A 138,491-nucleotide genomic window follows, 5' to 3' on the forward strand; every position below is an offset into this window, starting at 1 on the left:
CCGACAACTGTGGGGCGAAATGTGTGACAAACTGTGGGGCAACTGTGGCGCCCCACAACATGGGGATAAGCTGTTGAATCGCGCATCAGCTGCTGACATTTAATTACATGCGCCGCTGCAGAATGTCTATGTGTGTGTGTGTGTGTGTGTGTTGCCATTGAGGGATGAAGAAGAGGGAGAGACGAGCTGTGCTGCAATTTGTTGCGTTCGCACGTAACTCAAATGCCAAACACCTGCAGTTAACACGTTCGCTGAGTTTACAGCGAGCAAACGAATGCAAAATCGTAGTCTAGATGCAAGCAAAGGTATCCAGACAGGCGCCTCGCTAAAACTGCACTTAAGTCAAACTTGCCAGACAAGTGGCGGATTGCAAGGGAGAGTTTTCTCGTCTGGGGTAGAACAAAAGTGTGTGTGTGAGGAAGCTCTGTAAACAGAAATAGCAACAACTACTAAAATACCAACGTGGCAATTGGGCCGCTGACGTGGCCATTTAACGAGCGCCCTTCGGGTGTAAAATTTCATTAGGATCTAAACGGTTTTCATGTCCAGCTCCTGCTGTCTGCTGTCTACAGCTGCTTCTATACGAGGCAGCTTTCTTATGCTAATTCTTGGCACTGGACACTTAGTTGATTGGTTTTTGTCAGCGTCGCCGTCGTCGTTGACTGATTGGATTTTGGTCATTTCACGCATTTGACTCGTCATTGGCGTAGTGTTGTTCTACTTGAAGTGTGAGCAAAGTGTGCATTAAGACAAAATTGAGCTTCTAAAAAGATATCAATTAGCACTAGAAGCATAAAAACTCCTAGTCTTATTTTTATCTTATATCGTCAATACACTAATTGTAAGCATTTACATTAATTAAGCAATAAACCAACACAAGCAATCTAATAGAATTTCAAATTTTCAAGAAGGCGCCAAAGCAGAAGCAGTGCTTCAAACATGTAGTGTTGTAAAACACCATTATACATGCCACGCTCTCTCACTCTCTTGTTTAATTCTGCGGTACAAATGGTAAACACAAGAGAACTCTACGCAACGAAATGAAAACGGAACGCGCTAGTACAAATTGAATTGTATATTTATTTCGTGCCGCTTGCGAAACGACGTTTCGTGAATTTTGCGTTCAATTTTATCGCTTAAACAGACGGATAAAAGTGCAAAAAGTTAATTAATTAATAACAAACAAAATAATAAACTCTGTGGCGTATCGAGTGCAGTGTTTTGAATAAAACAGCAATAGAAAATTTGCCAGCGCAGCACCACAATCGCTCTGCACCTCGCCCCCATTTGTGAGCGCATAGGCAACAACGAAAGAAGAAAAAACGTTTCGTCACGCTGAACTTTCAGCTTGCTGTTGATTTGTTGCTGTTTCTCTGGTGGAATTTTTATTGAACTCATCATTCATCAACATCTAGTTAGCTGCCCGCTCACAGCTGTGTAAAAAGCAACAAAAAACAAAAGGAAAACCGTGTCCTCAAGTGCCGCAGTGCGTGCCAGAAGAAGAAGCAGCAGCCTATTGGTTTTTAATCGATTTTGCCGACTGTGCCGCTGTTGTAGCAGCATAGGAAAAACAGGTTGGTTTTCTTATGTTTTTTTTTTTTTTGCTTGCTTACATATTTAAATCTGAGTAACTGGTTCTTGTTCTCTCGCATTTTGATTGCTTTTTAGCATGTATTTTATTTGAGTTACTTTTTAAACTTTTCATTCGTTGCGGAAATATAACATCGAGCATCGAATACCGGCTTGTTGTCATATGCAGAGAGAGAGAGAGAGCGCAAGAGAGAGTACACACACACATGTGAAAATTTGTGAGCGGCTTGCGTTCTCTCTAACTCGATATTGTGACGGTGACTCAGTGAATGCGCTTGTAGTTGTGTGAGGTTATGCGTGTCAGTTGGAATTGGAACGCGCGTGCAAAGCGGCCTACAGTGGTGTCCAAAAGCATTGAGAACAGTTTACAGCCCCGCCTGCAATTGATTGAATTGCAGGCCTTTTCTTAATTGATACGAACTTCAAATGGACGTCGTTGTTACGACTGTGACTGCGGCGCTGCCCCACAACTAGTTTCAATTAGTTGCATTTCACCAGGAACGGCAGCAGCGACTGCATCTTGTTGTGGGTGCTGCTGCAGCAGCAGCAGCTGTCCCGGCTCCCGACCAGCTGTTTTGCTACCCTTCTCTCTTCCCTCTTCCGCACAACGGTATTTTGTATTTGTATTTGCATTTTGCAATTGCCGCTGAGCGTAAGAACGTCACGTCCATTATGCAATAAAAAATTTAGCGTGTTATCGTTTTTTATTGCTCGTGTGGATTTTGTTATTGTTGTCGATGTTGTTATTGTTGTTGTTGTTTATTGCAGTAACAGTTGTTTTGCATTATGCCTTAACTCGTCACTAAGGTTAATTTTCTCACACTAATTTTTGAAGGTTAATTGTAAACAATTTAAGTGGTTGCTAGAACTTGCAAGTTCAACTAAAATGCGACGCATATTTTTGTTGATACAACCCAACAATTGTTGCAAATATTTCACAACTGGCCACGCGCCCAAATTGCCAATACAATTGACTTCCCGCCCCCCCTTTGCAACCCCCGATGTGATTTTCAAATGACTGCTAATTTAATTGATCAACACTAGGCAGCAGCGTTTCCCGTTTCCCTTTTCTCCAGATGGCGATTTCATACCCAGTAAACATCCGCCTCTTCCTCCGCCCCCTACCATTTCAATCTCGCATTTGCACCTCGCACATTTTATTGGCTGCCAATTTGCGTTTACAATTAGCCGCATCCGTGCCTGCAATTATGCTTCAGATATTGCCAAAGATGCCCCATCAACAGTTATTATTGCTGCCATCGAGTTGATTTGTTGTTGTTGTTGTTGTTATTATTGTTATTGCTCATGTGACTCTTATCACGTGCATTTAGTTGTGGCCCGCTCTCGCTGAGTTTATTGATTCAATGCACTTAAATTTCACTTTATTCATTTGACTTTTTGGGCATAGGACTTCTGTCATTTTTTCTACAGTATGTTTCGAACAAAATGAATAAATTGATTCATTTAAATCATTGCAAAAAGCTGTGATTTTATGGCAATTGTTTAGAAATCCCGTGAGTCTTTAGCATGAAACTGATAAGCGCAAAACAAAAAAACCCAGTCTAAGTGTAAACAATAAATAATAAACAAAAATGCAAATAGATTTTTAAATTACTCGGCAAAATTGCATTTACTTACACTCTGATGTTATGAATATAGTCTTAAGGGTTGCAAGTTTGAGTGAATGTAGATTTGCAACAGCTTGTTGCAATTAGGCTGTGGCATTCAAAAAAGAATCCCAGTCAGAGTAGTTCTCAGTATATCATTCATTTTGCATATTTATTTATTTTGATGTAGTGCGAGTGTCGGTCATAAATTTATGCGCAATTTGTTTGTCTTGCATGTCATTTTGGCATCCACAAAGATTTAATATTTAATACGTTATGATGTCTCTGCCTCTGAATCTCTCTCTTCTCTGCGTTTGTTTCGTTATTGTGTTTTTGTAGTCGCAAAAATTCATATTTTAATGGGTTTTACAGCACGTGCCATTTGTTGTACGAATGTTTATTTGTTGATTGCTTTTGCCTCTGCCTCTGCCTCTGTGTTATTATTTTTGAGAATTTCGAGCATAAAAGTATAATAATTTATGACACATGATTAAGCCTGCAGCTGTCAAATGATTGTCGCTCTTCTTTCCTCTTTTCCAAATCTCTTAAAAAGTTGAAGTAAATTATTAAATAAAAGGAAACTGTTATTTTTTTGTCAAGAGCCAAGTTTCTTGATTATATTTATCTTCACTTTTGCAATGCATATGTTTACGAACGAAGTCTTCTCTTCCGTCAGCACATTGATAGGCAATCAGTCATGCAGTCCGTCAATCACTGAGGCTAAAATAAGTTGAAGATATCAAATCAATAAATTATAAACAAATGACATATTTATCAATTGTTTCCCAACATATTTGCTGGACTTTCCACATAAATAAATCAATATGCATTTAATGCTTTGTACACACATCCTTGCATTAATAGAGACATTAGTGTGGAAAGGGATGACTAAGGGTCAAAGTTGTGGCTTGCTCCGTTATTGGTCAACAATTAAAATGCCATTACCATTTATCAGGTCATGGATATTTGTTCAATGTCCGAATGAACTTATAACTTCCTGACATTATCTGATTTCCAAGTAAAAGCACTGCGAGTGTCACACTCTTATTTATATTGGTATTGAAACGTCAATAAATGTTTTTAGCACATCGATTGCTTGTGCACGAAAAAGGAAAACACATTCGGAAATAATAATATATATAATCTTAAAAATAAAATCACAGACTTTCAGTAATAATTATTGTTATTTTGTGCCATAAATTTGTCCTCGAGCGTTTGATAAATTTGCTTAAAATTTATAATATTAATGCCAGCGAATAAACAGTCGATGGGGAGGCTAATTTGAGGTAACAGGTGCCCCCGAGACGGTTTGCTTATTTTGCCACATTTGGGATAATGTTGGCCCATGATTTATGTGCTATGTCGACACGATTCAACTGCATTCACTGGGCCGCCTATAAGTCGAGAGTCTGTACGATCTATTATAATTTCGACCCGCCATAAATAACATGTAAAATCTTAAAAGAACATCAGATTAATACAAAACGTTTTTTGTGTTTTTTTCTTTGCAGATACTGACGGACTAGAGGGTAAGTGGAAAGTGTGATCATTTGATATTTGAATTCAGTCTTTTCGGGGATTAGTCACTTTACTAAATAATCGCGTAGACAGAAATGCATTAATTAAACAAATTTGCAAATTTACAAATTGCTAATCTTAATTGTGATTCCAAATCGCGATTAAATGCGAAATCATGTTGCTCATTAAAAGAGAGAGAGAAAGAGAGAGAAGTAAGTGGACAGAGAGTGGGTCACGTTCAGTACGGCGCTAATCACCTAATTGGCAGCATGTAAGCACGCGGAAATAGTGTGTGAGACGGTGGGGCATGCGAATAGGTTTAGTGCCCACTGTACGAGTACACTAAATTTGTTTGTACATACGACAAATGTTAATTAAATTTTCGCTAGTTCAGCGCAATGGCGTTCCCAGTTTTAATTCGTTTGCATGCTTAGCCGAGCAGAAAAACAACAACAAATTGACATGATCGGACCATGGTAATGATCATCATGATCATCATCATTTGTGGCGCCCCCATTACAGATATGTATATACATTATGTAGTATACATATGTATTTTCGACTTTGAACTTGTCGCTGTTGCTGTTGCTCTGCCTCTTGTGACTGTTGTTGATGAGATTGTCATTGCTGTCATCCCCTTGTAAGCTGCTATCTCTTTACAGTCTGCACAGACTTCAGCAGAATGTCTCGTCGGCGATTATGTAAAAATGCGAAAAAAAAATATAAAAGAATATCGTCATTTACATGGCATAAACGTGATTGCCCTCATACTATATTCATCGACATTTTTTTAATGGATGCTGCAAGTTTCCTGGACAGATTTTTTTTTGTCGTTTTGTGTTTTTTGTTGTGTTACCCAGTTGCCCACTCATTCGAACGAGACCGCTGACAATCGAGCGGACGAATGATGCTCCACGTTTTAAATTTAGCAACAACAATACAACAAGGCAGTTGGCTTTATATGGAACGACATTTCAATTGCGACTGCTATTTTTAGTCATTGTCATCAAGCGCGCAAACATTTTACTTGTTGCTTTGCTTTTTTCCTTTACTTTTTTTTGTATTTTTGTTATTCATTTTTTAATGATTATTTGCATATTAAGCAAAATGTCGTGCGCTTCTGGAATCGCAACAAAAAACAAACAACAACATAAACTACGTGACTGGGACTAAAAAATTTCTATAAATATTCTTGGGATTTGCGCCAAGGTCAATTGGTTAAGCTCTGAAGCAAACACAAAAAAAAAAGAGTAAACATCATTGTATAACAGCGAATTAGCATTACACCAGAGAGATTTGATTTTTAATTGCAATCACTTGTTCAAAGTGTGCTATAAACCCAAAAACACTTTTGTCGAGAGAGATCCCCGAACTCGTGCTTTGTTTTTGCACGCGTTTGGTTTTATAAATAATTTGCATTCATCTGCGTTTTCGAAAGTTTTTACGCGCTCAACACTTAACTCGTATACATTATGGTGATATTTGTGCCTCCCTAACAGCTTTATAATTATAGTATAGACGAACTTCCTATAGCGCAAAAAGTTCATTCAACTGAAGTGACCTCGCCCATCACTCAGTGAAACACAGGTGGAGAACTCACAGACACAGACACCTGTATACACATCGAAAATAACAACAAATTACTGAACAGTAATGCACAATTTTTGCACGCCTTTTTTTTGCAATGATCGAGAGCAATAGACGAACGTCCTTGCCTTGAGAATATGGCTATGAGAATTTTGATGAATTTTTTTTTTTTGGGACTAAATACGAAACAAGTTGAATCGATGAGCTCTATACACATGTTCCGAGTTGATCTTACGCATATTTCGCATATTTTTTCAATGAACTCGGGATATATAAAGTTTCCGACTTGTTTAAAAATACAAATCGAAGCGACAGCCAGAAATTATTGCTATGACGTCTATGACGGAAATATGTACAAGATACATTTCAACGAGAAGTACAAACACACATCTATCTGTCTATATACTTGTAGTTTTGCACTAGTTGTTCTTGTCGTGTTTGCTAGTTTGTTCGAGTACTATGAATACTATGACGCCGCTGCTGTTCATTCACATTCGTCTCGATGCGATCATTCATGGGTAAATAGGTAAATTGTTGTGTTTTGTTTGTGGTCGATGGCATTTTACAATCTGTTAATATCTTAGTAATGATCTGCAATAATTTTCAACTTTGGCCCTCCCACACACAGACACGTGCTATATAACTTGAGGCGTTAATTGTCGATCTTTCAGTCTTGTTATTGTTGTTGCTTGTGACGCCAATTTCGATCACTTGACTCGCGTTACGGGTACGCATAAACAAAATGGGCCCTTGGAAACAGATTGAGAATCAAATTCAATGCGCAACAATTTCGCACATTTCTTCAATAACAACCAAATATATACTAAACTTATAGTATACTAATATACCATATAGCTCACGAAAAGAAAGCCAGCTTAACTATAAACAAAAAATTTATAAATAAATATCGCCAAATGGGCTGCGTGCAAATTGTTAAGAATAATAATAACTAGGCAAAAAAAAGTACCTCAACATAGTGGTACTAAGTGTTATGCAAATAAATGTGGAACACGTAAATTCGCCAGGGATGGCAAACAGAACCACTCTGAAAATACTCTACAAAATAAGTCTCAGCGATAACATTTTGTTTCTTAATTTAATTGACTCAGTTATTTTCCATTTCTGAATAATGTTCACTGAAATGGTCGTAAAAACAGCAGCTGAATACACGTTTTACTGAAGCTCATTAATTCACCAAGTTTATTAGTTAAAAACATCTGTTAACCTATATTTGCACATGTTTTAATTTTAAGATTGAAGTATGAAAACTTTAGCAGTTAATATACGAGTTGAAAATACTCTGTAAACTGAATGCGGAAATAACTTTTAACAAAGAACCGCTCGAATTTAAAGCTGATACTCCTTAGAAGCACCGCTAAAATAAAAAAATGTCAATAAGTAATTAGTCGAAAATTTTCAATCACAAAAAGTCATGCATAAGCATTATGTTCGACAGCAGCCTTAACTATAAGCTTCAGTAAATCCATTAATAGTCTCGGTCGAGTCACACACACTAACACCACTCACACTCACACTCATACTCATACAGTATGTAGATAGATGCACACTTAGTCGTGGCTACCCACAAGAATAATGAATACACTCGCAACTAACGCCAAGCACAATGGAGGCGGCAAAATTTCGCACTTTTTTGTGGGTTCGTCCCGTTCCCGGTTGACGCTGCTGTCGTTGCTGCTTTTGCCGAAGCCGTTGTTTTTTTGTTGCTGCCGTCGTGCTCTGCCATTTGTAGCGCTCATTTATTTATTTTTTTTTTGTTGTTTATTGCTTAACGAAATGTTCATTTTAAATGTTTGATTACAACGATTTGTGAAGTTCAGTCGAATTTGTGATTTTCGCGCTGGAGGAGCGACCCGCAAGCAATGCGATTTTGAATTGCACGCGAATTGATTGCGGCGCCTATCATCAGATTGTCGCGAAATCAGATCGTTTTTCGTTTCAAGTGTCACTCGTAGTCAGTAGTGATTCTATAGACTTCAACAATAGTAGTACTTTACAAAACGAAAAAGCCGCATCAAAAGTGAAACAATTGAAAATCCGTTCAAAATGCAGTTTCTCAACTTGATTTGCCTAAAGCAAAGTGGGTTGGCATTTTACAAATTCATAGTTTTCCCATAAATTTTCTTTAATATTTCTACTTGTGTGTGTGTTTTTTGGAGTCTGAAAATTTTGCATTGTGACTAACCAATAAAATATAATTTTATTCTATCGCTAACAATATTTGAATGCGCGGGCGAGCATTTATCATTCATAAAGCCAGCACAAACAAAAGATTGCTAAATGCAAATGGTGAAATTTATGACCAGCACTGAGATAACCACGTGAAATTTAAATCAACTTCCTTGAAAATTTGCTAAACTTACGTATTTGACTCATTCCAATGCAAAAAAAAAAACAAACCTTTTTAAAGCTACAACCTCATTTTGAATTAATGAGTAAAAATAAATTATTTCGCAAATATAGAATAGTGAATGAAATTTATAAAGGCATTAAGTTAAATCCTTGTTAGTTAACTATTTAAAATATATTTACAATTTATTTATAACAATCGTCCTAATAATTGACTAAAAGTAATTCACTTTTTGTGCAAAATTTGTCTTAAAAATGTTCAAACTTATCTGAAGTTTTTTGGATCCACAATGTAAACTGTTAAAAACAAAAAGGGCTCCAAAAAGGGTTTAAACATTTTATTTTTAAACTACATAATTTTGTACTAGAAAATATATCACTTTTGAAAGATCGACATAAAGTTGAGATACTGATAGTCATGCTCTTATCAGGAAGTTGGCGATTTATAGTTGCTACCTCATTATTGACGTTTAATAGCCCTTTATTCAAATGTGTAAGGCACTAAAAGAGGCTTTTACTACCTCGTAAACTTGTTTGTATGTAGACAGTCGGCGAGTGTCATTGATATCTTATCTGTTATGTTAATTTCACATGTTACAAATGCTCATTATTTAATGCTGAAAATAGAAAAAGTAAGAAAAAAAGTATATTTAAATAACTTGATTTAGTTAGTGAATCACCGTAATACTCTTTATTATGCCTGGTTAAATAAAACATGGCTTTATCGAAAACTATTTAGAACTAACTCATTGCAATTTATGTCTGCAAATCAAAACGGTTCAGTGATGATCAACTTTTATAGGTGTTGTCACTTCAACGATCTGGCAACTCCGATATTTACCATACAGATAAACTTTCTGTTTGCCAGTCAGATAACACGAATGTATGAAAAAGCGAAATCAGTTTTGTTGAGTCTGATATGAAAATGGGAACGTTTTCTGTTGAAATAAACGACAATAAATTAAATTAAGTACATTCACGTAATTCGCATAAAGAGTTCAAGCACATCACCACATCACGTTGTCGTGGGCATTAATGTGTCAATACTGAAATTAATAAGATCGTATAAAAATCGCCAGATCTATAAATAAAGTTGCTCATAAATACATATTTGCGAATGCAAAGTGCAATAAACGGAAAATGTGTTGAAGCCGCCTGTCTGCCTCTCGTGCTCGCCGCACTTGTATTAAATATGCAAATACAAGTACAAATATGCATAAGAATGTTTACTTGTGTGTGCTTGCATAGATCGCGTATACGCACTGTGTCTGTCGGCTATGCCGATCGCAATCACCTTTTGCCTGTATTGCATTGGAAATGATATGCAGAAAAAAGAAAATGTGCGAAGCGAAGCAAACTCTATAAATAAGACTGCGAAATCTTCGTGCAAATTTTTATTTTTATATGTATAGTAAGTCGAGGAATGGCGCATAAAAATGCACAACATTTTTCACGCCTCGCAAATTTAGACTCTAAATCCATACAGACGGGTGAGCGATGAAGATACTATATACATACATACTATACCATATAGTTGGCAAGATGCGTCTGTGCCATATGCTCAAGACATGGTAACTGAATCATTAGCCAGCTCGCAATGCGATTCACGAATTTTCCATGACGGACGGCTTCTCGTTTTTTTTTATTGTATCACTTTTGTGCTCTTCTTACGTACAAACATAGATACAAAACTTATCTAGTTCATTTATCTGTCTGTGTGTGCTGAGTTGAGTTGGGTTGGGCTGGTGCGATTATGGGATGGTGAAGGGAAATGTATTCATGCATTTTAGTCAATGCTCCACATTTTGGGGATTTTTTTCTGTGTTGCTAATTGTTTTTGTTTGCTGTTGTAGTTGCTTCTCAAAGCTGATAAAACTGTAGTATAGAATAAATAAAGCAGACGAGCGCAATCAAGGTAAAACAGTACACTACATAAATATAGAACAAATATTGGGTAGAGAAAATTACAATTTACTGGTGAACAGGGAACTATGAGAATGCATATTAAATTAGTATAAATTTTAAAGGAAAAAATAGGTAAATGAAATATAAACTTTAATAATAGAAATTAGAAGAATGAATTGTGCAGGAAAATCTGGAAATCTGGAATTAGACTCCTATCCTTATTTATTAAAATTATTACGATTTGTTACAATTATTAATTATGTAATACTAAATTTAGAAATTTAAATTTGAAAAAAAGACTCCTTTTTTATTTTCGAAACTTCACTCAAACTATTTTAAAGAGATCATAAATTTCTAAAATGTACAAATTTGTCATTTAATTTTGATCCCGAGATAAAATGATGCAGCCAGTTAGTTAACTAAAGAAGCAGAACAAATTCAGAAAATTCTTATAGTTTAATACGTATATAAAATACAAAATTAAAATTAAAGAAGAAAGTGATCTTGCGGTTTTCATATGGAAAAATTTGTGTTTAGCTATGGAATATAAAATATATTTATACCTTATAATATAAAGAAAATAAATAGCTAAGTAATTAATAAACATGAAATAAAAATAAATACATTTTTATTTGTTTCACAATTTGAATAGTGATCTTGCGGTTTACGTTCCACTGTGCTATAATAGTATCGTTAGACTCTCTCTCGCTCTCTCTGACTGCGGTTCTCTCGCTCGCAGTGCAGCATTGTACCCCACTTCAGTTGGCTGTTGTTGCTGTTGCTGTTGCTGTTGATATTTGCTCAATACATTTATTTTTGTAGTTCTTCTAATGTACTTTTTTTACCCAGTGCCGCAAAGTCACAGTCCCCACTTCTTGCTCCCCTGCCGCACACACTTGTTACGCGTCGTCGTCGTGGTCGTTGTTGCTGTTGTTGTTTGCGGTTGCTGGTTGCTGACGTTAACGTTGACGTTGACGTTACTCGCGCTTGTCGACTTTGGGGGCTATTCCGATTTGTGCTGCGCCACGGTCCGCTCAGTTGTTGTGCGGCGTTGAATGAACACAAACGCGTTCGAGAAATCGCGTGGAGCGTAGAAAACGAGCGAGAACTCGGCACAAGCGAGAAACGAGAAGGCGGAAATCCAAAATCCATTGACGACGATTATTGAACGGAATACGAGAGAGAGAGAAATATAAATGACAATAAAAAATTAAAAAAGGCGCGCGTGCGTTTTACCAGCCCAGTGATCGTCGAGGGGGCATCTCTCTTGAAAAGTAATTACCAGAGCGAATTTCTTAATAGTTTTGCGTAAATTGTTTTGATTTCGATTGCTTGAAATCAATAAGAAAGAAAAACATATCGAAATGCAGGCCTTAATCGAAACTAATTGAACTCTTGTGATCATCAACGGCATTTTGTGCTGTTGCTGTTTCGTTTCTCAGTCGTGTGACACACTGTACGATTTGAGTGTGTGTGCTTATCATTTTCACATGATCGTCTGAACGTACCAATAAATAATATTTTGGCTTCAAAAAATATTGATACATTGTCTCCGCACCGCCCACCCCCCTTCTGAGGGGCAAAGAGGAAGCGGAGGCGCCTATCGAACAACTGTTTTTGCCGCTTGGCAACGATTTCTGCTTTCTTCTGTCTGCTGCCTTTGCTATTTTCAAAACGAAATCTTTTTCGTTTTTTTTTCTATGCTGTATTTTTAAGAATTTGCTTAAATTAGCATACACATAACATACAGTTCTATAGCTACTGCTGTTGGCCATAACCTTCCCGGTTTTTTCCCGGTGCGGCGCGGTCAAGTGTTTTTCATTTTGTTAGGAAACATTTCCTGTGCTTTACCTTCCTCTGCTCCGCTCTGCTCTGTGTCTGTGTGTTTTGTTGTGTAAACATTTTGTTTTCATGCTATTTGCTTTTCTTATTATTTTGGCTCACGCGTTTTGAGTTTGCGAAATTCATATGTGTGTTGTGTGTTGAGCAAGTGTTAGATTCTGTATTCGGTTACCAATTTGTGGGAATTGGAAAACACACACTCAAAGTTCTTGACATAATCGCCAGATAGTCGCGGCCACATGACGGCGCGCCCTAGATAATAATTACGATTATTTCCTTTATTATTGTTATTTGTTCTATTTTCGTTAGATATGCAGTTATCTCGGTATCTCGTGCGCAGATACGACGTCGTATCTGTATCTATTTAGTTGCCACTGTTTGCACTTGACTTGGCATTAACCACAATTAATGAGTCCGTCGCCGCTTTCAAAGCTAGAACCGCGCCCAGTGCTATCAAATTGCCCCCCCAAAAAAACAAAAAAATACTGTGGCAACTTTGATTAGGTCGCAACAAACACAAGTCGCGAGCGAGCAATTGTATCAAATTGATATCAAACAGTAAAAACTGAATTGAAAAAAAAAACTTAATTGCACTTTCTACGTCTTGTTGTTATTATTGCTGTTGCTGCTGCTGTTGTTGTTGTTGTCGATGTTGTTGCTGCTGCTGCGGCATCTAAAAATAACTGAATGCGGTCATTGGACCCTCGCCCACCTCTTCTCTCCCATCTCTCTCTCACACACACACAGCACACAACTGATTGCGAGCGTTGAGCAATTTTTATGCTACACATCAAGCCTGCTCACTATTGCATGCCACCACTGTGTACAATGTATGTCCAAAATTATGTGCACACTTGCCTTGGAATGCAGTTAATTCATTCAAAAAAAAACACGTCGCACATCGTTTTTGCTTATCACGGAATGTGTGTGGAAAAATTTCGCCTTTATTTCGATTTATCAGTCATTTAGCAGTTCAGAGCTGAGCTGCCGTAAACATTTTGTTGCTGCTGTGAATCCCAGTGTAAAGTAATTCCCTTTAATTGGGAATGTATTTTGTTGCATGTCGCCTATCAACTATGCTTTTCGTCTCTCGCTTCAAACAAAAAGGCTCTACTTTATCTGTGTACTCTCTTTTGCTCTCTTGCAGAAGTTGCATACTTCAACAACAACAACAACAACAGCAGCAGCAATAGCAATAATAACAACAATAACAATAGTGAGTGCAAAGCAGAGCCAGAATTAAGTGAAACAACAGCGGAGAGTCGAGCCTGCTGCTTTGCAAAGCGACAACAGCACAAGGAGCAACTCGAGCGGCGCAAGGAGCCCAAGGAGCATAGCTACAACGTGCAACAGCGCAGCAGTGCCAGCAGTGAAGAGTGCCACACGCATTCCATCTACAGGCAACACAACGAGGAGTTCATCGTCCAATCACAGGCCAACGAACAGCCAAAGCCACAACAACAGAAGCAGCAGCAGCAACAAGAGCGTGTGATTGCCAGGCAGCCAAGGCGACAGACAACACAACGTTCACAGAGCCAGCCGGCAATCTTGCAACAGCCGCAGCGCAACAGACAACAACGACCAGGCACACCGCCGCCACACGCCGCAGCTGTTGTTAGAAGCATGAGTTCGATACCAGCAACGCTGTCTAGCAACAATGTTGCAGCTGCCGGCGCCGCCAGCGCACCAGAGAAGCAGCCGTGGCCCAACTCTAAGGATGATTACGAGCTGCGTGATGTGATTGGTGTGGGTGCCACAGCTGTGGTGCATGGCGCCTACTGCATACCCAAGAACGAGAAGTGCGCCATTAAGCGCATCAATCTGGAGAAATGGAACACATCGATGGACGAACTGCTCAAGGAGATCCAAGCGATGTCCTCATGCAATCACGAGAATGTCGTCACATATCACACCTCGTTTGTGGTGCGCGAAGAACTCTGGCTAGTGTTGCGCCTGCTCGAGGGTGGCTCACTGCTGGACATCATCAAGCACAAGATGCGCACCGCCAACTGCAAGCAGGGCGTCTTCGATGAGGCCACCATTGCCACGGTGCTGAAAGAAGTGCTCAAGGGACTCGAGTATTTCCACTCGAATGGACAAATCCATCGTGACATCAAGGCGGGCAACATACTCATCGGTGACGATGGCACCATACAGATTGCGGACTTTGGTGTCAGCGCCTGGCTGGCCACAGGCCGAGATTTGTCGCGCCAGAAGGTGCGTCACACATTTGTGGGCACGCCTTGTTGGATGGCACCCGAGGTGATGGAACAGGATCATGGCTATGACTTCAAGGCCGACATCTGGTCGTTTGGCATAACGGCCATTGAAATGGCCACCGGCACAGCGCCCTATCACAAGTATCCGCCAATGAAGGTGTTGATGCTGACGCTGCAGAATGAGCCGCCCACTTTAGACACTGGAGCTGAGGACAAGGATCAGTACAAGGCCTATGGCAAGACATTCCGCAAAATGATCGTCGAGTGCCTGCAAAAGGAGCCCTCGAAGCGTCCCACAGCCAGCGAGCTGCTCAAGCATGCGTTCTTCAAGAAGGCCAAGGATCGCAAGTACCTCACCCAAACGCTACTGCAATCCGGCCCCAGCATGGAGACACGTGTCCACAAGGCAGCCAAACGGCAGCCGGGCGCCTCGGGTCGCCTGCATCGCACGGTGACCGGTGAGTGGGTGTGGTCCAGCGAGGAGGAGGATAATGTGACTGGCAGCGAACGACGCAAGCAGCCGTCGTCGGATTCAGAGTCTGAGGATCGTCCCATCAATCGGCTGGAGCGCGCCGATTCATCGGATAGCGATCGCGAGGAGACAACACCAGAGATTACCCGCAGTTTGTCCTCGGCTACGATGACACCGGGTGGCGCCGCCAATCCCGCCGCTGTCCCAGCAGCCAGCGGTGCTCAGGAACTGACAGCTGGCGTGGCACAAATGGCGCTGCCCAGCGAAGCGGCGGAAGCACCGCCCGTCAATCTCGTGTTGCGTATGCGTAATCTGCGACGCGAATTGCACGATATACGTTTTGAGTTTGCCGTAGGCAAAGATACGGCTGAGGGCATTGCCACAGAGCTGGTAGATGCTGGCTTGGTGGATGCATTAGACACACAACCGATGGCCATTCACTTGGATCAATTGATTGCGCAATGCGATACGATGAAGACAATAACGTTCCAGCTGAGCTCGGGAGTGCAGCCGGGCGAGACGCCAGATGAGCGTTCCCTTGTGGGTTATGCACAAATCTCCATCACGGACTAGGACGCGGAGTTGGCCTAGTGCCTCAAACACATCCTTCCGCCTGCAACAATGCCCCTTCCCCATACGTAACGTTGTCGCAGCCGTCGCCGCCGCCGCCGCTTTTAGCATATAGAACTATAGAGAACTAGAGATGTAAATGCTAGTTATAGATCTGCAAGCCGTTCGTTAACTCTTAGTAATTATAGTACATACATTTATGTACATGGAAGTACATAATTTTATTTGTATTGTAACTATCTCTACACTATCTATCTCTCTCTGCGCATTGTAATTACTTCATATCCTACCTCCCTGCCGTAGTTAGCCGCAGTTTTCCTCTGCTCTAAAAAGTAGCGTAAAAAACTAATCGATTTAATCGTAAATGCAAATCGAAATTGTGTACTTATTACTACTATTCGTTTTTGTTTTCGTTTTCGTTTCTCGTCGTCTTTAAGTAGTGCGCTCGCTCTATCTGTACATACATATATATACTATATATATATATATTTTCACCAACTCTGAATCGGGTGCGTCGAGGAGCGTCTTTAATTTATTTTTCTAGCGATCTAAACGTGTTACTTTTAATGAACTAGCTTCTAAGTCACAAGTTTTATTTTATATTTTTTTCGTTTTTCTTTAATGCAAAGAATATTACACTTTAGACTTTTAGCTATAAACTTTAAGCGGATTTTGTCGAATTGCGAAATGAAACACATAACGTTCAGCAGCTAAACAAAAAATAAATATCTATCAATTATTGTTAGTAATATTTGCCTGTTGCCGCCTCAAGTGAATAAAAAAAGAAATTGTATTTATTATTTTCATGAAGTACAGAAAACAATACAAACAAACAACAAAAAAGTACATTTAAATAATGAAAATTAAAGAACATACTTATAGTATCGAAAAGAAAGAAGATAAAAAACTATATAAAAATAACAAAAATGGAAATGAAAAGAACAAAATTAATTTTGTGTTTTTATTGAATGGATTTTCGATTTTTGTTTGGTTTCCTCATTTAGATCGTAATTTAACTCATCATCACAACCATCTAGCTAGCATTCCATGAGTTTCAGTCTTATCCCAATATCTACTACTATAAAACATAAATATGACTACGCTAATTGCGGGACTTAACACTCAGCTCAAGTTAGACAAATACCTTCGTTCTAAAAGTACAGTAAGCACGAACAACAACCACAAACCAACTATATACTATATATGTGGACAGTCTTTAATCTTTAATCCCAAGATGCCAGTATATGCCTGTAATTTTAGACTAGTGACGAAACTTTTAAAAAATAACCGAAAAGTAAAAACATAGCTCTAAAGAACACATACATTTTAAATGCAAAGGCCTCGTTTACGACAACTACAACCTACTATTACTCTTAGCAACTAACTAAATTAAATAAATATTAAACTAAGCCATAGGCTGTATGCAGAGGTCAGTGTCAACTATACTAGATAAGATTGAGTTCAAATTATATACATACTTATTGTACTTACTACATATGTCAGAAATTGTATACGATTCGAATTGAATTTCAAATAAAATGGCATTTGGCTCCACAAACCCAACCAAAAACAAAATATATATAAAATACTAATTGTGATCTAGTCATGTCAATAAATTTCTTACGGTCGTAAAATTGAATCATCTTTTCAGTGAGCTATGGCGGATTACTTTGATGAACTGGGACACACGCCCACCGGGCCCGAGGGTGCCAATGATTTCGATCGCCACTATCGTCGCCTTCAGGTGCTGGCCATTATGAATGGTATTGATATGGAGATCGAAGCTCCTGAAGCCTCCAAACGTGCCATTGAGGCGCTGCCTATGCATGTGATCACTGCAGAGGAGCTTAATCCCGACTTGGAGTGCGCTGTGTGCAAGGAACCAGCTGAGGAGGGCAGCAAATTTAAGGTGTTACCCTGCAAACACGAGTTCCATGAACAATGTATTCTGTTGTGGTTGAAAAAGGTATTTCGAATCTGTGGAATATTATTTTTGACTTTTTATTATTATTATTATTTTTTTTTTTGCTTAGGCAAATTCGTGTCCCATTTGTCGTTATATCTTTGTAAGTACATTTGAAATGTGTGTTTTATTTCAAGTACATGTTGAGCTCTCTCTACAGGAAACCGATGATGAGGTTTATGAGGAGTTACGACGTTTCCGTCAGGATGAACCCAATCGTCGTGATCGCCATGATGCTCTAATGGATTCCATGTTCGGTTAAGATTAAGCATTAAAGATTTGTTTTTATGGTTTTGGCTTTTATTGGTTTATGGTTTACAATTATAAATAAAAAAACGGTTGCTGCAGTTTTGTACGTATTTATTTATTTGGAATTGGTAAGTAAATTTGTTTACAGTTTTAAATATTAAAGCAATGGGCGTTATTTAGCGTGACCAGTTTTCGGTATACGATATAAAAATAAACTGAATGCAGTATTTAAGACATCACAAAAGGTCACACTACCGGTGAAAATCACAGCAAGCAGCGGTTTTATAATTTGCAATTCCATTTGTTTTTTTTTAACAGAAAATATATTATTAAGAACATACCATTCGCTATGCTGCCATTAAAAGTCACGGTGGTAATTTTAATTATAAATAAGTTAGTAGCCAATTAAGTTCCGGGAACTAGTTCTGCAGAGCTGATCCGCTGATCACAAACGCATATCACAACACTGAATGTTAGCGTTTTAGCGCACTGCCAGTTTGCCGGTCCATTTTATTTTTCAGCTTCGCGTAACGCGTGTACATTTTCCGTTAATAAAAATAAACGAACAAAAAAGTCCTTATTAAATAATAATAATGATTTCGGACGACAGCGGTGTAAAATTTTTCGATCGCAAGTTTGTGGCAGCGAATTTGCGAAGTCAGATGCGGTGCCCAAAATGCTCTAACGAATATTCTCACAATTACAAGAGGGGAATGGGAACAGGTAAAATTCCAATACTCCAAAAGTATTTCAATTGTCAAAATAAAACTAAGCAACTAAAATGATAATTGTGATTAATAAACACAGTGCGTAATTTTTACGCTTAAAAATGTGCGTAATTTTTGCAGAACCCAAGCATACACACAATGAAAAATGAAATACACAAGCTCATTCATGAGACATGCCGTTATTTTCAGTATGCGCTTGTGTGCGACTATTTTGAGTTTCGTTTTGTGCTGCGTTTCTAAACAGACTTACGGTTTTTCGTTTCATTTCAACAGAGAATCATCGTCCCTTCCTGCTGCCCTGTGGCCACAATATGTGTGAATTCTGCATTTCAAAGCAACGTCAGAAAATCGACTTCAAATGCGCCGTCTGCTTTAACTTGGCCCCGCCAACAATCACAGCCAAAAATCCGAAGTCAGCTGGTAATATACGCGACTATTATGAGCTCAACTATCATTTGTTGGGCGTAGCAAATAGCTTGGGCTATTTTAACCGTTACTCCGTGGACTCCGTTAACAAGTCGCTGCAACTCACCGCAATGCAGGAAATCGTCGTCGAAACGAAATGTAGCGAATGCTGCTTAATGGCAGCCAAGGGCGAATGCAAGCAATGCAATGCTTTCTACTGCAAGCGTTGCTTTGAAAACGTGCACAATCACAGTCGGGTGCTGAAGACGCACTTTTTTTGAGCACCTCAACGTAAAGCAAGATGGCGCCGACAAAGGGATTCGAGTGGGCAAGAACTTCTTTCGTATACCGATGCCGCTGCAGTGCAGCGAACACAAGTTGCCGGAGAATGTTTTCTGCCGCAAATGTTCGCGCACCTGTTGCAAGTTGTGCACATCCAAATGGCATAATAAACACAAGACTTGCTTTTTGGATGAGTTGGTGAGTATGGATTACAAGTATACTAGATATTGGTTACATGCAACGTTGATGAAGCTAGGCAAAAAAATAATTAACTAAAAAGAATTTAAATTAGTTTAAAGTTTAATGTTGAAATACAAGTTATACAGAAGAAGAATATAAGAAATACAGTTATGTATAAGCAGTAAGTGTATTTCATTCGAATTTGAAATTTGTAAATTATGCAATAGTGTATTTGAATATTGAATTTCAAAGCTCAGCAGCGTATACAAAATATACATATGCACAGCATTTGTCAATTTGTTGCACACGTCTAGAATATGTATGCTAATGTCCTTTAAATTTGTAGAACCAACGCTATTTGCCCGAGATACCAGCTTCGATCAACTCAATAGATGCAGCTATTATGAAAATCAATAATGCACAAATGGTGAGTAAAGCAAACAATCAAAAATTTTTACTTAATACTTGGCATTTATATTATCATACATACATATACATACAAACATATATCTAGTTGATTCCTATAGGTATTGTTTTCAATTTACAGTTAACTATTTACAGTAATCGCTCGCTATGAATAATAATTTAAGACGTACAACCGACCGACGACACGTACAAGTACAAGAATTCTCATTACAAATATGGCAAGCATTCTCTACCAAAATTATCATCCCTTCCAAGGCTCTTTCTTTCTTTCTCACTCTTTGCTTTCTCTGCTGCTCGACTCTTGATCCGATTGCTGTTCGCTGCTCTCCGACATGCCACTGATGGGCATTAGGTGTCCTGTGTTACCATCCGGTTTTATCTCAATCACTTCTAGTTTCTCGACACTTACTTTTGTTGTCTCTAAACGCTTTTGTCCCGCAACTGCATTCGTATCTCTTAAGCTTTGTAGTTTGTCCTCTTCCTCGCTGCTTTCTAAATCTGCTGGCGGTTCGCCTTCAAGCTCTGAATCAGCAGTCAGCTCTGGTTCCTCCTCACGTTCTGGATAAGGCGTGGATGACACAACAATGGGTTTTCGTCCCAATGTTTGTGACTCCAGCGACGTTGTTGTCGGTGCCATAATTGTGGTGGGCGCTTGGCCATATGTATCGTAGGTGCCGCGTTCGGAGATGTCATCGATTTCATCATCGATCAGCAGATTACGCTCGGAGCTCTGCTCATAGACCTGAGCGTTAATGCCGCTGCCATGTTTCGGTGATGCCTTGTGATTCTTGGGCAATGACGGTGTAGATGCCTCCTCTCTGGCTTCAGGTTTTTCCGCTTGCTGTTTAATTTTCCGTTGCTTTTCCAATCGCATTTTCTCCTCCATCTCCTGGAACTTCATGGCCAGGTATCTGTAATGCACAGAGTAAAGGAAATTAAATAGATTTATTAATTTCATTTTGAATTGCAATTTACTTGTCCACTATGGGTCCATTGTAGTCCTCAGGGAACTTTGGATTGAAGGGCAGTATGTATTTATAGAGACGTTCGTTAAGCACATAAAGCTGCGAAGTTGTGGAGCACTTGACATTGAACCACCAATCACAAGTCAGCGCAATCTATGGAAGTAAAATTGGGATAAGTTTAGGTTTAAAAAGGTTTCTTTAAGTTCAACACATACTTGACTAAAAATGGTGCCATTGGGGCAAAGAAAAGAAGCCTTCCCGCCATTCAGATCGCAATAGTGCCACACTTGGCAATTGGTTTCCGGATCACCAAAGAAACCCTTGTAGCGTTGTTGTGTGCACTCAAAGTCTGTCTTGGGAATCTCCGAATAGTTGGGATAATCGATGCCAGCACGTCCTGTGGTAGGTCCTGGGTGCTTGTCTATATAGAAAGTTATAAAACGTTTTATTGTATAGTGGGTTTCGTTAAATTCGTTATTTACTTGGCTTATTGAGATGCTGCAGATCCGCTTCAGCTTTGCCTGCCACCGTCGTGGGCGGATGCTCCTCCTCAGTGTGCTCCGTGTTGTAGTCAAAGTCATGATCGTTGCTGCTACTGCTGGGTTTCGTCTCGTGATGTTGCGGCGGATTCGCGACAATTGTTTGTGTCTGCTTCAGGTTCTGCAAGATGCGTATTAGCGTCTTTATCGAGTTGTCAATGTTATCCGGAGTTAGCGTGTGTGGCAAGTGATTGCTCGCCTGCAGCTTGTGCAGAATTTCGGCCAGCGATGAGGTGCGTATGTCGGGCAATTGATCCGCATCTTCTTGGGCGTAGACCTTGCTGGGCAAAGGCGCGCTTGTTGGCCGCTCCTGGGCGTATTTGTAGACAGGCTTCAGTTTAATTGGCGGCGGACGACTGGGCAATTCACTAGGCACCGATGCTGCCGGTGGCTTACTGGACACGTAAACGTACTTGGGTGTAATTTTGACAGTCTCACTGGGCGTGGGAGGCGTAATGTAGACGGGACGTCGAGTGGCCTTGTAATTGTGGACCGGAGTCACGGGTTGCAGCCGCAGCGTGGGCTGATGTTTGTAGACGACGGGAGCCCGAGTGGGCGTCAAATCATGAATACGTGGTGCCTGTGGATGGTCGGCATAGGGAGCGGGAGTTGTCACCAGAATGAAGGCATGTTGTGGTGCACGGGATGGCGACGACTCCTGATGATGTTGCTGCTGTTGATGTTGCTGTTGTTCCTCATCCAACGATTGGCGTGGCCCATCAATGAGGTAATCAATGAATTGCGCTGGAGCGGGTGACCTAAGTAAAGCACATTACAAGGCATTAAACATGGTCATGTAAATTGACGAGCTAGCAAACCAGGCGAACAATCGGTCTTTTAAGGGGTAACTTACCCGAGCAGCGGCTCCTTGGCATAATCTGGCTGCTCGTGAGTATTGTGATGGTTAAGGTGGCCCATGAGGGCACGTAATGGAATATGCAGCACCTGTTGAGGAGGCGTTTGCAGCTGCTGTTGCTGTTGTTGTTGTTGTTGTTGTTGTTGGCCAAAGAGACCATTGTAATTGTGTAACTGACTGTGGTGTTGTTGTGTTGACGATTGTGGTGGTTGCTGTGGTGGTGGCTGTGGTGAAGAGACAAGCGGATGATTGTGATGCTGTTGTTGCTGATGTTTGCCAGCATTCGTATTGCTTTGCACTGTCTGGAGATGAGCGTCCTCTTGATGATGATATCTCTCAGCCTGCTGCTGTTGCTGTTTTTGCTGCTGCCGCTGCAACTTCATGCGCTGCTGTAAGTAGAGCACGTATTTCTCCTGCGGCGTCAGCGACTGCTGCTGTTGATCCGGTGACATGTGGAAGTAACTCTCGTATTTGTTGACGTGTCCATAACCAGGCGACTGTTGCGACTTTTGATGCACTATCAATGCGGTTTTCGACGAGCTCGTCGATGAGGATGAACCACTCGCTGGCTCACTGTATACTTTATAGCCAACACTGTGGAGGGGCATATGCAGAAGCAGATGAATGAGTTCTTGTATTGTGTTTGGGGAAGTAGAAGATGTGGCAAGAGGGATTGTAAATGAAAAGGAGAAAAAAAAACAACTGCATTGCCTTCGACCTGGCAACCAAATGTATTGACCATTGCCCGCGGTTGTATATGACATGATTTTGCAATTTGAACATTACGAGATGAACACGAAGTGGGAAAGCGTTCTCTCTCTCATCAGACTTTCGTCCAGCCCATTGCCCATTGGCGGCGCCTCATAGGGTACATCAAACTGCTTCTTACGTCACCAACAACAACAACAGCAATGTTGTCGTCACAGATGGAGACGGAGACAGACAGACACAAGTAGAAGTAGAAGCAACGGCAGCAGAGGTTGAGCCATGCATTAAATGCAATTGATTTCTGCGCCCAAGGGCATTGCATGCAACGTGTGCAACGTCGTCGTCTGCCGTGTTTGCTGCCACTGCAGCAAACTGCAACTCTCTGCTGCATGTTCGGTCTGAATACCTTAAAGTTTCCATTTGATAAAGTGTCGTAATTATGTCACAACAAATCCAAGTATACAATAAACTTAAGCAAGGGCATTGAAGCACAATATACTTTAGTTAATGTATTCCATAGATCATTAAGCTAATTAATAGCTAAACATTGGGTTCTCATGCTCATTTAATTAACAGCCGATGGCGTGAATTTTTGTTTAAATATCAGACAAGTTTTTGATTATATGTATTTTGATGTCAGTTTGTTTTTCAACTAACATAATAGAGCATCGCAAATACGTCATCAATTCGTCAGAAACATGTCGAAATTGGTTCAACATATTTTTAATTTGAGTTCTACATGAAAATGCCAAGGCATCAACAACAACGGCAGTGACAAAGACAAAGTCAATTGTGGGTGATGACAGCTGAATTTTTGTTTTCGTGAGAATCTCTCGAGTTTTTGAAAGTTAGTATGCGAAAGCGAGTGATATGTATCTTAGAGATACATTCATCATTTGCAAATGGCATAAATCTTACCTTGGTGTTGGATGCACCAAAACCTCCTCCTGTCCCCTCTCCTCCTGCTGCTGCTGCTGCTCTGCAGACGAAGCTGCTCCATCTCCTGGTGCATAATCCGTAACAATTTGTGTTTGATGTGCATTTTTTATGGTAGACAATTTCTGTTGGCGTCGAAGACGACGCTGGCTTCTTGTTGTAATTGATAGTATTGCCATTATGGAGCTCATTGTTATTGTTGTTGTTGTGGCTTGGCTTGCTCACTGGCGTATAAATAATGGGCATAAAGTGTCCCGGCAGCGTGTTCTGTGCTGTAAACGGTGTTAAATTGACTTTTGATTGTTTGCCCCGCTGTCGATGGTACTGCACTTGTGGCGCCGCCGGCGGTGGCAGTAACTCAAACTGCTCCTGTTGCTGTTGTTGCTGCTGCTGTTGTTGTTCGTGTTGGGACAGCGGTGGAAAGTGCTGCACAGTTTTGTGCTGTGTGTGTGTGTGTGTGTGTGTGTGTGTGGATATTATGAATTTCACGATTACTTAACTTTATTTATGCGCAATCTATTCTGTAGTTGTACTTGCCTTGTGTGCTGTCGTTGGGTTCAATGGCTTGTAGGCAATAAATGTGGCGCCCGCATCAGCCGGCAACGCACCATCCTTGCCATGACCAGGTGCCAGTCCCTGATGCTGCTGCAGCGCATGGTAAATGTCGGCTGCGCCCTGCTGATAATGTGCCGACGATCCCTGATGATGTGCATGCGAATGCTGATGCTGATGCGGATGATGTGGTGGTGGCTGTGGTTGAGGTTGTGGCATGTAGGCAACCGGCACTGGGATGCGACTGGGTGCAGCTAGTGGTGGACGGAGCTGTGCTCCGCCTGCAGATGGGGCATGCTTCACAGCGTATTGCTGATTGATGGGCAACTCCGGGGCGGGCAGATAGAAGGCCATGTAGGGAATAAGACGGCGATTACGCTCCGATGCGCTGAGTTCGGCGTCGGCGATAACGCTGCTGTGATTCGCTCCATACACAACGTGTGGCAGGAGAAAGGCAACTGCTATAAAATAAAAGAGTTGCCTTCAATTTAGAAATATATTTATCGAATCTTTACAATTTTTGCAAACATTAAGCCAAATATTATTTTAGTTTCGAAATCAAAGTTCAAGTTTCATTGGCACTTGATTGACACTTCACTTTACAATTACTTTTCGTTCTTTTTATCCATGAGCAGCCAACTGCAGTTAAGTATCTCATGCATATCCCAGCGTGTCGCCGGATTCGGCTCCAGCAGCACGGCCACAGCAGCCTTTGCCTGTGGCGTGATGACATCGTGCAACTTGCGCCGAAAGGCAAAGCGCATACAACGCTGATCTTCGAGGAGTTTACTCAGATTGCTGTCATCAAACGGCATCTTGCCGTTCAGCATAATGAAGAGTATGACACCCAATGACCAGGCATCCGCCATCTGGGCATCGTAGGGCACACCGCTGACAACTTCTGGCGCGGCATAAGCAGCTGAGCCGCAGTAAGTTTGGGAGGCCAATCTCATGCCCTCGCCATTGCTGCAGAAGCAGGCGAAGCCAAAGTCGGCCAACTTGACATTGCTGTGCTCGGACAGCAAAATATTCTCGCACTTCATATCGCGATGGGCAATGTCGTGGTTATGCAAATACTTCAAAGCGACGGCCATTTGTGTGAACCAGACCTTCGATTGTTTCTCCTTGATGAAGCCCGTCTTCTTGATGTGCGACAAGAGATCGCCTTTCTCTGCGTAACGCATAAAGATGAAGATCTTCAGACCACGTTGCAGTATGCTGTGGATCTGTATAATATTGGGATGATCGAGTTTGGTGAGGATCTCCAACTCGCGTGGGAAGAACTTGTTCACAAAGTCAGTTGGCGCCTTCGCCTTGTCAATCACTTTGCAAGCCAAGTCTGCTCTATTACCCGCCTCGTTGCAATATTGGGCTGTTATTACGGTGGCATACGATCCTTCGCCGATCTTGTGACCAAGTTTATAGCCCTGCAAAGACAAGGCTTCGATGTCTGAGCTTCGCGATTGGAGCTGGCAATTGTTTGTTGTGCTGCCCATGATTTACTATTGTTACCAACTACAGAGTTTTATTAGCTGGGAAAGTTTAGGTCATTTGTCGCTTAATTTACCTTTTAATTGGTCGATTTTAATAAACTTTAATTTACTATTGCTGTTTTCTTAAAATTTCTAATGCATACCAAAACTGTTGTAAAATTATATTGAGCTTTGAATATTGTATGACAAACTAAGCCTGGTTGTTGTATTGTGTTGAACTTGAACATTGTAAATTGTATTTGTCAAATATTTGTATAATGATTATGCAGCATCATGCAGCTAGATAGAATATTTTACTTATTTTTATGAGGTATGCAAGCTTAAAATTACGACTTATGATCAGAGATAGTCTCGTTCGTGCTGTGCTATTTTTGTGTTTTATCTTGGCTGAAAAGATGAAACTTTTTCTTTTGGAGCATCTCAGTAGACTCCGCGTAGTCAAGCAAAATTTCATATAATTCAAAATCGTGTTTCATTTATTTTATTATTTGTCTCTGCTCTTTAACAACGTTCGTAGTTTTTTTTTCTTTGTCAAAATTTCTGGATTGGAATAGGAAATTTCGTTAGTCTTCTATCGTGTAGTACCATCAAATTCAAGTTTAGTGAGGTCGACCAACGCAGCGACGGTAACTATGCAGCTAACCGATTTGATCAAAGTACATATGATTAACATGGTCTATATAGTTGGTTCAATACTATAATAATTGGCAACACACACGCGCACATCGATATAGCACATTATCCGGAAAATCATGTCAAATTATGCTGGCAATCGGCAACTGACCACGCGCAGCTCTGACATCGATGCACTCGCTCAACGGGGCTACAACATTGGCCACAAGATCGGCGAAGGTTCCTATGCCACAGTGATAACCGCTGGCTATGCGGACGAGAGCGGGCATGGCGTTAATTTAGCCTGCAAAATCATCGATAAGGCCAAAGCACCCACCGATTTTGTGCACAAGTTCTTTCCACGCGAGTTGGAAATTCTAACGAAACTCGATCATCCGAATATCATACAGATTCACAGCATCTTGCAACGCGGTCCCAAGATCTTCATCTTTATGCGTTACGCCGAGAAGGGCGATCTGTTGACGCACATCAAGAAAACGGGCCCCATAGATGAGAAACAATCGAAGGTGTGGTTCTTTCAAATGGCCAAAGCCTTAAAATATCTGCATACTCATGACATTGCCCATCGAGATCTGAAGTGTGAGAATATTCTGCTCTCCAAGCGTCTCAATGTCAAGCTGGCCGACTTTGGTTTCTCGCGCTATTGTCGCGACGACAGTGGCAATCAGGTGAAGTCGGAGACATATTGTGGCTCAGCTGCCTATGCGGCTCCCGAAGTGGTTTGTGGTGTGCCTTACGATCCGAAGCTGGCCGATGCCTGGTCACTGGGTGTCATACTGTTCATTATGATGAACGCTAAAATGCCGTTTGATGATAGCAATCTGACTAAACTGCTGGAGGATCAGCGTGGCAAGAAGTTCTCGTTTCGTCGCAAGCTGCAGGATGTGATCTCTTCACATGCCAAGGCAACGGTGGCTGTGCTCTTGGAACCTGATGCTGCAGCGCGTTGGGATTTGCGTGAGATTCTTAATTGCAGTTGGTTGCTTTCCATTGAGGAGCCGCGTCCTTCGGCCTCCACTTGAGGGGGGAAATGTGCTCGATTGTCTTTATGGTGTAACTTGAAATTGTATTATCAGACATATATATATATATATGGCTCTATTTCATATCCTACTATGTGTATAAATGATATATATATCTGTAATTTAATATTAATAATCTACAATATATATGCAATATTTTAAGTAGTCCTAAGTTGCGCATAGATATTGTCAAACAACGAGTTCCTCACTTTGTTGCACAACCTGTGCCCGAGTTGAACAATTAAAAGACTTGTGGCCTAACCACAGACGCCGTCATAACCGTTAAGGAAAACCTATTATAAAATAGCATTAGGCAAATTTTCAAATTTTTCTTCACATTGTTTATTGGCCTTTTGTGTGTGCGGTTGGCAGCAAAGCTTAGTGAGCCGGAACGCGGCTAGAGATGGCAAAAAAAAACAGTTTGAGATTTTCTATACATTTTCACGGCTTAACAGAGCGTAAACGGGGAATTCCCATTAATTGTAAATCATTGATGTTTTTTTTACTGATTTGTTGAACAACTTAATATTTGAAAGTAGAAGTTTAAGTGGTCATTCATTGCCATCTCTAGATTTGCTTGGCGTTCGTATCCTGGGCGGCATGTGTTGCAAACTTGCAAACTCTTGCAATTGGCAGCCATGACAACGCCAGGCAGCCAGGCCGACAACAACAACAGCAATGTCGACAGCGACAATCTCCAGACGTCAGTGAAACAATAAGTGTCCGAAAGTACGAGGAGAATACAAGCCAAATCGGTGCTCTGGGGTAGATAATTTGCATTGGAGCGCGGGCAGCTTAAGTGGCCGCTCCGGCCACCACACAGTCTTTAACTGGATTTGCCTGGCAAAGTCCATGCCAACAGACAGGCGGAGAGACAATGTGACATGTGTGTTGTTGAGTGTACTCCCACTGGATTTGCCAGTAGCCAACTAAATTTTGGCCATGTGCAGCCTTAATTTTTCTATCAAAATCTCTGTGTGTGTTGTAGTGTGCCGTAGTCATAGTTTGGTTCGTTCGTACGTTCGATGCTTAGTTTTGTTGTTTTCTTTATGGCCAAAGTGTTTTTATTTTACGACTCTTTTTGTCCAAAGTGTTGCAGCAGCAGCAGCAGCTGCATCTGTGACTCGGCCTCAGATCGCTATAGATTAGTTTGCAGCACAGCGTGTACACCTGTGCGTATGCGTAATGCAATTTTGAATTAATTAATATGTGCATGCATGTGTGGACGACTCTCTGTCTCTTTCTCTGTGAGTGAGTTGCCTGTGGCACTTAAATGTTGTGGTCCATTGTGGCTCATCCATCTCTAAGAGTTGCACAGCAGCCTGGCTGCTTTTGAATTAATTTCCAGGCTACGTGTCAGATTCATATGGATGCTGCATCCCCATATATGTATGTATGTAGACGCTTTGCTTTTTGCTGCGGATGTTGTTGTGGATATTATTGCAACGGCTTATTAAGTTTACCCCACCATCAGTCTCTCAACTTTTTTTTTGAAGTTGCTTGTGGAAAGTTGTCGAGTGACTTCCGTTCACTTTGCTGCTGCAGCATCTCCAATCCTTTGTCCATCGGTCGGTTATTGCACAATTTTTGTGATCGATACAAATTGAATTGGCAAACGCCTAATAACGCTAGGATTCAATTTCAATTTGTGCCGATGAAGAATTACAAAATTTGACATGGGAAGCAATAACAATTGAAAGTTTTAGCTTCAAACTTTCAATCTTTAATTTCTTGCATGATGTATTTAAATATGCATTTGGTTAATAAAGATCTCATTTAGTTGTTGGCTAGTTTAGCAGTTGCCAAAATAAACTTATTCACATGCCTAGCGCCCACACAATACAATTTCAATTACACACACTCCTGAGAGTGGGAGCGTTGTTTGTGGGTGTGTCTGTTAGCAGTGTGTGTATGTGTGTGTGTGTGTGTGGGAAATGCAATTAGGCGCGCAAAACAAATAATTGACCCCTTCAAAAAATGAAGACTGGCAGCGGAGATGGAAAGTTTCGAGAATGATTCAGGCTCATGTTGTCTAAACAGTTGTGCATTGTTTTTCGCTGCGTACTGTTGATATTTTAAGCTGCCGCTTTGGAGAGTTGGTTTATGGCTAAAACACATTAAGCGAACCGCATAAAAACATTTTAGCCACAAAACAGCGCAAAAACCCAAAACTCCTGCTTGTTGTAGCTGTTCATTGAAGCGCAGCAAAAATGCGATAGCAGTTACCCATCGCAAGCTTAGATACAAATACACAAAACTGCAGATACACATACAAATGTGTGTATAGAGAGATAGAGATACACACACGTTATTTGCCAAACACTTTTGCGCACATTTTGCATAACATTTGCCAATGAATTGTGAATCACTTCTTATTTGGTGCAAATTTGATGCGATTTTTGGAGCCCGGTTTGCTGCTGCTGCTGCTGCAACCAGGTTAGTCGGGTTTAGACTGCAGTTGCAGGTGCACAAAATCCAGGCCCAAAACCATTCATCCTCATGCCGCGATATTCATTGCATCGCGTGTGTGTGCATCACTTCGTCTCATCTCATCCAGGGTTAATAGGCACCTCTGGCCGTTGGCATAACATTTCACGCTTTTTCGACATTTCTGGCGCATAATTTGATTAGATTTCGATACGTCGCACAAATTGTTTGCCTCGATTTGTAGCAGCACTCGCGCTTAGCCATTGTGAAGAATATATAGAAGAGAGGAGGGAGGTGGCTATATAGTATTGTGGCATGGACAATTTGGGTTGTAGCTGTCGCCTGCAATTGGCATTTAGACTGCATTTTGTGTGTGTGTGTGTTTTCTAAATTTGATTTGATTTTGGCCAATGTTTTGTGGCGTTTTTCACGTGCCATTCGCGGCGCTTCACAAATGCAATTAAATGCAAATTTATTGCGTAAATATTTACTTAAGCGTAAATGAATTTTAATTTTGTCAATGCCGCTGCGATTTGTGTTATTGTGAAAAATGGTTTCCCCGACCACCAACGACGCATCGCCGAATGCCTGCGGTTAACTTTTTTGCCACCCACCAGCACCCCAAACTTGAGTTATCCCAACGATTTGCCACCAAATTATAACAACCAGACGCCACAGAGAATTGTCGGCCTTCCTATTTTATTTTGGCACTTTTTTCCGGTCCATAAGTCGAGCAGAGAGTGTCTTCAATTACAGCGCTCCACTGGAGAAGTCGAAATGAAAAAAAATTGTAGCCTGTCGTGTTTGTCCGTTGCACATGCGCTGTGGAACGTGCAACGTGCTGCTGCCACGGGACTCGATTTGCTTGTCGTAAATTATAGTGGCTGTAAAATGCAATAAGCCCGCGCCAAAATATTGGCTAACTGCTCGTAAAGTGCGAAGAATTGTGATTACAGCCAACGTAGATTGGTTTAAAGCGACGTGGGGTCAACGTGAATTATAAATTATTTCAATGCACTCGAATGAGCCTGTAGCCAAATATTACAAATCTAAGGAAACTAAATGCATTACATTTTACAATGCATAACATAAATGAGAGTGAAAGTTGGAGTAAAAAAGTTAGCTAAAGTTCCCTTTTATTATGCAAAATGCAGTTTAATCCTCACCCATAGCTAACAAAAGCAAAGCAAAATGACCATGAAGCAGTTTAATTATTAACAAGTTTTTCTAGCGATCACAAAGTTTCTTTGATTGGATTGTAAAAGGAAAAAAAAACGCGATACTTTAGCTTAATTTATGAGTTATACGCGGTGTCGATTTCTTTGTAATTTAATCGAAGCTATGCAACAGTGTTCCGATCAAAGATCCGCGACTGCTATTGCAATGTCAATTTATTCCCATGCTTCACAGTTCAATTGTGTTCTTGATTTTGATCTATGGCAGAACAACGTTGCACAAAACAATTTCAGTTGTATAAGAATGAGCTAGACAGGTGTATGTTTGGTTGTTTGACAAACATCCGTCTGATATACAATTGTCGGAGCGTTGCTTTAACAAATTTATTTAAGTAATGAAAAATATATAAAAATGTGAATTGTTGTCGTTGTGTAGATTTCCACGTTTTCCTTTCCAAAAGTGAATGGGGGGTTTTGTTTTTCGTTATTTCGTTTTTTTCTATTTTCAATTGTGTATCGTTTAGTTTGGTTTGCAAATGTCGCAATTTGGTCCGTGTGCTGTCCGTCTTTAGGCCTGGCTAATGTTGTGCCACCAATTGCAAGCACAGCACCAGCAGCTAAGTAAACCGCCCATTTAAGAAACTGGCAATCAAACTGCGTTCATCAAAGTCACAATCCCCGGGCATGTTGTCAACTCAACTCTAGCTCTAGAATGCCAGCAAAAGTGAACGAGCTCAATTTGTTGACTGCCCCTTGAATCGTGTTCGCTCCTTTCATGTTTCATGTTTGTTGCTCATAAATATGAATGTAGTCTGCAAAACAGATTGCACATGAATGCTTAGACTAAGACATGAGATTGACGTTATATTTGCGCTTTTAATATTTTATCTAGCAGTATCTGATAGTCGCTATCTTTGGCTTATCACTGTCCGCTAATTGGATGCAAATGAAATGCGTTTGCAGTACATTGACTTGTGCCCCTTGTTACACTTTCTGCTCGTGGCGGCGGCGGCAGTTGAATTTACATTTTTTCTGTTGGGCAGCTGCATTTCATTATGTGCGAGATTGCATTTCACGGCCAACTGGGCAGAGATCTGTAAATATTTACATACCATAAATGCTTCCTCTATTGTGTTAACAAAATGATTTCCTCAACTTAACAATTAGTTGGCATGACCATTTTTGCGGCTTGTGACTCATGCCACTTCAGTTGCATGGTGGCTTGCAACAATCAAATTTGTCTCCCATTTACATTCTTTTTTGGGGGTAGCTGCTGTTTGCTGACCTGAACGCTTGACCTGCCATATCGAAATGCCGCCTACGGGACGTATGAGTAATGGGACAGGATTGTGCACGATTTGTGTCGTGTGGCCTGTGTTCACCCGTTGACAGTTGCTGTTGCTGTTGCTCTGTAAATGCGATTAATTTATGGACTTGGCGACCGCTAATCCAACTGACCATCTCAGCCGTCAGCGAATAACAGCAACAACGACGAGCCAACGGCGATTATTGTAATATGATAATAACAATTGGTAATTCCGATCTATATGTATTGGCGCTTAAATTCTGTCATTTCCCCCTTTTCCCCTTTACTGCAAGCCATAATTGCATTACGAAATTTTCCACACAATAAACTCATAGAGTCTCGCACATAGTCGTCGAATCCAATGAATGCCATTGAAAAATGATTACGCAAATTAAATGTAATTTATTTATTTCCTCTGCTCTGCTCTGCGCGCAATGCAAAGTAAAAGCAACAGTCGTCGACAGTCGACGGCAAATCCAAATGTGATTTTTATCATTCGAAGCGCAGCCAAGCCAAACAAATTTAAATATAATTCACTTACAACTCGAAGCCGCAAAACAAAAGGCCCAAAATGGAAATGAAAGAAACATTGCATAAATTAGACGGCGACGACGACTGAAAAACTTTATTTAATGGCGACTCCGATCGATTTGCAGCGCTACAAAAAAAATGTAAAAAAAAAAATCGATCGATCGATCGATTCCGTGGAGATCGTCTAGATTTCGTGTGTGCAAATGGCTTCATCAAGGTCGCCCAGCTGCCAGTTGCCTGGTTGCCAGCAGCCCCCCGCTGTGGCTGCTAAATGTGGTTCACTGTTTCTGACCAAAGTCGCCATCGATCGATTGGTGCACTCTGAGAAGTTAGTCTAAAGTAATCAGTTTGTCTTTCTGTCTGTCGCCTTATGATTTGTTAGTTAGTCGCTGTTTATAGGAACGTAAATTAATTGAAGGCGGAAATTGTTGGGGTCATGCGCTAGCCTCTGAGGTTAATACTAATAGTGCCCATTGTCTATGAGTCTGGTACATGAAATCACGACGAGGTCGCCGTTTGCTTGCTTGTCGGTTTTTGATCACTAAATGGCAATTAATCCGAGTTTTTTCTTTTAGTTGTCGACAAAAGTTCAGAATTAATTGCTGGGTGTCTACCTTTAGAATTAACAGTCACTTTTTTGGGTTCCTTTCCAGCTAATATGTAAGAGCGCAAATGTTTGTTAATTAGTTCGTCATAGTCACGTTTCTTTAGGGGCTGGGCGCTGACCTAATGAAATCCATAACTAATAACAACGCGACGGACACCGTCTTAATGTCTTAATCTTCAGCACGAAATTTGTTAATCAAAACGTGCCCGAGACGCCGTCAAACCGAAAGCAAAAGTCCGTCCAATATTTGTTGTTGGTTTTAACTGAAAAAAAGAGAAAGATTACAAAACGGGGCAGGTCTCTAACCTTTATTTATTTTTCCCTAATTAACCTTATTTATTATGACTTCTGTTTGGTTTCCCACTTTCATAATGATTGAATAAGATTAATCTGCGAGGGACGGAAATGAAGTGAAATAAATATGTTTTGATATATTTATAGCAGTTGCAGCGAAACGAATTCCCAAAAAAAAAAAACCGATGAAATATTAATAACTAAATTTGTCTTTCAACACAGAGTTGGTTTCAGTTGGTAGAAGTGATATTAACGTATGCAAAATACACAAATATCGAGTGAAGCACGTTATATTTGTAAGTAGCGTTTATTCCAATTTGTGTGTAATTGCTCAAGATGCATAATAATCATAACGACATTGAACGCCCTTTCCCAATTAAATGGAATAAGTGAAGGCTGCCACAGGAAACAATTAAAGCAATGTTTACAGAAAACATCAGTGTATCTCATAGATGCATTTAATTATGAATTATAAACGCTCGTTTCTTAACAGATACTTAAGTGCGTGTGGCAAATTACAAGTTGTGGGGAACTTTACTTAAACTCCACTCTTTAATTGCGAGCGCCCCTCCGGTCAAGGTTTGTCCAAATTTTGACCCTGTGCACTTTTCAATTGAAAATGACGAGAATTTTTCGTTTGTCGAAACAATTGGCAAAATGGAAAGATTAATTATTGGCCAACGATAAATGTTGATAGTAATTTTCAAGAATACGAACGAATGCTACAAGTTTTTTTTAGTATTTGGCTAAAATGCCGACAGAAAACTCCAAAAAATATTTGCAGCATTTTAATTAATTACAGCAACATTTAAGCGGTGTCTTAAACCACTTTTTGGCATTTGTTAACTTGGCATGTGTCTAGCAGCAGCAGTCGCCTACGCCAAGCAATTTATAGTCGCGCCAACTTTTGTTTTGTGGACTAGAAGTCACCGCTCTTGTCTCTTGTCTCTGGTTAATTGTTTGCTCGAGATCATTGGCTTTAGATTGTGGTCTGGGCTCATGCCAACAAAAAACCACCGAAAAAATAAAGAAACACGAGACAGTCGCTGAGCTTTAACGAGCTAATTAATTGCCTAACTGCAGACCTTAAGCTTTAGGTGTCGAGAATCTTGTTTGCATGTTGGCAGCTTGTCTGATTGTGTGCGCTGATTTGGCTACCAAATTCGATCGAGAATCGATTTCTCGTTTAGAGTAAAAGTTACACAATCTACAAAGAGCAAGCATATCGATATATAATTAGTCTTGTATTATTATCATAATTAAGCTGACCTTCGACTGCAGTGATAAATATGTTTACTTATGTTATCTTAATAGTGGTTAATTTATGCAAATTGTTAACAACTGCCCGATAACCCAATAGTTGAGCTCACTAATAGACTGGTACCGTTACAAGCGGCCCTAGGCATAGACATGGCGCAAGTTATGGGGCCAAAAAACCTTTTTGAAAACAAATAAATGTGACGGCATATATTTGTCTGTGGAAAAGCTGCCGTGGAATAATTGGCGAAGAGTTCGAACTCTTAAATCAACCTTGACAACAATAAGTCTAAATTGCTTTACGAAATCACCCAAAAGTTTTATTTATGTTTACCCGACCAATTTGCGATTGCAAAAGCAAACAAGTCTAGTTACCAAATCAACTTGAATGCAGAATATTGAGTTGCATCTGTGAATGCCAATTAAAAGAAATAACTCTTAAATTGTTTTTACTTATTGAATGAAGCCATCAAAATGCAACCGCAGTAATCGCTGTTCACATTGAATCGCATCACTGATGACGTGATTATTGCAATAAGTGAACAATTTCAATCATGCCTTTTGTGCAATCAAAATGATGGCTTGTCCACTTGGCAACCGTTCAATAACCTGTGTCGCATCGCAGCTCTCTGTCAGCTTTCTCAATGAGTTCAGATCTACAAATTGGCTGCCAACTTTCCCTAAGCTGTATGCTATATGTAGAGTCTTATGTCATACTTTTTAGCTGAGTCAATTATAATTAGATCTTTAATTATAGCACTTCTAAGTCAAGTCAGCTGAGATGGTGACAACGCAAGACAATGACCAATTATGACATGACGTCGGCAAACTCGTCTTCAGTTACGCACGAGCCATCCTCGCATTGCGTTGCAATATATGAAAGCTGCACCACTCTAGGCTCAACAAAAAGCAACAAAAACAAAAACTCAGTAAAAGAAACAAAACCACAATGGAATGTCTTGCCAAACGCGGCATTTTGTTTGGGTTAGCATTACACATTGTCTGCCCACTTAACTAACCGACTCTCTGCACTTTTCAATAATGATCCGCAAGTTAACACACACAACAACATAAAGCAGAAGAAATCAAAAATTTTGTGTTGAATAAGAGTGATTGACTCGAAGATATCCTGTGCTTTATAGTATCATATTTATTTTGTGATCCAAATGTTGTGTATAGAAAAATCAAAAATACCGGCTACTAATTTGTATATTATAACTTTGTGCCTGCAGGAAATAAATGTAACAGGAGATGACAAATAATATATATTCTTAATCAGCGTCAGCAGCCGAGATAATATAACAATGTCTGTCTGATATATTTTTTTACTCTACATGGTATATTTCAAATATAGTACTATGATATATCGATATACCAATTATAGCCTTTGGTACGTTTGAGTATATTGTAGAGTATGGTTTAATTGAAAATGGGTAGCGAGTATATTCCTCAGTCAAACACACTCGACTGTAGCTTTCTTACTTTTATAGTAATTGTAAGTTTTATTTGGCCGTTCTCTATATTAAATTCGCCTTAAATACCGCTTTTTAAGCTAGTTCACAGGGTATATAAATAAAGTGAATAAAGTGTACTAGCATGTGTTGACACTTTTTGACTTTATTTGGCCAACGGCGTCATGTGTTTGTTGTTGCCAAAAAAATGCGTGTAATGACTGAGAAATATTCACACACCTCAGCGGGTCCCAGACATCAGACATCATCTGCTCATGCAATTGTTGTTAGCCCAGTTTTCGATTGTTGTAGTAACGCCAAGAGTTGGCTTGGAATCTATTTTGGCTTGTTCAGCGGCGCATGAAATATATATGAGATACACTCATTCGTACTCATACTTGCAGATACATAACATATGTTAGCTACTCTTTTCCAGTAGCGGGTCTAATTATTATGCATTCGACATGTGTGCGCTGCGTTTATATTCTTTATGAGCATGACGCCTAATTGAATACATCTTGATTTTTGTTGTTTCGACTTTTGCATAAATATTCGCACATTAAACGGTAGACGAGTGACTACCAACCAAGTTTTAGGGTGATAAAAATGCTCGCTTCATTTAGTATTGTCGTAGATAATTCGGTTAGACGAGCGAAGACTCTTTGGCATTGGTTGCATATTGGGCTTTCACTATTATAAGTCGCGAAAACCAGTTCAATAAACGGGTTTAATTTACATTTTGCCGTTTACACATTCTTTGAACGAGAATGTTGGCCAAAGACCAAGTTCCATTTGGTTTTATTTCCTCGTGTTACGTTTGGGTCAAATAGTGAGTAGAGTATTTACGCTGCGGTTCGTTGAGTTCAGCTTTCGTTTTCATTTTGATTGAAGAAAAGCCTGTCTCATGTAGTAGTAGTACTTGGGGGCTTTCCCTGGCTCTTTTGTTTTTACATTTTTATTTTTATGTAATTGCTTTTGGTGTTTTCTTTGATTGCGGTTATGACACATTTTTGTTAATGTTTGCTGGCTAATTATGCACAGTGACAAATGACTTTATGGAGAGACAACTTTGTGTTCTTAGCATATTAATTTGGCAACACTCTGATAATTAATCTGTTGTCATAAAACACAAGTTAAAGGAGATTTTAAAATTGTTTAGATTGTCTTTCTAAACATGAAATGCACTTAAAAATCATTTATTGACACCGGTTTATGCCAAATTTACCACCTTCTTAATTTTATATATAATAAATTATTGCGAGATTTCTACATTATTGGAAAGTAGATTAACTCGCTGTAGATCTGATCGAATTACTATAAAAGAGCAATGGGATCTTGCGATTACTTTTGGTAATTGAATTATTCATCTCTGACATTCTGAAGCTAAAAACAAGCAGTTGTTTTTTATGGCCAATGTTGTTGACATAATTTTAGATTAAATTTTATCTGACTTAATAACTGCAGTTAAACCAAATTGGTTAATATATTGGTCACCGGTTTTTTTAGATCCACATTCCACATTCGATTATCATTATTGAGGGCAATTTGACGAAATCACATCGAAGACATGCTGAGCTCGAGACGTTCTAAGCCACGTTAATAGCTTTGAATTTGCATATGACCTGCAAAAATGTCTTCCGCGTGGTCAAAATAAAGCACTTGATCGATTTTTCGGGCCACAACGGGCCACAAAATTGTATGGTGCCAAGTTATTAACTGTTTTGGTTTTTAAATTGTGTAAAATGGCCGCAGGCAACAAAACAATCAAAGCGAGCACAAGAAATGCTGCAAATGAAATGCCAATTCAAATGAAAGCAACTTGCCAAAATAATGTTGCAATAGTTGTTGTAGTTGTGTAGCGTTGTAATTGTGAAATTGCCTGCAGGACAGCAGAAAGTGGCCAACAAGCAACCGACCAAGCAAACAGGCAACAAACCACCAAGTCTCAACCGGTTGCCTGTTTAAATGTACATTACATTGGCCATTGGGTGCGAAAAGTGTTTCTGCCGTCAACATGCAAACGCATTATCGATGCATAATCTTTTCATTTGCATTTAAATTTGCCAGGAAGTAACATAAGCGCCGTCGCTTTGGAAAAGCCAAAGCAGCATTGAACTTGAATTGCCACAAACTAATTGCGCGCTTGCTGTGTAAATGTTGCGTAACTAGCTTTTAGTCCATTTTGATGGAGTGCCACTAATTGGGTTAAAAGTAAATACGTCATATCCGCCTCGAAAGCTGGACTTGTGGCGCTGTCTGGACGATCAACTTATGTTACAGCAGATCTTAAACGAGTGTTGGAGAAGACGAGAGAAGAGGAAACTCATTTGCATGCATGCCACAGACAACAAAGTGCCATCGAAAGTGTAACGTACGTGGTCAGTTAACGACTGTAAGTGGCGCTCTTTCTCTTTGCATCAGTTGTAAATGGCATTATATCAATTATCCAATTGCTAATAAAATTCACGTAGCAAAGCTGCTGCTGCTGACCCGCAGCCACCGATGCGATGCGATGCGTCCGTCCCCAGATCAGTGAAATTCGAATTGAGAAACTCGCGTTGAAATCATTTCAAAGTCATTGACACAACAGGCAACAAAGTCGACGTCGCCGTCGACGTCGGTTCCGTTAACTGCCGCCAATGCCTCACGGCCAACGGATAAATTTTTCTTCTGTGCTTTTTTTTTCGGCAAACATTTTACTTTTTCTTTTCACTGCACTCTGGACAAGTGAAAAATCTTGTTTTAACTGGCGCCCACTCTCGAAATGGTTACAGCATTTTCCATTTGCTTTGCCACCTTTCCTTGCCCCCTGCCAGACAAACAGCTGTGCGGTAGGCGTTGTTGCAACTTGGAACACATTGGAGGTCGCTTGTGATGACCATAATTTATGTTGAGCCCCGCCGAATGACTTGCTTGAACGTATCACAGAAAGATTTGCTCATTTTTCCTACGCCAACCAAACAAAAAAAAAAAAGTTGACAACAATAACGAAAATAATACCAGTTGGTAAAATGGCGCAAAATGTTTGCAAATTTGCGCTGTTCGAGGTAATTAGCAAAAGTGAACTTTATTTATTTTTCTTTTTCTGTTGGGCGCAATAATTCATTTAGCTTCGCTTTTGGGAAGTTGTTAGTATAAGAGTTTGGAAAGTGCTTCCAAGTGCGAGTCATTCACCCAAAAAAAAGCTGCATTTCTAGTTAAGCGATTTACGCATCCGTTTAAAATAAGTTCAAGTAATCCATCTAAAGATATCTGTATACGCAAAGCTGACAGGCGAAACATTTTTGAGTGCACTTGGGAAAAGTGAACGTTGATGTTTAGTTGCAGCATCTCATTGATATTTACTTGATGAGGCTGCACATTAATCAGACGGGAATTGTAAGGCAATTAAGTGGCTTGTAAAGTGAATAAATCATACCTTATGGATTACACAAGAGTTACAACATGTTTGTGATATTTACATGGATTCTGTTCTCACAGAATTAGCTACTGCATGCAGTCAAAACTGTAGCAGTAACAACTCAATGCAAGGTGGAAGGTGGAAGGCAGCTTCCCGAACTCCCACGAAGTACATTCCACTCTGCTGATGAGCTGCATAAATTAGCGCAACATTTTCAGCTGCAACTGCAAATGCCGAGCACACCAAATGCAGCACGTTTCCAATGCCCCTTGTGAGTGAGAGAGAGACGAAACACTTGCAGGCCAGGTCAACATCCTGTAGCATTACAAGTGAGTGTCATTGAATATGATGTTAATTTTGGAGACCATTCCATTAGCGGCATAACTCTGCCAGCCAGAAAATGTTGCAGCTGCAGCTTAGCCACAACGGCAACTACAGACAGCCAACAATCAAATGGCCAATGGGCAAAGTGTGGGTGCAGAACATTGAGAACATTGGCGCTTATCCGTGGTTATTTTCGCATCGGTGAATGAAACAAACGCCGCTATTCGCACGTTTTTGGGATTTTTGTCATTTCGCAAGAACGAAAGGTATTTAAACATAATTTTCATATTGACCGACCACCAATGTTGATGTTGCTGTTGCTGTTGCATCCAATGCTGCTGCTGCTGCGTTGCCAGCGGCAATTGATGGTCATTGTTGACATTTCGTAATACATTGTCAGCCGCCTCTCCTTCATTTCATTCATCATGTGGTAGAAGAGCGCAGTGCATTGGCCGCGGGGGGAGATTGCATAATTTTCTAGCCAATACTCAATACTCGAGCGACATTTTGCGACCTTGCTCCCGTTGAAGCACCCAGAGCACAGAAAAACGAGTTTATCTCGCGTATGGAATAAACGGGTAATTTGGTAGTTTTTGTGTACTTACCAAACGCCAATGGCAACAGCCACCAGCAGTTGCTGTGGCTCCGACTCCGCTGCGGATTGTGCATTATTTTTGTTGTCAAGTAGATTTTGATGTGTTCTTTCCTCTTTGTTAAATATTCGATGACTGCTGTCTGTTGTGTATAAATCAACCTGTATTTTTTTTTACGATATTCACAGCTTATAGAATCATATTAAATCTTTGATTTACGTGCAAACATCAACAAAAAGATTGCATTAATTTATGAGCGAACAAAACCAAACAAAAATTGTAAATTTATTCAATTTATTTGCATAGAAAGCACATCGAAAATCTCACTTCTCTCTTCGAAGTTCTAATTCTGGGCGTTTTTTACATGTTAACAAATTAACCAATCTCTCAAGAGCATCAAATAGTCGAAGAAATATACATAAAAGAGAATGCCGATTTGTGTATTGTTTTTTTGTGTTTTGTTTTGTGTTTCGTGTGGGCTTTGATTGTATCTTTGGAGCGATAAATGTAACCGTTGTTATTTACTGTCTTGTGAGTGCAATCGAATGTGAGCATTAGTTGAAAGTGCTGGTGAAAAGTCAGCCGAAAAGGAAAGTCTCTTAGAAGTTTTAGGTGAAATCTACTTTAGAAGAAATGACCCAGAAACTAAAACATAAAATTATATATTTGCTAAATGGTCTGAACCTAAAGTTATGAGTTATGGCAATAGTAAATCAGCAAATTAAGCCTCTATTAACACGCATATTTCCATACAAGAATACCGAAAACAAAAGTGATGTCTCTCTTTTATATTTTGCAATATTTTTCGATTCGCATTTTTATGGCCGTTTGACACCTCAAAAATTATCAACCATTTATACTAATCTACCGCTCTCTCTCCCCTAGCCGAGCAAATTTTTCGGACGCTCAAAGCAAATTAGTGCATAAATCTGTCAACTTTTGTGAGGGCCCGCTTCATAGACAATTCAAAAGGGTCGTTTGAATATAGATGGGTGTTGATTAGGGTTCGTTGTGTCAACAATAACATTTGTTGGCGCGTATTTTCACTTTTTTTTGTTGCATTTTGTTGTGGCAACATACAATAAACTAATTTTATTAAGAATTTTTGCTTTGTAGTAAACGTTAACTTTCACATTTTCATTCGCAATATTTATTTAAATGTTTCACTCGCGATTTATTATTTTTACAAGAATTTTTCGATTTTTGTGCCACAACAAAGTTAATGCTTTCGATCACAAAATAGACAAACCGATTTTACAGATATTGACAGCGGCGGTGTCCACGGCGCATGCGCAACGTTCCAATTGAAACTGAGGCGACTCCGCAGCCAGTTTGTTTATTTAAACCGCTGCAACTTACACAAAGCAGTGCACGCACTGCTTGCTCGCCGACAGCGCGAGAGAGCCAATGCCAATGCGCTCTCTTTTTTCGCTCTCTCTCTCTCTCTGAACTGTCTGGGCAGACAACGCGTGCTGCGATCGCCCGACTACGCTGACTGATGATGATAGCCCCTTCTCTGTCTGTCTCTTTTGTCTGCGCCATTGACTGGGCTGCCTTTGCATTGCCCTAGGTCAGGTCTCTGTTTTTTTTTTTGTTTATACTACCGTTTCGCTGCTGTAGTTGTAGTTGTTGTTGTTATTATTTGTGTCTTGTTGCTTGTAATGAAGCCATTAACGAACAATTACTGAGCCGGAGCTCTTCATTGATTGATTTTCAAATAGATAGACGATGTTAACATGATTGTTTTGTGAAGGGCTAAAATGTAGAGCATCAAGCTGCCTCAAGTAAAAGCCTGAGCTGCACGCGTTTTGATAATAGCATTTAAATTGATTGTACATATTTCTTTTAATTCCATCGCAAAACCAGTCAGGACACAAGCTACCGAGCAACTTTTAAACTGATAATTTTAGTGGCGATTGTAATAGCGTGTTTTTTCGCTAATATGTGATTATAATGGATCGCTTTAATTGATATATAATTTATTTGTTAAATTTTCATGGTTTTTACAAATGTATAATCCATTGATTTTCTCCCAATGTGAAGTTTGGGGTTAATTAAATTATTTGTATTATTCGCCACCTTTCACTGCCACATAATTAAAGCTAGTCGCTTTCCATGAAAATCAGACATAAAATATAATCAGCTTCACTCACGAAATTTTTGACGAAAAAAAAAAAGAAAAAAGTTTGTAACATCTGCGTTGTTTGCGTAGGCTATTAATCTTAAGTGAATTCATGGAAAGAAATACGATTTTTTTATTTTAATAATGTGTTTTGTAACTTATTAAATTTATTAAAAGTTAATCTGTGGGCTTCAATCGAAGATACCTTCTTTTATTTACTTATCAATTTATTGATTCATAGAGTTTATTTTCTTTACGATCAACCATTTTAATTTATTTCTCAACGAGTTTCGGTCATGTTGCACGCAACTTGGCAATGCTTGCACTTTCTATATAAGTTTGGTTTACTGATAAGTCGAGAGATTTATTTACGGTCACGTATACGACGCGTATTCAATGACCTGGTATTATATTTATATTGTTCGCATGCTTTTCTCACTCTTGTTGATGCTGTATAATGGATGTCGTTAATTTCCCAACATTTACATAGTTTTAATTTCTCAATTTTCAAGTTCAATTTCGGAGTAGGCCTTCAGGTATTTGCAGATTAATTGCATGAATAAAATGTAGTGAAAATAATGGACTTTTTCTTCCCATACGAAACTGGAATGTAAAACCAACTTAAAAATGCGGCAATGAAAGTTGAAGTGTTGCGTGTTGCTCGTTGTTTAAACATCCTAAGGTCGTAAATTTGTTTTTTATGTGCTTCATTTTCCATTTGTATTGCCTTTGAAGTGGAAAATCCTTGGTAAAGTGCTCAATCGTTTGTTAATTGGACTAGAGCCGCAGGTTGGAGTCAACTGCCACCTGCAGTTAACATGAAAACGAGGTGTATTCTATTTTGTAAGCTTTTCTTTTTCGCATTGTGAGATGGAAATAAAAGGTAAATCAACATTTAGAATGCGTAAAGTGGTTTATCGGAACGCAGAGGTTTTAGTTCGTTGTTTAGTTTGCAGCATTCAGAATATAAAAAACCGATTACTAAATTCAATTTAGTCACAAAGCACAGACGACACCTTTGTGGGATTTTCAATTATAATGCCCAACCAAAGAAATATGACATGCTCTCTTTCTACTGATTTCTTTTTGCATTTCCGTTTCCTATATATTTTTTTTTCTTTGCCCACTCCTTTTAGTCCTGCCCGCAAAGAGGCAAACGCAAAAGCGCCATTGGCGTCAAAATAACCCATAAAAAGGGAGCATAGGAAAAACATTTTTCGCCTGACAGCAAGAACCACGGACCTAGGAAAGCGCTTAAATGGTTTTGAATTGCGGACAAGCAACATGCCAACTATGGAATTGGCCGCTAGAAATGTGATAAAAGAAAAAAAGGACGACGTCGTCAACATTGTAGCTGTGGTTGCCTGTTGGCGAAATGTTTTGCGGGTGCTGCGGTTGTTGCCTGCAAAAATAGTACAAGGCAAATCCAGCTCACAAGTTGCAAAATCACGCGCCTCGAATAGCAAAACGCAATTGAATGAAAACTGCTGTGTGCATCAACTCTGACTCCAGTAGCGAGCGAGCACAACGCCCACGCTCCAATCTCTGCTGTCTGACATTGGCCAGTTGATAGGACAGAGGTTGGCAATAAATTTTGCTAAGAGGAACATTTGATTTTCATCTTAGAAATTGGATAATTATTTGCAAAATCACTTTTCAACAATTACTTAATACTTAAATGCATTAAGTTTTCATTGTAGTTATTATATTATTACCAAATCTTCAGTACTTCAAATAACTACACAACACTATAAATTTTAGAATTCAAAATTGTATCTAGTTCGTATTGTACAGTATCTTGTAGTCGGTCTTCCTAAAGTTCTTAGGTCTTACTAGTTGGTCTATGGCAATTGCCGCATTTGTTTGCCTGCCGCGCAAAAACACTGCAACTAACAAAGTCGCCCCAGCTCAACGCCATTGGAAATGTATTTTTTGCAGTCAACAGGCAACAAAGGAGGTGTGGTTGGTGATGCGGTGGCGGTGATGCGGGGTGGTGTGAGCAGTTAGTCAGTGTGCTGCAAAATCAATTGGCATTTGGAAATTGCACGCCTTTGAGTTTGGTTGCGTTTCGTTTGACTATTTTGTTTTTTCTTGTATAATTGAAATATTGGCCCCAGCAAGTAGGGGAAGACGCAGTAAGGCCAAAATCACGCACATGAATTTAATGGTCGAGCTATTTAAGTTCTGGTTTCTGGGACTTTAGCATTAAGGTAAATAGAGCCATGCAATTAATGCAACAATCGTCGTCGTCGTCAATGTAGATGTAGTGTGTGGGCGTCCTCTCTCTATCTCTCTGTCTCTCGATTGCACATTGCTCAGGTGTGTCTCTAGCCATGACCAAAATCGGCAGTGGCAACAGCAACGCCTAACTGTTCCTTCATTAGGCACGTCGACTGTGCCAACCAGGCTGCTGCCAAGTCCATTAAAAATGGCATACACACAGCAACAGCATCCAGAGGCCTAACCTAGTCCTAATATCTCACATCATTGGAATATGTCCATTGTCTTTTGTGTGGTGCAGGCTGGCGGCGGCGGCGACGGTGACGGCAGCTCTCGTTTTGTTTGCTGCATAAATAATTTGAGAGTAAATTAATTTATTCGTTGACATGTGTCCTGCGTTTATTTCAAATTGCATTGTCATTATGCAAATGCACTTTGCACCATCACCATCAACCTTTTTGTGGACTGAAGTGGTGGAGGCCTGTCAACCAGATGCAACTGTGCTGTCTGTGCTATGGGCAGCAGCACATCAACATTTTTCCCGTTCATATGATCTATTTGTTTATCCAAACGAGTTATTTACACTTAATTTGGCAATGCGTGTAATGGTTAGCAGAACAGAGAATCCAGCGACAGAGATACAGAAGAGAGATGGAGAGAGAGTTTTCGGGATTTAATTTGCTTTTATTGCCTGCACACACTATCAATATTTTGATAGACACAGACACATGTGTACACACACACTTGATTGTTTAACTGTGATGAATGTGAATACATCGCTCAATGGGTTTTCTAACATGCGATTAAAGCAGCTTTTAACTGAGGGATAAAGATAATATTTTGAAAAATCTAGTGAAATCAATGCTGATCAATTACTTTAAGCTTTGTGTGTGTAAATTTAGATTGCGATTGCTTTCCAGCTGAGGGAGTACTCGAAACAGGTCTAAGTCAATTATTCAATTGTAATCAAGCAATTAGCTGATCGTTTTACATTCTTTGCAGCAACATTATGTTTGCAACAATAATGCAAATAATGATGCAACACTTATTTGTATTATTATGGAGATGCCTGTGGTGGGTGCTTTATGCCTGCCTCCAGCTGACCAAGTAACCGACATTTTACGCCAGCTAAAGTTACATTTTGTGTGTGTAGAGTAGTAGAGTATGTAGTATCTTAGCGCCTGTTGCCTGCCCACGTAACAATCCGCAGCAGGCAAACATGCAGAAAGCCGCTACAAGCAACAGGCAACGAACGTGCAACAACTCACACACCGCGAATATTCAAGAGTTGCCACATATTTGCCAAGGGAAAATGCATAAGTGAAAATGTGCACGCTTTTCTTTCGTTGGCAGCACTGCAGCGCTAACCTGTTGTTGTTTTTATGAATGAAGATGTAATTTTACACTTTAATTGCGTGACTTGCGGCTGTTCTCATATTTCCAGCTCGAATTCTTCGGTTATGCTCTCTTCGGCGGCGAAATGTTGCAATCAAAGAAATTGCAATCAACTAATTGAAGTGCATTGATAGGCAAATTAGCTGTCTCAGCAGTTACACAATCGTTACACATTTCGGGCATTGGCATCAAGAGAATCTCCCTCTCATTAGAGTTGGCTAGGTGGCGCACCTTGAGGGAATCCTTTCACTGTTTGTTTGCATTCACTTTTGTTGTGACCACAGCAACAAGTGAAACAAGTGGCATTCACTTGGCGTTTAACAGCAACGAGCAAGCAAGCAAACAAAACCATTGATCACACACAAACAGATCATTGATTGTCTCGCGCACTGTTTGGAAGTAGTCACCTGCTGCTTTTCAGACGATTCCCATTTAGACGTGTTGTTTCCAGTGCAATTTGCGGCCGCCAGCAGAAGTCATTAACAGTTAAACCACACCTGAGTCTGACACTGATTTGGTTTAAGTTTTTGCTCCGACAACAAGTGCAACAGCAGCCAGCAAGAAGTTGCAGCTCGTGATTTGTAAAGTGCAATTGCAATTGATTTGTTGATTTCGTTTTTTTTTTTTTTGTATTGTTTTTGTCGGTGTATGTTTGGCCTGCAAGTTTTTACAAATCATTAACCTGAAATATTACACATACGCCGTGTTTGTCAGTCGTAAAGAATATGTACCACTTTTGGTCGCTTGTTTAATGTCAGTTGTTCGTCATAAGCACGACAACCACTTCAGCTCCCAATTGAAAAATGCATTTAGAGATGGAAGATTGAACGATTTGTAAGCTTACCAACTTCGACTGATTAAATCAACCTCAATTATGCACCAAGACTTTCGCTATTTTCCATTAAATTCATCGCATTTTTAATTGACAATTTCGACAGGATAATTTCTCACGAACTCATCGCTAAGACACAGCTTTTGCTTTAGTGAATTGACACAGCTGTTGCTGCCGCTCTGTCATAGATTGAACAAATACTGCGGGCTAAAGAGTTGAGCTCTTTTTTCTTGACTGATGCCATGTTGATACTGTGTAGAGTAGAGGATAACTGGCACTGTGGCATGTGGTGACTTGTTTTTGGCCAATGTAACTGCATTACACATTTCTGTGTCTTGGCCCGCAGCTTGTGTCCCGCTTTGGCGGATGAATGACGCGAAGGCCACACTATATCAAAAAATTACAGATTGCGCAGGCCGTTTTTGATTTGCGTGGCACTGGCAAGTGAAAGTGGTTTTGTCGTGGGCATAATTTTCGAGTATTACAAAATACGATGCATCTATTCTTTGAGCAAATTATGAATGTCAACAGCCGTAGGCTTACAAAACGAAAGAGAAATTATAAACAGAGCTTGTGGTTAGGTTACATCATAATCTGTATTGGATTTTTGGATGCAGTTAAAAGATCTTTCACACTTTCAAATGGGATGCAACCAAGCAACCACTGCTGCAACGTCGTAAACTAGCCGCAACCAATGAAAAGCTACAAAGCTAGCAAAACACATTCATTGTTCAATTTTCCAATTGTCATCGATAAAACAGCAGACACACATCGACATAACACACAATGCTTTATCGGCAAGTCAATCGGAGTCCGCTCTAAACAAGTTGCATGTGCTGTGCTGTGCTGCATTCAATCGCAATGAAAATATTTCAGCCATGGTCCAACCGGGTGCCTTTCTCATTATCTTCTCCTCTGCATCGTTGGCTCAAACCGGCAGCCAAAACTAATGCAATCAACCGGCAGCCATCCGTTCGCCAAATGCTTTTCATATCTTCACTTGCCAATCGTTCAGCCGGCTTGTTTGTATGCTTAATTAAATTTACCATAATACGCTGCTGCTGTAGGCTTAAAATGTTTGCTAATGCACGCTTACTTAAAGAAAAAAAAAAATCAAAAATAATTGCGACGGGCTCAACCGGGATTTGAACCCGGGACCTCTCGCACCCAAAGCGAGAATCATACCCCTAGACCATTGAGCCGCTTGGCGAGCAGACTTTTATTTCCAAACTCTAGCTACGCGCTTTGCTTTTGCGTTTTGGCCATGTTGTGCCTATTTTAAGCAACCGCATGCTGCAGCTAAAAGTATGCAGCACTTTTTGTCATGCGTTGCCTATTATTGCACGCTCCTAAAACTATGCAGCATTAAGCACAACTGGCGTTTGATAAGAGCAGCAAAAATGAGCAAAGTTTTAGGCAATTAATAACTTTAGTCTTTAGTCTTTACTTAAGAGTAAAAGTCCATTTTCTTTGTTTTCCTTAGCAATAGTTTTTATTTTAATTATTTGATCTATGCGTATATACAGATTTTACATTTTACAGCAACTTACAAATAGCTTTATGAAAATAGTTCACGAAAATGCATGCACAAGAAAAATTAGCACAAAATAAAAATACTACAATGGATTTTCAGCAATAATCATATCGATGTTTTGCAATATGATTGAAATTCTAAATGTTATCTGCCAAGTTTGTTAACTTAAATCTAATGCAAATCTTTCAGAAGATGTAAAGTAATCCTTATTTAAAATGTGTACATATGCCTATGGCAATAGAAACCCTATCAGCTAATAGTCGTTGCAAAACTATTTACGTAAGTCTATTTAGGTGAATATATCCTCGACCAGCTGCTTGGTGATGATGCGATGTGGTCGCGTCGGATTCACCTTTGGGCGCTGATAGAGACGAGCATTGATTGCATACAGTCGGGGAGAGAGATCGCAGCGCACATTGAACCACCAGTCGCAGACAAAGACCGCCTGAGAGAACTGTGTGCCATTGGGGCAAAGAAACGAAGCCTGACGTCCATCAATGTCGCAATAGTGCCAACCTAAGCAACAAAAAAGTGTGTAAATTAAATGCTGCCAGCTGCAAATACAAGTAAACTTACCCTGACAGCGCGTTTCCATGTCCGCAAAGAAACCGGGATAGGCCTGTTCGTCGCAGTAGAAGTTTGTGTAGGGAACAGCCGAGAGTATGGGATAATCAACGCCGGGTCGACCTGCAAAAGTTATTTATTGGTTATTGCAATTAGCGGCTGGCGAGTAAACAACATGTCCTCTTCTGTTCATGTCGTGTCCTATCCTGTTTGTTTCCAATCAATTTCACTTCATGCAGCTTTACTTAAAAGAAAGTGCAACTCCATAAAAAAGGGTGGGGATCTCCCTCCTCCTCTCTGGCCTGAAAAAAACGCTCTGCTGTCAGTTGCACGCGACAATTGGGAAACGCATAAAAAAGTGTTGAATGTTGGCATAAACAAATCTGAATTTCCGGCCCCCAACTTCCTGTTTTCGCGTACCAATTCGTGGCTTCATAGTCCGATTCGGATCGCTAATAAATGAATTTACGAGTAGATACGCTGCTCTACCAAAATATCCCATACGAAAAGAGACGACCGACCCCCTTCCGAAAAAGATAAAACAAAAGTGAAATGTATTTTTTCACACGACATGGAAATGAAAACATATTTCTGCAATCGAATCCTGTCGCAGGCTTTTGTTAGACAACACTCCTGCCGTGCATATTGATTGACTTGTCAGCAATAACACTTCACTTACCGGGTATGGACTTGCCCAGCTCCAGATATTCGCGTACCGAAGGACTCAAAAAATTATCGGGTATTTCCGGTACATCCTTCTCCTGGCTGCCGCTCTCCTCATTCTCCAGATCCTGCTGCGGTTCCGGCTCAAAGTTAACGGGTACTGGCGCACGTGGTCTTTTCGCTCGCTTCGATCGAACCGTTTCGCTGCAATCTGCAAAATATTAAATCTAATTAAGTCAACTCAAATATCAAGTGTCAGATCTTAAAGTTCAAGGCAAGTGATACAAATCGCATTAGAGTCAAGATTAACAATTTGTTTTTTGGCTGTTCATCACACCCATCAACAAAACCATCACCAGCTAAATTTAATTTATGTTAGGCCATGTTTTTAAACCAGCAAATGGTGACCTGGTTTTGCGATGGTGCAATATATAGATTCTCACTTGTTGTGTGGCATGTTGCACAACAGCAATTGTGGCAATGTTGACAAGTATTCTTTTGCGGTCGTGTTCTGGCCGTTGCTTGACCTTGCAGCTTCTCTTTGGCAGTGGGAAAATACATATTCCACTGACAAAGTCAACAACAGCGTTGATGGTAATTGCTAAGTAATAATTTGCTGCTGCCTTTTTGTGTATTTGTTTGCCTTTGTGGCACTCGGCTGTGCTCATTAGCTTGATTTGCAGCTGCAACACACAACGTCGCGCTTCCTCCATTGCAGCCCACACGAATTTTGCATATAGCTTGAGGGTCTCTCTTCTACTTCTTCTACTTCTCTCTCTCTCTCTCTCTCAATCTTCTCGTGCTGTTTCTCTCTCATTTTTTATTGAACTTCTTGATTTGCATTCGGACAGTCTGGCAGTCCGTTGGCCTGGTCAAAACTACAACTGCAACTGAAACTCGTTCTTAATTTCATTCTACAATTCGCGCAATTTATTCACGTCGTTGTCTCGCTTGCCTTTTTGTCGTTTGTTGTAATTGTAATTGACCTTAACCTTGTTAACTTGTTGTTCATTTTTGTCTCTTTCTTGCTGTTGCTGTTGTTACAGTTGCTGGTGTTGTTGTGATTGGTTTTGTGGTTGTAGCTGTCGTCATTCAAGTTAAGCTTCTCCGTAGTTTAATTATCTTTAGGCGTATGAACCTCTGGTGAGAGAAGGGCAACCTTTAGAGCATGTAAAGCTTTGCAAATAAATTTGCATGACATTTCAGAGTGCATAAAATGATTTTGTAAATTGCAAAGTATTGAAAGGCAAACAACGGAAGGAAAATTAAAATTTGTGCGAGTCATTTTATGTTTATTTCTTACAAATTCAATAAAATAACATAACAATCATATGGTTACATTTTAATAGTTTCGCAGTCTGCACATTCAATTGCTTCTCACCAAAATAACTCATGGTCAAAACTTTGTTTTCCTAAGTTTGCTTCCTTTTGGCTGACGTTAACTGCTTCATTGTGTCAAGTAAATGATGAATGGCGCACCTTAAAATTGGGCAACTGATAAAAAAATGACAGCCTGGATTTATGTGCTTGCAACATCACGGATGTTGCCATGGATATATGTACAATATATGTATGTCAGGAGTAAGAGATATGTGTTGCAAAGAATTAACTTCTGGTAGGCGTGGCTTGGTGTGATTTGAGCCACAAGTTTTATCAATTGGCCGGTTTTGCAGTGGAGCAGCAACAATTACAATTGTGAAATGCGTGGCAGTAGTTTTGCGCCGACCACTGTTACTGTTGTTAGCAGCTTAATGTAGCAGCTGCAACAATGTTGTGCACAATCTACACATACGAACACTTCACCACCGAAAGGCAATTACTTTAATTATGCGACTGTGCTGCAAAACCAAAAAACCCAATCACATTGGGTCGACGACGACAAGCCAACGCCGCCACCAATATGTTATATGTATTGTGGGGATCGGAGATCGATGTTGTTGTGTCGACTTTAGGTTACCTAACCCAATGCCATAACGTGCCACAGGGGTGTGCCACCGGCCAAGCCAGGCATGTGATGCACTGCATCCGCTCTGGCCAGCTGCCCAGCCCAACTCGACGCAGTCTCATTTCCAGGCTCCACGCTCTACTAAAATGTTTTTCATTAACTTCGCACAATAATTTTTTCTAATGGTTACGCACAACTTTTGTAGATATATGTATGTAGATACATATACAGATGCAGATACAGATACAGATAGGCACGTACTCATAGTTTGCCAATTGTTTTTGTAGGCTTTACAATTTGTCGCCGGCAACACTTTGTTGCTTTTGCTCTTGTTGTTATTGTTGTTGCTGCATTGTCGCTGTGGGTTTTTGTTTGCCTCGCGACTCGACTCTAATTACAATTTGATTGTTTTTCGCAGTAATTATTTCAATTGTAATAAATTTTTCTGACAAAATTTAATGTTGCAATTTGTCGCTTCCCCTGAGTAAGAGTGTCGGTGCCGAGTGTGCACTCAGTATGTATGTTTGTGTGTGGCTAATAATATGTTTTTCAATTGCATATTTCTCTTAGCCAACAATCTCTGCGTTTTGGGTGGGTGGTTCAGTGGTTTTAGATGTGGGGCTGATTGGTTTGCGCTTTCCCCTAATTTTTCTTGGTTAAATAATTAGCTAAAACTGGAGCTCAGAGAAGAGCACATTAAAATTATTTTGCAATATGGCCAAAATAATATAAATAATAATAGTGTTAAGAAATTGTGAATTTTCTACCAAAAACTTGCTACGTGTTTTTCTGGGTTGCCTTAATATTTCTTCATGTTTATTGAATCTTTTGTTCGAACATTATCTAAATCCACTCAAATTGGAAAGTTTTGAAATATTGCCAACATTTTATAAACAATATAATGCGTTAGTTAACAAATTGTAGCCATAAATGATGTAGCCACAAACTTGATAATTGCTTAAATAACTTTTAATGTTTATCGAATCTGTTTGTTCAAACACTGCCTTTAAAAACCACTCAAACTTATAGTAATTTTGTAAATTATACCTGCCAAAACTATTTACATATTTCGATATTAAGTACAGGATAGAGTAGTCAAGTAATTCGCCTGCAGCTGCACTCGTATTTGTTATATCCTTGATGATAATCTTTGCTCCTCCTATCAACTCAACAAGCTCGCACGAAACAACAATTAAACATTGCCACGATATTTAAAAGCGCCAATTTTGCCGCCTTCAAGTTTACAAAAGCCATTGGCAAAGCAATGGCCCAGTTATTTTAGTTAGTTGTAGGCAATTGGTGGAGGGCGTATTTCGATAGCCTCGATAAGAATCAAAAATAAAGTCAAAAGTAGTTCCTTCTAACGGCTTTTGTGTCAAATTCGATTTGGCAATTTGCATTTTTCGGCGCAACTTGTTCATGAACCACGGATTGAATTAACGAATGGATGGATATGGATTGTCTGTATTCATAATTTTTGATGTGGTCCGTAAAATACGTTGCATGTGGCAGCCACAAAGAGGAGGGGGAGGGAGAAGTACTTTTGGTTACGGCTCGGCTCAGTTCGCTTTTCGAAGACAAAGCGCCTTTGAGCTATTTACAATCGTCGTCGCCGTCGTCGTCATCATCGTCTTGGCGTTACACGAATGAAAATGAAAATGAAAAAAATAAAAAGAAAAACTGCAGCGAACTCGTTTGTTGCATTGTTTTAGTTTTATAAATCGTCGCGAAGCTGCGCGGCGTTTAGGTTTGGCCAGCAGCAGTTTATGCAATGCATTTAGTCAATAGATTAAGGAGCCGGCTCTGTACTATTTGCAATGCCTATCGGAGCGGAGCGTGTATTCATTCACGTGCATGTGTCAGCACTATGGTGAGACTGTGTCTGTGTGTGTGTGTAACAAATCGTGACTGCATGAAGTTGCCGTTAACAAAATCTGTGACTTTGCCGCAAACTCAAACGCTGCTGCGATCAAGGCACATGCGCATTTTTAAGGTGGAGCTCGTCGCGCTTTTTTTTGGGATCGACAATAATATTTAAAGCGATTTTCCACAAAAACAGTCTGGCATTGATTGCACTAGCGAGCAAAAATTAATGTTATTATTTTGAGCTAATTAACTAAATGAGTGCGCATAAGTTAATAGGAAAAATAAATGCCAACTTTCAACTGACAAGGAATTTAATAATTGCTATTGACTTTTCCCCTTTCGAGAAGTACTTTTACTACAGTAATTACTTAAGGGCTTTGGTTATGTATTTAGGGTTTTTATTTGATCAAAATAATTGATTAGAATAATTTGGCAACTTTACTTTCAATATTTTTTTAAGATCGAAAAGTTCTGAAATTAAGATTTGCAATCTATGTTTAGTAGGATGTTTTTACCTTCTTCTCATAGAAAGCTTATAACTTTGTGCCTCGTGAAAATACATACATATATTATTCAGTATATTTTAGTATTTTTTATGTATTAATTTGGTAGATTTAAAGAATAATACCAGATTGCTTGGCTTTTTAGCACTCTCGACTGTAGGTTTATAACTTCGAGTATGTTAAACAGTTTGAAAATCATCAACCTAGTTTTCTTAATTCCTTTTAGAAAATGCGTTCAGCATAATGATAGCCAAAGTGAATCTGCGATAGTATGGTTTATAAATGAGTACAGCTGATTATGGACGCCATCTATGCTATATACACGTTTATATATTTAAGTATGTAGATGAAGAGGGGTCGGGAATAATCCACCTGGCAGATTTATTTGATGTCGACGGGCGCGAAAGGCAGGCGCAACAGGAAATTCATTTACATAATTTTTGCGCTGTCCATTGGCATCCTTTGCGTTTGACTGGGCATTATCCTTTTAACGAGGCACACGAGAGAACGGGAGACAGCGAAAGCAGGAGTGAGAGAGGGTAAGAGAAACCAATGTACGCAGTCAGATGGCTAGCCGTGTGGATAATCAGCCTATCAAGGATTCAATTATATAATGAGCTTAATTTATTTTGCGAGACTCGACGGATCATCGTGGAACTGAATTATGTTTGCGGCGACAGTCACTTGCCATTGCCATTGCCATTGCCTGTTGTTTGTCGTTTGCCCCGTGTGGCTCCGCTTCATGTTGTTATTGGCGGCGGTCTCATTGTGAAAGGATGTGCCACGTCGTCTTTTCGCTTTTATACCCGCTACCCATAGGGTAGAAGGGTATTATAACTTTGTGCCGACAGGAAATGTATGTAACAGGTAGAAGGAGGCATCTCCGACCCTATAAAGTATATATATTCTTGATCAGCGTCAACAGCCGAGACGATATAGCCATGTCCGTCTGTCCGTCTGTCCGTCTGTGTGTCTGTCCGTCTGTCCGTATGAACACCTAGATCTCAGAGACTATAAGAGATAGAGCTATAATTTTTTCGACAGCATTCGTTATGTTTGCACGCAGATCAAGTTTGTTTCAAATTTTGCCACGCCCACTTCCGCCCCCGCAAATCAAAAAATCGAATAAAAGCGTAATTTTAAAGCTAATGTTGTGAATTTTTATATATATAATAATAACTATAGTAGTTATGATTCCTGAAAATTTGGTTGCGATCAGATAAAAATTGTCGAAGTTATTAAAGAAATACTTTTGTATGGCCAAAAACGCCTTCTTACTAGGGATCTGAGTTGCTTTGCCTCACAATCTGGTATATTGAGCCGTCCATGGTATATTTTGAACGCGGTACTATATCGATATACCACATATACCATTTGGTATATTTTAGTATATTTGCAGTATATTTGGTATATTTTGAGAATAATACCGCAAAATATATTGGCTTTAATCAAATTGGGTAGTGGTATCTCACAGTCGAGTACGCTCGACTGTAGCTTTCTTACTTGTTTTTTTGTTTTTGTTGTATCCATAAATAATTTATGTGCTCGTAATTGTCAATGAAATGCTGCCCCATTTGCATCGCGGTGGCTTTTAACCCTTAACGACTTTACGTGGATCATCCCACTTGCAACACTTCAACTCTTTGAATTCAATTTATGTACATATATACTTTAGTATTTTATGACTGCAATGAAAGATTAGTCATTGTATCAGTTATTTATTAAAGTGGCCGAGTGTCATGCGAATATCCCATCAAACATAAATTGCACTTCTTTTGGTCTATACTTTTGGCCACATTAATGATATGGTCGGCTGCCAAAAAGTGTTTAATACTGTACGTACTATATACCTGCGTACATATGTAATTATAAATTTTTATTTCATATTAATTGCATTGAAAGCCGCCTCGGCCACAGGCAGTTTATCATCGGCCAGCTCATAAATATAAATGAGCACAAATTTGTATTTTTCTGCTCTTTTTATATTACTGTTGTTTTTACGCAATTTGTCGCGCACAAAGCAAATTTCAATTTAATTGAAAATTATGCCATGGCATTAACATTAATCGCAAATTAATGGCAAAACGCAATGCAAAGAGTTTTGCCGCCTGTGTGCGACCAGATCTCATTGGATTTGATCCTCCGCAAAAAAAAGAGAGAATAAAATATTGTAAGGAAATGTTGCCACTGAGCAATTGAAGGCGTTAGCCAACAACTGGTTGTTGGCCTCAATCAAATTACAAGTTGCCATTAAATGTTTTTGAATATGTGTGTACACACATACATATATGAATTGAGTATATAACTTTAGGCTTATCGCCTTTGTACCATTTGCATATGCCACCACACAGCTGGGGCGGCTCTCGACTCTTTCTTGTTTTTTTCTTTTTTTTTGTTGGACATTTTGTTGTGTGTTCGTTTGTCCGACAGCCGCATAAATTGTTTTCTCATGTGTGCCAAATGTTTGACTTACGCGCCAAAAAATATTTGAGCATTTAAATCTTTTGTATGCACTGTGCGTGTGTCTGCAAGTGTTTATGACTGTATGTGTGTGTGTGTTGTGTGTGGAATGGGCCACTTTTTGTTATCCACAAATAAATCAATTAATTTTTGAACATGCGAATGCAAATGCGTTCTCAAGCTACAATTAGAGAAGAACATGTGTCGTGACACGAAACAAAGTGTTGCATAATACGATGAAAGACAGAAATTATATCGTATCACGTCCTTTCAAATTTCAAATCTTAGCAATGTAAATTTAATATATTAGATGAGTATTAATTTAAAATAACAATAATAATTTAAGCACTTTATTATTATAATACCAAAAGAAATTGAAAAGAGAGTACTGATAATGTGACCTAATTACTTAATTAATATGTTAATGATTTAAAGAAAAACAATGTAAGGAAGAAAATAAGAAAATAATATATAAGATTCTCTGAATTTGTTAACGATTTTGCTGAACGTATAGAGCTTTAATCGCCAACATTTCAAGTGATTATTAGTTATCGTGTTTGCTCCAATGTTCTTCAAAATAATCCACGTTTTGAATTACTAAAAAAAAAATTAATGCTCTTTTGGCATTTTCTATTTAAACATTTTAATTTGGAGAAACAAATCTAAGCTACATAAAACAAGTAAGAAAGTTACCCGCTACCCATTTTAATAAAGGCAAAATATTGCGGTATCATATTCAAAATATACCGAAAATGCTTATAAATATTTAAAAAATCCAAATGGTATGTTTGGTATATCGATATAGTACACCATTCAAAATATACCATAGACGGCACAATGTACCAGATTGTCGGCCAAAGCAACTCAGACCCCTAGTAAATAGGCGTATTTCCCCATACAAAAGTATTTCTTTAATAACTTCCATAATTTTTATCTGATCGCAACCAAATTTTCAGGAGTCTTAACTACTATAGTAATTATTGTATATACCAAAATTCAGCTCTAGCTTTAAAATTACGCTTGTTATTCGATTTTTTGATTTGCGGGGCGGAAGTGGGCGTGGCAAAAATTTGAAACAAACTTGATCTGCGTGAAAACATAACAAATGCTGTCGAAAAAAATGTATAGCTCTATCTCTTATAGTCTCTGAGATCCAGTGTTTCATACGGACGGACGGACAGACACACAGACGGACATGGCTATATCGTCTCTGATCAAGAATATATGTATATACTTTATAGGGTCCGAGATGCCTCCTTCTACCTGTTACATACATTTCCTGGCGGCACAAAGTTATAATACCCTTCTACCCTATGGGTAGCGGGTATAAAAAAACTTTAAAATGAAACCCTTTAATTTTAATGAAAAGATTTTTCTTAATCGTATTAGCTCCAATTACCTTAAAAACAATCGCAGCACGCTCCCATCTCTAGCGTGCCAAAGTGTAGCAACTCTGGTATTTTACCACCTGGCGACAGTGGGACAAAAACGCACTGTGCGAACAAGTGACAACTCTGAAGGCGGGCGGAAGGTTTTATCTGCATGGCAAATATAGTATGTCAGATATACATGTATACGAGCTGACAAGGAGCATTTAGCTCAATTTATAGGCTCAACTATGCATTAATTGCTGCCATACATCAGACGTGTTTTATCATTGCAAAAGCATAAAAGTTTCCGTTTCACATTAAGCAGCAGATAGCAAAAAGTATTGAAAGTCTTTTGCCTTTTGGCTCATAAATTTGTTTTCCTATCGCCGCATTGCAGAAAACCATTTGCATACTTCTTATTGATGGCAAATGTTTTGACATGCAGTTGTTGTTGTTAGTTAGTTTGTTTGTTGTTGTGCTTGTAGCGGATGTTCGCTCGAAGAGCAAAACAAAAGACGCTTAGTTACACGACGTTGCATTAAGTATACGCGCCGTTGCGCCTTGCAAATTGTGAATTGTGAATGGTTAATGGCGAGTGGGTAGCAAACGTTAGCACCACGAACACAAGATGCGCGGCGGCATCCACTTTGCAGAAACCTAATCAAATCCGATGTGATTGCTGTTGCTTGCTTGCATACAATTAATTATAATTCATTATGCAGAGTTATGGGATTTTTAAATAAATTATTATTCCCTCGAGGAAGTTCCACTTTATATCACAGCACTGATGACCTTTATATTTAAATATTATGCTTGGCTAATGTTAAATAATGAAGAGTTAAATAAATGGATTGAGCTGCAAAGTCAAAATCCAACATCAATCATAAAATAACCTGCCAACATTTTATAGGCGTCAGATAAATAATTAAAAATGATTTCATTTACTTCCCCGTTCCTACGATTTAGAGTACACTCTTTATTTGTTATATTTTGCTAGTGAATTACGTATTCATTTCATCATTTTGTATATTTCAGTCAGTATAGCAATATTTAAGAATCTTGAATTGCCAAGGTATTTCGTATAATTAAGGTTTTTTTAAATTTGCATTTAAATTACGAAATTCCTACAGAAAAATATACAATAAAATGTATCCATAAAAATCATAATTGAACTGTCTTCACCTGGCGCCTTTGGGGTATTAATGCAATTGTTTATAACATTCAATTAGCACTACAAATTTGTATGCGATGTCTGCGCTACAAATTGATGTCATGCGAGAGATCACCTTAAGAGACGACAACAGTCATGAAGTTTGATCATGTGCAGCATTAGTAAACCTAACATGCAGTTGCCCCCACTTAACAGAGTCGTAAAGCACTCAACTACAGTGAAATACCAGTACAATAAACAGCTTTAAAATTTCTTTAAATTAATCATCTGAGTTACTTTTATAGAGACGTGTCACTATAAAATCGAATTTGAATTGCAAATAAAATAAGTAAACAATTGTCAACCATTTGACATTAGACAGTAGTTTTAGTTGTTGTTGTTGTGTCTGCTTATTGTTGCGTTGTGTTGTGTTGTGTATGTGGGCAAGTTGATTAAAAATATATTAATAAAATGCAATGCCAATGCGACGATTAATCTGAAGCGAACCCAACAACTCTCTCACACCTCATCGAAATGGCAAACGAATATTAATGCTTTACTTTAGTTGTTGTGGCCACAAAATACAGAAATATCGTGCAGCTTGTGGGTGCGGACTGTGGCAACCTTCAAAATTTCGTGAGAGCCGCTCGTACACAAATTGTGGCTTCGAAATGTCAAAGGTCAAATATAGAACTTTCCCAAGTTGTTTTTTTTGCGCCTTTCAAATCACTTGAAACTCTCGCATGGATGCAGATCTTTTGAGTATGCCAATTACATAAGCAATTACATCACAGATTTTTTGTTGGCGCTGCGTGGCTGTTGACAACAACAGCAACAACCCCCGCGTTGCGTCTTGGGAATTTGTTGGTGGTGTTTGATGTTGCAAGCAGCACCACTTGCTGCTGCCCCCAGGTCTCTGGCCATAAACTAAGATTCAAAGCAACAAAACTGTAATGAAAACAACGTCGCGCGTTGACCATAAATACTGCAAAATAAAAATTAAAAAAAACACAACCCGCGCGCGTTCTTCACGCAGTTTTTTGGCTTCTTTTTTTTTAGTTGGTGTATTTTGTTTTTTATTTTATTTGTTAGCGCCTGACACATCAAGGCGGCTGTGTTACCTCGTTCCCGCCCTCTGTCTGAGAGGCGACGTTGCGACGTGTAATCTGCTTGAATTTATTGCGTTTAACTTGAGTTTTTCTGTAATTCGATTTGGCTGCATCTGAGTAGCAACAACGACAGCAGCAACAACTATGCCTTGTGGCCATAAATTATATTCTCGTTGTTGTTGCGGGTTGCATAAACATTTATGTATGTGAATTTTGATTAATGTCGCCGCACACAGCAAGTTGCAACTTACCAGTAAACAGTAAATATCCACAAAACACGATGAGCACAACGGTGATCCTGGGCAACATGTTGCTAACGTTGAATGTTGTTGCCAACGATTGTTGCTAAAGTATTGTTGTTGCCGCCCGTCACTTTCGTCGCTTGCTGCCCGTTTGTTTGTTTGTTATTATTGTTATGTACGTATTTGTTTTGACCTTTTCACAGCCGCTTAGTATTGGTTGCAACAAGGCGACAACAAGTGTCTCACATATACACTCTCTCTCTTCCCCTACAAGGTGAAAACCGCATTTGCAATCTCCTCGAAATAAAACGAACGCGCGCGCGCTTGCGACTTAAAAAAACGCGTGCGATTTTACGAGTCGTTAGACTAAAGCGATTAATCGCTTTTCCATTAGCCGCAGCTGCAACACACCGCCAATTACATGCGGCTTAATGTTTTTTTCCTTATTGTCTGGTTGGTGCCACGCCAAGAAACCGTTAAAGAGAGTCGATAGTGTGTATTAAATTTGCATGAATTGGCCTATAAAACGTAACTAGAGTTTTTGTATGTTGTTGCATGTGGGGTTGCCTAATACGCGGCTGCCTCAAGTAGCGGGCGGGCGCTTTGCAGTTGCAACAGTAACAGTAGCAGAGTTGTTGCCTCAAACAATAGCACAGCACTTAAGCACACACACACTCGTATATAATTTTGATATTTTTGTTGTTGTTATTGTTATTAGGCTACTGTGTTGTTGTGTCTGTAAGTCTGTCTCCAGCTGCCACACACAATTGTGTTGTTGCATGTAATTTCGGTTTTAGTTGAAGCAATAACAATATCGCTTAGATCAGTCAAAAAGTACGAGACGCGGATCAACAACAACCGTTCGCTATGGGGTTTCAGCTTCAACTGATTTCTGTTTTTCAATTGTTGTTCAATTTTCGCAACGAGCATCCAGACTCAGTCTCAGTCTCAGACTGAGTCGAAACTTGAGTCGCTTGGCTGCTGCTGCCGCTGCCGCTGCTGTTGCTTTGAGCCTGGCTCGAACTCGTTTGTCGTGCCTCCAAAATATTTTTTTGCTGCTCAGCTGCTTGTGCTTTTAATTGTGCTAACTAGACTTGGCCTTACGCAACTGCAAATCAAATTAAATCAAATCGCCTGATGAGTCAGACCCTAGTCAATGGGCAGCCTTCACATCTCGAAGCGTTAGCATTGTGCTCGTTAGCAAAAAAACAAAACTAACTACACAGAGATATGACCCCAAGACACTCGAACAAACAGCTCCAAAATCATGTAATTAAGAAGTTTGCTCTTTTTTTCTATGTTGTGTTTTTGGCCAGAACGGAAAAACCTTACCAAAAACTCTGCTTTTGGAGGCCTCCTTTCATTTTTGTTTATCCATCTGAAAATGTTTTTATATATATACATAAATACATTTTGTTTTTCTGTAGCCAGCTGCTGCTAATCGTAGTTGAAGTGGAGCGTCGAGAATCTCAATTCACGAGTCTCGAATGCTGTGCAGCGTTGACCTTGTAACCAGTTTGTTGTTGCTGCCACAAAATGTGTCTTTGCCCTCCAGACTCCTGACTGACTTCCAATTCCCATGGCACAACTTCAGCTTCCTTTTGCTCTGCACGCTTCACTCATTTACACTGGCCGCATTTTAATTTGTGCCTGATTTATACAGACTATATGTGGTATATAGCAGCTGACCAGCATGTCTAATTAGCCTGATTTTTTTTAGACAGGAGGCAGACAGGCAGCAACAATGGTGGAAGCGCCAACAGCAGCAGTAGCTTTCAAGGTCTTGAATAATAAAAGTAAAAACATAAATCATAATCGCATTAGTCGGAGGCAGCTTCACCGAGTCGCCCACACGTGTCCATTAAATAATGCAAACGAAAGCGAAAACAAAAAACAAAAACCAAAAAGCGACCATAAACAATGCGAACTACATGAATTATCTATTTTATACAGACAAAAAACTACTAATAGCAAAAGTTGATTTCTCATTACAAGTCCGAAGTAAGCGCGCGGCACGCACCAAAAATCGCAATGTGGCGGCTAACGAGGCGGCTCAAAGCGCCAACAACCAGCAAATTGTGTCCGTGCTGTGTCTGTCGTCCGTAATTGATAAACTGGCCAAAATGAAGTGTCTAAACTCCATGGCTGACTGACTCACAGACCAAGAGACGGACTGACGGACGTTCGCTGTAAGCATTATTAAACAAAAATTCATTTTTGACTGCGCGCAATCATTGTTGTTTTTTTCCTTCTGTTTTTCAAACTGCAATTGCCCCGCTAATTGTTTTAATGTGTGCTAAATGTTGTTGTTCAATTTCAAGTATGAGCAAATTATAGGCAGAATGATTGCAGTTCAAGAGCCTATTACCCGCACAAAGTAAGAAAAGGCGTGTTTATTGCTCGCTACTTGATATCAAGTATACGAACTGTTGCAAGAGAGTAGCAATTGATATTCACTAAAGGAAGTTTAAATATTTTTGATTAATTTCAAAAGAAGAATGAAATATTTGAGTGTGTTTAAAATTCGCATATTGTAATAGACAATTTTAATAATTGCTTCCCCCTCTCATTAAGTACTTAAAGAGCACTTTAACTTCAAGTGTTGCGCACTTCTATTCTGCAGTAAAAAACAAGACTGGCTCAGCTGTCGTGTACGCATAAAAATGTTCTGGCCAGTTGATTGATTGCTTGACTTGCGTAGGAAGTCTGTGTGGCGATTAGATTTTGACCATTAAAACTAATTGGCAGCGTAACTCGGCTGAAAACGAAACGAACACTCAGTCTCCACCACCAGCACCAATTAAATTGAACGCACAAGACACGCCAACACACAATAGAAGAGACATCAATTTGCGCTGAGATATGCCCAAGACAAGGTCAAGAGTGGCTTGACTTCAGAGGGAGAGAGATCATGTCGATCACTCGAAATGCTTGTAAAGCACATACTACCAATTCAATTGGCGCTGCCCTGCCCTAACCTCTGGGGCCAACATCATAAACAACAAGCCTGGTTTCGTTTTAATGATGTGCCAAGATTTGACGCTCCTACATGGGTTTCATTTACACACAACGATCACCATCGATCTGACGATGGCGATCTCGAATCTCAACTGTGGCTGCCATTTATGGTAGAACCGAGCGATTGGCGCGAACTTGCCTGTCATCTGCTACAAATCAGCTGTCATAAGCTCCCAAAAAGCGACGAAGCGGCGCGACGCCAGCATTTTTAAATTTTTATGTTATTTGGCGGTTTTTACAATCACTTTCAAAAGCAAGCAAGCATACACCACCAGCCACAATAGCTAGCAATAATAAAAGCAACACACACTAACAAGCAAAAGCCAAGAGTCTGTCTCCTCCAAGTCGGCATCGCTGATAATGATCATTGCGAGAAGAAGCACATTGAGAAATGCACAATTAAAAGTGGCAACTTCAAATACCGCTTACCATTCACCACCACAAAGTCGCGTTGGATTGGATGCGAGATCGCATCATTAGAATGTCTTTTTTAATGGCCCACATTCATGTCCAATGTCTTATTTGCTTACTTGCTTGCAGGTGCTGAAGAACACCAAGAAGCAATTCAGCGATTATGCCGGTGAAACCCTGGCCGGGATCTCGAAGCATTTCCGTTTGCTGCACGGCCAGCTACAGAATGCCGAACTGAAGGCAATCGAGATGCTGCGCGAGTCCAGTTTGTCGCCGCAGATGCAACTCAATGAGGCAATGAGCCAACTGAATGGCTACGAGCTAGTTTTAATGGTGAGTATTAAGTAGTAAGACTTCTTTTCTCTATAACTTTCTCGTGTGACTGACAGAAACTACGCAAATGCCTGAAGCCCGAAGTGCTGGATAACATTTTCTTGAAGGACGTCATCTGTTTAATTCACGAGTACTTGGAGAAGATTCCAACAAGTGTCAAAGTCAGTAAACTCGCTGGCAATCCCTATTTGTAAGTACAGATTAAGCATTCATTTATAGATTAACTAATGTTTTCCCCTATCAGTATCAGCAACACCGTCGAAAAACTATCCGATATTATAAGCCGGCATTTCAGCACCAAATTCAACGATCCACAAATTAAGGTAAAATTTTCCAACGAATATAACGACAGCAGTATTATTTCGGACATTAGCTATGGTCACCTATCTCAAGCAAGCGCCATCACCTGTCCCAGCACCAATATCCAAACACAGGAGTACGGACCGCTTGCCGTTGCACTTCCTTCGGACAGACATCAACTTCAGCTGAAGAACCGCATCACCAGCTCTTACAGCAATAACTCTGTTGAGATGAACACACAGTATAGCCAGATTTTAAACTCATTCTCGGAGCTGGATATCAGCAACTCCAACTCTAACCAGAAATCCAATACCCTGACCAGCCAAGTGGGCGATTGGTTTAAAACAGGTGCAAGCGTCCTAGTGGTCTCTGTTAAGACTCCGCAAGATTTCTATGTCCAATGCCCTAAGACAGCGCAGCACATTCGTGAGCAGCTAAAGAGATTTATGACGGAATCGTCTGATTGTCTGACGCCCAAAATGATTGATGTTGGTGAACAGTATGTTGTACGTATCAAACAAAATGAAATCGATCGCTGGCAACGCGCTTTGGTTTTCTCAAAGTTAGCAAAACCGAACATGTATAAAGTCTTCTTACCCGATGTCGGGGTATATGAAACTATACAGAGCAACGCGTAAGTAAATGACAATTATTTAAATCAATTCATAAACTCATTTTATTTACTGAATCTCCAGTTTTTATGAGCTTCCCGATAGTCTAGTCGACGTGCCGCATGCCTCCGTGCACTGCAGCTTGAAGCAGCTGATGCCCAGCACCGGCAACTCTAAGTGGGATCCTAAGGCAGGCGCCTTTCTTAGGCAGGTGGTGCAAAATGAAGTTTTTGTGACAGTCCTGCGATCGATAGGACCACAAATCTACGAAGTGGATCTGACTACCACCAATTACAATTCATACATTTCGGTACGCGAAGCTTTTTTTATACACAGGCCTGGCACACTCAAAGAGTGGTTACACGCACGCTCAGCTGCCCAATCCACAGCAGCAGGTCGCACAAGCATCACAGAAATTGGAAGCACATGAACCACATGTTGGAAACATGGTGATGGTGCAGATACTCCATGTGCAACATCCCCAGGATTTTCATGTAATGTGGCACAAAGATGGAGAAAAATACGAAGCCAAACAAACCGAGCTTCAGCATGTCATGAATGGCATGAGTCTCGCCAATCTGGAGCCCATCTATATGGGTAGATTGCATATGGCTTGCGTTCTGCAGTGGGAAGGTCAATGGCATCGTGCTCGCATCGAGGAAATGCTGCCGGATGGTGAGTAAAGACTTGCTTCGCAATCAAGTAGTATCTAACATAATATTTGCATTGCAGGTTATGTCGTGGTTCGTTTTGTGGACAGCGGTATAAAACAGAAGCTATACTGGGATATGCTGCTTATGCTGCCGAAAGAGCTCTGGCATCCTGAGTTTGCCATCAAATGTTGCCTGGCCGATGTCGAACCACTCCAGAAACATAGTTATGCTTGGACAAAGGCAGGAATCGACGCATTTAAACAGCTGACTTCCAATCCTAAGCTGATTATGGAAGTGATCTCTGTGCGTGACAATGTAGCTCATGTTGCGTTGCAGTTCACATGCTCTGGCCGCGACAACACGAATGTGGCTGCATTGCTGGTGGCACAAGGGCATTGTTTGTCTAATGGCGAAAGTAGTAAGGTTAGAGAACTGACGGTTGTCAATCAACCGCCTATCGATGCGGATACACGCAAATTGATAGAGTTGACCAAGAAAGAGTTTAAAGATGTGGAGCAACCTAAGCCTGATGACAAGCTGGCACCAACAATTCAACGTAGCGAAATTGAGGTGCTTCACGTTGTAAGTCCCAGTGAATTCTACGTCAACTTGAAGCAATTTATGATCGGCTTAGCCGAGTTGAAAAAGTCCGTACAGAATGCAGCCGTTGCCATGAATGAGACGGAAGGGCACTCGCTTCAAACTGACTGGGAGCCAGGCAACATGTGTTACATCTGGGTTAAGGCCAAGGCGGACATGAATGTATTCTGGCATCGTGGTAAAATTATCAGCGTGGCCGATGAAACCGATGTCGAGGATAAATACAATGTTCAACTGTGCGATATTGGCGAACTGGTCGAAATGGTACCTGCCTCCAGCTTATTGCCAATTGATGATGCTATGGCGCTTATCGCAAACGGCGCATTGCGTTGCCAACTGTACGGCATTAGTGCAAAGGATGGGGCTTGGTCACCAAAGGCGATTCAATTCTTTAAGGCCCAGTTGGTCGCATATGATTTGCTGTATGTGACAGGCCATGGCCGTGATGGCGACTGTGCGAATGTCAATTTATGGGGTTCATTCATCGTGATCTCTGGTCCCTTTTCTCCAGAGCGCACTACATTCGTTAGCATTAATGAAGAACTGGTCAAGAACGGATGGGCCGTTAAGGATGGCAACAAACATTACGATCTGCCAGAACACTTTGCTTCACTAAACACAATAACAATGATGGATACAAATAACTTTGACGATGACGAGGTCTTGGTGGACCTGGAAAAAGTGGACAGACTAAATGGTAAAGTGTCCTTGATTGGGCATTATTTATTTAATTTAAAACTAATCTATTTCTCTATAGCTGTGACACCTGTAATGTTTGGAACACTTCCGGATCAATCTTTCGACTACAGTGATGAAATGCCTCCACTTCAACTGTTGGAAAATTTCAATGATAAGACACCCACCACAGGTTGCAATGAAGCGCCTTTGGCATGGCGAACGCCGCGTGATTGCAAGAAAAGTATCTTTACGGCGCTGCCCACGTACGTCAATTACCAATGTGAGATCTATCTGAGTCTGAGTACTGATAAGCCATTTAATAAGCATATGTGCGAGTTGCTAGCGGTACACTTCAGTCTTGAGTTCCAGAACCAAGTGCCAGGTACTTATGTGGTGGGACAACCGGTGGTGGTCAGGTATCATTTGGACCAGAAATTCTATCGCGGCATTGTGCAGAGCAAGATCAGCTCAAAGGGCGAGTATCGTGTCTACTATGTGGACTATGGGAATGTGGAGAAAACGCTGCCTGCAGATATGATTCCCTTTGCACCGTTTCCGCATTTGAATGCTATGTGCTTTCGCATTGCCCTCGATGGTATGCGACCCAAAGAGCATAAGTATGATCTAAATACAATGGATGTGCTGCACAATGCTGTAGTTATGAAATTGTGCAGTATTCGCGTTATGGAATCTAAAGCGCCAAATGGATTGCCACTGTGTCAAGTCAAGGTGGACAACGAAGATGTTGTCACCATGATGGTATCGAATGGCTGGGTCTTGCGTAAAACATCACATGATAAGCAAGAAGTTGCACTGCCTCGTCCCAAAATGCTCGAGAGTTTCAAAATGTTCGATGAGCTACAACAATTGGGTGAAGTGAACAACAATACGACTGTACAACCGCCTCCAGCGAAGAAGAAATACACAATGCAAAACCAACAGATGCAACATTTTGAATGCGATGAGGATTTCGATTGCAAAGAAGAAGCGCTACAACAATTGCAAATGAGCATCAATTGCGAACAAAAGTCCGTCAATGGTTTCTCAGATGACTATACTGAGAACAATGATGATGGCATTCCGCTTATCGAAAAGAAAGTTCTCCCTATCTCTACGAGTCCTGAGCCAGATTCAGCCAGATATTCGTCATCATCACATAGATCAGCCATAGATCAGGTTCGACGTCGCATTCAATTGCGTAACAAGGTATGTATTAAGTTATATTCAGTCACATTTACCACATTTAATCGCATTTGTGACAGGATCGGCTGGATACCTCCCATTTCTCACCAATGGACACTTCTACGGAGCGTTCTTATCACACTGATGTCGGCGGCGTGAAGGCACCCAATTTGCCACGAGGCGTCATACACTTTAAATGCAGCATCGATAAGGTACTATCAGCCACAGAATTGCAGATATCCCCTAAGTTATCCGAGTTTACGAAGCACGACATTGGGTTGACCCAGGAGACAAGCGCATTAATCAAGAGAGCCAAACGACTGTATCCTGTGGTTTTGGATGCTGTATGCCTAGCACGCTATACTCAGGACAACGAATGGTATCGTGCCATTATCAAAGAACTACATCAATCCTCGCAGCAGGCAACAGTTTTTTATATTGATTTCCATGACACCGAAATGGTACCATTCACTGATCTCAAATCTATCCCGAAAGAGCTATTTATGTTTCCGCGTCGCACCTTCCGCGTAAATTTGCACGGCATCCGAATTAATACGAATTTCAACGAGACCGCCGTGCGCCATTCACTTCAAACTTGTCTCTGCAAATATCCCGAGGTCTTCGTTCGGGTCCACTACCCACCTAATTACCACGATAACAGCAATGATGACTCTAGCGAAGAATCTATGTTTGTCTCCAAAAAAGAATTTCAGCTTCTTGAGGTCGATATCTTTGAGGATGAGTACACATCAAATTTACTCTATAAGCCATTAATTGACAGTAAAATGTTCTTATTGAAGTAGTTCTACATTATCACGCCTAATTCGTTGGAGCTTGAAGTATTCAAATGAATTTCAAATTATTTAATTTTAATTTTTTTTTTTTTACATACTTGAATATGTATTTCAATTTTAAGTTCTTGTGTTAACTCAATTTAAATATGATTCAGAATTTGAAGATTATACACGACATTCAGTTTCCTTTTCAATATTAGCTGCTATATTTCAGTTTTTTCTGTTTCTTTCAAAATATATAATAAAACATCTGGTAATTATCCATAAATTGCATTTATTTCTTCCACAAAATGGGTTTTGTTTTATTTTGTTTGTTGTTTCATTAATTCTCGTTGAAATTTGTATGTAAGTTGTAAATATTTGAAAGTGGTTTTGTATTTTTTTTTTTTTTGTTTTTCATGTTTTGTTTTTCATTTGTTTTTGTTTTCCATATTATCGTGTAATGAATTATTTAATTTAATTCTCATGCTTATGCTGTGTTGTGTTTGCTTAAAAACTAGAAATTTTAACTAATCGCTTCTTAATCGAAACCATCGAAAACAATTATTGAAAATAGCCTAGAGAAGTTGCAACTACTACAAATCAAATATATATATATACTACATACATCGAAATGGTTTACTTTTTATGTTTTACGTTTAGTTTTAGCTTTATGTTAATTCAATATGACAGTTGTGTTCGTGTACGTTCGATCGCTGGCAGAGTGTTTTGTCTCCTTGATTGCAAAATACAAATTGACAGTATAACAATTCACAATATTTCTTCATCTTGTTGTTGTTACTGTTATTGTTATCGTTACGTATATATGTGTGTGTGTATGTGTATTTGCTTGGTGGTTTAGAATGTGCTCAAGTTTCGAAAACTCAAAGATAGTAATTTGAATATAATAATTATATTTAAACCAATTGCAGCTAACTTAAATTAACTAGATTTGTGTTGTCCTCTAACATATAAGAGTTGACACTATATAAAGTAAATATAGACATAAATCAATAAAATTAATGGTCACCAAAACTAATATTGAGATGCTTAAGATTACAGCATAAAATTAAATGATGATGAATTATATTGCACTGAACTAGGCATACCATTTCACTAAGTTAATGTATGTTTCATAATTAAAAAGAAATTACATCAATTTTGCGATTCGTGTTTTGTTGTAGTTTTGTGTTTAAAGCAAAGTATTTATGTTGTGAATCGAGTGAAGAGTGTAGTGTGTGTGGGGTTATCTAGAGGAAAACAGGGTAAACACTTTCACATTTAGCTAAGTCTCTTAAACCACATCCAAAATGTTCGATTAGTAAAATGTTAATATTATTATTATTATAATGTTTTTCGTTTTTTTTTTTTTTTTGTTTATCAAGAATTGGCATTCGCATATGTAAGTATACATATATATTTTTGCATTTTTTTTTATATATATAATTATATAATAGTTCGATAAGTAATACTAGTTTGTTTTGTTTCGTTTTATATAACCACAGACACACATTACACACACTGAGAAGAGCCATGAATAGCTAGCTAATTAATGTATTAAACTTTAGTATGATTAGTCCATCCGCCTTTCCACCGATTCTCTTAGACCTCCACGGTAAAGGGATCTCGCGAATGATGTATCTTCAGATGCTTATTGTGATTGGTCTTCGTTGTAGAGCTTTTACCGCAGATGGTGCAATGGAAAGGACGCTCACCCGTGTGAATTCGTCGATGCTCTATCAAATAGTAGTGCCTATGGAAAGTCTTATCGCACTGATCGCAGGTGAACTTCTTGTTGCCATGATGCTCTCGCCGATGCCTCATATAATTGTATTTCCGTATGAACTTACAACCACAATACTCACATGTGTAGGGCTTAATCTGTTTGTGCGCATTCATGTGATTTTTAAAGTCCAGTTCGCGTACAAAGGCTTTGGGGCAGTGCTCGCACTTGAACGGCTTGGCAGTGCGATTGGCGTGCACCCACGAATGTATCTTGAGATTCCATTTGGTGGAGAAGCTCTTGTTGCAGATGGCGCAATCGTATTGTGGATCCGTTGAGTGCGTTGCCATGTGTGCCTTAATGGACGTTTTCGCAAATATTTGTTTGCACATGGGGCATTCCATGGGCTCAGCATAATCAAATTTGTCCGAATGAGCTAGCCGAATGTGACGACGCAATGAATTGGCGTGCACAAAACGATCACAGCAATACGGACAGCATTTTGGTTTCAAGTCGTGCGTTTCTTTATGCCACAAGAAGCGTGCCTTTGATGGCAAGACCTCGCCACAATGACACACATATTCCTTTTTCCTTACTGTCATTTTGGTATGACGCTTTCGATGTTGAGTCAAGTTGGAATAACGTTTGAACTTTTTTGCCTGCATTTAAACACAATACATTAAATCAAAAGTTCAGTTAAGAAATCTTAATTAGAAACTTACCGCATATTTTGCACTTCAAGGGAGTTTGGCCGGTATGCATGCGCATATGCTCCACAAGAGCACTGCGCACCACAAATTTCTTATCGCAGACATAGCAACCGAATTCCTTCCAGCCAAGATGACGCTTCAGATGCAATGAGAAATTCTTCCAACGATAGAATTTTTTCCCACACGTAAAGCATTCGGCGGGATGCTCAGTTAAGTGGGCATCGTACAGCTTCACCGAGGGGAAGTCGGTGCGGCACACGTAGCATAGAAATATGGATTTCTCCATGGCCTTTTGTTCCAGCTCGCTGAGGTTATGATGGTCCTGGCCAAGCTTCGACTCATTGTAGGAAATAAGCATGCGATAAATAGCTGCCAATTTGGCAGCTGGTGTTGTCATACTCAGCGGTGGCATGGTCGGCTTCAGATCCGTTACGGTCGTGGAAGGCTTTACGTCCGCATCGCGAGCGTTCTCACTATTAACACCTAATAGACCGGCATCTTTAACATCGGGCATTTCCAATTGATCAAGCATCTGCTGGTCAGTTGAATCTGGTTTGTCCTGACAGTGCTCCTGCTTAATCTTTACAATACCATCCTTAGAATCTTCGTGAAGAGCATCGCTGCCACCTGGCTGCAGCAACAGTTGCTGCTGCTGGGCTTGCTCTTGGTGTTCAGCCTGGGGCTGTGCCAGCATAGCACCATTGACCATGGCCTGAGTGCAGATGAGTCGACGGTTCTGCCGGACATAGTTATGCTCTCCAATCATATGGGCGTTGCGTTCCTTGAGCTTCTCGAAGATTGCCACACAGTGTGGACATCTGTAGATCTTGCGACGTTGACCCTTCCGCTGCAGGGCGGCTGCAACTGCCTCTGCCTCGGCGGCAGCTCTCGATGTCGAAGCTATTGGTGGACCAGCCAGCATAGCCGATGATGACGTCGAGGTAGTGGGCTGTGCATCCAGCAATTGATTACTGCGTGCCGAGCTCGAGGAAGCGTCCAGCTCATCCGGCTGCGCATACTCGGATGCCACCGCATTAAAATCAAATCTGCAACAACATTGTTAGCAACTACAAAATTATATTTAAAAGTGCATGATACTTGCCTTTTGTGTTCACGCTGCTGCTGTTGGCCACTGGGATCCTGTGCATTATAATAGTCCTGACGCCAATCGGTCAGCTGTTGATTGTAACCATCCGCAAATTGGCTTCTAAAGTACCGCTGTGATATGTCGCCATACATCTGTAAGCAATTGTCTCCATTATTACTTGACATAAAATTATTGGTCGCAGCAGACTCACCGATTGACTCCAAGAGTTCTCAATGTCGCAATTGCTCTCCTGCTCGGAAATTTCTCCTTTCGCAGGCATCTTCTCATCCGTGCGTATATTCAAACCCAAGCCACCAACAAGGCTGCTCTCTGTGGCAGCAGCCGCAAATGAAGACGATGTTGTCGATGTGGATGCTGAGGCAGAGGGCAAGTGACTGTTGCTATTGCTTAACTGTTCCCGCTTACATGTATCCAGATCCAAATACTTTGCATCGCTCGCATCACTGTCCATCGCCACACTGCAACAATCGACAGCCGCCAAAGCAGCAATAAAATTGCTTGACTGCTCCACATTCTGAGATGTTGTTGGCTGTGGTTGCTGCTGTTGTTGCTGCTGCTGGTGATTATGATGATGCGCCTGTTGATGTTGCTGCTGTGGTTGATACCAGCCATTTAGCGATGATTGTGTTTTGGCCACGCGGAACGATGCATTCATGGACGAGTCGTGATCCATTGCTGATGAGTTACTGGAGGATGAGGCGAGCGTTGCTGCATTGGTCGCATCACTGGAGCCATGTGGTGGCTGCTGATGTTGCTGTTGCTGCAGACCAAAGGGTACAAAGCTGGAGGAAGCTGCCGTTGTTGGTGTTGCATTTTGGTGGTACAAAAAGTTGAAATCATTAAAATTTGGCGGCTGTGTCTGCTGCAATGTCGAATGCGCTGCCTGCACTGTCGCAGCTGCGTGTTGATGATGCGGTTGCTGGTGATGCTGTTGATGTTGTTGTTGCTGCTGCTGTTGAGTGGAGGAGGCAAAGGAAGACGAGGAGGATATCACAATTTCATCCACTTCCACTTTGTTGTCATCAGGCAGTATATATTCTTCACCGGGCTTCTGCTGCGACTGCTGCGTGTTGCTGGCAAACACAGATCCGGCCGACGCAAAGCTTGCTGCATTCACCACAAATGTGGTGGGATTGGTGACACTCGCCAAGGGCAACTGTTTTGAGTTGGCAAACTCGAGAAGGACGCGTGCATCGTCATCGTTGACTGCGGAGTGTTTGCGTGATTGTTGCCCACTATAGCTGGTGGTCAGATGCTTCTCTAAGATGCTGCCACCACTCGATGTAGATGGTTGTTCCACAGTCTCGCTTTTGATCTGTACCAATTCTGCCGATGTTTTTGATATGCTGAGAGATTCGACGCAGTTGCTACTTCTGCTGCTGCTGCTGCTGCTGCCGGCAGCGTTATTGTTATCAGTCTTTTTTCGTCGCTGTAGCCGTCGCTGCTGCCGCCAACGTTGTGGTCGCCGTTGCCGTTGTTGTGGCCTTTGGTTTGATGACTAACTTTTTGGGACCACGCTGCTGTGCCGGTGCCGAGAAACGTTGCGGCAACAGCATCGTTGGCTCCACCTCAACTTTCATTGGCGGCGGCTGTGTGAGATCATCGGCCGGAACATTGCTACTACTGCTGCTGGTGCTTGTGCTCGCCATGCGTATGACGCTGGTGGTGCCGTGTCCATTGTTGCTACTGCTGTTGCTGCTGCTACTGCTGCCAGCGGCATTTTCCAAGCTGGGCTTCTGTTCCATCGCTTGTATCTCACTCGGAACACTGTCGTACTCATCCAGCGGCTCCTCCTTTTCCACCTTGACCAGCGGGAGGGGCGCAACAGCGACAAATGGACGCGAGGCACCGATGCGACTTGAAGCCACAATATTGCCTACTAGATCCAAATATTCGTTCATATTGAGAGGCACATCGCTTAGCACAGTAACACGATTCTTTTTGGACTTTACAGTGCCGCTGGATGTAGAATTGACAATGCCGGAGGACCCTGAAGAGGTTCCGCTGCTAGTCGATGGGGCCGTGCAAAGCTGCGGAGGCGAAGATAAAGCCACCTGCGCAGCAGCTGAAGATGGCGATTGCTGATGATGGTGGTGATGATGATGCTGCTGATCGTCCTCCTCCAGCTCTTCGTTCTCACTGCTGCCGACGCTCATGAACTCTTCCTCCTCTTCGGCAGCCAACTGATGTTTAGACGCACGTTTGTGGATTCTGTTGCCGGCTTTTGTTTTGCGTGACTTTCTCGTTGTCGATTTAATGCCACCAACTCGGCTGCGACTGTCCTCACGTTCATCGTCGCCATCCTCGACATGATTATGCGCCACCTTGACATCTTCATCTTCGCTGTTTGCCCAGCTGTATGGAAAATGCATTTTTAGTATTAAATACAATTTAAATCCGACATTCGAGATCTTACCTCTGATCCTCCTCTTCTTCATCATCATCGTGTATGTGCAAGACGCTGGGTGGCGACTGATAGATCCTCTCTATCACTGAAAACTCGCCGTCATCTTTCTCGACACATTCGACAATGTGTTTGGGCGTCTCCTGCACAATAAAATCACCATTCTCTCGTTCCAAATAGTGAGCAACCGGCGATTCAGCGTAACGCAGCACCGAAGCGCTGGAGGAGGCGGGCGATGAGCTGGCAGCTTGCGCGGCTGCATTAAGCAGTGCACCAAATGGCGAATTGGTCGATTGGCGACTGCTGGCTCGTCCACTGGACGATGTTGGCATTAGGTTCGACGCGACGCTGGAGCAGTTGATTGCAACAATACTGCTATTCCCAATTTGAAGTGATTGCTGGTGTTGATGTTGATGCTGTTGTGGATGTTGCAGTCTGGAGGATGCGCAGGAGCTCGACGATGAAGTCGGCATCGTTGCGGACTGTGGCGGTGGTGGTGGCGGAGGATTCAGAAAGATCTCCGTGTGGGTTTTGCTGTGCTTCCCACTCGGTGGTGCTAGGTTTACATTATGTTGTACGCTTATATGTTGCTGTTGCTGCTGCTGCGGTTGCTGTTGATGCTGCTGGAGTTGTTGTTGTTGCTTGTTTTGGTTGTGCTGAGATCGAATTTGACTGATGGCGGCGCCATGAGCGGGCGGTGGCTTCTGATGCGACTGTGACGTCGTCGGCTGCTGGGCAAAAAGCTGCAAATCAAATTCAAATGATATAAATTACACTTGAATACACTTTGAAATTGAGTGGACACTCACCTGTAGCGGTGGTGGGGGAGGCGGCAGCGTGGTGGTTGCATACGTGTACTTCATAGGTGACTGCTGTTGCTGCTGCTGATGGGCAAAATGTGCGGGCTGCGTGGCCAGGAAGTGATGCTGGTGCTGTGCTGCAGCCTGCGGTATCACCAACATTGTGGTTGCACCACGTGGAAACCCATGAAGTGTTGCTGTTGGCGTCGTCTGTTGATGTTGCTGCTGTTGGGGCTGTTGTTGTTGTGGTTGCTGCTGCTGATGTTGCTGATCGTAGCGATAATCAGAAGTCAACGATGGCGGATAGGCAGCGGCCACGCTGTTTATGGTGGGTGTGTTGCTGGATGTGGTGGCTGACGCCTCAGTCGAGGGTGGCGCGCTTTTGACTGCCTTAATCGGTGGATTGCTCAATTTGTTATTGTTACTGTTGCTGCTAGAGGAGCCGTTGCTACTGCTGCTACTGGCCATTGCATTTGCCAGCAATGACGCAGTTTTCGGTGCTGTTGATTTTAATGCTGTTGATGCTGCTGTCGCAGATTGCAATGCAGGTGCTGTTGTTGTTGGTGCTACTGCTACTACAGCTGTTGGTGGCACTGGAGCTGCTGCTATTGGTGCCACAGCTGGTTTCACATCAGCATCGAGCGCTGCCGAGGAGGCGGAACCGTCTGACGATGCCACCGCAGTCTGCTGCTGCTGCTGACTGGTGTTGCTGCTGCTGCTGCCACCACTGCCGGCAGTGGCGAGTGCAGCTGCCGCTGCCAGAGTGCTGCCCATTGGGCTGTTGCCAACGATTGTCATTTGCACTAATGCCTTGATCACCTGCTCCTTGGGATGTGTCTCCAAATGATCCGAGAGATTCATGCCCGCATGCAGGTACAAAGTGCACACGGGACACTGCACGCTGTTGTCCACCATGATGATGATGATGCTGCTTGCTTTGCTTACTCTGCAAGGGGCCAACGAACTACGCTCTCAAGCTTGACTTGACTTGCTTCCTCTCTCTCGCTCGCTCTCACTCTCTCACTCACTCTGTGAATCTCACTTTAGAGTCATAAAACTGTGACTTTTCGAGCTGTTATTGCAGTTGTTCGTGTGGCGGCCATTTTTCCTCAATCCTGCAAAACAAAAACAAGAAAAAGCATAAACGGAATGCCATTCATTTCATACACATATTTATGATTAAGCCAAGTGCAATTTGATAAGCTCACAAACGATATCCACACACAACTGATATGGAGGCAAAGAATGTTTTGCAGCTCCAAGTCCAGATCGTTGTGGCAACCATCGTGTAATCTGTGGGAAACGTGCTTGAGCAAAAGCTTTTTTAACTGAAACAACCCGAGAGCGCAACATACAACAAGCCAAAAGCCAAGTTAAGAGTGGCAGCAAATGGGGAAAAATGGCTAAACAAAGGACAAGTGCGGCAAGTGTTGGCTGCAAATCAGAAACAACAAATAAACATAAGTTGGGATATGATGTATGCGTATGTGTGTGTATATGTGAGAAAAGGAAGCACGGCAACAAGAGAGGGGGCAAAGCTTCGTCCATTCAACTGCCTTTAGGCTTCTCTCTCTTCGTAGTAAAGTGCAAATGGAATGGAATGGCAACAACAACAACAGCTTTTTGTGTGCATCGGACGAGGACGACGATGGGCAACACACGGCACAAGGCAACATCACGATAATGACGAGTTATTTTCGCTGATTTTTGCTGAGCATGAGCAATAATTGATGCGATGAATCACAGAATATATTGTGACTGCGACTGCGATTCTGACTTCTGTGACTGAGACTGCGACTGTTAAATATCAGTGATTGTGATTTTTGAATGGGATACAAAAAAAAACCGAGTAAAATAGATAGCTTCATACTATCACTTCAACGGGTTTTGAAATATAATCAATTTGCCAGATAATTATAATTATATTTCATTGCACATTGTGCACGAACTTATGATTGTCGCTATTTTTCTCTTTTTTTTTTTATTTAACTCTATAAATCTTCAAGTGCCATTTATTTCAGCTGTCAAAGCAAACAGCTGGTCATCAAAAGCAAATACAAATACAACTAATTTATAACTTTGTAATACACACATAGTACATTTTCTTTGTGCATATATAGAGATCTAATGCATAACTATTTGTGTTGTAACTATTAATAAATAAACACTAATATAACAAAAAATATAAATTATCAATAAATTACTATTTATGCAAATAAATTGAATTTTCCCTGTGTGATCATAAAAAACAACCATGTTGTGGGTTTCATTTCAAATTTACGACGAAACGCATACGCCTGTTAGAAACTTTTTCATTATTATTAATTTGCAATAATTTTATATAATATGCTAATATGTTTCCAAAAGTAACCATTGTAAATGAAAATATCGCATAATTCGTTCAGATTCACTAATTAAAAATTCTACTAAACAAACCTCCTTTATGTCGCTAATTCTAATATATTGATCATAAGTCATTTGATTAAAATTTATCTAAATAAATTAAAACCTAATCTGTTATTGAAAATATAATTTAGTATTCGGAAGATAGATTGCAAATACAAAATGCAAATATATACAAAACTCAAAGACAAAAAAAGCTCTGATCTTCCTTTCAATTACATATCTTATGTTCTTCCTGAGAGAGCTCATTGATTACTCGCGCTCTCTTTAGGCACACATACACATGCACACACATGTAGAAGACACACACACATGCAAACATATTCATATTCATCTCTGCTAGTTGCGGCTTTGTTGTTTTTAGGCAATGGCAATGCCGTTCGTTGGAAACCTTTTTGCGTTGCGTTTTTCTCTCACACATTCACAGTGAATAATCTTTTTGCGTTTTTTTTTGTGTTTTTATTTGCTAAATATTGCTATACCGTAGTATGTGGGCACGTTTGTGACTGTCTATAAGGGTTGTGCACCAACAAAAACCTAAAAACAAATAGCAGCAGTAGCAAATTGTCTACAATGTCTGTTGCTATTGATTTTTCCTTAGAGCGAAAAGCTTGCTTCAACACAGGAACACATAGGAAAAGTGTCGAAAAAGTCGTACAAATCATAAGTGCGTAACATACAACAAAGCACACACACACTCACACATATTCACGCATAATGAGTTAGTGTTTGTGGACTTGAAATTAATTAAACAAGTCAACTCATGTGGGACAAGCAGATTGCCGACTTCTCTCCCTCTCTCTCTCTTTTACATACCTTCGCTGCTGCTAGTGAAGTTGCAGTAGGGTGTATGTGTGTGTGATCTTGCCTAGGACTGTCGACTGCGATGTTGTTGTTGCTTTAATTTTCTATACACACACGCACGCAGAATACGCTTCTGTTTGTTGCATTAAACTCACACACACACGCACATGAAAGGTAGACACAATTTCCAGAGTAATTTCCACTTGGTATTTCATTCGGACGTCTCTCTTTCCAAGGAGAGTCGACTACACACACGCACACACAGTCTTATGCACACTGAGAATAATGTTTAATGAGCACTAATTGTAAATGAATTGCAATTGCCGTTGTATTTGTATTTGCGGATATGTGCGTTCAATACAATAAAAAAATCTCAATTCACAGGCGGCGTTCGTGTATCGATCGTAACGTGTGTGTGTGTGTGTGTGCGAGCAGAAGACAAGGGCAAGTGAAATAGGGAGAGAGCAGTAGAGTTAGTATCCTTGGAAGAGTTATGCACCTGCAGCTGTTCTTATATATGTATGTGTGTATTTGCATTCGGCTTTGTAGTTTTTCTTTCTTTTATTTTTATTGATGCTCCTTTTTATTGGCCTTCTTGCTTTACTCCGCTGCTGGTCGTCGTCGCCTCATCGCCTCGTTCAATGACACAGAAATCTTTCTTCTCGTCTTCTGCTTTGTGCGCTCCTTCTTCCAATATACAACAACTGAGACTGAGCTTTTATATATGCTGCGAATGCGAGTGCGACGAGTGCGAGGCCATTGCTGCGTTTATCTCCATGTGTATGTGTGTGTGCGGGTGCGTGTGTGTGCTGCTACACCACACAAAGTAAAAATTTTCAATTACGTTTTTCATGCATTTACGTTTGAATTTTCCATGTGCATTTATGCAGAATAGTGAAACGCCCTTGTTAGCTACAATTTGATGATCAATTTGGTGATTTTAGTGCACTTTTCACTATTAAAAAACCGTCATTTTCGATTTCACCTTGCGACAAAATGAAAAATTACAACACCAGGCGTTAGAGTGTTGCAAAACGTGTGAAACGAATAGTGTGACCGCAACTGCAGTCATTTAAATGCGAGAACACACCACATTTAAATATATATGTATCTTGGTTGCAGGTAGAAGGAAAAGTCCGCTGAATGACTTGTATTTTTATGGTAATCTACAAAAAATTTCTGAGAAGAATTATAACCCAAAACATCTTTGTAAGTTTAAAATAAAAATTATTTTTTTTTTAAAACAATGCACAACAAAATCTATTATCAAAAAATATACTATGCTTTTAATGCTAATTTCTTCTGGCACTGACCAACACTGTTGTAGATGCAAGTACAACTCTGTTTTGCTACAGGGAAATTTACTAGCCGTATCGCGACGCAGCACGATTTTTAAGCAAATTGTTTATATTGTTTTATTTAACAATCTTGGCTGCAGAAAACTAAAAAGCATCATGGCGGATAAAGCTCAAGAACAGAGTATCATGGACAAGTCCATGCGTTCAGTATTTGTGGGCAACATACCATACGAGGCCACCGAGGAGAAGCTGAAGGAAATTTTCAGTGAAGTCGGCCCGGTTTTGTCGCTTAAGTAAGTTTTTTGATATTGTTGGTTCTCCAAGGAGATATTAAAGATTTCTTTTGGTAGACTGGTGTTTGATCGGGAGAGTGGCAAGCCAAAGGGTTTTGGCTTCTGCGAGTACAAGGATCAGGAGACAGCGCTCAGCGCTATGCGAAATCTCAATGGCTACGAAATCGGCGGACGCACTTTGCGTGTGGATAATGCTTGTACAGAGAAGTCACGCATGGAGATGCAACAGCTGCTGCAGGGTCCGCAGGTGGAGAATCCCTATGGCGAACCCTGCGATCCCGACGAAGCACCTGAGTTGATAACCAAGACGGTTGCTTCTCTGCCGCCCGAGCAAATGTACGAGTTGATGAAGCAAATGAAACTGTGCATAGTTAGCAATCCTTCGGAGGCACGTCAAATGCTTATGCTGAATCCTCAGTTGGCCTATGCGCTACTCCAGGCAATGGTTGTGATGCGCATCGTTGATCCGCAGCAGGCGCTGGGCATGCTCTTCAAAGCCAATCAAATGCCGCCTGTGCTCGGTGGGAATCCGCAGCAGCAGCCGCCACAGCCAACTCAGCAGCAGCAACAGCAGCCACAGCAGTTGCCACCACAAGCAGCTGGTCAGATGCAGATGCCCGTTGGTGGTCCCAACTTTAATAATATGCATTCAAACGACATCGATTTACGCATGGTGCCGGGCCCAGGACCCGTAAATATGGATCCTCGCATGCTAGCACGCAATATGGATCAGGATATGCGTCAGGTGCCGGGCCCTATGCCCAATCCCGTGCCGCCTCCGCTGATGGATCCGCGCACACGCGCTCAAATGCAACCCCAGCAGCAGCAAGGACCGCCAGCTGCTTCGATGCCGTATCCAAGCGATCCACGACAACGTCCCATGGATCCACGTCTGCGTGGCGCTATGCCACCTGGACCAGGACCAGTTCAACAGCCGGTGCAACAGCAGCAGCCGCCACCACAACAGGTGCCGCCTGTAACACAACAACAGCAATCTGCTGCATTGCAGCTGCAGAGCCGTTTGGGTGCTCATGGAGTGCTGCCGTCGGATGCATCGGATCAGGAAAAGGCAGCGCTCATTATGCAGGTACTGCAGTTGTCCGACGATCAGATTGCACAGCTGCCGCCAGAGCAACGTGCCAGCATTTTGGTGCTGAAGGAGCAAATTGCCAAAACTAGGACAGCACGTTAAAGTCGCATTATTATTATTATTATTATTTTGAACATTTGTATTGGAAACTAAACAATAAAGAACTCCTATAGATTCAATTTGTAGTCTGGAATATGCTTTAATAAGCGGATACCAGCGTTTGGTGCAACTTCTGCACTGTGGTATTCAGCATTTGACGCAGCACTTCATCCTCGGCACAATTGACAATCTGTTGAATATGAGGAAGTTGTAATTACTTTTATAGTTGCAAACTTTTAGAAACTTACCAAAGTCTCCAGATTAATTTCCGCATGCTTGCCACTTACGTTCACCGGCAGCAGATCACCTTTGAACATTTTGGGCACACAGCTGTCGCCAAACGTGTCCTGCAGCGTCTCGATGAGGCATTCGCGGAAACGCGTCTCCTCCGACTTGGTTTGTTTGGTGGCACCCTTGATATTCGTGCCACCCAGCTCGGATTGCATGAGGCAAGCGAGTACAGCATCGGCATAAACATCGTTCACATGCGTCGCCTGCCATTCCATAATTATAATCTTCTGCTCCACCGTCAGCTCCACACAATTGAAGACGCGCAGCTTGCGCTCGGGCTCGACAATCTCCACACAACCAGCCCCAATGCGATCTAGGAGCAGCTGCAGTGTGGCCAGCGAACTGGTCCAGGGAATCGATTGACGCTGCGTGACCACAGACATGCTCATGTCCGTGTATTCTACGCAGAATGAGAGGAACACAGGAAACAATGTTAAGATTTCTTAAAGAGCTGCAAATGGTCTGCGACTGATTTGATTTGGGTCTTAGCATAAAGCCTGGTTTTTCGATTATTATTTTAAGATACCCCAATCTTATTGCATAACTAAAGCTAGTTCTTTTTTGTGCTGAGTTAGTCAGTCAATACAAAATAATTGAATACTATAGATACTTACTGCCAAGATCCGATGGCGCCAGCAGATGATACTTGAAATCACGCCTCACCAACACACCCGAAAGTTTGCTGCCTACCTCGGGCTTTTTGGCCGCCAGATGCCCCATTACTTTGGCCGTCTTCTCGCCCCGGAAGTACAGATCAACGGCATGTGTATTGCGCGGATTGTAAAACTTAATGTCTGTGCTGGCATCCGCTTCATATTCACGCTGCAACGCCAGCTTCAGACGCGACATCTCATTCTGTTCGCCGTGGACAAGGACCACATGATTCGGTCGCAACATGCGTATAAATTCGCTGGTCTGCTGATAATCTGTATGTGCCGAGAATGAAATGTAATCCACAGACATGTTGAGCGGCAATTTCTGTCCCGACAGTGTGGTAATCTCCTCAGGCTCAGAGAGAATGGTCTTGGCCAGGGTGCCCTCCACACAGTAACCGGCAATGATGACGCCATTCTTGGGATCCGTGCACCAGCTCTCGAAGAGTTCACGCGAGAGACCCGACTGCATCATACCCGGCGATGCCATGATTACACATGGTCCAATGTCATCGAAGTGATCGATGCCCTTCAAATTGGAAATGTGACGAAATACAAAAGGATTGTTAACAGCAATCTGACGACGAATGCGATCGTTCATCGCATTGATGTAGGTTTGATAGACGGCCATGCACTTTTTGGCCAGCGATGAAGCATAGTAAATTGGTATCTCGTGCAGATCGGGATTCTGTGACCAGAATTCGTCCAGTATAAGGAGAAGCTCCTGTGCACGTCCCAAGGCAAAGACGGGAATCAAACAGCGACCGCCCTGCATCACAATCTTCTGCACTAGCGATGTGAAGCGACTTTCGCGATCCTCGCGCTTCTCATGGATGTGTGTGCCATATGTGGACTCGGTGATTAACACGTCCGGCTTTTTGGGCGGTACTTCTGCGGCCATCAAGTGACGATCCTCTTGGCGTGAGAAATCGCCCGTATACAGAATCTTAATACCGGCAATTTCAATCATAAACATGGCTGCGCCCAGAACATGACCGGCATTGTAGGCACAGAAACGCACTCCCATCACATCGCGTTCCTCGTGGAAATTGATCGTTTCTATCTTCTCCATAGATGCCTCGAGATCGGCTTCGGTGTAAAGCATTTGTTCGGTGGAAATGTTGCTGATTTTAATGTAATCTGAGAGCATCCAGCGATAAATGGCTTTGGTGGCGTGTGTCATAAAGCAGCGGCCACGAAAGTTCGTTTTCATGAGGAACCATGGCAAGGCGCCACAGTGATCCAAGTGAAAGCTAATAGAGTTTAAAAGCGGAAAACATGTTTTAGAAAAGTCATGAAGAATACACTGCAATTTGTAGTCTTACTGTGATATGAAAAGCAAATCAATTTCATCCGCTTCAATCAGATCCACATAGGGCAGCGCATCCATGCCCGTGAGTCCCGGATGTATGCCACAATCAAGCATTATCTTCTTGCCTTTAAACTCTAGCATGATGCAGGAGCGTCCCACTTCTTGGCCAGCTCCACTGCGAGCAAAAGTTAATCAATTCGTAAGCACTTTAAGAACATTGTGCGGGTTCACTTACAGTGGCTTGATTTGCAGCAAATCGCTCTCCTCATCGGGCACACGCGAATCGTTATTGGATTGCGATTGTGACATTTTGTTAAAGTTGTAAAAAATTAAATTACGAACAGAACAACGTTTTGCCGGCAACACAAAATGTACAACTGCTAAGTATGACCACAGGATGCATTTTAAAATATACCAGCAAGCAATATTCCGATCAGCTGTTGCCTGTTTATGCTGTGTGCCAGGGCACCAAATCAGCCAAAACATCGCATTGTAGCCCTGGCAGCAAGACAGCTCATTCCATTGTTTTTGCAACGAAATTTATTAACTGGATATAAATGCAAATGGCTGTCTCTAGCTATGATGGTATTTATGAACAAGTTTAATTACACAATTTAAGTTCTACATTGGTTTATATATTTGAAAACACACACACAGTGCTGCGCAAGCAGGCGCGTACACTGGAAAATGAGATTGACCTCAAACTTGTGGCATTCAGTAAAATTGGAGCTGGCAGCAGCATAAGCAGCAACAACAGCAGTGGCAGCGGCGGCAACAGCAATTCTGACACATCACCTCTGCTGGGCGAACATGTCTTTGACTCGCTATCAGCCGAAATAGAGCAAATGCTTGACAAGGTAAAGCATATTCTATTGGATATTTCTGTTATCTTAGAATGCTCCACTTCATTGTAGTTGTCAACGCTTAATGAATCAATGTCTGAGTTGCCTGCCACCGGCAGCGCAGCAATGCATACGTTGCAACGCCATCGCGAGATACTCCAAGGCTATAGGCAGGAGTTTAACAAGATCTATGCCAATCACACTATGCGCATCGAGCGCGAGGAATTGTTGCGTGGATCGGGGCTGGCGACGAGCAGTGGAAGTCCATCTATTTCGGGTCTCAGTCGTCGTGAGATGTACATGAAGGAGAGTGGACATCTGCATAGCGCCAGCAATATGGTAAATGATCAGATCAACATTGCCATCGAGACACGAGAAAATCTGCATGCTCAACGACAGGCTTTTAAACGTCTGCAGACGCGTTTCAATGACATTTCCAATCGATTCCCATTGATAAATAGGTAATTGAAAAGATAAACTAATTTTTTGATCATTATTTAACTCTTTTATCTCATTTTCAGTCTTATACAGCGCATTAACATCAAAAAACGACGTGATTCGTTAATTCTGGGCGCAGTAATTGGCTTTTGTGTCATTTTGCTGTTACTCTATGCTTTTAATTAGCGTTTGTCGCGAACAAAATCGGGCCAAAGATAAAAATTCTTTGCATTCAGATAATTTCTTCATTCAGACAAGTGCAACTCCTGCATGTTTTCCTTTTTTTGGTATATTGTATGTGTATAATCAACTTGTGATAGCAATAAAATTTAATATTTAAGTCAAAGCAGCGAAATATTTGAATCTAATAAAAATAAATTATAAACATAATAATTCCAATTAGATTTGTTTGTTTTCATTGCGCTGATGAGCGCAATGCGTTATCAATTGCAGCGTGACCGCACGTAGGATTTCAAAAATAAATATACCATACATTCCATTTTGAGGTTTTTTGAAAAGTTTAATAGCGTCTTCGAAAATATCGTACCATCATTTTGATATTTTTTCGCACTAATTCGAATTTCAAAAACAAAAATCTAAAAAATCGCAAATCATAGATCATTTTTTAATTTGCCGTTAAGAGGGTCACACTGCTGAAGTGACATGTTATCGATAATATCAACATGTGCGACAACTCTGCCGGCAGCCACAGCTGTTTGGCGATGTGATAACAATTATAATTTTTTTTATTTTGGAACACACGGCTTAAAAAAACAAGTTATTTAACAGTTTCGCTGTATGAAACACGCTAGATAAAGTGCACATAAATCATGTCGATGCTACCCAATGCTGAACCCAAGGCCGCAGAAGCCAGCAAACCGCATTTAATAGAGACCGCCGAGTTAGACAGGATGGCTATGCATTTTGTGGGCAACCTGAACAGATATCGCGAGAATATCGTAATTCCTAAGAACAATGGGCCGGTGCAAATCAAAACAAATGAGCAAAAGCTCATTGAAACCGCCGTAGAGAGTTGTGCATTCAAAAGTGCAATGGCCTGTGTGATGGGTAAAGTTAATTCAAATTTTATTTAAGTAATTGCATCATGCATTTCCTCTTGATCCCTTGTAGGCTATGGCTTGGGCGCTGCTTTGGGTCTGTTTACGGCTTCTGTGAATCCTAACATGGCTGATCCCTTTGCCAATGAGAAGAAGCAGACGGCACGCGAAGTCTTCCGTGAAATGCGTTCCACAACACATTCGTATGCCAAGAATTTTGCCTTGATTGGCGCTGTCTTTTCCATAGTTGAGTGTACCATCGAGAGCGTGAGTATCCCTTCGTGTAAATTAGTTATATCAAATAAACTTTGCTAATCCTCTACAGCAACGTGGCGTTACTGATTGGCGCAATGGCACCTACGCTGGTGGCATCACAGGCGGTTTGATTGGACTGCGGGCTGGCATCAAGGCTGGCGTCATTGGCGGCTTGGGATTTGCGGCATTCTCCACGGCCATTGATTACTATATGCATAATAGATAGTTACATATATTGTTGTGTATAAATGTTTGTTCTTAATTACCAACCAATCTATGCTTTTAAGTTGTGCCGCAGTTGGGGCATGCAGCGGAAGTCGTGACGCGCGCATTTCCGTCTACAGTCAGAGGCCAAAAAGACACGACACAGCTGCCACACATTAACTATGATCATCGTTTGGCATAAACAACGTGCCACAGTCTCAAATTCGGCCAACGACCGGTTTTATGGGAGGTCAAGGGGGCTGGGGGCAAGTTTGTGGGAACGGGAATCGATGGCCACAGCTTGCGGCAGGGAATGACTTGCCACAGTTGCTTCTCGACTCGACTCGCCTCGATTTCCAGTTTCAGTTCAATTCGAGCAACAGGCGGCGAACGATCGACGGCGTTTTTTTCGTTTCGTTTTCGCTTTCAGTTCAGTTCGTCGCGTTTTGAGATTTGAGAGGCAAGAATAAAGCAGGAGAAGAAACATTTCACATCCAGCGGCAGCTGCAAAAGTGCAGACAACAACAACAAAGAAACGAGTTTCATTTGCAAGTCGAAAGGCAAAGACTCCACACACACACACACACTCAAGTGTTGTTGTCTTTCTCTCTATCTCTCTTTCACTCGCAAGTGCTTTGTGCTGACAAATAAGAAAAATATTGAAATTTGAAATTAAAGAATAACACAAATACTGAATGAATGACTCACAAGTGTCGCTTCGTCTGTCTGTCCTTTTGTTCAAGTTGTTTATGCAACCAATTTCCACTTGATGCGACCACAAACATTTGTTTGCATTGTCTCATCTCAACTCGGCTGCCCCCATCAATTTGCCTGTACAACGCTGAACAGCTCAATTTGTATCAATACACACACACACATGTGCATGTGCTTGGATGTATAAATGTCTTCCATATGTAAGCATAAATTGAGGCGCAAAGTTCAATGAAACCTAGTGACACATGGTTGGTCGGCTACTTGCTTGGCTGCTGCAATTGGCTCAGCAGTCTAATTGGTGAGAGAGGCCAAATCTCCCGATCTTTAGTAGTTTCCGCCATCTCCGTCATACACACATACTCTCAATCTTTAAGCTGAGTCAACTGCGAGCGCAGTCCCGTTATCTTATCAGCTTCATTCTTAATGTGTGTATTAGTGTGCTGACTACTCAAATTGGAATACGAAAACAGTCTGCAGCTGTGGGCGAAAGAGAGAGGAAGCGAACATCAACAAAAACGACCTTGCAAAGGAATACAAAACCATATGTGGATGACTCAAATCTAATTCACTTTTACTCGCTCAAGACTTGCTCTGCTTCTTCCAAGTAGAACCATTGCGGCTTCAGCTTCAGTGAAAGAGAGCGAAAGTGAGTGTGGGAAAGGTAGAGAGAGAAAGAGTGTAAAACTGAGAGAGCGGTTTGTGTTTGTGCTCGCTCTCTCAGCTGATATCTAATCAAAACAAATATAAATATGCCAACCACCGCTTGTTGCGCTTTGATTCATTAGTTTAGTTCCAGTTCGTCTTCGAAAGGTGTTTGTTCGAATTAAACGGTCATAATTTTGAAAATCAAAACCATATGCAATTGGAGCAGTGCCTCAGTAATTAATATCGCAAGTGCGCTTTACGTGTGTTGGAATTTCATACATATAAAAATTATCGAGAAATAAACATAAAACCAGCAGACGAAAGAAAATACACAAAGGCAACGTCGACAACGTGTACAAAATGAGGCACAAATTGTTGCTGCTGGTGAGTGAATAAAAGTTACTTAAATTTCGAACGTTATCCTTATCTTATCGCAAAAAAATTGTTTTGTGGTTGGAGCACCCAAATAATACATACAAATACCTATATATTTTTACATCTACAACTTCAATGTAGAGAGAGATACTTTCGGGTTGGGGAAACCTTTTTATGAGAGAGAGTGAGATAGAGATCCAAAAGATACTATTGCAACACGAGCTGTATTTGATTTACGGCAAATAGGACAGCAAAGTTGTCGCAATAATAATGATTATCAATATATTTTATAATACCTTAATATGCACATAAGTAGAGCTTTCTTTCGGGTTGATTTATGAAAATACTATATATAGGTAAACATACTTCTTTACGTTTTTAAGTTTATACCTTTTGTGAAAAGGTAAAGTTGAATTTTATACTTATAAATTAATTGCATTTTTTCAAACACACTTTTGCGTGTTCCAAAGTTGTTCACTTCATTATCTAGAAATAATACAAAAATTCACAGTAATTGCACATCCTTCTTCTATACAAATAAGCTAAAATTAACTGCAGTGCAAATTAAATTGATGATGAAAAGATTTTTGTAAACTATTTAGCGATCATGCGGTAAAATATCTTTGAATCGGAACCCATTTATAAGGGCTGCCCTGCTGGGAGTAATAATATTTTTAATAAATATAATATTTTTATTAATATTTTTAATAAAATGATATAATATTCTGCAACATGTATCCGCAATTTTATCTATGGGTTCGTTAAGAAGCTAAAGATAAAAAATTAAGCAGATCAATGTTAGTTGAGATGTCCTACATAAACAACTGATCTTCCGTCCCTTTAAGGAATCAATTCAAATTAAAATGCCTACAACTGTTATTTCCAATGAATTTTAATGGTACTATAAAAAGAAAAAGCGTTATACAACTGAACAATAATCTGCAACTGATTTTAATTGGTATCTGCAATATTTTATATGTATATTAATCACTACAAAATTTAGCAAACCTAATGATGCCAAGAGAGTACAGATCTTAGAACCTCTTCCTTAAGCATAAAATGAATATGAAAAGATTCGATATTAATGAATAATTTTTCTCTTTATAGCTGCTAAATGCAACAGCCCTGCTGCTAAGTACAGTGAGTGGGCAGTACGAGAATATTCCCTACCAGTCGGTGACCGACATTTGCACGACTTGCGTCTGCATTTCAACGAAGGATGACAACAATCGGGTGCACTACACTCTCAACTGTGCCATGAAGAACTTTGAGCATATTCTCGCTCGCTGGCCCACAAATTTTGACACCCAGGACACGGGCACTGAGGTTGTGGCCTCGTATTCCGGCAACAATATTCGCCTGCTGCAACAGTTGCCGGCAACAACGGCGGCTGTGACATTCTCGTGTCGTCACTGCGGCATTCAACAGTTGCAGGCGCCACTTTTCATGGACGTGCCCAATGTGGAGGCATTGTATCTGAGTTGGAACGAGATTGCGGATGATGCCCTGAAGCCGGAACTGTTTCGTGGCCCCTTTAACAGCACCAAGTATGAGCCGATTGCGCTCAAGGATCTGGATCTCAGTCACAATCGCATCGCTCGCCTGGATCGCAAACTCTTCGAGCATACGCCACAGCTGCGCAAACTTAATTTGGCCTCCAATAAACTGAGTGTTTTGGATAATGCGACGACAGCTGCGCTGGCAGCGATTCCCAATCTCCAACGACTCGATTTGTCCTACAATCAGATGGTCACATTGTCAATTGATTTGTTTCCCCCATTGCACAGTCTTCACATACTCGACATCTCGGGCAATGAGTTCGCCGTTGTGCCTGCCTCCATAAGACAGCTGAGCAAATCGCTGCAGCAACTGAATCTGGCCTACAATCCACTGGCCAAAATCGATGCACACAGTTTCCGGCAGTTGGATGCACTGCGTCGCCTTAACATCAGCAATCTGCCCATGCTGCGCAGCATTGAGCTGGGCGCCTTGCAGCTGCCTGCCTTGGAGCAACTCCACTGTGCACACAATCCAAAGCTGGAGAACTTTGAGTTTGTGGATCTGCTGGCGAGTCGCAATCTCACGCTGCTGGACATCTCACAGAATGCATTGACCACGCTGGCGCTCAACGTGAGTGGCAACAGCACAGCAACAACTTGGCCACGTTTGCGTAGTTTGGCCATTGCCGGCAATCCTTGGTACTGCAGCTGTGAACTGTTCAATACCTTGGAGCTGGCTGGCGCTCCCCAGGTGCTGCAATCCCAGGAGACTCTGGCGCGCTGTACCACACCATATTTGCTGGCTGGAACTCCGCTCACCAATTTGACTGCTGAGCGTATTTGCAACATGGTCATACCCAAGAAGTATCAGCCTGTCGAGGATGATCCACCGCGTTTTCTGCGACGTCGCTACATCATTCTCACCGTCATCATTGCCAGCGTCGTGGTTGTCGCCGGCCTCATCATTGGCTTCATCGTGGTGTGTGTGCGACGTCGTCTCAAGGGAAACGAATACGGTGTCCAGCCCATACGCTACACCAGCGTCAGGGGCAGCAATCTGTCCGCGTTCTCGCAACTGCAACCGGTCTCGGTGACCAGTAAGTTTGGTAACCCAGCTGCAGCTGGAGGAGCTGGCACAACGGGTGCACCAAATGCCTGAAACGCTCTCGATGCGCTTTGAACCACATGAGCCAAAGATGTCCACGAAAGTGTGCTGTACATAATATATATTTTGAATCCGAGAGGAGTTCGTCATGCCACCACCAAGCATACATCCGTAGTGTCTAGTGTTGCCATTCGCTGTTTGTATTGTACTTAAGTTTTCGATAGTTTATAATTTGTCAAATAAAACGCATTTTTATACACAACCCATCATCAAATTGAAACTTGTTTTCAGTTCGAATTTGTAAATATCGTCTTATTGCATGATAAGAGTATAGCCAATCAAAATCGTTGAAGTCTAGCAATTGTCCGTTCAGTTTTTTAAGGCAAATCCGTTTATAAATTGACAAAACTAAATCTGTTCTACATTTTAAATTTAAAAATTCAGTCTTATTGCATGATGAAATCATTATAGCTGTTGGTAAAAATGTTAGTTTCTTCAGTTACTCAGAATAATGTGTTTCATAAAAATAGGCAGCTGTATTTTATTCCGTGTATAAGTTTAATAATTTTGCTAGGCTCTTTTTGTTTGTACAGCAAAAGATCGCAACGCAAACCAAGGAGAAAACAGAACAAACTTGATGACAAATTGTTGTCGAGGAGAAGTCGCGATGTGCGAATCGCTGCTTGCAGCTGTTTCGACTCTTATCGCATAAAATATTTCTAGATAAAAACCAAAGGCAGAGGAGATAATATGAGTAATTGTTGTGAGTTGTTGTTGTGGGTGAATATGTCTAGCATTCGCTTTCCAGCACCTCTTCATTTGCAGCTGGCAACGGCGGCAGCGGTCTTGGCATCTGGCCACCATCCAAATTGAATAGATTCACAGCCTGTTTTTGTGCCAAGAATTGTCGCATTTCGGCAAAATTGTCGCGATCTTTGTTTTGTTTGCTGCGTCGCTTGTAAAGCTCGTCAGCCGAATCTGACTCTGAATCTTCAGAGCCATCATAGTCGCTCTGTCTTGCCGCCTCAGTTAGGCGATTATCCTGTTGCTGCTGCAGTTGCTGCTCCTGTTCAACCTCCTCCATTTTGCCAAACAGTTCGTCCACATTGATGCCCTTGGCAGTGAGCACTTCACGCTCCCGCTCCAGCATCACCTGGCGAATGGGATCAATGCGATCCTTGAGCTGCCGCAGCACTGGCTTGAATTTGCCCTTCGTGATGCGCTTCTCAAAGTTGAGCAGTTCCTTCTCGGGCGTGGGATACGGTGCCTGTTGTTCGTCCTCATAGGGTTGCGCCTCGTGCTCATCGTACATGTAGGCATAGAAGTCGTCGCATTTCTGCGGCTCATTGGGATGCTGGGAAAACTCTACACGCAATATGCTTTCGGGGAACTCTTCGTCCTTGGCTCCAGGCTGACTGCTTGGCCGCGGCGTCTCCACGTCCAAGTCCAGTTTGCTGTGCAGAAACTTGTTGTAGACAAGCATCAGGCGTTGGAAATCATCACAGCACACGGCCAACGCATTCTCAATGCCACGCATATTGTTTGCCACAGCCACCAGTTGCTTGGCATTGTTTTTATTCGCCGCCTCCGTCGCTGTCAGCTGCTGCAGCGTGACATCCAAGGCTTGGCATTCGCCAGCCACTGCCACCATGCAGGCGCTGAGCTTGAGCGATGAATGTTGCAACAGGGGAATTGGTCCGCTTTGTTGCTGCTGCGCCTTGGCGGCATGCAACTGATCCAGTTCCAGTTGCTTCTTGTTTTGCATGGTCAGACCCAGATTCCTGAAGTGCTGCTCCTCTTCCTGCACCAGCTGTCGTACTTGATTGTCGATCTTAACCAGATCGTAACTTAGCTGCGAGATCGAGGGCAACGTCATTATAGACAGCGCCAAGCGCAGCAAATACTGCGACTGCACATAGGCAAATATGTTGTGAAAGTCCTGTAAAAGTAAGCAGATTAGTAAACTCTTACGTTTAAATGTGCAACTCTCATAAGAGCCACTAAATTTATATAAGTTTGTGTCGATAGGAAATGTAACGGACAGAAAGTCATTTTTGGTATTTTTAGAGCTTGAATGTTAAATTTTGGTATTCGTATTAATAATACTAATGTTAATGAATTCTGCAAATTTGTTAATGATCGAATAACAAACAGAATCGGATAACCTTCTAGGCAAGGCACTTGTTATCATAATACTTCTGTCCGACTAAATGGAATGTTCACTTAAAATAGGTTAATTCCACTTATTTTAAGAGAAAAATATAACAATATATGTAGATAGTTTCAGGATGAGAGTCCATCAAGGAAGTTGTCACACTAGCATTCCCTAAAAGCGGTTAGCGTATATCTCACTCTCTGGCTCATTACCTTTATGTGCTTGGGGCTGTAATCGGTGACATTGTTCTTGAAGTATTCGCACTCGCGCAGCTCTTCCATGGGTGCGTAGAAGGCGCCAAACTTGGCGTGTAGCGGATAGTCCACTTCCAGCTTGCGCGTGGCATCGTAGAGTATCTCGGTCACCTCCTTGGCCGCCGTGATGCAATCCCAGGCGCGTTCAATTTGACGGGATCTACAAAATATGGGCAATTGAAATAGATTTTATGGATATATAAGATTGCTACAATTACTCTATAAGCTCCGCTTGCTTCATGATAATAATCTCCTGAAAGTAAGTCATATTGCGTCGAATGCAGTTGCCAAACTCATCGATGGTCTTGATCAGCTCCTCCAGCTTGCGTTCTACCATCTTATTGCGACACACAAACACATTTTTAACCGCATACAATGCGCCAAAGGTGCCGCTTAGCAGCACAGTGGGCAGCAGCATCAAACGCCAGCCTCGTGGCATTATCAGATGCTCCAAAACTGTGCTGCCAAGGACAATGCAAGCATTCCTCGTGGTCAACAACTGAAGCTTGCTGCCGCTTGTTGCAGTTGCTAGTTGTTGTTGTTGCATGCATTGTTCAAGTGCCTCCACATGATCCACCAGCAGCCGTTTCGAGAAGAGTATGCGCTGCAGCAGCTGATCCGTTATGGCCTAATAAGGTGTTCAGTTTAGTTGCATGCACCTCATTAATTTTTGTACACGGCACTCACCTGTTTTTGCTTCAGCTCATCGGCGAGTTGACGTCGCCCCAGCGTTTCCTGCAATTGCATAAGATAAGATATAGATGAACAGCTAAGTTAATGCATGCCACTCACCTTTAACCTATCCATTTATTGTGCAATCGCTGCGCACTATTATTAAGTGTTTTATTGCAATTTCTTTTTGACCAACAATATTTACGTTTCTCATATGAAATACAATGACCAGGGCTGCAGTGCAACTGAGAATAGAACAGCGCAGTGTTGTGTGTTGTCGTCACTCTCTAACATACGGCATTTACATACGATGACGGTAACCAAAACAAACGTGAGCGTTAAGAGAGCGAAGGGCGCATGGTGAGCAGTGTTTGCGCAAAATTGAGTTCGATATCGATAATTTCGGCCGCGAAAATGGTTATCGTTTAACTGAAATTTGAATTTTGAATTATTTAATTTCCAAGGATGTCAAATTTGAAATCTAAAGCACATATTGAGTACAACTGTGTGTTGCAGCTATAATTACTCAATTGGATTCAAATTACAATGAACGTACGTTATTATGCAATTTATTTTTACCGCTAACCAATAATTATATTGCGAAATTGCCAAGTCCTATTTAATTAGACCACCTTATAGGCCTTAATTAGTCAATTGAGGAATGGTGTCGTATTTTGCATATAAAGGCTCTTTGCACAAGACAAACATACAGTTTATTTTATAAAACGAAACGTTTCGCAAATCCTGCACAATGGAACCCATAAAGTTTGAACAGTTTCTACGATTTTTAAAGTTTCAGAAATGGTTCTGCTTGCAACATATGCATATCGGGCGCGACGAATTCGGTCGATTGTGTAATAAAACACAAAGTGTATTTTATGGAACATTGGTCCTTCATGTTTGTTTTTTCGCTGGCATATTCACAGACGTGGTTAGAGGAGTGCTTCTAGGCCTACCATCTAATCCCAATCTACCAGTGTTATTTATCGGTATATTCTTCACAGTACGTGGTGTAATGATTTATGTCAAGCACGCCGATATATTTGAATTTCTCAATATCTTGGACGAAGAATTTCCCCATGATTTAGCAGCCCAACAAGCAATGCGTGCTCCCCAAATTTTCGAACGATTTCAAGTGCGTTATAATTATGTGGCGTATATCATACAATCGGCCATAGTTGGTTTCTGTGCTGTGCCTCCCATTGTCTACGCCTTCACCCGAGATGTGAATGGACCCATCCGAGAGGAGCAACAACTTCTGGGTGGTTGGCTGCCATTTGGCATTCGGGAAAATCACAATTTATATGTCTTGGCCTGGCTTTACGATATCATGTGTTCGTGCAGTGGAACTGCCTATTTCTGCACCTTTGATACTATATTCAATACAATGATTCTACACATCATAATGCATCTGGATGACTTGGCTTGGCAGCTGCAGACTCTTGACTTAACAACTGAAGCTCATTCTGAAATCTACAAACAGTTTTGTCGCCTGATTCATCGACATCGATATCTCAATTCGTTTTGCGACAAGTTCAACAGCATCTTTAATTTGTCCGTCATGATTACCGATTTAGTTGCCGCAGCAGCTATATGTTTTCATTTGTATTTAGTCACAGAGACGCAGGATTTTATAATGAAGTCAAGGTATCTGATGGTGGGCGTGGCCTTGGTGGCCTTTACCTATGAAATTTGCCTTCGTGGCACACAGCTGGAGGAGGCCGTAAGTTATAAATAAATATCTTATATTTGCTTGTTCAGTTTCTTTTCTTAGTCCTCGCAGTTGAATGGCATCCTTTACAATCAGAGCTGGTATGTGTGCGATAAGCGAACACGTAAATTGATCCTAATGTGGATTAAGTATACGCAGCGTACCAAAAAATTAAATGCCTTTGGTTTGATGGAGCTCAATATGGTGCATTTTTCGCAGGTAATCGAAGAAGATGCTCTTTAAGGAATTAACTATATTATTATGTTAATCTTACAGATCATGAATCTGGCCTACAGGCTTTTTGCTTTTCTAAAGTCCGCTTAAAAGATTTAAATTGCTGTAAATTATAAATTTGTATTTCTTGCACTCGAGTTAAATAAATAAACTTCAAGACGATTTTTTGTTATTATTATATTTAGTTACTTATCATAGTTTGTGTTCACGATTACATAGAATTTGTATTTAGTACATATAAAGATATCTAGCGAACTAGTATTAATATCCCATTTACATACATATCATTCATTATCAACATCATAAAACATTTGCTCTCTTGGTGATTTTGACCAGCAAATAAAAAACAGCTTTTGAATTCGTGGGTTTATGTGGAGTATAAGATACAAGATAAGAGAAGAAGGGGGGGTGGATGTGCGATTCTTTTATAGAAAAATAAATAACATATGCATGTTTGATCCATCGATCGATTGTACGCCAACTCAAAGAAAGGCCAAATGGAATGGAAAGTCTGCTGAGCATGAAGTGCTGATTGAGGATCGATCTCTACTCGTTATTTGGCCATTTACAAGGGATAAGTTTCGGGAAAGGCACGCGGGTAGTCGAGATCGTACATTTGGGCCTTGATGAAGGCCAACTTGTTGGCTGGCTCCGGATGCACGGTGGCCAACTTGTTCTTGAAGGCATAGTCGACGATCTTCTCGGCAATGGCCAACGAGCAGTTGACAATCGAGTTTAATGGTGGATAGAGACTGCCCTTGTCCAGATCATCCTTGGACACCAGATCCGACAAGCATTGGGCCGAGATCAGGAACACTTCCTCGGGAATGGTCAACATACCAGCGCACAACACACCGAGAGCGACACCCGGAAAGATGTACGAGTTGTTGCCCTGGCCGGGATAGAATTTGCGGCCATTGTAGGTGACGGGGGCAAAGGGTGAGCCGGAGGCAAAGATGCAGCGGCCTTGGGTGTGGGTGTAAGCCTCCTCGGCGGTGCACTCGGCCTTGCTGGTGGGATTCGACAGAGCAAAGATGATGGGCGTCTCATTGATCTCGGCCATTTGCTCCAAGATCTCGCGGGTGAATGCGCCGCCTTGGGCAGCGGCACCAATCAGCACATTGGGACGCACCTTGACCACGGCCTCCATGAGGGTGTCGATGGGATCGTGCACCTGCGCAAAGTGCAGCTTGTGCTCGGTGAGACCGCCCTTTGGACGATCGCGGACAATCACGCCACGGCTGCAAAGAGGATTTATGTTGTAGCAGACGTTTCGATGATTACTTTTACTTCAGACTCACCTGTCCACCATCCAGATGCGGGACTTGGCCTCCTCGTCGGTCAGACCCTCAGCCTTCATGGCCATGGTGCAGAGATTGGCAATACCCAGAGCAGCTTCGCCAGCACCCAGGAACAACAGCACATTGTCCTTCAGCTGGGTCTTCTTGATCTTCAGCGAGGCCAACAAACCGGCAACAGCCACAGAAGCTGTGCCCTGAATATCATCGTTGAAGGTGCAATAGTTGTCGCGATATCTGCTCAACAGACGGAAGGCATTGGCGTTGCCAAAGTCCTCGAACTGAATGAGACAATTCTGGCCAAAGCGACGCACACACGCCTGCATAAACTCCTCCACGAACTCATCGTACACTGCGCCAGTGGTGCGTGGCTCACGCAGTCCCATGTAGAGGGGATCCTCCAGAATGGACTTGGTGTTGGTGCCCACATCGAGGGTGACGGGCAGACACTGATGTGGCTTGATGCCAGCCAGTGCTGTGTACAGCGACAGCTTGCCCACGGGAATTCCCATGCCATTGGCACCCAGATCACCCAAACCCAAGATTCGCTCGCCGTCGGTCACCACAATAGCACGGACATCGGTCTCTGGCCAGTTCTTGATCACATCGTAGACGTGTCCCTTGTCCTTGATCGAAATGAACAGACCCTTGGGATTCTGGAACACCAGACTGTACTTCTGGCAAGCCAAACCAACGGTGGGGGTGTACACGAGTGGCATCATGCCGCCAATATCGGAGCTGAGCACCTTGAAGAAGAGACGCTCGTTGCGCTCGGAGAGACCAATCAGATACATGTACTTGTCCAGATCGTTCTCCAGGCGATTCAGCAGCGTGTGGCAATGAGCCACCTGCTCCTCATCGCTGCGCACAGCGAAGGGCAGCAGACCGTGGATGCCCAGCAGCTGACGTTCCTCGTGCGAGAAAGCCAAACCCTGGAAGAGATTAGGGAATCAATGTTAGTTATTTACGAATCAAATTTATTAAGCATAGTTATGTTATAGATTAGATTATACATTCAATAACTGTCATTTACTTATCAAATTTGTTAAGCATAGTTATGTTTAATACATAATAAATAGTACATAAATAGTGTTATGTTTAACACATTTGATTAGTAAATTTGTATTCCTATGCATAAGAAAGATTTTGATAGAATTCAATGAAACATTTTCCTTAAAACATTGTTTGGTAGGGTGAAAAATTAATCATTTAATTTTTGAATTAATTCCCATAACAAGTCTTCCAACAAAAGCGTTATACTGTATAGAAAACTTTTATAAAAAAAAAGTTCTCTACGTAAAATTTAGTCAACTAATTTACGAATTATTTAGTGACTGCTGCTTTCAAAAAGAAAATTTGTAATATAAAAGTTATGGTAGATGAGGAATTTCCTATAAATAATTGGGTGTTTAAGTTTCTATATAGTAAATTGATTTAAAAATTGACTCAAATTGCTCTGATAGTATTATTGTTTTATAATATTTTATTCTAAGCTACAATTATTGTAAATAACATACCTAATCCATTTTTGATCTCGCATGATGAAAATATTGTTATTAGTATTAGATTTCTGAAGCTATTTTTTTTTAAGTCATCATTAAATAATAATTTGTTATTAATATAAAGATTATATTTTGCTGAACAACGATTACGAAGTTAATAGTCCCATTCATAAAATTCAATTCGTCTGTTAGAAATTTAATATGATCGTAAAGAATCATATTCCAACAATGCTATACAAGTGCTCGGAAAATATATAAGGCATATGAAACAAAGGTTTAGAATTTGCTTTCTTGGTAACGTATACGTAATAATCGTAATATAATTTGTGGTCGTATACGCAATATGTGATTGTAACCGCTTTAATTAAATATCTTTGTAGGTCAGCGCTGCTTGAAATGTTTAATGCAGTACAAAAGTTAATAAATTCTCACATTAACAACAAAACAGACAATTAATTTAATCGTTATGAGATTATGTTCGCTATCATCGAGTGACCCAAGCTCAAAACTAATCACAAGACAACGCATGAGCTCGCTGCATGCCACGCGCCAGCGACAACCTGTTAAGGGCGCTGGCGTGATCTCGTGTGGCGTGTGTCCATGGGCTGAGGCTGACAAGTCGTCAATAGTTGACCTCTGGCACACACCTGCCCCAAAAAGAGATAGACACGCGAGTCATAGACAGAGACAGAGAGACAGTCAGACAGACAGTCAGGCAGACAAGCATGAAGATCAGTCGCGTTATGTTTGAAGTTCAAAGTCAAACCATATAGATGGAACGCACTCGGTTAGGCGTATCTGTATCTGTAGCTGAAGCTTAGCTTTTTTTTCTGTCGAGATTACGAATACGAATGCCGGGCCCAATGCCGCCGGGACAGACAATTTGAAAGTCGAATTGATGCTGACTCAGCGCTGGCCTCGATACGCAACTAAATACTAAATATGCAGCATGATTCGCGAATATATATTTACTATATTTTGAAAGTGTTTAGAGCATTAGATTTGCTGTAATATTTTGAGGCTATATTGTGTAACAAAACAAAAAACTCTCTGGCTTGTGGGCGTTGCCAATGAACGAACAAAAGGCAACTCATTCGAAATCGCAATTAATTATGCAATTAAAAAATTGCAGCTACCTGTTGTTGGGCACGTTCAACAGGCAGAAGCTCTTCTGTTAACTGCATTCCTGACACCTGATCGTGACATTCTCGAGAAGCTCGAAAGGGTAAAGTTCAGCTCAAGTTTCGAGTTGCCAACTAACTACATAAAACCAGCTTAAAGGTAGCTTAAGAGTGCGTCATAATCTAGTCTCTATTGTTTTGGGTTTTAATTTTTGTTTTAGTCGAGTCATTGTCTGACAAATCACGCAGTAATTTCGAAATTCCGCCACACGTAGCATAGAACACACTGGAAAGCTACACGCAAATTATAATAAATTGCGGGTTTAATCTAATCAACAGTTGAAACAATTTAAATGAATATCCCCGGAAAAAAAAACAGTCTAGTCATGTGTAAAGTGCGTGTACGAGACGGCTTAAAAATTGCTGCTGTCGGCTTAAAAGGCGCTAATTGAACTCTTAGAAATAAGCAAAAATACCCGCAATACAACAATAAACACTCGACAAATATGGGGCACGTCTGTTGTGGGAAATGAAGTGTTTTCGCAATATCGGAGATATCATTTGTTTATGGTACGTCATCAATGGGACGAACGGAAGGCTGGTGAAATTCAAGTGCGACACCGTTGAAAACGACACCATTGACATTGAAATGGCGCGTTGCACGATAAGCGAGATCGTTTGTTCGTTCGCTTGGCAACAGTTATAACTGTAGCTCACACACAGACACACTCATAAACTAACGCTGCTTGTGCTGCTTGCTTCATCGTCACACTCGGCGTATACGTAATACGCAACGGTACGATTACGCATATACAATTTTTTAGCGAATTGCAAAAAAAGAGCAAAAAACCAAATACAAAAATACAAAACCAAGCCAAACAAAACACTATGAAAAGAAATCAAAATAAAAACACGAATGGGTCGCTCAGCTGATGATTGCGGTGTCTGGCATTATCATCATTATCATCATCATTATCATCGTCATTATCATTATCAGGGCACAAGCCGACGGCGATTAGAGGCAATCAACTGGCATGATGACGAAAGCATCCGCCGCATGAGCAACAAAAGAAACACAGCAGCAATTTCTTACAAATTGTTTCCTCTGTCAAAAGGTGAAAGGTCTCTTGCTCATGATGAACACAAAAGGATGTAAGAAATGTTTGCTACACTCAAAGTATTTACATACATTCTGCTCGAGTATTTTTGCATAGTGAACTCTTAGTGAACTATCAGTGTCCATTGACCGCATAAATTATTCAAATGAGAGCACTAGCTCTGCTCACATTGCGTATGCGTGATATTGTAGACAAGTGTTGTGGTCAGTCAGATATATTACAGCAAATTCATTAGATTAATTATTATTATTATCGTCAGCAGAGAGTATTCACACTTCGACTTGCGGTTAAAGTGTTTGCTTATCTTTTGCTTCTTTATTTCTTATCGCGTCGAATGACAGCGACACGCGGATAAACGAAGTAAACATGCAAATGATTTGTCTAGCACAAAATTTATATTGTTCCATCGGCCCAGACAAATATATGGTTCGTCTAACAAATAAGTTTTGTTGTTGCGGTTGCAAATCAACGACAACGAAAAAAAGTTAATATTATGCCTTAATGTAGGTCAGTTCTTGTCGGTTTGGAAGTCCGCAGAACGATGTGATAAGAATAGCAAAAACTTTCCGTTGAATAGTTTTGCATGGAAAATATAAACACATTTCATTATATCTGCTATAAGTAATAGACCCTTTTGTACCAAGTGTAAAGATAATTTCAGAAGCATTTCAAAACAAAGTGTAATAAGATTTGTCGAGTATTTTGACAAGTCGATAAGCAATCTTGAGAGCTGCTGTGTCACCTTTAAATAGATAATGAACTTGTCACGACTCAAAAGTCATCATAAAAGAAATGATATGGCATAATGTGAGCATACTTAAGCACATTATGAGGCAAACAAACCCAACCCCTATTTATGCGCTTTATTCTCTCGCTTTATTCTCGCTTTCGCTCTCTCGTGTCGTTTTATTAGCTCTCTGAGCACAAAAGTGGCTCTCGAGCGATGCAAATGTGCATTGCATGAATGAGGCGATAAACAACAATACGAAAAAAAGCAGAGAAGAAAACGGGAAAATAAATAAAAACTACTAAACAGCATCTGTAAATTGGCACTGAACTTGAACGCAATGCACATTTCATGCTCTCGATATACGTTTAAAAATTGTGTTCTGCGTTTTTATAGCATTTCTGATAGTTTAATTATCGACATATTGAGTGGGTCAATTTAATTATAAAGCGCGTCGCGCGTTGCCACAACAGTCAGTTACTGCTCTATACTATATTGATTTTCTATGCCTCTCGGGCTGACATCAACATTTCTTTGAATAAATAATAAAAAACCACTGAGGCAGCGTCATGAGCTTTGGTCTCTTCCAGCTAGACGGCGCGTGTGGACAATATGACTATGGCTATGTCATCTAAAGGTCATTTGAATCCCCGGCAACATTTGCTAGCTAATTTTTTGTCAGCTGACATTTTCGTTTAATATTTATTTATGAATTGGTTTTTTAAGCACATGGCATAAAAATAGCAGCTGAAACTTGGCATTGCCAATTTCGTTGACAGCTTCTACCCAGAAAGGGCTGATACACTGTGCCAAAAGATTTTTATACTTGACTTCGAAAATATTTTATATTGATTTGCTGTGAAATTCTCTTCACTTTTTTTTCGGCAGTCTAACAAGTTGCTTCTAACGCTTCTCTGCTTCAGCCTGCGCCACTGTGTCTGTGCGTGTGTGTGTGTGTGTGCCTAACCGAAACCAACCCCAAATAAAATGGTCTGCTGTTCTCTGCTGGTATTTTTCCACTATGATTTCTTTTGGCATCGCGCTTACCTTGGCATAGCGTTTGTTATGCAGACGATCCAGACCGGAAAGATTGCCGCTGGTCACATTGTCGCCGGTTCCCCAGAGACCCAGACGATCCCGTTGTTGATCTTGACCGTTGCTCATGTTGCTGCTGCTGCTGTAGTTGCGTATCTGTTGTTGGCTTTGATTGAAGGTGTTTCCCAGTAGTGGTTGTTGCTGTTGTTGTTGGTGGTGATGAAGCTCGTGCAGGCTCTGTTGTAGCTGCTGCCAGTGGCTCGAGGATATGATGGGTGGTGGCAAAGCTTGGACTGTGGATGTCGCTGCTGTTGCCTGGTCAACGTTGTGTTGCGTACTGATTTGTGTTGTGAGTTTTGCAAAATTCGAAAGTTCGTATTCGAGCGTTGTTGTCGTTGTAGTCGTATGATTTTTACACACACGACTACTGCGCCACTTCGCAGTCGCAGCCGCAGCCGCAGCTGACGTCGCAACGCCGCCCTCATCGTCACAATGGTTTGTGCTTTCGTGTGTTTGTGTGTGCGTGTGTGCGCGAGAGAGTCGTGGCGGGCTTATGTTATTATTATTATTGTTATTGTTGTAAGCGCTCTCTTGCAAAAGTGCGCGTGAGCACAAATCAGCTGTTTGACAGTGAGAGCAGCTGCTGCTGCTGCCGCTGCTGACGGCGCTGCCAACGGGTATTGTGGTCTTGTAGTAGCCGTGCTCTTTTGCACTCAGCTGGTGCTGCTGCTGCTGCTGCTGACGATGATACGGTGTTATTTGGCCATTGGAAGGGCTCTGGGAATTATTGGCCGTTGGATAAATCGGCGTGCTGTGAATGAGACAGAGTACACAGGGAGAGAGCGTGAGTGAGTAAGCGGAGTGTGAGAGAGTGCGTGTCTGGTAGAGAAGGGTTAGACGATAGCAGGAGGGCATTAAGAAAGAGTGCGCGGAACTCGCAATAATTTAATTATTAGAACTGTAGTCGATGTGATGTTATGTGAGGAGCTTTGTTGTCAACTTATGACAGCACCACAAGGGTTAGCGGAGGGAGAGCTGAAGGTGCTTGAAGTAGTTAAAAAGCGAATTCAAACATGCTGACAAGTTCTCATACAACAAAATAGTCGACAATTTCGTTGAATTATGGTAATTGAAAATGAAATTTACGTAAGAGAAATGTGCTTAAAATAGAATGACCGGTTGGTTGAAAATAATCATATAATAAACAATGGAAATATACAAGTTCACATTGTTCGAACACTTGTTGCGCTCATATTTATTATCAAATAATTATTGAAGCAGTTGACTTTGTTTTGATTACAACCAAAATTATCAGTCAAAATTTGAGGAACAGGTGATGCCCGACTAGAAGGCCAGACAGTAGGCAATACTGAGAAGATACTGTGTGTTTACGCTGGTTATCAGCAAAAATGCTACACCCACTTTTAGAGAGAGATAATGCTAAACAAATATATTTATATATTGTATGTACTATATTAACTCACAGCTTCTTTAGTCGTCCAAAGGTCGCGAATGAGGAAAAACGACGCAGAGCGAAATACATATTGAACACTTGAGATAAGTTGAACAGTCTGCACTTGATTGGCTATAAATTAATTAATGTATACTAAATGTGTTGTGTAGTATATTCCTGAATATCGATGGTTAATTGCTCTTGTTTTTAGCACTTTTTCTATCTAGACTGCAACGTTTCAGCACTCAAAGTGAACTGAGAACAGCAATTACAGGGAATTTTTGTCACTGCGCCTTTGTTTTTCTCTTCGTTTCTATTACATTTTCGTAGAGCTTCTCGGTGATTTGCTTTGCCTGGCTTAGCATAACGATGTGGGAGAGAACGAGAGAGAGAGACAGGAAAGGGACAATAACACATCGAACTGATAAGAACTGTGCGATTTTACGACAATCAATCAGGGTATAAAAACATTACGCTTGAGCGAATAAACAATTTGCTAAATAATCAGTGGCGTTGTGATTACGATATGTCGCGTAGGAGAAGGGTTAATGTAATGTAATCAACATATATACTATATAGAAGATATCGCAATTTTATATCTAGTTGAATGCGGAATGCATTAAAATGCTGCTACTGAAATTACTTCTCTAATATCGCAGGTAGTTTATTTTTTGTATGAAAATTTAAATTCTAAAAAACTTGCTTTAAATATTTTACTAAAAACAAATAATTAAATTGATCACATTTTTAAAAAATAATATTAGAAATCATGTAATGAGATTTAAAGTCTCATTGATGATGAAAGTGAAATCTTAAATAGTTAAGATAATTATAGAAGCTTATATTATTAAGATATTTTTGTTTTACAACTATTAAGATTACAAAAATGACTTGTAAACATATCTCATTGATATTTTTGATTTATTTGCGTTATCTTAACTATGGGCAGTTGTCAAAACAGAATTTAAAATGAAATCAAAAGTCGAAAAAGTCAAAATAAAGAAAAGATAATGTAGTATGCTGTTGTTACTAATATTATCTAAATTTGAGCTATTTTAATGCTATCTTTATTTACTAACATTGACTATTTCAAACATATTTTATATTACGTATGTTATTTCAATTTCAATTCCAGTGTGCTCGATTAATCTCGGATTTAAGTGCTTGCTTAATTTAATCAATTCAGTCTCACATATGACCCAGCAAGCGAATGCAACAAATTTGAAAGTACTGAAGTAAAATAAATTGGAACATTACACACATGTGTCTAACCTTCATAAATATTAATGGTTTAATATATTTCATGTTATTTTGTTTTTGCTTTTTGTTATTGAGGATTTCACGATCAAGGTAAAGGTAACTATAGACTTTCTATCGTAACCTTTTTTATACTATTTCGTGTTTGCCAAGCGATTTAATAGTTGTACAATTGAATCGCAGCCCGGCCACGCCCACAATACAGTGGGCAGGTATTGAGGGTGTTAAGAGTGCGTTTTTTTTTGGGGGTTCCGTGAATCACGCGTAAATCAGTAATAAAACGCTGGTAAATCGCATCGTTAAACGTTAATTGCCAGTTCTGTACTTAAACCAACGGTCAGTCCAGCTGGGGGCGTGGCACTTGTACACTGCTTGCACTTGTGTGTGTGCCGAGGACTTAGAGCTCAAGCATTTCTAATTGCAGTGGACGCCATTAAGTGGTAAGGATTATATACTTAATATGGACTCAGTGAACGCTCTAATGACAATACGAGGAACTAGCAGCTTTGGGTTATCTGATGGCGGACAAAGGGCGAAAACAACACAATGTGTTAAGTGTGTGAATACTGTTTGCAGGGGCTGTGTGAAAGGTTTCTATGGCACGAGTTATAAATGAATATCGTTCAGAATTTATTGGCAGTTTATTTGTTTTAAATAGTACAGTAGAAGCTTACAAATAAGAATTCCTAACAAATCGAATCAGTCGGTAATTATGAATTTAAGTTTTTGAAGTAGGTGAAGTAAATCTTTGTGCTTAGTTGGATAAATTTTAAAATTACTTTAAGTTGTTAAGTAAATTTTCTTCAGTTTTATATAAAATAAATTATTGACATTGTTTATTAATATAAAATTTCTCAATGAGTTTCATATAAATGTATTCTTAGTTACTTTGATTTACACAAAACTGAAACATGCTGAAAACTTCTCGTGCAGCCCTCGTATGTATTATCTTTGTTTAGCTCTGTCTCCTTTTTGCCCACTTCTTACCCGTTTTCATCGAAATTCCTTATGGCATTGCGATCAGCACAAATGGAACTGGAATTGCCCATTTTAAAGGCTTATGTTAAATAATTAAAGCAGCTCGTTTATTTCGTTCACTTAAACTATGTTAAATAAGCACAAACAAAGACGACTTTGTAAATGAGAACATAAAATGACTTTTTTTTGTTTTAGTTACACGGTTGACACGACAGTTCTTTAATTATTGAAAACAAAACGTTTTTGCCACAAACTGTTATTAGAATTGTTGATTGTTTATATTAAGTGCGCATCTGATTGTCGGCGCTCTTGTTCGTTTGAAACTGAATCAAAAACTGAAACTGAAATTGAAACTAAAACACAGTTCAGCGGCCACTTGTTACAATTTGTCGCGTGGTCAAAGGAGAAGGCGACTGGCAGCTGTGCAAGGGAGACGGCTTAATTAAGCAGCTCCCTCTCTCTGTTGCTCTCTGTCTTTCTCACGCGATGACAGGTGCTGACGCGCGTTAGGGGAGGTTAGGGGCGATCGGTGTAACTCTGGCGTTTGCTTAACACACGACTGTGACTCACGTCTGTTGGGGCCACACAGCTGTTTAATTGGACGCACAGCCTTACGAGCTCAGTAGTTGAGCATAGACTGCTGTTCAGACGCTATGGTTTTATTCCACTTCCACAACTTGGTCAGTTGGCTAATCGTAATGACCTTAAAGCGTCACAAATTGCATCAAGTTGGAAGTTGTGTTGTGTTGTGTCTTTGTTGTTGATGTTGCTGTGCGGCTAATTAAAAATTGTTATATATATACCATAATTATTTACAATAACTTCCAACTCTGTCGACGCACTGACCATCGTCGCGCTTGAGTGAACCCTAATGCTAGGGCATAGGCCAGGATCATAGACAGAGAGAGAGAGTGAGATAGAGAGAGGGAGGGAGAGATAGAGCTTTTGGGTGATTAGCAAAGTAAAATAATGATAACCCATTAAAAACTCCAAGGCAGCTTTGGCTGATATTTTCTTTCTATAGTTTTAGTTTTATGTATACTAAACAAATAAATAAATTTAAGCAACCATTAGAAATATTCCTTTACCTTTCCTTAACGTTGCAGAGTATAGAATAGTCGCCTAATCTACACTCAAAAAAGAAATCGTAATTGTCAATCTGTGATTTCAACATTTTGGATGTTGTGCCGTTCATTTAGTTGTCGTTTAAGTTGCATAAAACTTTTAATTAACTCAACTCGGTTTATGGTTAGATTCGCATTGAACTAGAATACAATACAATAAAGCAGCAATTGTTGAATGAAAAAGTCATATTTGCTTAGCTCACTAATTAAAATACTGATACAAATGGAGATATAAATTTAAATTTGTTAAATAATCGTGTTAACATTGTGACTAAGTACGTTTAATCATAATTCGCATATTCATAATCTGTATGATGTTTGATAGAGGTGTGTTAAACTGTTGTTTATTGCCTGCATTTATTATTGCTTTTTTGCTGTTTTATTTGTTTATTTGCTTAATGTGGATTTTTGCTTAAATATTAATGAAATTGTGTTGTATTTAGTCATTTAACCTGTAATTAGTGCAAAGTATGGGGCGCTACTTGATGTGTATCGCAGTTGTTTCGCTTATTTGTCAATAGATGGCGCTGCTGGGCGGTTTATGTCTGCGCTACGTGCTTAGTACGCAACTTACTGCATAGATGGCGCCACCAAATGTCTGCAATATTTTGCTAATAAAATTTTAAAGTCCACTAAAAGAATTATTAATAAACTAAAAAAATTTCAAAATACTTAAAACGCAATTTATGTATATTATTGTTTTAAATTGGATTTTTAGTTGGTATTAAAACGGATGAGTGTTGAATTTTAATATAAAGCAATTTCCTTTGGAAGTTATGCAACCAGTAATGCATAACATGCGGTTGCTCCGATCGGAAAAAAGGATTATGATTACGCCTCTTTGATGGATTTTCCGCTTGCCAGCTGGTTGCAAACAATTTACCGCGTTCTCTCTATATTTTTTGTTAACGTTTTTTTTTTTTTGTGACTTAAATTTAATAAAAACCTTTTGCCGGGAATGTCGACAAGCTGCACAGCAACAAGCAACAAGCAACAAAGCAATTGAGGGGCCACTTTTATCATCAAATGATTTTCTTCTTCAGCTAAGCCGTGCACAATTTTCACGGCGACGACGACGGCGACGGCGACGTCAGCTGCGCTGCTGCTGTTGCGGCTGCAGTTGTGCAATGAGGAAGCCAAACAAAGCCAAGTCACGACAACTGTGCCACACTATATATGTATGTATGTGTGTGTGGGTGTGTGTGGGTGGGTGGGGTAGAGAGTGTGCAGCGGTAATCTATCATAATTTTTATATCCTAAAATCCCATTTTCGTATTAGAGCAAAAATGTCTGCGAGCAAATATAATAAAATGGCCAACACATCGACGTGGACAGCAGACGAGAGAGAGAGGGAAGAAGAGAAGGAAGCCAGAGGAGCAGGAAGCTTTAGCACGCGGTTCAGTCGCAGGCTGAATGCTGCACACTTATGCTGCTTGTCAAAGGATAACACACACACACACACACTCGCAGATGGGAAAAGGACATGCCATGCCAACAGTATGAAATTCCAGCCAAGCGCTTGATTTCGTTCCTATTTTCGTTACGATTTTTTTGCACCCTTTTCTAAACTTGGCTCTCAAGTGCGAGAGAGGGAGATAGAGTGAAAGAGAGGGAAGAGGGGAGTGTGTGTGTTGGCTTAGCTTCACTTGCTGCGTTTTATTTTTCAATGCCTTGGCTTTGGGTAGCACAAAAACGTTCAAATAGCCAACAATTTTATGAGTCTAAAACACACACACACACACACACACACACATACACACGATCTCACTTGGCTCATTCCGGAAATGGCATGAAGGACATTGACATTGTTGTTTTTGTTGCTGCCCCTCTAACTGGACGGAGCACACGTCCTGTCGTTGTCCTGGCAGCACAGCTCTCTCTCTCTCTCTCTGTCTCTCTGTCTCTTTCTAGCTACGCTTCGTATTATATCGTAAATTATGAACTATGCATCAAATACACAAAAGCATTATTATCATCGTTTATTAATTGAAAAGTGCTGGCGAGAATTGTTGTGCAAGCTGCAGTGTGTACTACTATTAATAAATGAAAAGTATTTTTTAATAAATAAACCGACGCGTCGCACGAAAAATGCCCGCAGAGTCAGCTTAATTTTTTCCAATGCAATCAGAAGTCAAAAGAATGAATGAAAAATACTCTATTAAAGCAAGTAATTTAAGTAACAGATGGAGATCAAACTTTTACAAAAATAAATAGAAATAAGGTTAAATAATAAATATAAAAAGACGATGAAAAGGTTGCTGAAGAAAAAGTTCAATTATTTTAAATCAATTTTCTTTGCAATGTTAATTGTAAAAATATCTAAAATTACTAAAACTCTTGAATTGCTAAAAGGAAATTTCACATAAATATTAAAATTTTCTTTTTAAGTAAATAACTTGTCATTCTCTACATAAAAATGTGCAGGACTACGGCGGCAAGAAGTGCAATAAAAAAAGAATTGGTAGACTTTCCAATGTGGCGTATAATTAATTTTTAAATAATTACAAAAAAGTAAAGGGAAAATATACAATGCCGAACAGCAACCGCACACACCTGCATCCAATTTGTACCTCAAATACGAACTACCAATAAATAATCATTGGAGCCACAATAAACCGCTTATAACCTGGTCAATGTGTGTATCAATGAACGTCAATGTTTCGAGCCAACTGACAGCTGTTGTTCATATATTGATAGATTTACATTCAAATAAAACACATAATAAGACTGAAACTAAATGAGATATTCGAGTTGCTTTATGGATGATCTATAGCAGCTGTAAGCACATGATTGTTCAGGGAATATCGGTTAAAATATGGCAAGTAAACATATGCTAATAAAACGGTGAATATATAACTAAGCTATGATGAAGATGTTATTGATTGAAGTTTTAAGAGATAACAGGTTGGCTGATAAGTCCCCGGTCTGACACATAGATGGCGTCGTTAGTATTGAATTCATATTATTTTTGTATAGTACTAACTTTCAAATGATTCGTGTCAAAATTTGACGTCTGTCAGTCAATTAGTTTGTGAGATAGAGCGTCTTTTGTGAAGCAACTATTGTTATTGTGAAAAAATGAAAAAAAATGAATTTCGTGTTTTGATAAAATACTGTTTTCTGAAGGGAAAAAATACAGTGGAAGCGAAAACTTGGCTTGATAATAAGTTTCCGTAGTCTCCCTTAGGGGTATCAACAATAATTGATTGGTATGCAAAATTCAAGCGTGGTGAAATGAGCACGGAGGACGGTGAACGCAGTGGACGCGCGAAAGAGGTGGTTACCGTCGAAAACATCAAAAAAAATCCACAAAATGATTTTGAATGACCGTAAAATAAAGTTGATCGAGATAGCAGAGACCTTAAAGATATCAAAGGAACGTGTTGCTCATATCATTCATCAACATTTGGATATGCGGAAGCTCTGTGCAATATGGGTGCCGCGCTAGCTCACATTTGACCAAAAACCACCGTGCCACAAGTCATTGAGAACGATGGCAAAAATTCATGAATTGGGCTTCGAATTGCTTCCCCACCCACCGTATTCTCCAGATCTGGCCCCCAGCGACTTTTTCTTGTTCTCAGACCTCAAAACGATGCTCGCAGGGAAAAAATTTGTCTGCAATGAAGAGGTGATCGCCGAAACTGAGGCCTCTTTTGAGGCAAAACCGAAGGAGTACTACCAAAATGGTATCAAAAAATTAGAAGGTCGTTATAATGGTTGTATCGCTCTTGAAGGGAACTATGTTGAATAATAAAATCGAATTTTGACAAAAAAATGTGTTTTTCTTTGTTAGACCGGGGACTTATCAGCCGACCTGTTATATGGCAAAAATTTATTAGTGATTTGCTGGAGAAAAGATAGATTTAAGTTAGAGAGTTGGCAAAAAATAAGGCGCAGATATAATAAAGATATGAAGACAATATGTTCTTATTGTTCTTTTTTCAAATAATTTGAAGTATATCAATAAATTCTTCTATGAATTCTTTTTTTTTGTTCAAATTATTTTTTGTTTAAAAGGTGTTAATTTCAATTTCCATTATTTATGTTATATCATATATTAATAATTAAAATGTATAATCTATTCCACTTCTGTGTATACTTTTTTTAGTCAAAAGTTTCTAATATAACATAAATTAATTTTGTTATTCGCTTAAATGAAATTTAATTTTTGATTCAATGCAAATTTTATAAAATGGCAAAAATGTTTTATTAGCCTTTAAAATAAAGTACTCGAATTGTTGCTTATATGAATAAATTGTAAGCACTTCTATAAATAAATAAATAATTCAATATTTCAATTAATTATATATTAATAATTAATTTATATACTCTATTCCACTTCTGTGTAAACTTTTTAATATTAAATAAATACAATTTTGTGTACGATTTTTGCTTAAATAAAATGAAATTTTAGATTCAATGCAAGTTATATTAAAATGCAAAATTGTCTTCGCATTTTAATTGCGATATTTTCATACTTATTTTTAATTAATCAAGAGACTAACACTTGAAATTGATATTATGTTTGATTTGTTATATTTGTTTTCATTGTTCAACAAATGAATTCATATTAGACGAGTTTAATAAAAATGTGGAGTCAATGTTTAATTATTGTAATCCTAATAGGATTTACAACATTTATGTGCAACAACAAATTGTACTTTTGAGTCTTTTGCTTAATTTCAAATCTGATCTAGTGCATTGAAATCTGATGAACCTTACGCAGATTGAATTTATTGAAAATGTGAAAAACGCCTGTCGATGATGTGATTATACGAGAGTATGAATTCAATTTTCCAAACAAACTCTTCTCTGGCATTGAAGCCATCATTGAATTGATTGTTAATTGCAAGTTGTATGAGTGTGTGTGTTTTTTTATGGTATTGATGTGTTTTTGTCAATGAAATGAAATCTTTTCAGAGTCTCGAATTGTTGCTTATATAAATAAATTGTAAATACACTAGAGTTGACTAACAGGCGTTCGTCGTCTGACAGCAGGCAACAAAAATAACAACAACAACAGAGAGCGAGAGGCCAAAATGGAGACAAAGGGGCTGGCGTTCAAGACAACAACAATTAAATTTAATTAAAAGTTTTAACAAGCTTTGGTTGATTTCACTTTTGTCAGCTTCGCAGCTGTCCTCCTCCTGACTCTGACTCTCACTCTCTCTTCGACTGATTTCGGTGCTATTCGAGTTGTTGCTCTCTTTCTCGGTTATGGCAACGTTTCATATTTGATATTAATTAAAAAGTTTACACTGTCGTTTCGTCCTCGCTGCTGCTGCTGCTGCGCTGGGCGCTTTAAACAAATTGTCAGAGTTGACGAACCAGCAAGAAAATTTGTACGAATATTTCTCACCCCCTCCCTCACTCTCCCTGTCTCGCTCGCTCTGCTGTCAAAAAAATCAAACACAATGCCAGCTTTATGTTGTCCATTCACACATGCATGTGCATGTGTATGTGTTTGTGTGACTGTGTGTGTTTTCATGTTGCTCTGGCGTCAATCCAACGCCGTGAGCGTCGACAGCTGCTAATGTCACGCCTGTCCCTGACATCAAAAAAATTCTTGTCCTGTTTTTTTTTTTTTTATTATTTTTTTTTATATACACATTTATACCAGTTGATCGAGGGGCTGGGGTATTCCCTGGGTGTATCAACAACTCTCTGACAGGTTTGAAAAATTTGACGAAAAAATATCATATCATTGACCTTCAGTTTATGCTAAAGCTTAAAGGGCAGCATTTAACAAGCTAATAACTGCTGTTTTTTTGTACTATGTTCAAGTTCTGGATAATCGATAAAGGCATCGACTACGCCAGAAATTCCATTATATATTAAAGCACAACATTTTGGGTTTCTTTTAGTAGGAATGGATTGTTATACTTTATTATATACTCGTTTTTTAAATTAGTAAATTAATATTCACTATTAGTTTATCTAGTAGATTCATTTACTTAATATAATATCAAATATATGTTCATATGGGTAATTCCATGGCGCAATTTGTCCCGTGCGAGACTCTTTACATTGAAAATAACATAAACTGAAACAATTTTGAAAATAAGAAAAGTTTATTTTTATAGCTCTAGATAAGTATTTTAATTAGAGCTAAGAATGGTTTTGGAATTTTCTTTCTGTTTTGTTTTCTGTTGTGATAATTGCAAAAAACCAACCAATTCGTACGCAAAATAAAAAAAATGAACGCAATCATATATTTTATCGGAAAAAAGATCAAGTTTCTAAAATCAATCTTACTCTAAATATAGTGCTTATCTAGAGCTTTAAGAATAACATTCACTTATTTTTAAAATTGTTTCAGTTTATGTTATTTTCACTGCAGTGCACTGTAAAAAGTCTCGCACGGGACAAATTTCGCCATGGAATTACCTATATATGCATATACTTTTGATTATAACGGATAACGGATATTCAGTAAGTATATGAAAACCAAAATATACCGAAGACCATATTTGGTATACGGATGAATAATCTGGTATATTTCGCACTCAATGGTATATTTTGATGTAGTACTACATAAATATACCAGATTACGACTATGGTATTTTAGTATATTTGTGGTTTACTTATTCGGTATATTATAAATAATAGTAATAATAATAGAGGATATCTTACAGTCGAGCACACTGTAGCTTTTTTTATTTGAATTTAGCTATATTTTTTCTACCCTGCTTACATTCCTTGCTGCTGCCCTGTTCGATTTTAGCTCTGAGTTAGTACGCTAGTTATTAGAAAGTTGACGAAAGCGATGGCGTTACAAGCCCACCCGCTTCTTATAAATGAAGCATCAAATTCTGCATCTTAATTTCCTTCTACCTCATATTACATCAGGTGAATGCAATCTTCTACTCTATGTGTAGCGAGTGTAAGAACTGCTGTCAATTACAATAATTTATATTTCATTATCAATTTATGTACTTAATAAATTTGGTCAAAGTTCGATAAAATTTGTTTTCAATTCCATTATTTAGTGTATATCCGTGTACGTCATCAAATCATATAAAATGCTTCAAAGGATTAATGAAATATGAAGAAACGGCCGGATATAAGCTTCTTCAGCGATTCCATTTTTGCTTTGGCATACTCAGCTTTAGTTTGTAGTTTGTATTACAAGAAAGCATGTAATCTAGTGAACAGAATTATATTTTTAATTTCTGTGGATGTTTGCTTGTCTCAATACCTCTATCTTCGACTACTTACCGAGTAACTAGATGCTCACTTGCTGAAAAGCGTTGCTCCCATTGTCGAGGAGTAGGCCAACAGCAAAAAGGTCCACGGCAGTTGCAACACGGATAGCACATTGTAAAGGCTTAGAAAAATCAATCTAAAATTGTGCAAAACCGTTAAGATTTACGTTGTCTATATAAGCACGTATGACAAACCTGTTTGAATGTATCTGCTGATTTTATAAATTTCTATTAAATAAATAAATTCACAAGAAGTTCAGAAATAAAAAGTATTTACAAGCCAAAGCTTGTAATACTTCTGCTAGTATTCATTCTGCTGATCATCAAAGTCATAAAAATGTTAAAATTTAATTCTCAAAGCCTATTTTGATTTCCTGCTTGAATAAAATTCATATATCAGAAAAACAGCAGCTTCACTTCACAGAGATCTTGTCGTGACAACAGAAAAAGTTTACAGCTTAGCTTTAAGGCCAAAATTGTAAAAATTTTATGTTAAATAGTGGCATGAAACTTATTATTTTTAATATCAGGTAAGGTGAATAATACATTGAAATTTATTAAACATTTTTTGTATTAATATTATTATGTCTTTTATTTTATGATTAAATTTAATCTCTACTCCATATATTTCAGAGCATTACTCAGTCGAGTATTGTTTAAGAATTGACTAACAATTCAGATATGATATATTTCCGTTCATATTTATTTAATTCAAACGGAATCGCACAACTCAATTTTGCAATTTGAATAAACTTACTTACAAAGCGTGTATTCGTTTTGTGTCTTGTTTTTTTTTGGGAGCTAATGTAAAGTCTGTCGCATAACTTACGTGCTAGCAAAGTCAGTCTAGCAAAGGCAGCCTCGAGCACCAGGCAAAGACAGATGTGTGCCTATGACACACCCAACACACACACTCACACTCACATTTACATTCACAGCGTATTCAAATCAGGGCGCGGAGACACGCCTTTCACTTTTTCACTTGCTTGAGTTGGCGAGGAATGACAGGCTCCAAACACACACACACATATATAGAGCTTATTGGGGACAGCTTCAGGCAGCAGTTGCCAACAATATCTGCAGCTTGAACTGAGCTCAACTTGTGCACAATAAACGGGCACACTTGACTCAAAATGTAAGCGATAATCCCTCGGGGCCCGTCGCATATATGAAGGTAAAAAAGTGCGCGTAATTGAAGTCTGCGCAGACACTGGAACCGAAGAGGAGGTGGAGGAGCAAATAAGCGGATGCTCCATGTGTGTGTGTGGCAACGTGTGACTGCATGTTTATATCAAAGTTGCGCCTTTTGCGAATGCCACTCAAATGGCCGGAGTCAGCGCCCAAGTCCTTTGAGCCGTGGCTATATCCTGTGTTTAATAAACTCTCGAGTTCCGACTCTCGAGGAGTCAGCGAACGTTGCCAGCGACCAAAAACTTTGTCGATATTTATCGAATTTCATAGCCGCCGGTTAAATGTTTGTCGGTTTCGCCAGCTTTCCCCACACACACACACACTCTCGCTATGGGTATGCGTGTGTGTTTGTATTTGCATTTGGTGGATGGCTATGTGGCGTCTTTGCTTTGGGAAACCCTAAAGATTCAGACGCTTCCTGAGCTCGAGTTTATGGCATGTATTGAGGCATGTTTTAAGTGGTTTTACAGGACGCGCCTCATTGCGTCTTGCAATCAATTTACTCTGCTCGTTACGTATACGCAACGTTTCGCAAATTGTTGCCACACACTAACACACACACAAACACATCGAGTGTAAGCGTGTGTGTGCTGCACAGGTGGGTGATTCGCATGCATTCATAAAAAATGTATTCATATTTTAACTAATATTTATCAATATATGTAATATGTGTATTTTTTTTGGCTTGGGTTTCGTATGAAAACGAGTTAGTATAATATTTCAGGGCGTTCTGCATATTTAGTGCTTATTATGGCGAAATGATTGTTTTCCCTTTTATCGAAACGCACATTTACATACAAAAACATTTACTCGCTGCTCTATTTACATGCAAAAGAAAACAAGGAAAGAATCTATGCTGCAGCCATAAATTGTATTCGTCCTTGCCTCAGCTTAACTTCAACAAAGCTGCCAAAGTTGTTAACTTTCAAGGTGAATGTCTTGAGTGAGTTCCTTCATAATTATTATTTGCATTTTCATTTAATGAAAATATCAAGCAATTCACAGAAATTGACAATTTATTCGATGTCTCAATAATTCGTCAAAAAAACAACAATGTTTACCGAAAGTACGAAATTGAAGAAGAATTTTCTGATATGAAAATGGTCATTTAACAATTTTGTAAATATTTTGTAAGACGATCAACTTTGACCAATTTTTCAGTTGTTGTACAAAAATTTCAATTGTGATTCACGTTTCTATTTGTAGTCTACTTTAATGCACTTTACTGCATTTAAAATTCTCAATGTTATTGACATAATAAAATAATGGTCATTGGAAAACTTTGTAAACATTTTTGTTAGTACACAAAATTGATGTAAAATAAATGATAAACTTTGACAATCTTATTTGGCTTGCACTAAAAAAAATGTCAAATTATTTGTTATTGACAATGAAATAGAGTGACTCACGTTGCACTTGAATAAATGTTATCATTTTTACTATAAAGTTAAATTATTTTTACTGGATGCGAAACAACTTTAAAAATACTTTTAATTTGCAAGCACATTTCCCCATTAAATGTTATGCATCAGTGCTTTAGGCCTTGTTAAGAACAGACTTTGCCTAAGCGGAGGACTCAGATAAGACAAGGGGGAGGGGAGGGGAAGGGATAGAAGGGCAGGCTGGGGACTGACTGACGCATTCGTATTATAATTTGCCGCTCACAAACACATGCACACACAAAAGGTGTCAGGGGCCTTTTGTCTGCTTGTCTTCCGCCTGTCAATGACAACAGCCAAAGTGTGCCAAAAAAACCAGCAAAGACTTTGTTAAGCAACCAACCTCTTCCCTCTCCCCACTTCTTGCCACACAGACCTTCGACCTTCCTCAACCCACCGCCACCACCACGCCCACATCGAAGGGCTGCTTCTTATGAAAATGCCAACGTGGCGACGAGACGGGTAAAATTGTGTGAAAAATTCAAATCGCTTTGGCGTTGGCAGCTCTTTGGCACATTTGCTTGCCGGTTATGTCAGACATAATTTAAGCCCGGTAAGGCTTTTTTGGACAACAATGGGCTCGATTTTTTGGGGGCCATAAGCTAAGCTCTGCGCTGTCTTCGTTGACCCTGACGACCAATCGATTCGCCAGACCCCAAGACGTTTTCCAACTGTGTCACTTGAATGGGAATTTGACGCCCAAGAGGAACACTCGGGTTAATAGGGTTGATTAGGGCTCGACTTGTGCTGGATTATTGCGTAACCCCTTTGGCTTGACTTCTTGCAGCAATCGAGCACATATGTGGAGAATCTCACAGCTATCTTCTGGTTATAAATCCCAATTATTTGGTTATATAGCTGAATGACGTCATCCAGATAAAATAAAAATGTGAGGTGTTAAACATGTGTTTAGTATTATTAGCATTTATCAAACTGGTATTGTAATCTTACATTATGTAAGATTAATTTGTTTCTTATTTAATATTTGCAATATTTATTTGTATATTACTTTAAATATTTATGTATATGTGTATCATCAACAAGCTTTAGATTACAGGCTTAGTTTCGTTGAATTGTTTGGGAATTATAAATGTATGATGAAATGCCCCAAAAATGCATCCTCATTATTTTATTACATATAAACATTTCTGCATATGCAAAATATAAAAAAGATGCTAGGTAGATAAATCTGAAGATAAGATATAAGATATTAACGTATGACTCAAAGTGTGTGTACAATTTCTTTCATATAAATTGTTGGCGGTTGAAATTATTTTCCAGAAGTTAAGCAACATCTCTAGAGCTCGTTGCAGCAATGAATCGAATTGCAATAGTTTTGCTTATCGCCTGTTCCTTGACATACATCAGTATTGCCCAAGCGGACTGCTGTCGAGCATCTTTAACACTCTCCTATACTGTGATTAGAGGAAATTGTGCTGATGCTGGTGGTCACAGTGGGACAAAAGGATGCACGATTACAGTTTGTGCAGATGGCAGACCTCAGGTGGGAACGTTTTGTGGACGTGGTTCGTGCAACATATTTGGTTGTGCCTGTAAGGGAGGTTGCATTACCGGGAAATATCTGCAAAGTTTCTATGATGTCAACAGAGGTCGCAAGATCCGCGTCACCGATATGAGTTGGAATACATAACAAAGTATTTTTTATTATTTAGCACGCTCAGTTTTAATGGTTATTCAAATGTTACTCACATAATTTTGTTTAAACTTTAAAGGTTTTGACTCAATAAAATCTAATAATGTATGTGCCTTATTAAATATTTGTGCATCTTTAATTAATAAACACAATTTTATCATTAACTATAACATTGGGTAAAATGCTCTGACACATCAGAAAAAGCAAATGAAACTTTCACTGAAATTTTCTTATCACAAGCCACCAACTGGCATCCAAATTTCAAATGTTTTTACTTGGAAACAATAACGTAGTTGTAAAAAAAACTTTTCTATATAAATAGTGCGTGGATAACTTCATTTTGCAATACAACTTCATTGGCTGTAGAGGGTCAACCATGAGATCAATCGCCATAATTGTGACTTTTGCCTGTATCCTGGCTTATATCGACCAAGCTCAAGGCGAATGCTGTCGTAAATCTTTAACTGTGAGCTATTCTGTAGATGGAGGCAAATGTAATGATGTTCCTGGCGGTCGTAATGTTAATCAAGGATGCACGATCACAATTTGTGCTCATGGCAAGGCTCGGAGGGGAACCTACTGTGGATATGGATCGTGCAATATCATTGGATGCGGCTGCAAAGATGGTTGCATTGAAGGACAATGGCTGCAAAGTTTCTATAATATCAACAGAGATCACAGTATCCAAGTGGCTAATATGAAGTGGAATTTGTAATCTATATATATAAATAAAAGTCGTGTTAGTTACGGCTATACCGATATGGCTAAGAATTTGTGAGGAGGTAGCTTTGTGCCAGGAGAAGACCATAGGATACCTACCAAAATCGTCTTACGTAGATATATCATTAAAAGAGTGGTGTTCAAAATCGTCTTTCGGCAGAGCATTTACTAATTGTTTCGATTGTTTCAGCAGTATTGCGTCGACATCTATGTCAAAATATAAACTCAACGTTTAACTCTCATTAGGTTGAACCAAGAAATTTATCAAGTGCTGATTACAGTCGGTTTGTCATCTGCGTTGTTTGTTTTTGCGCTTGATAAAACTTAAGTGAAGAGTACAGTAACAATGAAATGCAGTAACAATAATTTTAAATAAACAACTGCAATCAATGTTGGGTAAAACCCCCTGAAATTCTTTTATCACTGAGACCCCAGCAGCGCAAAGTATCATTCGCATTTCGATTACGTATTTCCGACAGTGCGGTCACAAAGATTGAATGTGATCTTAATTAATATTAATATGGTTGGCTCACATTTGATTCATTAGTATGACGTGGAATTAGCAACCCATGAGTATAGTATTTGGATTAGCATTGCGAAAAACCAAGTTATTGTTGTGAGATCTTCCGATAAGAAAATCTTATTCAATAAATACATCATTACATCAAAATTGGTTCAGATTGTTTTAATTTTACTTTGTAGCGTTGGGAATGAAAATGCAATCAATGTTGGCAATAACCCACTACATCTTTCTTATCACTGAGACCCCACCAGCGCAAAGTATCATTCGCATTTCGATTACGTGTCGATTACCTTTCCGACAGTGTGGCAACAAAGACTGAATGTGATTTTTAGTAATATTAATATGATTGAAAATATGGAATTAACAACCGATGAGTATAGTTATTGGATTAGCATTGTGAAAAACGTAGTTATTGTGTAGTGATCTTCCGATAACAAAAACTTATTCAATATATACATCATTATTGGTGTTAAAATTGTAATAGATTGTTTTTTGCTTTGTAGCGTTGGGAATGGCATCAAGACTTAACAGATATTTTCAAGTTACTCAAGTGACTTCATATGTACGGGAAATCACCTGAGTTTATTTATTTGGTTCTTTAAGCATTTATATTTTTCATATAAATAGAGGGTAGCTCATCAACCTTTGGCAGTAGAAAATCATTCGACGATGAGATCGATTGGAGTAATTGTCCTTTTTGCTTGTTTTCTGGCCTATATCAGTCAGGCTCAAGGCGAGTGTTGTCGTGCGTCATTAACTATGAGTTATACTGTCGATAATGGGAGCTGTGGAGATGTTGGCGGACACAGTGGCGGAAAAGGATGCACTATTACGATATGTGCCGATGGTAAACCCCAGGTGGGAACATTCTGTGGACGTGGATCGTGCTTTCTTTTTGGCTGTGCTTGCAGCAACGGTTGCATTACTGGCGACTGGGAAAAAAGTTTCCGAAGTGTTAATGCCGGTAAGACCATAAATATTATAGACATGGTCTGGAATTCATAAGGAAAAGAGTATATCTTTCCGAGAATCATGAATGAAATCATGTACATATTGCATACCTATGTTACAAACCAATTACAATAAATAAATGGTATGGCTGAGTATAATCAAAAAATTATATTATTTAATGCTTAAAAAAGAGCTGAATTTTAAGAAAAACATTTTTCTTGCGAATCGATAGAAAAAAACATTTATAATATATTATTTTTCTTAAAAAAAATAGTATAAACAAAGAAAAGTCCAAGGTCGAAGGTAGATCCCTATTCCTTGGCTTTTTTCTTAACTAGTTTTTTCTATCCTGTTGGTACATTGTATTATTACACGAGATATTTAAAGGATTAAATATCGATCCGACTAGAAAATAGCCGAAACGATTGTGTATGACATTTAAAAGATAAAGTCCCGTAATGTCAAAAGAAATGAGATATTCTTATCAATGTACAATGTAGATTCCATGCATTTGCACTTCTCAGAGCACAGGTGATATGTGCAGATGGCAAACTGTCGACTGCATGTTTCTACATTTCAGCTCCATTTATCCCCTATTGCTTAAAGAAACTAAAACAAATTTGTGCAACATTTTAGTCGCATCTCGTGCAGTGTTTTTTCCGTGGGAACGTTTTGTGGACGCGGTTCGTGCAACATATTTGGTTGTGCCTGTAAGAGAGGTTGCATTACCGGGAAATATCTGCAAAGTTTCTTTGATGTCAACAGAGGTGTTAATATCCGCGTGACCGATATGAGTTGGAATTCATAACAAAGCATATTTTATTATTTCAAAAGTTCATTTTTTAATGCGTGGTTATTCAAATGTTACTCACGTAATGTTGTTTAAATTTTGAAAGTTTTGTCGCAATTTGTAATGAAAAAAAGAATAATTCATACCTAAAACTATGCTATATTACAAAATATATTCTAAGAATGTATGTGGCTTATTAAGTATTTGTGTAACTTTCATTGCTAGAGTTGACGTCGGTTTTATCATGAAACATCAACATTGGCTAAAATGTTCTGACACATCAGAAAAAGCAAATGGAACTATCATAGAAACTTTTTTATCGCAAGCTACCAACTGGAATCCAAATTTCAAATGTTTTTACACGAAAACTTATTTTTTCCATATAAATAGTGCTTGGATAACTTAATTTTGCAATACAACTTCGTTTGATGTAGAGGGTCAACAATGAGATCATTCGCTATAATTGTGACTTTCGCATGTATTCTGGCTTATATCAGTCAGGCTCAAGGCGAATGCTGTCGCAAATCTTTAACTGTGAGCTATTCTGTAGATGGAGGCAAATGTAATGATGTTCCTGGCGGTCGTAATGTTAATCAAGGATGCACGATCACAATTTGTGCTCATGGCAAGGCTCGGAGGGGAACCCACTGTGGGCATGGATCGTTGCATTGAAGGACAATGGCTACAAAGTTTCTATAATATCAATATAGAACACCGTATCCATGTGGCCAATATGAAGTGGAATTTGTAATATGTATAATATAACATAAGTAGTTCATGCAAGAACATCGAAGAAATTCAAAATTACAATAATTTTAATTTTTCTTTTTTTATTTTATCATATCTACATATATAGTATACATAAAAGAAAGCCGTGTTAGCTACACTATTTATAACTCAAGAGCAGCTTTACAGATATGGTTGAAAATTGGTGAGGAGTTAGCCAGGAGAAGGAGATAGGATATATTGTCTCATGTAGAAAAAATCGTCTTACGGTAGAGAAATTACTGATTACTTCAGCAGTATTGCGTCGACATCTATGTCAAAATAGAAACTTGACGTTTAACTTCCATAAGGTTGAACAAAGAAATTTATCAAGTGCTGATTTGAACCGATTACAGTCGGTTGGTCATCTGCGTTGTTTGTTTTTGCGCCCGATAAAATTTAAGTAAAGAGTACATAACATATGCACTGAAATTGCAGAAACGTTGGGCAAAACCCCCTGAAATTTTCTTATCACTGAGACCCCGATTACAGTCGGTTGGTCATCTGCGTTGTTTGTTTTTGCGCCCGATAAAATTTAAGTAAAGAGTACATAACATATGCACTGAAATTGCAGAAACGTTGGGCAAAACCACCTGAAATTTTCTTATCACTGAGACCCCAGCAGAGCATTTGGATTACATGTCGATTACTTTTCAGATAATGCGGCAACAAAGATTGAATGTAATCCTTATTAATATTAATATGATTCATTTGTATGAAAAGCATTTAGCATTTCGAAATCTCTAGTTATTGCTTAGTGATCTTCCGAAAACATAAAAATATTCAATAAATACATCATTAGTGGTATTAAAATTGTTATAGTTTGTTTTATAGTAATTTTGAAATCATTTGAGTTTACTTACTTGCTTTGTTGAAATTATGTGGTAAATATTGATGTCATTCCCAATGCGACAAAGCAAAAATTATATACATATAATATATGTATATATTTTTCACATAAATAGAGGGTAGCTCATCAACCTTTGGCAGTAGAAAATCATTCGACGATGAGATCGATTGGAATAATTGGGAACCTTCTGTGGACGTGGATCGTGCAATCTCTTTGGCTGTGCCTGCAAAAAAGGTTGCATTACTGGCGACTGGTATGTATTTCTTTCTGAGTATCAAAAATGAAATCAAGTATATATTGCATACATACATCCCAATGACAATAAATAAATGGTATGTCTGAATATAAATACCATATGTTATTTAATTATTATTTATTTACTATTCTACTTAAAAAAGAGTAAGAATGCAACAGTCGAGTGTACTCGACAGTGAGAGATAAAAGCAATATATTTTGCGATATTATACTCAAAATATACCAATTATACTGCAAAAACACTAAAAATATACCAAATGATATATGTGGTATATCGATATAACACCGCATTCAAAATAAACCATAGATGGCACAATATACCAGATTGTCAGCCAAAGCAATTAAGACCCCTAGTAAGTAGGCGTTTTTGCCCATGCAAAAGTATTTCTTTAATAAATTTCACAATTTTTATCTGAATACGCTTGTTATTCGCTTTTATTGATTTGCGGGGGCGGAAGTGGGCGTGGCAAAAATTTTAAATAAACTTGATCTGCGTGCAAACATAACAAATGCTGTCGTAAAAAAATTATAGCTCTTTCTCTTATAGTCTCTGAGATCCAGTGTTTCACACGGACAGACGGATAGACACACAGACGGACATGGCTTGATCGTCTCGGCTGTTGATGCTGATCAAGAATATATATACTTTATAGGGTCGGAGATGCCTCCTTCTACCTGTTACATACCTTTCCTGTCGGCACAAAGTTATAATACCCTTCTACCCTATGGGTAGCGGATATAAAAATCTCGTGTATCATAAAGTACTTAAGTAAAGAGCAACATATGTACTGAAATGCACAACAAATGCATTTAATGTTGGGTACAACCCACTGAAACTTTCTTATTACTTAGAGCCTACCTTTGCGACAGTGCGGCAACAAAGGTTGAATGTGACCTCTATTAATATTAATATGATTGAAAATGTGGAATTAAAAACCAATGAGTATAGTATTTGGATTGGCATTGCGAACAACCTAGTTATTGTTTAGTGATCTTCCGATAACAAAACCTTATTCAATCTAATCATTATTAAATTGTTATACATTATTTTTAATTGTTATACATTAGTTTTAATTGTTATAGATTATTTTAATTTCACTTAATAGCGTTTGGATTGCAATCAATCATTCCTATCATTTACATTTCGATTACGTGTCTATTACCTTTCCGACAGTGTGACAACAAAGATTGATTATTATACCCACTACCCATAGGGTAAAAGGGTATTATAACTTTGTGTCGGCAGGAAATGTATGTAACAGGTGGAACGAGGCCTCTCCGACCCTATAAAGTATATATTCTTGATCAGCGTCAACAGCCGAGACGATCTAGCCTTGTCCGTCTGTCCGTCTGTGTGTCCGTCCGTCCGTTTGATCACTGGATCTCAGAGACTATAAGAGAAAGAGCTATAATTTTTTTTGACAGCATTTGTTATGTTTGCACGTTTGTTTAACATTTTTGCCACGCCGACTCCCGCCTTACTATAGTAGTTATGATTCCTGAAAATTTGGTTGCTATCAGATAAAAATTATCGAAGTTATCAAAGAAATACTTTTGAATGGGCAAAAACGCCTACTTACTGGGGGTCTTAGTTGCTTTGGCCGACAATCTGGTACATTGTGCCGTCTATGGTATATTTGGAATGCGGTACTATATTGATATACCAAATATACAATTTGGCATATTCTTAGTATATTTACAGTATATTCGGTATATTTTGAGAAAAATACCGCAAAACATATTGATTTTATTCAAAATGGGTAGCGGGTATCTCACAGTCGAGTAAACTCGACTGTAGTTTTCTTACTTGTTAATATGATTGAAAATGTGGGATTAACAACCGACGACCAATTTTAAAAATAAGAAAAGGCTCTAAATTATTACTTTTATTAGAACTAAGAATGGTTTTGGAATTTTTTTTTTGTTTTTTTTTCTTTTCTGATAATTGCAAAAATTAACAAATTCGTACGCAACAGCATAAAATGAACGAATTTATATATTTTATCGTAAAACAGATCACGTTCCTAAAATCGATACTAGCCCTAAAAGTCACCAAAGCTTTAAGATTAACGTCCACTTATTTTTAAAATTGTTTCAATTTAACACTCTCCTATACTGTTATTATACATTATTTTTAATTGTTATACATTATTTTAATTTCTCTTAATAGCGTTGGGAATTCAAATGCAATCAATATTGGGGAAAACCCAGTGAATCTTTCACTGAGACCCCAGCAGCGCAAAGTATCATTCGCATTTCGATTACTTGTCTATTACCTTTCCGACAGTTTGGCAACAAAGTTTGATTAATATGATTGAAAATGTGGGATTATCAACCGATGAGTTATTGGATTAGCATTGCGAAAAACGTAGTTATTGTTTAATGATCTTGCGATAACAAAAACTTTTTCAATATATGGGTAATTCTCTGACGGATGTCGCGTGCGACCATCTTTTCTGTGAAAAAAAAAACATAACCTGAAACAATTTTAAAAATGAGAAAAGGCTCTAAATTATTGAAACTTTTAAAAATGAGAAAAGGCTCTAAATTATTACTTTTATTAGAACTAAGAATGGTTTTGGAATTTTTTTTTTTTTTTTTCTGTTCTGATAATTGAAAAAATTTACAAATTCGTACGCAACAGCATAAAATGAACGAATTTATGTATTTTACCGTAAAATAGATCAAGTTCCTAATATCGATCCTAGCTCTAAAACTAGCCAAAGCTTTAAGATTAACGTCCACTTATTTTTAAAATGGTTTCAATTTATGTTTTTTTTTTTTTTAACTGTAAAGATGGTCGCAAGCAACATTCGTCAGAGAATTACCCATATTACTCGTGTTAAATTGTTATATATTGTTTTAATTTTGCTTTGTAGCGTTGGGAATGCACAGTGGGCGATTTGGTCTCGCTAGCGGCATTTAATTAATAACTTCTATACTAAAATAGATGTCTTCAGAAGGTTTTTTTCACTGATCAAAGAAAAGTCATAGATTTTTTTAAGTTAAAAAATTTTTTTTAAACATTTCTTTTTATTTTTTTTTAATTAAAAAAAAAAATATGTTAAATATAAAATTTTGTTTCATTTTTATTTTTTTAAACTTCAATTAACAAATTTCATATATACACTTTATCTAAAAAATGATGGAATGATGGAAAAAAATGGGATAACTTCTGAGTGCAATACTAAAAAAAGATCCCTTTTTGGTACTAACACTGTGCCTAAAAAGTACCATAGTATGCGACTTGTGAAAAAATATCAACGCTTTTTAAATTTCAAAATTTGTATTAAATGCCGCTAGCGAGACCAAATCGCCCACTGTGGAATGGCATCAAGACTTAGCAGATAATTTCAAGTGACTCAAGTGACTTGATAAGTTCGGGAAATCACGTGAGTTTATGCAATTATATTTTTCACATAAATAGAGGGTAGCTCAGCAACCTTTGGCAGTAGAAAATCATTCGACGATGAGATCGATTGGAATAATTGTCCTTTTTGCTTGTTTTCTGGCCTATATCAGCCAGGCTCAAGGCGAGTGCTGTCGAGCGTCTTTAACTATGAGTTATACTGTCAATGGTGGAAGCTGTGGTGATGTTGGCGGACACGGTAGCGGAAATCGATGCACTATTACGATATGTGCCGATGGTAAACCCCAGGTGGGAACATTCTGTGGACGTGGATCGTGCAATCTCTTTGGCTGTGCCTGCAAAAATGGTTGCATTACTGGCGACTGGGAGAACAGTTTCCGAAGTGTTAATGGCGGTAAGGACATAAATATTCTAGGCATGGACTGGAATACATAAGGAAAATAGTATATCTTTCCGAGAATCATGAATGAAATGTACATGATTTTGCATACCTACAAACAAATTACAATAAATAAATGGTATGGCTGAATATAAACAAAAAATTATGTTATTTAATGTTTAACAAAGAGCTGAAATTTAAGAAAATCTTTTTTCTTGCGAATCGATAGCAAAATATATTTATAATTTATTATTTTACTTGAAAAATAGTATAAACGCAGAAAAGTACCAAGGTCGAAGGTAGATCCCTATTCCTTGGCTTTTTTCTTAGTTAGTTTTTTCTATCCTGTTAGTACATAGTGTTGTTACACGAGTTATTTAATAATGTAACGTAAGGGATTAAATATCCATCCGACTAGAAAATAACTGAAACGATTGTGTACGCCATTTAAAAGATAAAGGCCCGTAATGTCATAAGAAATGAGACATTCTTATCATTGTACAATGTAGATTCCATGCATTTGCACTTCTCAGAGCACAGGTGATATGTGAAGATGGCAAACTGTCGACTGCATGTTTCTACATTTCAGCTCCATTTATCCCCCCATTGCTTAAAGACACTAAAACAAATTTGTGCAACATTTTAGTCGCATCTCGTGCAGTGTTTTTGCTTCTTTATTTTTCTTTTTTGTTTGCGAGTCAAAAGCTGGCTGCAATTGAAGGCAATTTCGCAGCACTTTTTCTGGCGATTCACAAGCATAAAAAGCATAACATTTGATGTGATGGTTGTATCTCTGTGTTTGTGTGTGTGTGTGTCTCTGTCTGTGTGTATAGTCGCTGCACTTATCCTTTCACTTGATGCGCATAATGAAGAGCACTTTACGCTTATAAAAGCAATGGCTAAAAAATGGTCTCAAAATAAACAACAACACAAACAAACAAACAAACAAATGAAAAAAGCACGCTCTGCAAGAGTCAGCTTAGCAAGCGTATACCCTGTAAAAGAAATGCATTAGAGGAGTGCAATTTTAGAATGTTCACCGTGTGTATATAAAGTACTTACTACATATTTTTTTTCTATATAAGTATCGAAAACTTAAAAAAAAAAAATTCAATTACTATATCACTTGTAAAATTATCGTTCGATATTGCTGATAATTGGAGCTTGAATTTTCTATAGAAATTTTGTACTCTACATTTAATTACCCGCTGCATGCTCATAATTAAAGGGTATAAAATGAATCTCATACTAAGGGACAGAGCCGCTTCTAGGCGTTTGGGGTGCCACATTTACATACTCAAGACTATTCACATACACACCCACACAGACGTACACACACAAACTCACACCCGGACATGTCGCGTCATGCGTGCAAAGGACACAAGCAGTGACTGCAAAAACTGAAGGACCGCCCACAATTCGCAGCGCCCGACTTTTGCTTCTATTTGCAGTTCCAGGCAGTCGCTGCAAATGAAATGCAAACAGCAGCAGCAGCAGCAACGACAACGTTGACGACGCCTTTCAATTGACGGCCACGCCCTTTGACTGAAATTTAGTTTTAATTTCACTTTCACTTTCCCAGTCGTGACGTCGCCCGCCCCCCTCAGGCTCGAGCGCTTTTTGCTCATTTAATGCATACGTGCGTTGGCCACAAGGACACTCGCAGCACTTTTTTTTGTTTTTGTATTTTGATGGGTTTATGTATTTACACCAACACATAAATCATACATGCATGTGTCTGCGAGTGTGTGTGTGTGTGTGCTGGTGTGAGCATAAGTGGCTTTAGCCAAGCGTGATGGCTCCGCCTGCTCATCTGTGTTCGCTTTAGTCCAAGTGAAACAGTAAACAGCTGCGAGATAAATTGCTCATCTGCTCGACCTCGCCGCCCCTTGAGGGGTAAAGAGACACTGAGACAGCGATATAGACAGTGGGTGAGAGGGCGAGAGGGAGGAGGGAAAAAGGCTGAGATAAAGCTCGCTTGGTTTCTTGCCCAACTGTGACGCTGTGTGTCATCAGAGCGCGCCGAGCTGAAGTGTTAAGTACATAAAACCCCCCGCATACATTGCGTTTATCCATAATGATGACCTTACTTATGACTTGAATGCCAGCAAATGTCCCACGCTGCGTATACGTAATGGCTATACAACACAAAAAATGGCGTCCCGCCACTTAAAATGTTTCACCAATCAAATTGGATACGTTGTGACAGCAACAAAACCAAACTTTAATTTGGCAGCATAAATATTGATTGAATTAGAAATGAATACAACGCGAGGTAAGGGGAGAGTGCGATGAACTGAAAGTTTTGGCTTCGCAATTAAATTATCAAACTATTGACATCACAAATGATTTGCTTAACTAATTGTGCGACAATTAAAACTTCAGCCCAAAGCTAAATGATAATTGAGGTCAATGTGCCGTTGATTGTGTTGTGCTAAATAAGAAATATTCAACTATTCAACTCTTTAAATTCCAGTTGCATAATAATAATGGAAATATGAATTTGTTGCAATGAATGCTAAATGCAAATGGCAAAATGCGTTGGCCTTTTGCCCATAATCTATTTGCATTTCGTTAACAGATTGCGATGGTTGTGTCCAGTGTCCAACCAATGTTGGTTTTTCTTTCTGGCATTCCAAATGCCGCATCTCTGCTTGGGTTTCATCATAATTTGCTGTTACTATTTCAGAAATGCAGCTGCAATTTCTCATGCCCTTTGCCGGTCTGATGGTCTGCTGATGGTCTGTTGAGTCTGTTGGCCGTTCCATCATCAACTACTGACATTGGGCGGATGCCACACCAGGGAGCACTTTGCCACTCAAGTGCCAAACAATTTCAAAAATCAACACGAGCAGACACCAAGGGCAACGTTGCCTAAGTTAGATGACAGTTAGACTACCAGACTACAACCTGGTTAGAGAAGGGGGAATGGGGGGATATACAGGAAAAAGTGAAACAGAAGCCAATCCATTTAGAAGTCATAAGGTAACCAGTCAGTACTTGTGCCCAATGAGCTTTTGTTCGATTAATTAACTTGGCCAAGAAGTGACGGATCGAGCCGAGCTCTAATGAATACCAAATGAGGACATCAGCTCATATGTTGAGAGGAGATGCTGTTGCTGCGTGTATGTGTCAAAAATTTCCAACAACATGTTTGCGATTTATTTTCAAGTAATAAATTCGCAGAAAAGTGTCACAAATTTATGGAGCGCCGACAGCCAAGCACAGATGACAGATTGCTGCGGATGCGTTGGCCTGCTCAAGTGGCTTTCAGCTCAACTCTCAACTCTAGGCAAGGATCTATGTCCATATGTCGCCTGCCAGCGGCGACTCCGACTCCAGCTGCTGTTCCGTCTTCCTATCTCGTTTAGTCATTCGTGCTAATGTAAATTTTCTTATGCTCTCCGCTGATAAGTAAGATCCGGGCAGGTGAGACGCTCTGGCTCTGGGTCGGAGCTTTCTCGTTTCAATTTACATACAACTTGCTTTCCCTTTTCATTTTGTTTTTTTTTGTGTGTTGCTATATAAATGATGTGTCAGTTTGCGTTGCCTGCTGCGTTTTTATTTCCGACTCGCTTTCACTCATTTTATGCTTCAGCGCCGCTGCTCACTTGACGACGACGCTTTACCGGCTTTTGGTTTTGTGGTTTCGAAAAACCTGCCACCCATTTGCTGCCTCCATCTCCTGCTGCTGTTGTTCGGGCGGACAGGTAAGGCGAGGCGCCGCCTTGGATTGGCGTGCGCGCGAGCGCAAAAACAGATTACAGTTCAAGAACATGTTTTGATAAGCAGCAATTTAAAACGTGATGCTATTTTTGGTTTACACGAAAGACGAAATTCGTAATACGTATACGTAATACGCCCCTAAAGCGAAGCGAAGGAAACTCCGCTGCCGAGCTTAACAAAAGGCTGCTGCTGCCATGCTATCGGGAAACGGAGAAACGGGAGAAGAGGGAGAGAATGAAAGGCGACACCGAAGGCGGAGAATAATGAAGATGGAAGGGGAGGAGAGAGTTCTCTGCTTGTAATTTCATTTGCTTGCATATTTAGTGGGCGAATCTTTGGCGAGCTTCGCGGATGCCAAAGCGTCTGATGAGGTATTCAGCGGCAGCTTTAATGCAATTTCCCAATAAAAAAAGTGGAACATTTTAAGACGCTGCTTAATGAGAGAGTTAGGAATAATCAACTGAAATGGAAAGTGAAGAAGCACTGAAGCAAATTGGCGGGTTAATAATAAGTATGCTTAATTACTCACTCCAGAAAACTAAGAAGAAGACTTGATTGTTGTAAAGAAAATAGAATCATTTTGAACATATTATGAATACAATTCAACGTACATTTATAATTATCAATTGGCAATCAAAAATCAGTTTTTGTTTGTGTCTAAAATTAAACAAATTTCAAATGAATTTTCGCTGTCTCAAGGACTTTTTGTATAGAATTTGAAGACCTGTCATTGTGAATTCCTTGCCAGACTACTGAAGAAGCTAAGGCATATCTTTTATGCTGCAAAATTATCAATTGTCAGAGTCAATAATTGAGTTCAATGGAAACAGACATCATAATAGCAATACAATGTGACAATAAATAACAATAATAATGAATGAACAAGGCCCAAATAGAAATCTACGCTTAATGCGCTCCCAATGAACACAAAGTTAGAATTGTTGAACAGCGCCCTGCCAAAAGAAGCAAACGATAAAAATGAAATGAATGCCAATTTTTGAAAAATTAATTTACTGTCTCTGAGTTTTCTTTCACATCGATATTCAATGAAAATTGCAACAGAGCCAACGAAGCAGCACTCACTCGCAACGAAAAAAAAATGAAAAGAAAAAATATATATGAAATGAATGAAAGTACATGAAACAAGTAAAAACACTTGAGCTGAGAGTGTATCACGGGCAGATACTCAGCATATCATATATAAATACTCAATATTCATTCTCAAATTAAAAATAAAGATATTTCGAAATTACCAACAACTGTTAATTTAAAGAAAGGTTTCACAATATTAAATTTTCTTTCTGTCATTCTGTTTATTGGCTTGACTTAAGCTGAGGTACTTCACTCGCCATTTTACAGGGTATTTAAATACAAGGGCAAACATTTAGACAGACGCAGGGCAACAAGATGGCAGCATAAGTCAACGTCGTTGCTTTTGCACTAATGTGCTTTTGGTTTTGTTGTATTTTTGTAGTATTGTTGCTATTGCTTTCGTTGTTCTTGTTGTTATTGTTGTTGGAAGCAGCGACAATCGATTCTCAAGGCATCAATAAGAATGGTAGCGTTGAGGGAGCTGAAAAGTCCCTACAATAACTTTTCATTTGAAGGATAAGCGCAAAGTGGCAGCATTTCTGCTGCTGCTCATTTTGCAGAGATTGCTGATGGCACAAGGCTGGCGGGGCAGCACAGGGGAGGGGTAGCTAAAGCTCAATGGCAGGCGGAAGGCAGACAAGCAGCATTTGTAATAACTGTCATAAGCGAAATTGGTGTTATCCTGTGCAAGGACATCGCCAACGCCCCTTGCGGCGTGTGGCGAAATGAACGAAATTAAATGACATTTCTTCTTGCTGCTGTTGCTGCTGCTGTTGCTTGTATTGTTGTCTTTTGTCGTGTGGGGAAAAAGGGGCTGGGGGAAGTTAGCGCATTGAATTTAGCACCCAATATAAAAATCAACAATGTGTGAGTATGTTGTGTTTTGGTCTGTGCCAGGCTCTGGATGTGAGAGTGAGGGTGTGTCAAAGCGCGCGATAAGGATAAGCTTTAAGCATGAGCATGTGGCAAAAATTCTTAACGCCGAGATTTCATCTGGAAACAAGCTGCAAACTGCGCAAATGAACAGACAGCGAGACAGACAGACAGACCGAAAGATGGAGGGCAAGCAACATGCGAGTGAACGCGGCTGCTGCCATCTACGAAAGGACAACAAAACGCGACAGCCAAAGAGCCAAATTTGGTGGCAGAGGCAAAAATGAAAAGCAGAATGTCAAGTAACGCCCCATTATGACTGTCATAGAAATGAAAAGTAATTTTGATTTATTAAACGTTAACAAAACGCAGTACAGACACCGACAGCGACAGCTACAGAACTCACAGAGACAGACCAGGGAGTAAGGGGAAATAAAACAACTCCACCTCGCAAACTTATTCCACACATTCGCATAAATGTTGTGTTTGCGTTTGCGACATTTGCAAAAAAGGTTTTTTTCCTTTGGTTCGTGTATAAGCCCAAGTGCTTAACCTTAGCCCTTTTACCCTTGCCCCTTGCTCTCCATGTTCTCCACTTACTTTCCCTTGGCCCTTGTCATATATCCAAATCCAAGTCTAGCATCACGTTCTCGCTTTTTGCTGTCGCTTCATTTTGTTTTTACTTCCCTCGTCGTAGTTGTTGTTGTTGGTTATAAGAAACTCATTCGCATTGTCAACTTCGTTTTCATCAGCAGACAGGCGGCCAGGATGACAGGACACACTGAGTGGAAAAACTGACAGTCGCTTTAAGATAAAAATTTTTATAACTACACGTCGTCATCTTTCAGTTTTGCCAAGACCCAAGCCTAAAATTGTGGCACGCCCCCTTTCTTGGGCCATTTATTTCCAGGCAGCGGGAGGGGAGAGAACGACAGATACGAACATGAAATGAGTTGGAGGCAAAGCAAGTGCTTCGAGTCCTTGTCATGGCTTGTCATAAAAAAAAAAACAAGAATGAAAAAAGGAAACGATATCAGGAAAGTTTAACATCTTGGCGGCCTTATGACATATTGCTTAAATGGGGCCCATGTGGGATATTGAACCATAGAAAAATGTGTTGGTTGGGGAAGGTAGTTGTCGGAGGCTGCATTAAAACATAATTGGTAAGTGATTTAAACGTAATCGGAATGGTTACAAGGGATGCGAGTTTATTGGTTAGCAGTCCTTGGAACTAATCGATAGTTGCTAAAGGTTCTTTAGCTGTCTTTAAAAACTGAAATTTGATGCCCTTCATTTGAGCAGTAAATAAATTTGTTGTAACTTGAATGAATTTACCCTGAGTACTTAAATCAATATAGCAAAAACTAATTGAAAATATTTTGGAATTTGCTTAAGAAATAAATTAAATAAAATGTTTCTAGCATAAGGCGGTATTTGAGTCTTTTATTTTGTGTAAATAAATTAAAATACGTATGCAACTTGTCGAAATATTTACAAAAATAACTCATGCAATTTAATTGGTTTAAGCAGAAAATACATTATTCTTAACTTAAATAAATTGACAAAAATATTGGTGTACTGAAGTTGAAATTACATTAAATCATTTTCTATAATATTCATGTTTCTTAAAGCCATAAACTAAAAATTTTACTTAGAGTACAAAAATCAATAATGTGACAATTAACTAAATCACAAATAACATAGGGAGAAGTTGACATTAGTTGAAATTCTTTTAAATAGCATTCAAAGGCGATTATTTTAATTTGAGTAAAAAACACAATAATAGGAATATAAAATAAGATAAAAATGGTTCACTTATATGAAAATAGTTTGAATAATTTTAAATAATATTCAAGTTAAAATTCAACTTTTTTTGAATCGATTGATTACTTTCTAGAAAGAAATTAATGATTATTATTTTGCATTATTTATATTTTCAATTATTTTATTAAATTAAAATGAAAGTGTCTTGCCATCTTCGATTTTAGATGTAGAGAGCAATTCATTTATGCAGCACAGTGTAATTGACGATATCAATTCCGCTGCAATTCTGATGCTCTAAACTGTCACTTTGCTATCACAACAGCAAGCGAAATAATGAGCGCAACAACAATGGGAACAGGACAGAACATGTGCCCGAAAAGGAATTCAGTTTGTGAATCGTTCGGTCCAAAACTCATTGGACGATAAACACATGCGATTAAATGACCAAATCGTTTAATTATAAGTTCACTTAATGCCGAACATAAAGCCAAAGGCTTTACAGCCAACGATTGCCGTTAAAACTCGACAAAGAGAGAGAGAGATAGACAGAGCACAAGGAGCGACTGACAGAAAGAGACCGCGAGAGTGTGTGAGGAAGATAGGGGGATAGGCACGCGCCTGATTGCCTTTTGTATCCGAGAGTTGGCGTCATGGCATCGTGATGTGGCATTTTGACAGTCACAAGGCAGAAGGCCGATAGCAACAATATGTCAATGCAATTGCCAATGCCAATGATATGGCCAAAATACAGAAAACGCGAGAAAGAGCGAGGAGTGCAAAGATAGAGACAGCCAGAGGGAGATAGAGAAAGAGAGAGAGAGAGAAAGAGGGGGATAGAAAATTGGAAGGCCGCTAAAGCCTCGAGCCGTGTTCCAGCTTTGGCCCGGAGCAAAACGAGGCAACAGTCAAAATTCATTCGACAAGTCGACTTTTGGTAAATTGCACTTGGCACTTGTCCCAGTTTGGCGCCAAACGTGCGCAGTCTTTGACGACTGCGTTTTTAATTACAACAAAGCACTGGACAGCACCTAAACCTCGGACCAATTAGGCCCTGATCCGACTGACACAACTGCCATCACCATCAACGGGAGCCGCTTCAAAATGCAATGGCAATCGACATGGGTCGACTATGCAAAGGAGTAAAGCACAACACAAAAAAAGGAACTTGAAGAAATTATAGAAAATACACGACTGAGAGATATCCTGCAATTCACTAAAAATTTGTATTTGCACTAATTTTAAAATGTTAAAATGTAAATCAGAAAAAGTTACATGGCGTATGCGTTATATTGTGCTGGCATAGCAAACCCCATTTCATCCACACTCTATGCAGGGTATTAAAAAACACGAAGCGGAAATGTTGCGCTTGTTTAAATTGCCATCATCACTTTGAACGCATGTCATGTTCAGTTTTTGGAGTGGAGTGTGAGTCAGCAGCAGTCACTGTTTGTGTTGCATGTCTGCCATGCGACACTTTGACTGACAGCCGCGGCTCAAAATGGAAAATCAATGCGCTTGTCCCGTTAGCCGTCCGTGACTTGACTCATTTTCCAAAGCAATGACAGGCGCTTCACTGATTTCAGCCGACAATTTAGGTACAGTCTATAATAGTTACACGGCAAAATACACTTTCAATAGAGCAGCCTCAATTAGCCGAAATCCACAACATATAATTAAAGGATTTTTTTTATAAACAAATTTTAACTATTGTCATTAGAGTAAAATATAATAACGTAGTATTTCCGCCATAATTAAAGATGTAACACTGATTTTGTACATGACAATTAGCGCATTAAAACAAATGCAGTCGCTCTCTGTGTAAATTGTTTCAATTAGCTCGACTCATATATAGTATAATGAAAGGATGGATCCTTCGCAAATAATATGTGTATGCGTGCAGGTCATCTGATATGCCCTGACTGTTGAAATATCCGTGTATATATTTTACTTTGTTTTTTTGTTTTTAATTTTAGCAAATTATTTGTAGAGTCTCGTGGTTAACTAACCGTTCAGTTTTAAGTGGATTTCATTTTAGTTATTTTAACAACATACAAACGACGGCGACAATGTCGAATGAATTTCATGCTTGTTTGCTACTCATGTTGACAGAATGATGGAATGACAGCATGACAATGCCTGGACTGGACTGGACTGGCTCAAATATTTAATTTAAATCAGTGTCATTGGCCATTAGGCAATTTGTGTTGACCATCTGCGGATCAGACTCTGAATATTGCTACAGGATTTCCCATAAATACGAGTATGTATGTGTGTGTGTGTGTGTGTGTGCTGTGGGTGTGACAATTGTCAGGTAGTTGTTTAAAATTGTCGAAACGCTATGACGTGCAAAAGACTTTCTACTACTAATTCTAGACGAAAACATTTAAAAATAAATAAAATATATTTCTTGGAAATTTTAGACTTTTCAGAAAAGTTTTTCGACATATAATAGCTGATGATTTTATTGCTTATTTTTTCTGCCCTGTTAAGCTAAGTGAAAAACTATAAATTAAATGCAGTACTGCCAGCACTTTGAAATTGGTTCTCGTTAGGCGCTTAAGGGGTTTGGGAATGAGGATAAAATAATCTTTTCGTTATAAAGCCACCTGAGTGCGGCTCAGGTTCGGGCTTTGCTTTTATTTCATTTGCCAAAAACTACAATATGT

General features: G+C 39.8%; 18 protein-coding genes, 3 long non-coding RNA genes and 1 other non-coding gene across 25 annotated transcripts; 11 read left to right on the forward strand and 11 right to left on the reverse strand.

Annotated features, from left to right (window-relative positions):
* The first annotated feature begins 1,432 nt into the window (after positions 1-1,432).
* Positions 1,433-17,987, forward strand: LOC133839603 (E3 ubiquitin-protein ligase RNF181 homolog). Of its 2 annotated transcripts, XM_062271221.1 has the most exons (5): positions 1,433-1,574; positions 4,709-4,726; positions 17,329-17,643; positions 17,711-17,743; positions 17,801-17,987. In XM_062271221.1, exons 3-5 carry the CDS (start codon positions 17,335-17,337, stop codon positions 17,900-17,902), a joined length of 444 nt encoding a protein of 147 aa, XP_062127205.1. In that variant the 5' UTR covers positions 1,433-1,574; positions 4,709-4,726; positions 17,329-17,334; the 3' UTR covers positions 17,903-17,987. The 2 variants fall into 2 exon arrangements, with proteins under 2 accessions (XP_062127205.1, XP_062127206.1); XM_062271222.1 differs by lacking the exons at positions 1,433-1,574; positions 4,709-4,726 and adding an exon at positions 11,631-11,848.
* On the forward strand, positions 1,455-16,071 carry LOC133839598 (serine/threonine-protein kinase OSR1). Of its 2 annotated transcripts, XM_062271217.1 has the most exons (3): positions 1,455-1,574; positions 4,709-4,726; positions 13,564-16,071. In XM_062271217.1, the coding sequence occupies exon 3, from the start codon at positions 14,040-14,042 to the stop codon at positions 15,678-15,680; it is 1,641 nt and encodes a 546-aa protein (XP_062127201.1). In that variant the 5' UTR covers positions 1,455-1,574; positions 4,709-4,726; positions 13,564-14,039; the 3' UTR covers positions 15,681-16,071. The 2 variants fall into 2 exon arrangements, with proteins under 2 accessions (XP_062127201.1, XP_062127200.1); XM_062271216.1 differs by lacking the exons at positions 1,455-1,574; positions 4,709-4,726 and adding an exon at positions 8,194-8,400.
* A 250-nt stretch (positions 17,988-18,237) lies between the features above and the next one.
* Positions 18,238-19,371, forward strand: LOC133839601 (uncharacterized). The gene is made up of 2 exons (XM_062271220.1): positions 18,238-18,612; positions 18,891-19,371. Exons 1-2 carry the CDS (start codon positions 18,483-18,485, stop codon positions 19,301-19,303), a joined length of 543 nt encoding a protein of 180 aa, XP_062127204.1. The 5' UTR covers positions 18,238-18,482; the 3' UTR covers positions 19,304-19,371.
* A 458-nt stretch (positions 19,372-19,829) lies between these two features.
* On the reverse strand, positions 19,830-41,140 carry LOC133836716 (uncharacterized). Its single transcript, XM_062267308.1, is given in 9 exon segments — positions 19,830-20,821; positions 20,886-21,028; positions 21,091-21,296; positions 21,358-22,172; positions 22,268-22,864; positions 23,897-24,024; positions 24,026-24,355; positions 24,452-24,927; positions 40,992-41,140. Coding segments are annotated over 9 exon segments (3,399 nt in total). The 5' UTR covers positions 41,056-41,140; the 3' UTR covers positions 19,830-20,181.
* On the reverse strand, positions 24,949-26,261 carry LOC133839600 (testis-specific serine/threonine-protein kinase 1-like). Its single transcript, XM_062271219.1, has 2 exons — positions 26,034-26,261; positions 24,949-25,981 (listed from the first exon to the last, which is right to left on the reverse strand). Exon 2 carries the CDS (start codon positions 25,960-25,962, stop codon positions 25,072-25,074), a length of 891 nt encoding a protein of 296 aa, XP_062127203.1. The 5' UTR covers positions 25,963-25,981; positions 26,034-26,261; the 3' UTR covers positions 24,949-25,071.
* LOC133839599 (testis-specific serine/threonine-protein kinase 1-like) lies at positions 26,422-27,779 on the forward strand. The gene is made up of 2 exons (XM_062271218.1): positions 26,422-26,585; positions 26,644-27,779. The coding sequence occupies exon 2, from the start codon at positions 26,712-26,714 to the stop codon at positions 27,612-27,614; it is 903 nt and encodes a 300-aa protein (XP_062127202.1). The 5' UTR covers positions 26,422-26,585; positions 26,644-26,711; the 3' UTR covers positions 27,615-27,779.
* Positions 41,141-45,180: 4,040 nt separating the features above from the next.
* On the reverse strand, positions 45,181-46,062 carry LOC133837483 (uncharacterized). Its single transcript, XR_009893812.1, has 2 exons — positions 45,776-46,062; positions 45,181-45,666 (listed from the first exon to the last, which is right to left on the reverse strand). It is a non-coding gene; the product is annotated as an uncharacterized LOC133837483 (long non-coding RNA).
* A 2,616-nt stretch (positions 46,063-48,678) lies between these two features.
* On the reverse strand, positions 48,679-48,750 carry Trnap-ugg (transfer RNA proline (anticodon UGG)). The gene has a single exon. It is a non-coding gene; the product is annotated as a tRNA-Pro (tRNA).
* Positions 48,751-49,026: 276 nt separating this feature from the next.
* Positions 49,027-61,840, reverse strand: LOC133838315 (uncharacterized). The gene is made up of 4 exons (XM_062269381.1): positions 60,964-61,840; positions 50,326-50,520; positions 49,659-49,769; positions 49,027-49,598 (listed from the first exon to the last, which is right to left on the reverse strand). The coding sequence occupies exons 1-4, from the start codon at positions 61,019-61,021 to the stop codon at positions 49,372-49,374; spliced, it is 591 nt and encodes a 196-aa protein (XP_062125365.1). The 5' UTR covers positions 61,022-61,840; the 3' UTR covers positions 49,027-49,371.
* Positions 61,841-65,934: 4,094 nt separating this feature from the next.
* On the forward strand, positions 65,935-70,536 carry LOC133839597 (RING finger protein 17-like). Its single transcript, XM_062271215.1, has 4 exons — positions 65,935-66,302; positions 66,360-67,577; positions 67,638-68,764; positions 68,821-70,536. The coding sequence occupies exons 1-4, from the start codon at positions 66,074-66,076 to the stop codon at positions 69,541-69,543; spliced, it is 3,297 nt and encodes a 1,098-aa protein (XP_062127199.1). The 5' UTR covers positions 65,935-66,073; the 3' UTR covers positions 69,544-70,536.
* A 306-nt stretch (positions 70,537-70,842) lies between these two features.
* Positions 70,843-80,513, reverse strand: LOC133839604 (uncharacterized). Its single transcript, XM_062271223.1, has 8 exons — positions 79,478-80,513; positions 76,268-77,373; positions 75,471-76,201; positions 74,510-75,409; positions 73,245-74,442; positions 73,049-73,185; positions 71,958-72,992; positions 70,843-71,893 (listed from the first exon to the last, which is right to left on the reverse strand). Exons 2-8 carry the CDS (start codon positions 77,171-77,173, stop codon positions 71,116-71,118), a joined length of 5,685 nt encoding a protein of 1,894 aa, XP_062127207.1. The 5' UTR covers positions 77,174-77,373; positions 79,478-80,513; the 3' UTR covers positions 70,843-71,115.
* A 288-nt stretch (positions 80,514-80,801) lies between these two features.
* LOC133839609 (cleavage stimulation factor subunit 2 tau variant) lies at positions 80,802-82,325 on the forward strand. Its single transcript, XM_062271229.1, has 2 exons — positions 80,802-81,056; positions 81,114-82,325. Exons 1-2 carry the CDS (start codon positions 80,920-80,922, stop codon positions 82,246-82,248), a joined length of 1,272 nt encoding a protein of 423 aa, XP_062127213.1. The 5' UTR covers positions 80,802-80,919; the 3' UTR covers positions 82,249-82,325.
* LOC133839606 (cleavage and polyadenylation specificity factor 73) lies at positions 82,251-84,897 on the reverse strand. Its single transcript, XM_062271226.1, has 5 exons — positions 84,737-84,897; positions 84,515-84,676; positions 83,151-84,442; positions 82,494-82,936; positions 82,251-82,435 (listed from the first exon to the last, which is right to left on the reverse strand). The coding sequence occupies exons 1-5, from the start codon at positions 84,808-84,810 to the stop codon at positions 82,346-82,348; spliced, it is 2,061 nt and encodes a 686-aa protein (XP_062127210.1). The 5' UTR covers positions 84,811-84,897; the 3' UTR covers positions 82,251-82,345.
* Positions 84,898-84,943: 46 nt separating this feature from the next.
* Positions 84,944-86,174, forward strand: LOC133839611 (Golgi SNAP receptor complex member 1). The gene is made up of 4 exons (XM_062271231.1): positions 84,944-85,086; positions 85,159-85,358; positions 85,416-85,804; positions 85,865-86,174. The coding sequence occupies exons 1-4, from the start codon at positions 85,059-85,061 to the stop codon at positions 85,965-85,967; spliced, it is 720 nt and encodes a 239-aa protein (XP_062127215.1). The 5' UTR covers positions 84,944-85,058; the 3' UTR covers positions 85,968-86,174.
* A 285-nt stretch (positions 86,175-86,459) lies between these two features.
* LOC133839612 (mitochondrial import inner membrane translocase subunit Tim22) lies at positions 86,460-87,367 on the forward strand. The gene is made up of 3 exons (XM_062271233.1): positions 86,460-86,849; positions 86,913-87,106; positions 87,165-87,367. The coding sequence occupies exons 1-3, from the start codon at positions 86,612-86,614 to the stop codon at positions 87,318-87,320; spliced, it is 588 nt and encodes a 195-aa protein (XP_062127217.1). The 5' UTR covers positions 86,460-86,611; the 3' UTR covers positions 87,321-87,367.
* On the reverse strand, positions 87,144-88,653 carry LOC133839613 (uncharacterized). 2 transcript variants are annotated; one of them, XR_009894109.1, is made up of 3 exons: positions 88,007-88,653; positions 87,361-87,938; positions 87,144-87,301 (listed from the first exon to the last, which is right to left on the reverse strand). It is a non-coding gene; the product is annotated as an uncharacterized LOC133839613 (long non-coding RNA). The 2 variants fall into 2 exon arrangements; XR_009894108.1 differs by having other exon boundaries at positions 87,365-87,938; positions 88,007-88,608.
* Positions 88,654-88,799: 146 nt separating this feature from the next.
* On the forward strand, positions 88,800-91,898 carry LOC133839608 (leucine-rich repeat-containing protein 70). Its single transcript, XM_062271228.1, has 2 exons — positions 88,800-89,041; positions 90,140-91,898. The coding sequence occupies exons 1-2, from the start codon at positions 89,018-89,020 to the stop codon at positions 91,688-91,690; spliced, it is 1,575 nt and encodes a 524-aa protein (XP_062127212.1). The 5' UTR covers positions 88,800-89,017; the 3' UTR covers positions 91,691-91,898.
* Positions 91,899-92,152: 254 nt separating this feature from the next.
* LOC133839607 (uncharacterized) lies at positions 92,153-95,214 on the reverse strand. The gene is made up of 6 exons (XM_062271227.1): positions 95,027-95,214; positions 94,838-94,962; positions 94,733-94,780; positions 94,264-94,673; positions 94,004-94,205; positions 92,153-93,575 (listed from the first exon to the last, which is right to left on the reverse strand). The coding sequence occupies exons 2-6, from the start codon at positions 94,850-94,852 to the stop codon at positions 92,427-92,429; spliced, it is 1,824 nt and encodes a 607-aa protein (XP_062127211.1). The 5' UTR covers positions 94,853-94,962; positions 95,027-95,214; the 3' UTR covers positions 92,153-92,426.
* Positions 95,215-95,410: 196 nt separating this feature from the next.
* Positions 95,411-97,083, forward strand: LOC133839610 (odorant receptor 88a). The gene is made up of 2 exons (XM_062271230.1): positions 95,411-96,647; positions 96,705-97,083. The coding sequence occupies exon 1, from the start codon at positions 95,469-95,471 to the stop codon at positions 96,453-96,455; it is 987 nt and encodes a 328-aa protein (XP_062127214.1). The 5' UTR covers positions 95,411-95,468; the 3' UTR covers positions 96,456-96,647; positions 96,705-97,083.
* A 14-nt stretch (positions 97,084-97,097) lies between these two features.
* LOC133839605 (NADP-dependent malic enzyme) lies at positions 97,098-107,434 on the reverse strand. Its single transcript, XM_062271225.1, has 4 exons — positions 107,161-107,434; positions 103,476-104,274; positions 97,964-98,892; positions 97,098-97,903 (listed from the first exon to the last, which is right to left on the reverse strand). The coding sequence occupies exons 1-4, from the start codon at positions 107,220-107,222 to the stop codon at positions 97,228-97,230; spliced, it is 2,466 nt and encodes an 821-aa protein (XP_062127209.1). The 5' UTR covers positions 107,223-107,434; the 3' UTR covers positions 97,098-97,227.
* Positions 107,435-115,178: 7,744 nt separating this feature from the next.
* LOC133837373 (uncharacterized) lies at positions 115,179-115,828 on the reverse strand. Its single transcript, XR_009893803.1, has 3 exons — positions 115,679-115,828; positions 115,497-115,620; positions 115,179-115,422 (listed from the first exon to the last, which is right to left on the reverse strand). It is a non-coding gene; the product is annotated as an uncharacterized LOC133837373 (long non-coding RNA).
* Positions 115,829-119,983: 4,155 nt separating this feature from the next.
* Positions 119,984-120,667, forward strand: LOC133838217 (protein Diedel-like). The gene has a single exon (XM_062269238.1). It carries the CDS (start codon positions 120,144-120,146, stop codon positions 120,480-120,482), a length of 339 nt encoding a protein of 112 aa, XP_062125222.1. The 5' UTR covers positions 119,984-120,143; the 3' UTR covers positions 120,483-120,667.
* The last annotated feature ends 17,824 nt before the right edge of the window (positions 120,668-138,491 follow it).

Source organism: Drosophila sulfurigaster, chromosome 2R (assembly GCF_023558435.1).
Source record: "Drosophila sulfurigaster albostrigata strain 15112-1811.04 chromosome 2R, ASM2355843v2, whole genome shotgun sequence".
Taxonomy (NCBI): domain Eukaryota; kingdom Metazoa; phylum Arthropoda; class Insecta; order Diptera; family Drosophilidae; genus Drosophila; species Drosophila sulfurigaster.

What these genes read in the sequence shown, in the direction of transcription:
- LOC133838315 (XM_062269381.1), bottom strand. Translation starts at nt 61,021, where the DNA reads ATGTTGCCCAGGATCACCGTTGTGCTCATCGTGTTTTGTGGATATTTA. An exon ending in GCTGGGCAAGTCCATACCCG is followed by an intron (nt 49,770 to 50,325) that starts GTAAGTGAAGTG and finishes TAACTTTTGCAG; the next exon opens with GTCGACCCGGCGTTGATTAT. An exon ending in CATGGAAACGCGCTGTCAGG is followed by an intron (nt 49,599 to 49,658) that starts GTAAGTTTACTT and finishes TTTGTTGCTTAG; the next exon opens with GTTGGCACTATTGCGACATT.
- LOC133839605 (XM_062271225.1), bottom strand. Translation starts at nt 107,222, where the DNA reads ATGGGCAATTCCAGTTCCATTTGTGCTGATCGCAATGCCATAAGGAAT. An exon ending in AGGAATTTCGATGAAAACGG is followed by an intron (nt 104,275 to 107,160) that starts GTAAGAAGTGGG and finishes TCTCATTCACAG; the next exon opens with CACGCCGATTTATCCAACGG. An exon ending in ATAACAAACGCTATGCCAAG is followed by an intron (nt 98,893 to 103,475) that starts GTAAGCGCGATG and finishes AATCTCTTCCAG; the next exon opens with GGTTTGGCTTTCTCGCACGA.
- LOC133839597 (XM_062271215.1), top strand. Translation starts at nt 66,074, where the DNA reads ATGGTGATGGTGCAGATACTCCATGTGCAACATCCCCAGGATTTTCAT. An exon ending in CGAGGAAATGCTGCCGGATG is followed by an intron (nt 66,303 to 66,359) that starts GTGAGTAAAGAC and finishes TTTGCATTGCAG; the next exon opens with GTTATGTCGTGGTTCGTTTT. An exon ending in GCATTCAATTGCGTAACAAG is followed by an intron (nt 68,765 to 68,820) that starts GTATGTATTAAG and finishes CATTTGTGACAG; the next exon opens with GATCGGCTGGATACCTCCCA.
- LOC133839607 (XM_062271227.1), bottom strand. An exon ending in ATGAGCTGAAGCAAAAACAG is followed by an intron (nt 94,674 to 94,732) that starts GTGAGTGCCGTG and finishes ACACCTTATTAG; the next exon opens with GCCATAACGGATCAGCTGCT. An exon ending in AAGCAAGCGGAGCTTATAGA is followed by an intron (nt 94,206 to 94,263) that starts GTAATTGTAGCA and finishes CATATTTTGTAG; the next exon opens with ATCCCGTCAAATTGAACGCG.
- LOC133839599 (XM_062271218.1), top strand. Translation starts at nt 26,712, where the DNA reads ATGTCAAATTATGCTGGCAATCGGCAACTGACCACGCGCAGCTCTGAC.
- LOC133839604 (XM_062271223.1), bottom strand. Translation starts at nt 77,173, where the DNA reads ATGGTGGACAACAGCGTGCAGTGTCCCGTGTGCACTTTGTACCTGCAT. An exon ending in CTCCCCCACCACCGCTACAG is followed by an intron (nt 76,202 to 76,267) that starts GTGAGTGTCCAC and finishes TTTGATTTGCAG; the next exon opens with CTTTTTGCCCAGCAGCCGAC. An exon ending in ACGGCAACGGCGACCACAAC is followed by an intron (nt 74,443 to 74,509) that starts GTTGGCGGCAGC and finishes TGCCGGCAGCAG; the next exon opens with CAGCAGCAGCAGCAGAAGTA.
- LOC133839600 (XM_062271219.1), bottom strand. Translation starts at nt 25,962, where the DNA reads ATGGGCAGCACAACAAACAATTGCCAGCTCCAATCGCGAAGCTCAGAC.
- LOC133839606 (XM_062271226.1), bottom strand. Translation starts at nt 84,810, where the DNA reads ATGTCACAATCGCAATCCAATAACGATTCGCGTGTGCCCGATGAGGAG. An exon ending in TTGCTGCAAATCAAGCCACT is followed by an intron (nt 84,677 to 84,736) that starts GTAAGTGAACCC and finishes TTTTGCTCGCAG; the next exon opens with TGGAGCTGGCCAAGAAGTGG. An exon ending in AAATTAATCTGGAGACTTTG is followed by an intron (nt 82,436 to 82,493) that starts GTAAGTTTCTAA and finishes CATATTCAACAG; the next exon opens with ATTGTCAATTGTGCCGAGGA.
- LOC133839601 (XM_062271220.1), top strand. Translation starts at nt 18,483, where the DNA reads ATGATTTCGGACGACAGCGGTGTAAAATTTTTCGATCGCAAGTTTGTG. An exon ending in CAAGAGGGGAATGGGAACAG is followed by an intron (nt 18,613 to 18,890) that starts GTAAAATTCCAA and finishes TCATTTCAACAG; the next exon opens with AGAATCATCGTCCCTTCCTG.
- LOC133839612 (XM_062271233.1), top strand. Translation starts at nt 86,612, where the DNA reads ATGTCGATGCTACCCAATGCTGAACCCAAGGCCGCAGAAGCCAGCAAA. An exon ending in TGCAATGGCCTGTGTGATGG is followed by an intron (nt 86,850 to 86,912) that starts GTAAAGTTAATT and finishes GATCCCTTGTAG; the next exon opens with GCTATGGCTTGGGCGCTGCT. An exon ending in TTGAGTGTACCATCGAGAGC is followed by an intron (nt 87,107 to 87,164) that starts GTGAGTATCCCT and finishes AATCCTCTACAG; the next exon opens with CAACGTGGCGTTACTGATTG.
- LOC133839598 (XM_062271216.1), top strand. Translation starts at nt 8,367, where the DNA reads ATGCAGTTTCTCAACTTGATTTGCCTAAAGCAAA. An exon ending in CTTGATTTGCCTAAAGCAAA is followed by an intron (nt 8,401 to 13,563) that starts GTGGGTTGGCAT and finishes GCTCTCTTGCAG; the next exon opens with AAGTTGCATACTTCAACAAC.
- LOC133839611 (XM_062271231.1), top strand. Translation starts at nt 85,059, where the DNA reads ATGCAAATGGCTGTCTCTAGCTATGATG. An exon ending in TAGAGCAAATGCTTGACAAG is followed by an intron (nt 85,359 to 85,415) that starts GTAAAGCATATT and finishes ACTTCATTGTAG; the next exon opens with TTGTCAACGCTTAATGAATC. An exon ending in CGATTCCCATTGATAAATAG is followed by an intron (nt 85,805 to 85,864) that starts GTAATTGAAAAG and finishes TCTCATTTTCAG; the next exon opens with TCTTATACAGCGCATTAACA.
- LOC133839608 (XM_062271228.1), top strand. Translation starts at nt 89,018, where the DNA reads ATGAGGCACAAATTGTTGCTGCTG. An exon ending in GGCACAAATTGTTGCTGCTG is followed by an intron (nt 89,042 to 90,139) that starts GTGAGTGAATAA and finishes TTCTCTTTATAG; the next exon opens with CTGCTAAATGCAACAGCCCT.
- LOC133839610 (XM_062271230.1), top strand. Translation starts at nt 95,469, where the DNA reads ATGGAACCCATAAAGTTTGAACAGTTTCTACGATTTTTAAAGTTTCAG.
- LOC133839609 (XM_062271229.1), top strand. Translation starts at nt 80,920, where the DNA reads ATGGCGGATAAAGCTCAAGAACAGAGTATCATGGACAAGTCCATGCGT. An exon ending in GGCCCGGTTTTGTCGCTTAA is followed by an intron (nt 81,057 to 81,113) that starts GTAAGTTTTTTG and finishes TTCTTTTGGTAG; the next exon opens with ACTGGTGTTTGATCGGGAGA.
- LOC133838217 (XM_062269238.1), top strand. Translation starts at nt 120,144, where the DNA reads ATGAGATCAATCGCCATAATTGTGACTTTTGCCTGTATCCTGGCTTAT.
- LOC133839603 (XM_062271221.1), top strand. Translation starts at nt 17,335, where the DNA reads ATGGCGGATTACTTTGATGAACTGGGACACACGCCCACCGGGCCCGAG. An exon ending in TTCTGTTGTGGTTGAAAAAG is followed by an intron (nt 17,644 to 17,710) that starts GTATTTCGAATC and finishes TTTTTTGCTTAG; the next exon opens with GCAAATTCGTGTCCCATTTG. An exon ending in CCATTTGTCGTTATATCTTT is followed by an intron (nt 17,744 to 17,800) that starts GTAAGTACATTT and finishes CTCTCTCTACAG; the next exon opens with GAAACCGATGATGAGGTTTA.